Source organism: Benincasa hispida, chromosome 8, assembly GCF_027475165.1.
Source record: "Benincasa hispida cultivar pf3 chromosome 8, pf3_genome.v1.1, whole genome shotgun sequence".
NCBI lineage: Eukaryota > Viridiplantae > Streptophyta > Magnoliopsida > Cucurbitales > Cucurbitaceae > Benincasa > Benincasa hispida.
In genome coordinates, this window is record NC_143485.1 from 7890976 (window position 1) to 8035154 (window position 144179).

Sequence of the window (144179 nt, forward strand, 5' to 3'; positions counted from 1 at the left end):
GTTTAAGCAAAGCAAGCTTAGTACCAGCCATGCTCCCACTGACATCAAGAACAGTAACAAGGTCAACTGGAGCACGAGAGCTTTGAGACGGAGTAAATGGGGATTGATTTTCACAAGAATGTTGCCTCTGATTTGTAAGACTAGCCTTGATATGCACTAATACAGTGAAATTATCATGAATTGCCGATCGAGCAACAGCTGAAACTTCAGGATATGTCTTAACCTCAATTGTTCCAATAGAACCATCAACAGCATCTACAACAGACGTTCCTCCATCAGGAATGCTAGACTGATGATCTAGGACTTCATCATCGTCAAACAGGCCTGGTTCCGGCTCATGAGATAGAGATGCTATCTGCCTAGGTGCATCAATCGGTGGGGGACGAACCCTTCTTAAAACAGTCATCCAGGAATCATCTCGTGACCAATCAATTTGATTGATTCTCATCATTCCATTTGGAAGCTCTGAAGCAGGGCTCTGGAAAGGAATCTCTTTCCATTTGGCCCTGCAAACCGGGCAAATTTGGTTTCCATGCTTAACATTTGAGGTTATGCAATGGAAATGAAATGAGTGGGAACACTCGGCGGTGAAGATAGCATGGCCTTTTCCCGGCTTCATAGCAGTCAGGCAAATCGCACATGTCCTCTGCAATTTGAAAATGATAAAAGGGTCAGAAAAAAAGAACCAAAACCTTCTACTTCATATAACACAAGCTACAGAACAGCATGTTTAAGATGCAGTTTCAGATGATAACATGAAAACATCGCTCAATATTTATCATTAAGCAGAACAGGACACTTTATAGCATCTCGGTGTTGCTGGAAGCACAAGAAATTCTTTTGTAATTACAGCTTCTCCATGATTCAATCCCAATTTGAAAGCTAATCAAATCCTTTTGTGAGGAAGGGTTCTCTCTTCCAGCTTGCCTGGCTGTGTCTTTTGGTAGTGGGCATAATATACCTCAAGTTTCTTATCCCCCCACCACAAACACACACACACACACACACACACACAAAAAGGGGAAAAAAAAAAAAAGAAAACATAAACAAAAAAGCATCACACTTCCATATACAAAAAGAAACTGATCCTGTACAAGGATAGGGGCTCTGGCAGTAGAGGTCAAGCGATTATGGGAGGATGGAAGTTTATTTAAAAGGGTGGAACGTCAGTTACCTAGAAGCTGAAGCATTTTGGGAGGGTCTATTAGCAGTGCAACGTGAATGGGCTGGGAATAATTCACCGCTCAAGGTTGACAGGTGCTTTGGAAGTGATTAATCTGCTAAGCAGAAAGGAAACTTCCCTTGCTGAGATTAACTTCATCATTGATGATTTTTTTTTTTTTTTTGGTTGGTAACTCCATTAATACTTTTTTTTGTCACGTCCTGAGAAAGGAGAACAAGTCGCTTTAGCAGCTTTGGCATCCTCTCAAAGTTGTTCTTTGATATGGAAAGATGTTTTTCCAGAGATTGTATTCTCTCTCTCATTCGTAATGAGGAGATTAAGGATATTAAGGATTAAAGAGTCTTAAGTTCTCAAAAAATAAATAAATAAACAAACAAGTCTACTCTCTCTTTGTGTATAGGCATGTTAAATTCAAGAAGCTGCATAAACTTTGAGTATCCAAGGTCAATAATAACATAGTTACTGAAATTTTCTTTATACGCACAAGTATTCTACCTTGAGCTAAAAGGTAAAACTTCCTACCCAATTCCTATCTCAAACCATTCACTTATACTTGGGCCCGATATCTTTAGCATATGCACAAAAGAAAAATGGAAAGGTCAATTTGCTTAAAAGCTAATTATCTGCAGGCACTTTTGGTATTAACTTTCGGTTTTTTCTTTTTGCCTCCAAAGGGTATTTTCAACTTACCTTTCCCCTTCCCCCATACTCGTGAGAGGGAAAGAAACCAATTTCAAACAGTATATGCGGTTTCTTTAATAAAAGCAAACAGAATATACATATTTCAAGAACTTTAGGGAAAAAATTACTCATCATTACCACTGTAAAACTCAACGGTAAATCTTCTAAGCAAAAGAAAAGGGGGAAAAAAGTCAATATTAGGTAATAGAGGATGACATGATGGAAACTAACAAACAGTCAACTGGGTAACTTTACAAAAGTTAGAATAGTTAAGCAACAAATAGAAGATATAAAACAAAAGAATGAAATAAAAAGAAGAGACGATATAAGTCCATTAAAAGAAGTGAAATTATGGGTTGCCACATAAAAATATTGTACTTTGAATTCTTTTTACTATTCACCTAAGTCTAGCTTATTATGGTGATTGGTGGAAGTCATACAAATGAGGGTGAGGTGGGTCCATTGGCTTTTCAAAAATCAACATTTGGGAGCAAAAGAGAAAAAGGCTCGTGGTGCTGACAGTGCAAACCACTTCTCTCTCTTCAGGGGAGGATTGAAAAGTAAAGGCAGAGAACAGAGTTACTTCACTAATAAGCCAAAGGCTTAATGGTCCTTGAAGGGACTACTCCACTTTACCATTCCCCACATAAATTCATGTAGTTGAAAGTAACATTACAACTCATCACATTGAAGCCACAAAGTAAAACAGATAAAAGTGGTACACAGAACAGTAGAACAGTGTTCTTCTTTCCCTTGTTATCTTTTCTGAGGCAATTGTTCATGAACAGAGAAGGATATTCCGATGATTTTTTTCTTTAACAAATATAATTAGTTTTCTTTCCACATAGTTCCCTTGGATTACTACTCATATCCAACAATCTTGAGAGCATAATATACTAAAATTTAACTCACCAAAAATCTAACAAAAACCCTCAAACAAATTTATTCACCAAATCCTTAACAAAAAAGCTACCAAGCTGGAAAAAAAAAAGAAAAAAGAAAAAAAGAAAACCAAGAAAGCTTCACAGCAGAAAACTCAACAAATAAAAATTCAAAAATCAAAGAAAAAAAAAAAAAAAAAAAAAAAAAAAAAAAAAAAAAAAGCTTTGCATCAGTACAAGCAAGAACAAGATAAACACTAGCAGAAAACCAAAAAAAACTAGCAAAATGGAGAAACCCCAACAAACCTTAGATGATCTGGTTGAGTATTTGGAGAGCCTGAGACTGGAAGACGACGGAGTGGGTGTCGCTGCCGGGCGGCAATCAGAGCTAAAACTAGCCGGAGAAAGCAAATTGGACGGCGCGGCGGCGTCGGAGAACCTAGAAGCCATGGAAGGCAAAGAATCATGGAGATTTCGAGGGCCATAGAGGCACATATTCAAGCCGAGAGCTACTTTCACCTTCTTCCAAGTAGAACCCATGTTTCAATTCAGATCTAAGGGCGAGAAAATCTAAGTAAATCCAAGTGGGTATGAAAGGAAATGAAAATTTTCAAGGACGGTGAGGCGAGAAGAGAGCATAGTGTGAAGAAAATTATGAAGGGGATAAGAGATTTTGATGAAGAAATGGAAATGGGTAGAGAGAATTGAAAATGCTTCAACTGGGAAAAGTCAAGACCACAGGAATTGGCAAATTGTGACAAAGAGGAGAGAGGGTTTTGAGAATTGACCTTTTTTTCGGTTTGATGGAGTTCACAATGGAGAAAAGTAGAGTTAGAGAGTTTCAGCACTGCTTTTTATATTAAATTTTAGTATATGGATAGAGCATTCATATTCATAATATATTATTCTAATTAAAGTTTCTATAACTTCTATATGTCACACATCCTATTGATTTCTATACATAATTTTCAAGTATATTTTTGTTAGTATAACATTTGTAATGATGAACCAAAACGAACATAGTTCAACTATATACAAATGTATTAACCATCAAGAACATTACAATTCGAATCCTCCTACTTCTGTTGTACTACAAAAATGGAGAGAATAATTTTTTGGTCATTAGGTCTGGCGTCTAGTTTCTATTTGGTCCCTAAATTTTTAAATATTATACATTTACTTAGTAAGTTTTGAGTTTGAATTCAATTGATTTCTTAGATTTGAATTTTGTTTCAACTTGATTCATAGGTTTCAAGATTTACGTTTGTAATTTAATTTTTTTTATTAAATATTTATTTTTAATTTATTATAAATTTTAGTATATGAGATAAAAGGGGAGAGAGGATTTTGAGATTTGAGCCTTTTTAGATTTATGGGGTTCACAAGGGAGAAATGTAATGGAGTTGGTGAGTTTAGCTCAACTTTATAAATTAGGTTAAATTATAAAAAATACCTTTGAACTTTGTTATATGTTTCAAAATTATTCTTATATTTTCAAAAGTTGTAATATTACACTCGAATTTTCATAAAAGTTTCAAAAATACCCTTAAAATGGAAATTTGTTAGAATTTGGATGGAATTTGAGATGTGAAATGGTGTAGTAGGTGACATATAATGAAAATTTGAATCATCACATCGTTTTAGGTCATTCTCACACAATTCCAAATCGCAATTTCTATTCGAAATTCTAAAAATTTTATATTCCAATAGTAGGTTTGAAACATTTATAAAAGTTCAGGGTAATATTACAACTTTTGAATGCATAGGGGTATTTTTAAAAACAAAAAGGAAAGTTCAAGATATATGTTATAATTTAGCCTATAAATTAAGACTATTATAAATTTAGTATGTGTAATAGATAGAGTATTTAAATTAATAATATTCTAATTAGTGTTTCTACGAGAGTTGTTTTCAAATATATGAAAATGAGCTAATGTATTTACATATATATAAAAAAATGTCACTGTCTACAAGTGACAGACACATCTATATGTCTATCACTGTCTATCACCACAATGATATTTTGCTATATTATAAATATTTTTAGCAATTACGTCCTTTAAAATAATTACTCTTTCTATATCTTCTATATGTTACCTATTCATTTATATAATTGATTTCATAGTTCTTTTTTAACTCTATCTGTCATTCTTTAATACAATAATTAAAGTGATACCAAAGCGAGCATAGCTTGTTCAACTGATGTATGGTGTGTTAATGATTGAGAGATCTACAGTTTGGATCTCCATACCGCTATTGTACAAAATTGCAATAACAATGAATTGAGTTCAACTAACATACACTTATACTGTCAACCTCGAGATTAGAGGTTTGATTCTCCCACCCTATATATTGTAGAAAATATATATATACAATAATGATAAATTAAACATCCGATTTGGAGTAACATGCATTTTTATTGGGCTAAATTCACTTTGACTATTTATGATGAATTTTTTGTAATTTATACTTTTAACAACCTTATAAACAAAGGGTGTAGAGATCATTTGTATCCACAATACACCAATTCAAAGTTAAATGAAATGACACATAGCTCTTTGTTTTTTTTGTTTTTTTTTTTCTCTTCATCTCTCTTATGTGCATTTATTGTTCTTCATGTGCCTTCATTTCATAATGTTTTATTAGCATGAATCTCTTTTTCATTTTTGTTGACCTAAATGTAGCATTTTATTTTTAGTTTTGTCATTTGTGGCATATGCCTTTTTTACGTTTCGATAGTACATGACTTGCTAGAGTATTTTTCAATAAGTATATTAGCTAAGAATTATATCTTTGGTTATCTTTGAAGAAAAATTGATATGAACTTATTTTACTATTATAAATCAAATATTATTATTTTTTTTAAAAAATCAAATATTATGTAGTTGATAATTTTCATATGCAAGTTATATTTTTTACCCACGTAAAGATTGACCTCAAACATGTTACTCATTTACATTACACGAATGTAATATCATAACAATTTACGAAGAAAACAAATAATAATTATTTACTCAAATCATGCTGATATTCTAGTGATTCATGAGACTAGTCGATAATATGTATAGGTAAAATAAATTAATCGACATGTTCATGAAACACGTGACTTATCTTGTAATAAAGATATTTATCCAACAACATTATACAAAAACAATATATTATGTACTATTCAAATCAAAGAAGCATATATTTAAGAAGATAGGATGAAATATATCACATTAAAACTCTTCTGCACTCATGACGCCATGTATTTTCAAGTGTAGTTTTGTTCTTTTGAGATTAATTTAGATTTAATTGGATCAATAAGAATTGTTGTTTGAAGTCTAATTTGAGTAAATTAGATGTAATTGGATTAAGCTAAGTTAATTAAAAAAAATAAATTTTTGGATGGAAGTGTTACTGCAGTGTGATTGGCTGATACTATCATAAGACTACAATGTGGTTGGCTGATTTTATTACAGGCAAAACTCGAGCAACATGTTGTGCAATATGTCAAAGACATTGTCATACACATCGTTACATGTCTGGCAGCAGATTCTGCAGAATATCTTTTACATATAGGTGGTTTGCAGATTTTCGTATCTGTCTTCCTTATTTTCTTGCAGAGAATATTTATTAACTCAAAAAAATAAGTTCTCACAGCTAGTTTTATTTATATCTATTGTTGAGAATTTTGGTTCGACGGGTGTTGTAGAACTCGGGGGAGATTAATTTGATATTGTATTTAGGGAGAGCCTAAATACGTTGAAGATGATGAAAACTCATATTTAGGGGAGTCTAAATATGATGAATGTGAGAGGATTTCACTCTTAGGGGGAGCCTAAGTATGTTGTACTAGGGGATCTCATACAAAACTTGAAAAAGCATTATTGTGGAAGTGATCGAAGCTCAAACTTAGGGGAACCTAAGTTGAAACTGAAGAGGAAGCTATATCTGAGTCACTGAAGAGGAAGTCTATTAGATAAGTAATGTACTTGCAATTGCTAAACTCTTTATAGTGAAGTTTCGTTCTATCGGACACCCTGCCTCCTAGACGTAGGTGTTTTTGCACCAAACTAGGTAACCAATCTCTGTGTTGTTATTCTTCTGTTTGCTTTTATGTTGCCCCCTTTCATACATATTGTTTGTGACATCTTGCTTGACATTGTACTCTGTGTTAGATCCATCCTCTATTTTTCTAGAACATTCTTATTTTAAGTTTCAAATTCATAATTTTGGGAAATTAATATATTTTTGTATCTTAGTTCAAATTTGGGAAGCCAGATTCTATCTCCAAAGTTTTTCCTAAGAATTTATCCAACATTTTCAGAATTTAATTATAGTTATTTAAGTGCGTTTTGGAAAGCCCTAACTTGTAACTCACTCTCATACGTGTGTCACTTTCACGTACATATCGATTTCTTTACATGTGAATATTTTTCATATTTCTACATTTACGTAGGTTCGACATCAACATAAGAGATGAATCGATATTTTCATTATATCATAGAAAAGTTTACAAAACAAGAAACAAATTAACAAAATATCACTAATGTAAATATACTATAAATGATTGACATGTTAACTTATTTAAACAAATCAATGTTTATTTCTAATTTAAATTTATTTTATAATTTTTTCAAAAATATTTATCAAACATCAACATTTTATCGATATTTTTATTGATATTTCTATCAAATTAAGACCCTATTATTTTCATTGATATCAGTATTTGAAACCTGGGATAGCATTTGGGCAAAATAATGTGTTAGATGATATAAGATTAAATTCGTCTTCATCCATTAGTTTAGACTTTTGGGTCAATCCGTGATTTAAGATGTTATAAGAGTAGATGGTCCAGAGAGGTCATGTGTTCAAGTTCGAGTGAGACTTTTAGATGATATAAGAGATAAAAGAGAAAGTCACGAGTTTCATGGTTCAAATTCCCCTACCCCAATTAAGGGGACTAAATTGAGACGTTAATCTATAACACTGTTAAAACTTGGTAGCATTACTAGTAAGCTCGGATAAGCATCCCTGTCACGGATGTCTTGCAGTGTTGCATCTAGCGTTGAACAACATTGCATCATGGGAGCATTTTGGTCTTTTTTTTATGCTTCTTGAGCCTAATTGCTCCATTTGGAACGTCTCAATGATCTCTTAAGCTCAATTTCTTGCATTATATTATATATAAACATCAAATACCAAAGAACTAACCTAATTTAGGACAGAAAATATAGCCCTTTCTAGGAGCTATCATCGTGTCTCCCGTTTTTCTAATTTTTTTATGCAATTTAGGGGAACATATAAGTGCAACCTTGATAGAAAATAAATATACACATCTTCTTTTGAGAGGAAAAAAAAAACCCTAATTTCAAATTCTAGAATATTTTTAGAATTAAAAGAAACTTGGTTTTGTTTTTGTTTCTTTGATGAAAGAAGAAACCTTTGGAGCCAGAGGAAGAGATTATTTACCAACTCAAGAATATGGAGAGATCATAACAGGAATGATCTAAATAATTTATTTTGTGTAATTTGCAGACTAAACGGAAAAATGTAAATTAAATTTATTTTCACTCATCATTTTAAGATTTTAGATCAATCAATGATTTAATATGATATCAAAGTTAGATGATATAATATTAAAATTACTTTCACCATCGACTTAAATTTTTCGGTCAATCAGTATTTTAATAAATCATTAACAAGGTGTCATGCACTTTTCTCATAACTTTCTTCATATATTTCAAAAATTAATTTAAACTTTTATTTTGTCTAATTTTAAATTATATATACTTTATAGGACATTATTCATAGGAACAATAATTCATTTCTCTTTTTTTTTTTTTTTTTTTTTTTTTGACAATATATCTCTATCTTACTCAAATAAATATAACTCACCTCTTTCAATTTTCTAAAATTTGATTTAATTTTGTTTACACTACCTTTCTCCTTTCATTCAAAGCAAAACAATTCTATTTTGATTTTGATGATCTGCAAATTAGAAACTCTACCAATCAATATGCAACTCTTCTTTCTAATATATGTATATATGGGCAAGAAGATAAATATTTTAACCAAATAGGATAGTTGCATTTTTTTTTTATTCAAATAGGATAATATTGATATTTAGCATTAAAAAAATTATATTTCCTAAATAACAAATTATCTATTTATTATTCAATTTCAACCACATAATCATGTATGAACTTGATTGAAGTTTGACTACTTAGCCATAAAATCGAAAATGTTAAAATATCAAAGATTGAATTAAAAATTAGGAATATATTTGAAGGAATAAGTGATACAAATTTTAGTGTATTTATTATTACAATTTTCAGTTTTTTTTTTTTTTTGGTTGAAAATAACGTGTGACGAAGATATGGTACAATTTTTTTTTATTTTTTTTATTTTTTAGAATAGAATACAAAAACAAAAAAAAAATCTTAATTACAACTAGAATATATACGTTAATTACAAAACAATTATGTCAATATGTATTTGGAAAAGAAAACACTGATCAATAAATATGATAATTTATCGGAAACAAAACAAAAATAAAAATAAAACTTGCAAGTTAAACTATACTATTAAATTTAAATGAACATGTTGATATTTCAATCAATATTTCTATAATTTTATGAGTTCGACATCGACATGATTATTCACCAAATTTCGTAAAAATTCTTAAAACATACAAAATAAATCATAAAATGTCACTAATGTGAATATCATAAAGATAATAAATATTTTAACTTATTTAAAAAGCGTAAAACATTTAATTATCACTTTTTTTTGTTTTTATAATTTTCTAGAAATATCCATTTACATCGACATTTTATCTACATTTTCATCTACATTTCCATAAAATTAAGACCTCAATATTTTAATTGATATCGATATTTTAAACATTGGTAAAACATTGATATATGTATTTAAAAGATTAAATACCTATTTAAATTAATAAAAAAGTGACATGAATATTTCATATATTAACTATCATGAGCATAGCTTAATGAACATAAAATTTGTATTAAACCTTATGGTTAGAGATTCGATTCACCGCCTTATAGTAATAAAAAAATAATAATAATGTCTCATATATTTTTATTGAATTGTTGGCTCTGCTTGATTTTTATGAATCAGTATTTAGAAGACAAAATGATACATTATATTTAACTTCATAACTAGTAAAATAGAATAACATAAACATTTCATATATTCTTATAATAGGTTAACATTAGCGTAGTTATGTATGTACTTTTGATCACGAGATCATAGATTCAAATTTTTCATGGTCAACTCAATAAATAACAAAAGAAAAAAAGACAGCCCACATCAATTTAGAAAAATTATTTTAAATGAAAAAACGACTTAAAATACTTACGAATAATAGTAAAATATCACAGTTTATCTGCGATAGATCGCGGTAGACTACTATTTGTATCTATCATGATACAAATAGTAATCTATTACAGCCTATCGCAAATAGACTAAAACTTTACTATATTTATAAATATTTTGATTTACTTTCCTATATTTGAAAACAACCCATTATTTATTTATTTATTCATTTATTGATTTATCAGTTTGTTTGCTTGGGTAAAAACTAAACATTGGGCTGCCAGCTGTTATTACAAGTAGTGATATTTGTTTTATAAAAAAAAAAAATAAAGAAAAAGGAAAAGGAAAAAAAGGTAGGGCTCTTTGTTGAGCTAGTATGGTCAAAAGTATACAACTGTCAATTTTAAATTGAATTCTATGATTTGTTTTATTTAAGATTTATTTTGGTGGATGAGCTTATATAATAATTTATTTTGGTCTTTTAAATTCTTAGAACTTCCATTTCCATTCTTTAAGTCACTAAATTTTATGTTTTTCATCAACTTGCATAAAGAATTTTTTTGGTCTTTTTATTTAATTTTTCAAAAATCATTTTATAAAAAATCTATATTCATTTCAACACCTATCTACAGCATATTATAGTTAACTTTGAATGTTTGTACAATGCATTAATGGTTTTAAAAAAATAAATAAGTACTTAGAAAAACTATGAGGACTATTTTTCATTTTATATTTTATTTGTCTTTAAAGTTTTATTAAAAAGATGTTTTTAGTTTTTATATTTTGTATTTTACTAAGAATTCGATGGAAATTTAGATGTATTTCAAGATAAGATACTTGACTTTTTTAAAAAATTATGTTATACAGAAAATGAAAATAACTTCATTCAGTAACAGAATTAGTTACAAATCAAGCTACCTTTAAATACTTTGTATAACTAATTTGTACAGAGAGAGAGCATATTGTAATTGAGTGACTACACTTATCTTGAAGCAATCTTGAATAAAAACTCCCGTCAGCTTCTCCGTGGACGTAGGCCTCCCTTGGTCGAACCACGTAAATGATCGTATTCTTTTTCTTCTCATCGTCTTCCTCTATCGTATACCTCTGACCCACCGATCGTGTAGCTTTAGCAAACGATCGTCTAGCTTTTAGCCAATGATCGTTTACTTTTGTAAGCCTTATCGTGTAGACGACCATCGTTTAGACGACCTTGTCTAGACGATCTTCAGTAAAGCCTTCATCATTTAGACGACTTGTGCCTTATCGTCTAGATGACCCCAGCTTTACCTCCCATCGCCTAGACGACCGAAGACTCGTCGCCTCTGCGATTTCTGGCAACCTCCCGACGATCCTCTCTTTTCTTTTCTCTCGTTCTTTCTCTGCAAAAAGAAGAGAAAAGATTAGTCATTCGAAGGGCATTTCCAGCAAAATATTGAAGTTCTAATCTCAACCATCAAAGTATAAGGTCGAGATCGTTCATCACACGGATTGTGCTTTTAGCACGCTGTATTGTGTTTGTGTGAAGAAACAAGGTGGTATCTAGTATTCGTTTAAGGGCGATCGTTTACTCAAGGCCCAAAAGACTTAGTAATTCAGTCTTTCTTTCAGCCCGTTTTCCACATCTCAAGCCCAACAAGTGGTATCAGAGCCTGCAAGAAAGCTTCAAGATTAGTCAAGATTCAAAGAAGCAATAATCTTGGAGTCTTTCAGTTGAATTTCAATTCAGAAATGGCAGTTGCAAGGTATGACATCGAGAAATTTGATGAAAAAAGCGATTTTGGTTTGTGGAAGGCCAAGGCTATCTTGGGACAGTAGAGGGCACACAAGGCCCTAGATGATCCAACAAAGCTGCCAAGCATAGCAACAGAAGAAAAAGAAAATATGGAGCTAATTGCTCATGGAACACTAGTTTTGAACTTGTCAGATAATGTCCTACGGCAAGTAATTGATCAGGAGACAACTTACAAGATGTGGAACAAATTAATGAGCTATATAAGACAAGGAATCTGCCTAGTAAACTTTTCCTAAGGGAAAGATTCTTTACATTCAAAATGAGTGCATCAAAGTCATTAACAGAGAACTTAGATGATTTCAAGAGAATTACTACTGAGTTTAAGACTCAAGGAGAAGAAATTAGGGCAGACAATGAAGCATTTGTGCTTCTTAACTCATTGCTAGAATCCTACAGAGAAGTGAAGATAGCTCTAAAATATGAGAGAGATTCCATTACTACTGATATCATAATTTTTGCCCTTAAAATTAGAGAAATGGAGCTCATTACAAGCAAAAAAGACAAGCCTAGTGCAGAAGGTTTGTTTGTTAAAGGGAAGTCAAAACAAAACAATAAGGAGAAAGGCAAGCAGAGCTCAAATGATGAAGGAGGAAAAGAGAAGTCCAAGGTCAGATGCATATTGTAAAAAACTTAGACATTTAATCAAAGATTGCAGAACATTGAAGTGGAAAAATGAGCAGAAAAATAAACAATCTCAGTCATAACCCAAAATCCAACCAAATCAGTGAGGTGAAGCCTCAGTTTGTGAAGACTCTTACTTTTATTCTGATGCTTTGGCTACATCTAATTGCAGGGCAGAAGAAGAAGAAGCAAATAAGAACTTAGATTGGGTTCTAGATTCAGGGTGTTCATTCCACATGACACCTCATAAAGGCTGGTTTAGTACTTACAGAGAATTGGATGGAGGATCAGTCTATATGAGAAACATTAACTCATGTCTAGTGCTTGGGATTGGTTCCGTCTCATTGAAACTAGAAGATGGATCAGTCAAGCTCTTAAGAAATGTTAGACATGTGCCTAAGTTGAAGAGAAATCTAATTTCACTAGGCATGCTTGATTCTATTGGCTGTGAATACCGAGGCAAGGAAGGTTACTATAAAGTTTTGAAGAATAGTAAGCATATCCTTAGAGGGGTGAAGATAAATGGAGTGTATGTAGTGTAAGGAGTTCATTAGGTACACTCAGCTTTGATTGTGACTCAAAATCAGCCTACTGAAGGAGACCTATGACACAAAAGACTCTCACACATTAGTGCAAAAGGTCTACAAGCTCTAGCCAACCAAGGTATTCTACCTAAGAGAGTTCACCAGAGCCTATCCTTTTGTAAACATTGTGTAATAAGGAAGGGTACTAGGCAGAGCTTTGTGAAGGCTCAGCACACAACTAAGGTCATTCTTGACTATGTGCATTCAGACCTATGGGGTCCTTCATCTTTTCAATCATTGCGTGGTGCCAGGTATTTCCTAACTTTCGTTGATGATTACTCAAGAAATAACTGGATCTATTTTCTTAAATCTAAGGATTTAGTTTTCGAAAAATTTAAAAAATGGAAGGTTATGGTTGAAAAAATGTCTAACTGTCAGATTAAGTGTCTTAGAATAGATAATGGGCTTGAATATTGTGCAAAAGAGTTCAATGTTTATTGCAGACAGCATGGCATATCTAGACACAAGACAGTTAGGTATACACCCCAGCAAAATGGGTTAATAGAGAGGTTGAAAGAACAATAATGGAGAGAGTGAAAAACCTACTATCTGATGCTATACTACCTGAGAAATTTTGGGCAGAGGCAGCCTCATATACAATCTATACACTGAATAGATGCCCTTATGCATCTCTTAACCTTCTAACCCCTAAAGAAAGATGGACCAAACAGCTACCTAACCTGAATAACCTAAGGGTGTTTGGCTACACTGGCTTTGTTCATCAGAGTAAAGGGAAACTAGCTGCCAGAGCTGTGAAGTGTATATTTTTGGGCTTCATAGAAGGTGTTAAGGGGTTTTAGAATGTGGCACCCTATTAAGAAGAGATGCATAACTAGTAGAGATGTGATTTTCAGGGAAGATGAGATGTATATGCAGAAGACTAACCTTCAAGCTTTAGTTCCTACTTCTGATCCTTCAAGCTTCGAATCATACTTTGATCAACTACTTCATCTAAAAGAAGAAGTAGAAGATGCTACTATTGATACTGAGCAAGAAGAACCAGAGTTGAGAAGTTACAGCCTAGCTAGAGATAGACAGAGAAGAAACATTGTCCCACCATCAAGGTATGAAGACTACTTAGCTTTGAATGCTTCTGATGCAGAACCCTCAACCTTTGAGGAAGCAGTGAGTTGTTCTAAAACTAAGATGTGGATAGAAGCTATGAATGAAGAGATTAATTCATTGGTGAAAAATAACACATGGGAGTTGACATCTTTGCCAAAAGGATGCAAATCAATTGCATCCAAATGGGTGTACAAGCTGAAGGAAGGTTTTTCTAATGATCAAGGACCTAGATTTAAAGCTAGGTTGGTTGCTAAGGGCTTTATACAGAGGCCAGGTGTTGATTTTAATGAGATTTTTTCTCCAGTGGTAAAACAGACTTCTATCAGATTATTGTTGTCGATTGTGGCTCAAAATAACCTAGAGCTGAAGCAACTAGATGTCAAAACAGCTTTTCTACATGGCTTTCTAGAGGAAGTTATCTACATGAACTAACCGAAGGGGTATGAGCTCAAAGGGAAGGAAGATTATGTGTGCCTATTGAAAAAATCTATCTATGGCCTCAAATAGTTCCCAAGATGCTAGAACAGAAGGTTTAGTGACTTTGTTCAAAAGAATGGTTTCTATAGAAACTCCTATGACAGTTGTGTTTATATAAATACAGAGTCCTATTTTTATCCTATCTACTTACTACTATACGTAGATGATATGCTTTTAGCAAGAGCAACAATGAAAGAGCTGAATAAAGTAAAAGATCTACTGAAATCAGAGTTTGAAACGAAAGACATGGGAAATGCAACAAGAATACTTGGCATTGACATTATTAGAAATAAAAAAAAAACAAGTATTCTAAGCATTGATCAGTCACAATATTGCAGTAAATTCTTAAAAAGGTATCAGATGACAGAGGCAAAAGTAGTAACTACTCCTATAGCCAACCATTTCAAACTCTCAACGGAGAATTCACCTAAAGATCCAGACATTGAGCATCAGCAAATCATGTCAACAGTTCCTTATTCCTTGTGGGAAGTTTGATGTATTTAATGGTGTCTACAAGATCTGACATTGCCTATACTATTAGCCTTGTGAGTAGATACATGGCTAATCCAGGTAAGAGGCACTGGGAGGCTACAAAGTGGATTATGAGGTATCTAAAGGGTACTACTAATGCTAAACTAAAGTACCAACAGCTATCAGACAGTGAACCAGAGCTGGTTGGTTATGTAGACTCAGATTATGCAGGAGATCTAGACAAGATGAGGTCATTATCGGGGTATTTCTTCCTATTTGGAAGGTGTGTCCTAAGCTGGAAGGCTACCTTACAATCAGTAGTAGCCCTTTCTACTATTGAGGCAGAGTTCATAGCACTATCAAAAGCAATGAAGGAAGGCCAATGGCTAAAGGGTCTCCTAAGTGACTTTAGAATTAAACAGAACACAGTGAAGATCTTTTGTGATAATCAGAGTACAATTCATTTGTCAAAGCACCCACAGTACCATAACAGAACAAAACATATAGATGTGAAATATCATTTCATACGACAGCCTATAGAAGCTAAACAGATTGAAGTTCTGAAAGTTCATACCTCAGAAAATGCCTCCGACATGTTAACAAAAATAGTCACTCAGCTCAAACTCCGGAAATGCCTTGATATAATAAGGTTTGAGCTGAGAGACAAAGGTTAAAGCAAAGAGACAGTCTTATTAGAGAAGCTAAAGAAAGCATGAAGTTCATTTCAAGGTGGAGATTGTTATACAGAAGATGAAAATAATTTCATTCAGTTACAGAATTAGTTACAAATCAAGCTACCTTTAAATACTTTGTATAACTAATTTGTACACAGAAAGAGAGCATATTGTAATTGAGTGACTATACTTATCTTGAAGCAATCTTGAATTAAAACTCCCGTCAACTTCTCCGTGGACGTAGGCCTCCCTTGGCCGAACCACGTAAATGATCGTGTTCTTCTTCTTCTTATCGTCTTTCTCTATCGTATACCTCTGACCCACCGATCGTGTAGCTTTAGCAAACGATCGTCTAGCTTTTAGCCAACGATCGTTTACTTGTGCAAGCCTCATCATGTAGACGACCATCGTTTAGACGACCTCGTCTAGACGATCTTCAGTAAAGCCTTCATCGTCTAGACGACTTGTGCCTTATCGTCTAGATGACCCCAGCTTTACCTTTCATCGCCTAGACGACCGAAGACTCACCGTCTCTGCGATTTTCGGCAGCCTCCCGGCGATCCTCTTTTTTCTTTTCTCTCGTTCTTTCTCTGCAAAAAGAAAAGAAAAGATTAGTCATTCGAAGGGCATTTCTAGCAGAAGATTGAAGTTCTATTCTCAGCCATCAAAGTGTAAGGTCGAGATCATTCATCATACGGATTGTGCTTTCAACACGCTGTATTTTGTTTGTGTGAAGAAACAAGGTGGTATCTGGTATTCGTTTAAGGGCTATTATTTACTCAAGGCCCAAAAGACTTAGTAAATCAGTCTTTCTTTCAGCCCGTTTTCCGCATCTCAAGCCCAACAAATTATAAGAAAAAAATTTAAAAAAAATTATGGTCTATTTCATAGAGAATTTGAAAATGGAAAATTGAAACAAAAGCAATTTAATGAAATACAATTTTCAATGAAAACAAAGTTGTATTTCATATTTTCAAATATGTGTTTGTTAGCAAATTTAGAAAGTTGATTCTAATTTAAACAATTGTTTAAAATATTGAATTGTATCCGAGTAACAGGGGAATACAAAAAAGTAATAAGAGAGATACATAGACCAACCAATCATATCGATTATATTCTTGAGTTTGGAATAAAAAGAGGAGTAATTCTTCCTAGCACGGAATACAAAATAGGACCACTTAAATCAGAATAGCATTCACAAAAATATGTTCTAACATTGAGTTGAATTGAAAACTAAAGAGATTATTTCCAATACAATAGGGATATATCAGTGCAAGTCAGCTAAACACCATACTTGATGAGTGAGCTGATGCACCTTTCGCTCACTGGGAAGTAATGAATCCTTGTTTGATAATATATAATTATAAATCATAAAACTAGTTGTAGTTATTCGCTAATATTTGGTTGACAATAAACTATACTAATTTATTTATGAATATGATTTATGTTAACAAATTTATGTAATTATTATTTTGTAATATAATATAGTTTATAATACATTACATAATACATATTAGATTTTTAAAAAAATGAATTGAGTTCATAACATGACATATTGTGTAACACCCTGAACGTTTTCTTTTAAATATTTATTATTTATGTTGAATTTGTTTGGAAAAATTCGAGTTCAGGATTTAAATAATTGGCTAAATTAATTTCAATTTAGTGATTTTCGATTAATTGGGATTTAATTTGGCTTATGGGTAAATTCAATAAATTTATTAAGATAATTGTTTGTGGGTAAATGTTTAATGATAGTCTCTGTGATGTGAATGTGCATGACAAGCTCTTTATGAACTGCAAGTTATGTACATTGTATCAGTATGAGGAGGGTGTCATATCTCATGAAATATTAACTGCTATGAGTTATCTAACATTATATCTATGTGATGTGGGTGTTATATCTAATGAAGTATTGGATGTTAAGTGTAATGTATATTGTTTGTTTATGTAACGTAACATGTCTTATGACACGAGTATCGTAACATCTAGGCTTATGTTCTGATTGTTGTATGTGCGCCATATGTGTCTGGACGTCTATGTGATATAATAATCATTTACTGAGTATTTTTGTAATATACACAATTTTCATTTGTTGCGTTGAACATGGGAACAGTTTGAAAAGACAATGACGAAAATTTGACGAGAATTTGAAAAGACACTTCGGACGGCTGATAGGAGGTTGTTATGCTGAACATGGGAATAATTTAAAGGGATTCAAAACAAGTTCTTCGTTCTTTTGTTCAATAGAGCATTAGTGAATTTTTGTGGTTATTTATCAACCATTTTTAAATTTTATGTTTTTTCAATTTGTGCATGCATAATAACACCCAAGGTTTGTTCTAGAAAAGGGGTGGTTACATAGAAAGACTGAAATAAAATTGATGACTACGACGAAGACATAGCCTAATGATGTGTAGTCTTGTAAAGTGTAATTGGTATTTAACCCTTAGTGCAAGCGCACACTGTTAGCAAGTAATATAGAGGTACTCTAAATTCAACGCAAAGAAATAAATATAACAAAACTCCAAAATAATCAAGACTTTCCTCAAGAATAATGCAAATGCAATGTAAACAACAAAGTTTACACCGGTAATCATCATATGATTTTCATTGAGGCTATTTATATTAACACTGGTAATAGAATTGGATATTTCTATGATAACTATAATGCCCTCGAGATATATAATAAAAAATTACCAAACTTTCAAATGTTCGACGTGTTAAATATTAGGAGTGCAAACAAAGTCCCACATTAGTTAGGAAAGAGAATGATCATGGATATAAAGATATTGACAATTATCTCCACTGGTATGAAGTCTTTTGGGTGGTGTCAAAAGCAAAGTCATAAAAGTTTATGTCCAAAATAGACAATATTTGTGGAAATAGATTGAGATTTTGTTATCCTTATCAACTGGCGGTACCAGAGCCTAAACCATGAGGGTTTATGTCTAAAGTGGACAATATCATACTATTGTGGAGACAGATGAAGGCTTTGTTATCCTTATCACGACCGTCTTGGACATTCTAGTGTCTTCCTCTTGTGATGCATTGCTTGAATGCACTTTGTTTATTGTTTGTTTAATATTTTGGTAAGTTTAGTAATTGAGTTTTTTATTATCTAATGAATCATTCTTTTCCTTTACTTTGTTGCTATCCTTACTCTGTGGGTTAATTACTATGTGGTGTCATTACTTTGCTTAGATTTTATCTCATATATGATATAGATATTTGAATGATACAAAATATCGATATGGATAATAAATATTAGTATTGATATCGATATCGATATTGGTATTCGAAATGAATATCAATATTGACATCAGTTGGACACCCAATTAAGCAAAATAAAGTGTCAATAACTACGGTATTTAGTCAAACTAGATAACTAAATTCCAAGGACGACACAATTACTATACTAAAACTTGACATTGTAAAATTGTAGGTTTTGAATGGTATAAAAATCAAGCAGCATCAAACCAACGGTAAATTTGTTCTAGTATGGAAACCAAATGAATGCCTATAAGACAAAAGTATTGTAAATAGTCTAGATGAAAGACTAGGGGTTTTTTCTATGCATAAATCTAATTTGAAAGTTCAAATGACAAAACTTGTAGTTAAGCCTCTTTGATGCTATATAACAATGGAAGGTTTTTATCAATTTTACTAAGAAAGTAGGTATTATTACCATTGTTGTTGATTCATCCAATGGAAAACGACGCCGTTTTGCTTAGCACATATATTTTTATTGTCCAAGAGATAGAGCCAACAACATATGTGACAATTGGTAGAGTAGTCAACTTCTGTTTGAAAATAAAATGAAGTCATTTTCATGTATAATAGCTATCATCTCTTCTCCCAATCATATTTCAAAATCTAAAAAAAAATCCATATCTATTCTGCATTTTGACAACCCCCACAACATAAATATCTCTATAAAGAATTAAAGATGACAATATATAACTAGCAACTAAAAATAAATCATAAATATATTGAGAAATGAAGCACATTCAAATTAGTGTTGGTCATGATTATAGGTAATTATTGGTTACTTTGATTATTTTAGTCAGCATTAAATTAAGTTACATTTATAGTTTTTATGTGGAAATAAGGAAAATGTCCGTTCATTCTTTATGTCAATGTCAAACTTATGAAAATGTAAAAATATCCATGAAAATTTAGTACCATTATGATTATATCGAATAATGTTATAAAGTTTGGGTTTGAACTTTTCAGATTCTGTAATAAATTCTTATCGTTTAAAAGTTAAATAATTAATTCATAAAATTATAAAGTTATATCTATCTAGTTTTTGCACCTTATAAAATTTTTAATAGAGAAAATTTTAAGGAAAAATACAATAGGTGACAATTTAAATATATAATTTTGTAGGTGTGTTATGGCAAAAACTTCAAATCTAGATTTCTTATTATTTTTTATTCCATATTTGTCCTAAACAATCAATTGGTAGAGTGAGAAAAGTGGTGAATGAGGATGGAGACTGACAACTGGACATGTGGCAGTCGATGGAGACAAGTGGCGAGGAGGTGGAGTGGTGGTCCACGGTAGATGGTGTAGAAATAGAGAGAGAAAAGCGATGATCGATGATCGATAATCAAACTTATGGCAGTCGACAGAGGTAAGCAACGAGGAGTTGGAGCAGTGGCCGGTGGTAAATGGTATGAAGCTATGTTAGTTGGTAAAAGAGAGATGTTGAGGGGGAGGGATATGTTGCGTGTGAAGAAGTTCTTTGTTTTTTTTTTTTAATCTAATTGTATCATTATAAAGTATATCAACTCAGTCAAGTGCATCATTGTCGAGTTTATCAATAATATATCAATCAAGTGTATCGGCAGTATTATAAAAATCAGCAAGTACATCATTGTCGAGTTTATCAATAGTATATCAACTCAGTCAAGTGCATCATTGTCGAGTTTATCAATAGTATATCAATCAAGTGTATCGGCAGTATATCAGTTAAGTCTACCAGTATTATAAAAAGAGTGCATAATTATCAAGTTTATCAATAGTATATCGTCAAGTATATCAGTATCAAGTATATTAGTCAAGTGTATCAAAGTTTATCAACAGTATAAACGAGTGAATGATTGACTAATTTATCATCAGTTTATCAATTAAGTGCATCACTATTAAGTATATCAATCAACAGTATTAGTCAAGTGTATCAACAATATAATTCAAGTGCATCATTATTAATTTATCAATCAAATGTATCAAGTTTAACAGTATAAGCGCGTGCATGATTGACAAGTATATCAAATATATCAATCAAGGGTATCCTTGTCATGTATATCAATTAAGGGCATCCGTATCATGTATACCAATCAAGTGTATCAAATGTATATCAATAGTATATCAAGTGTATCAATATATATCAGTAGTGAAGACATTGCGACATTTTACATCTTTTATATTTGGACTAAGCTTTATATTTACCATTTTTGCAAACAACGGGCTATGGATCTAATTAGTGTAACTTGTTCTACCCTCTTAGCAAATGCCCCTAAATTTAACATGGAAAGCTCATGAACTATTTATTATGATTTTTGTAAAGAACAAAATTCACTGAATTTATAATTCATTCAATAATAAAATGATATATGTATAAATAGATAGAGTCAAGCATCAAAATATGATAAAGGTAACATTAAGAACTAAATAAGATTAAGGAGGTCTATAGGGCAATTAGTCGAGTTATGAAGTCGTAAGACCATATTGTAAGGAATTTTTTTTTTAGTACAACAACTGTAGGATGGGATCGAACCTTTCCAACCTCTAGAAAGGAAGGTCGTGTTAATTACTATTGAGCTAAAAGTCACTCTGTCCAATCTAAAGAGGTAATAAAGTATAAAATTGATGTTTTTTAAGTCATAGGCTCACAAACTCCTTTGATCAAATGAACTCCACTTTCCTCGACTCTAGCTCTTTTGATCAAACTATATCTAACCGTTTTGAATATTATAAACGATAAGTTGAGGAATAAGGCACAAATACATCATATCACTATTTTCACAAAGGAAAGGAATAATAAAAAGGGTTGGAAATTTTGGGGAAAAACATGTCATTGTGTATCGGCACTTGTGTTCATAAGCACACTGAATTATATGTGGCTCTTAGTCACCAGATGTGGTTCAAATATATTCTCTCAATTCCATTACTCTCGTATTCCTATTTTCTTTCACAATCTACAATAAAATAAAATGACATAGATATCAATTTGAAAAATCCAAGTCCTTGTTTGAGATAAGTATTTGATTTTTTAAAATTAAGTTTATAAACATTCAATTTTATTTGTTATCTATTTTGGGAAAAAAACCATTTGATAACAATTTTTTATTTTATTAAAAACTATACTTGTTTCTTCATAATTAAACTTACAAGCACTGGTTACTAGTTTCATCAGTTGATTTATTTGTTTTATTGCCTTCCTTTCAATAGTGTTTTCAAAATCCAAACTAAAATTCGAAAACTAACGCCCTATTTTGTAATCATTTTGGAAATTTAAGCCCTATAAACACTATCTGCACCTCCACATTTCTTCATTTGTTATCTATTTTTTACCAATGGTCTAAAAACCAAGTCAATATTTGAAAACTAAAAAAAGTAGCTTTTGAAAAATTGTTTATGTTCTTGGAATTTGAAAAATTTAACCATTGTACTTAAGAAAGATGTAAATTATTGTAAGAAATGGAGAGGAAATAGTCTTAATTTTTTTTATAAAAAAAAAAGAAATAATTACCAAACGAAGCTTAAAATAAGTAGCTTTTGTTTTGAAATTTTGTTAAGAATTATTCTAGTTGTTTACTTATTAAAGATGAATGTTGTGATGAGGAAATTAGAAATCTAGGAAGTAAAATAGACTACTTAAAAGTTGATATAAATTAAAATAGAATAAATTCAAAAATTGAGTAATCAAAATAAAGTTTAAACTGTGGTGAACTTAAGGAGCACAACGGGAACACAAATATCAATAAAATATAATATTAAAATAAATATAATATAATGATAAAATAAATAAATTAAACACAATATATAAATAAACAAAAATAAAATAAATTAGCAAAATATAAAATAAGAAATTTCTTTAAATTTTTCACTTTCTCCAATTTTCATGGACTTTGTCCAATGTGTGTCTTTCAAAACCTACCAAATGCCACTGTTTATAGACAATTTGACAAGTAGGAGGTAGATTACATGGATACTAATAATGTGTAATCTTGAGACACTAGACAAGACATAGGGTAATGGATAAGTGACATGTGGCCAATAGACACTAATAATGGGTATCTATATTACACCTAATTTAACATATTTATAATACTCTCCCTTAGATGCCCATTATAGATGAAATATACCTCATTAAAACCTTATTAAGAAAAAACCCACTGGAAAAAAATCCTAGTGAAGAAAAAAAATTACATATCTCATATAATCTAATACTCTTAAAAAGTATATTTATTCTCCCTCATGAAAACATCACTTGAGATATCTGAGTCGTCGCATTCCAATGTTGTGTACCTGTTTTTCAAAGGTTGCGGTAGGTAATGCCTTTGTAAATAAGTCTGCAAGGTCATCTTTCGAGCAAATTTGTTGTACAATGATGTCGTCATTTTTTTTAAGATCATGAGTGTAAAAAAGCTTTGGTGAATTATGCTTTGTTCTATCTTTTTTAGTATATCCTCCTTTGATTTGAGTATATAATAAGTCTACATGTTGTGTTGTCTTCATATAATATCGTTGGAAGATTTTTACTAGAAGACAAACCACATGTTTCACGAATGTGCTGAGTCATTGATCTTAGCCATAAACATTCTCAACTAGCCTCGTGAATTGCAAGAATTTCAGCATGATTTGAGGAAGTGACTGTTATGGTCTGTTTCACAGATCGTCATGATATAGCATATTCTCCATACATCAACAAATAACCTATTTGAGATCTAGCTTTGTGTGGATCAGATAAATATCCAGAATCAGCCCTTAAGAGAGTAAATTATCTACTTACCCCGACATTAAAGAATGAGTGAATTTCGTCTTGTATAGTTATGTTTCTAGCTCCCCAATCAGATAAATCCCTAAAATGGTAGCCATATTGAGTCAGTGATCTGGTCACTCTCACCCATGCAAATCAAAGAACCGCCTTCATAGGCAAGAGTTCACAACTCACTCAGAATTCATGTCATGTCATCTATAGTCATCTTGGTGAAATGTAAATCTCTATAATTAACGGTGTTATCTAAAGAGACTATTCATTTCGTGGTCTGGTCTTATACAAACCTTTTTGTATAGAACACTCCCCCTCCCATGTCTGTACATGAATGATCAGGATCAGATCATTTGTAGAACTTTACAACAATTGTAATATCTATAAAGCGGGTTGTATTCATAGTGTCACCAAGATAAGATACCCAACCTTATCCATCTACTACAAACCATTTAAGTTATTACTTAAACATGATCTACTTGTATGTCTCTATATACATGTTTAAGTTATAGAAGATAACCTTGGATGTTAGTTTATTGGTTTTGTGGGTTAATACTACTAAATTTCAAATAAAATCTCTCATATTTTATTAAATAAATAACTTGTTTGTACTTTACAATACAATTTACAGAACCCATGAAATTTAGGGCATCAATCCTAATAGTGACTACATCCATGAGATGTATATCCAGACTTTCATACACAGTCAGACCAATTAAATATCTTAGTGTAATTGCCTCCATCACGGGAGAATATGTCTCATCATAATTAATACTAGGTGTTTGTGAAAAACCTTATTTAACTAATCTTGCTTTATATCTTGTGACCTCATTATTTTCATTTTTTTTTTTCACAAATATCCACTTGTATCTCACAGGGTTGAGACCTTTTGGTGTTTGGACTACTAGTCCAAAAACCTGACATTTTGGAAGTGAGTTTAATTCTGCCTCGATTGCTTCTTTCCATTGAAGTCAATATTTTCTATGTCGACATTCTTCAGCAGGTTTTGGTTCAGAATCCTCACTTTTAGAGATAATATCAAGAGTAACATTATACGCAAAAATGCTGTCAATAACTACACGAGTCCGATTGCATCCTTTTCCTATCATGACATAATTCATTGAAATCTCATTATTATGTATTCCACCTTCCTTATTAGTAATGTCATGAACTTCTTCATGAGTATTTACATCCTCAACCAAATATTCTTGACTATTAATTATTTTTCTTTTTTGATGATTTTTATCTTCGAAATCCACTGGTTTACCACACTTTTGGCGTGTTCCAGACTCATTAGTGATAACTTGTTGTGTTGGGATATAAATTTTCATGGAACATTTGCAGCTGGTATATGTGACTTAGTTACTTTCTTTGCATCTATAAATGCATTTGGTAACTGATTTGCTATATTTTGCAAATGAATTATCTTCTGAACTTTAAGTAAACATTGATCTGTATTGGATTCTAAATGAGACAATAATGACGTATTCCATGTAATTTCTTTTTCCACCTTCTTAATTTCTCCCCTTAATGTTGGAAAATTTGTCTCATTAAAATGAAATCAACAAATTGTATAGTAAATACATCACCCGTCAGAGGTTCAAGATATTTAATAATTGATGGAGAATCATATCCAACATATATTCCTACCCTACTTTGAGGACCCACCTTAGTACGTTGTGGTGGAGTAATTGGAACATATATTGCACATCCAAAAATTCTCAGATGGGAAATATTTGGCTCATGGCCATAAGCTAATTGTAATTGTGAGTATTTATGATAAGCTACTGGCTTAATGCGTACAAGTGACGTTGCATGCAAAATAACATATCCCCATATAGATATAGGAAACTTAGCTCTCATAAGCAATGGTCTAACAATTAACTGCAAACGTTTTATGAATGATTCCACTGAACCATTTTGTGTATGAACATGAGCTACAGGATGTTCAATATTTATCTCAATTGACATGCAATAATTATCAAAAGCTTGGGATGTAAATTCACTAGCATTATCAAGACGAACGTCTTAATTGTACAATCAAGAAATTGTGCTCTTGACTTAATTATTTGACCAAGTAATCTTGCAAACGCAAGATTTTGACTTGATAATAAGCACACGTATGACGATCTACTTTATGCGTCTATTCATACCATAAAATATCTAAATTGTCCACTTGGTGGAATAATAGGTCCACATATATCACCATGAATTCGTTCAAAAAATGTAGGTGATTCAGTCCCCACTTTGACTGGTGATGGTCTAATGATTAATTTGCCTTGAGAGCAAGCATCACATGATAATTCATTAGATTGAAGAATCTTTTGGCTCTTCAATGGATGTCCATTTGAATTCTCAATAATTCTTCTCATCATTATAGACCCTGGATGACCCAATCTGTCATGCCAAATTGTAAATTTGTCTAGATTCATGAACTTCAGATTCATTATTGCTTATGTTTCAATTACTTATATAGGAGTATAATATAATCCAGAAGATAAAGCAGACAACTCTTCCTGTAACAACCCAGATTTGTACGCATACAGGAAATTAAATGTCAAATATTAAGCAGGACAAAATTTTATTTAAAGGGGTGGAAATTTAGAATGGAAAAAAAAATTTATTCATTATCCAAAAATAATGAATAAGGGAGCAGAATCAGGGAGGATTAATTGGAAGTTGGACGCTAGCTAATTCAGGAGACAACGGGCAGTAGATAACTTTTTGGTTGAGCACTGCTCATTGGAAGAATTAGACATGAATTAATTGTCCATATACTCTTAAAATTTGAAAGAGTTAAAAAGGGTAAGTGGAATCCACAAGCAGTGAAGGCAACCACGCGTGAAAACTAGCGAGATTGGAGAGACAGTGGGAGAGAGCGAGAGCGGGAGCGGAAGCATGAGCGAGAGCGAGAGCGGGAGCAGGAGCAGGAGCGGGAGCTGGAGCGAGAGCGAGAGTCGCGAGAGCCAAACCAACGAGAAAGCTGGAGAGAGCGAGATTCTGAGAACAAAGAGAGCGAGATTTGGGCAGAAGCGTGGATTATGCATTGAATTTGGCCACGATCTTATAGATTATATATAGAAAAACCCTAAAATTGAATACAAAAAAAGAATGATGATGTAAGGGCAAACGTTAGCCAAGATTAGATGTCTTATTGAGAGAAATCCTTAAACCCTAAGTAATTTAAAGAAGCCACCTGTAGGATGATTTGTCACACTAAGAAGAGCTGAAAACTACTATAAATAGGACCCTTTGCTGAAGATTTAACCCATTCTCAAACAAATCTCAGTAACAAAGAATCGTGTGAAAGAGTAAGTGTGAGTGAGGAAGTTCTGTGAGGCTAAAAGAGAAAAGTTCGGGTAAGGTGCTGCCCAAATTTCCTTCTAGTTTAAAAAGGGAAAGCTCTACTGATCAAATCATAAAGAATAATAAGGAATAGATCACAGTAAGTAGTTTATCTCACCCTCTCTTTAAATGTTCTATGGTAGTGTACCTTTATTATGTTGCATGATTATGTTAATTGTTATATTGCATTACATGTCTAGAACACGTTTCTCTACAAGGGACCCCATACATTATGTTTGTTAACGATTACGTTAAAATCAAGTTTTAATTAGGTGTAAGTTATGCTTCTAGTCTAATCTTACGTTTATGTTAATGGTTGATGTTGGATGCGACTCTGGCCCTACTGACTGCATGACCCGCTAATCATCAGATGGGTTAGTTTCCGCTTAAGTCCTCATCTTCCTATCAGAGCGGAGAAATTTATGCTTCCAGGGCTGGCAGGGCATGTATGGTTGCACCCCTCCAGGCCTAATCTTACGTTATGTTTACGTTAGAGACTAGTAGGGTATGTATGGTTACACCCCTCTAGTCCAATATTACGTTTATGCTAATGGTTGATGTTGGATGCGACTCTGGCCCTACTAACTGCATGACCCGCTAATCATCAGATGGGTTAGTTTTCGCTTAGGTTCTCATCTTCCTATCAGGGCGGAGAGATTTATGTTGGAAGCATAACCGACCACCACATGTTATTATACGTTTTCGGTCCCAACCATATATTTTCATGACATGTTGCTTGTGATTGTGCATTTGGTCACTACCCTACGTGAGAACTACTTACTAGGTATATTATATACTCATCCTATATTTTTACAAACTTTGTAGGTAAGGACACAGCATAGATGGCAGAATTGGACGTCGCTCAAATGGCCAACCATCAAACTCACTATTATAGGCATATACATTTTGTACCACCACGCTAATGTTTTATGGATCCTGGTGTTTTGATAAATAAACTTTTTATATAGTTTTTCTATCTAATTAATAAAATTTAGATATGTTCTTTGAAATTTTCACCAAACTCATCTCATAATAGAAAAGTCTAAGTATGCATGTCGTAGTAGTCGGATCATAATGTGTAAGGATCCGGTCATTACACTTCCAGCATACGACAATAGATATGATATAAAGATACTCCATATTATTCTTTCTATTAGTCTTAATATGATAACCATTACAACGTATATCTTTAAAACTAAGTAGATTTCTCTTTGATTGACTAGAGAACAATGCATTGTCAATTGTAATTTTGTTCCTCTAGGAAAAATAATATTCGCTTTTCCAAATCCTTCAATTAGGTTTGCAGAACCTAATATTGTATTGACTTTTGCTTCAACATAGTTAGTTTGGAAAAATATTTTCTACTTGTAAGTATTGTATGTGTAGCTGCATTGTCTATCAGACATTGATATTCTTTACTCATTTTTTATTCACCCAACATATGAAAATGATCCAAGTTTTGGTCATTAAAAGAAAACAATTATAATAAGAAAAATAACATTTGGAATATACATATCTTAACATTTACTAAGAGGAAAAAAAAAACATGGAGATGAATAAAAAAATATTTAGCCTAAATATTTTTAAACTCAAAGGAAACACTTGATGTTCCATCAATTCTATCGATTTTCTCTTAAGGAGATTCAAAGAAGTCTGTCACATTCAAATTTATCATATGGAATGGGTCAAATATGTCATTATCCTAGTATACAAAATTTGTTTCCACATTTTTCTCTTTTTCCTTTAAGAGATATTTGACAGAGATTAACTAAGTGTTTTGACGTACGATAGGTATGTGACCAATGGTCAATCATTTCGCATCGGAAGCATTTATTTTCAGCACTTTTTGAACTCTTATCTTGTGGAGTTTTTCCTTTGTGATCATCATTTTGTGTGGTTCTTTTAAATTTTGAATGATTAAAACAAATACCACGGAAATAATAATAATTTTGTCATCTGCCACGGTCACGACCTCGATCACGATCACAACCTCAATCACGACCTCGACCACGGTTATTATTAAAATTCACAACATTCATTTCAAGGAATGATGTCATCTCGATTGGTCGAGATTCATGATTTTTCATTAATAACTCGTTATTTTGTTCGACCACGAGAAAACATGAAATTAGTTCATAATATTGTTTAAAACCTTTCTCTCAATATTGCTGTTGCAAGAGCATACTCGAGATATGAAATGTAGAAAATGTCTTCTCTAACATATCAACATCAGTAATTTTCTCTCCGCATAACAATAATTTCGAACTGATTCTAAATAATGTAGGCCTGTAATCATTTATTGATTTGAAATCTTGTAGCCTCAAGTGCATGTACTCATAATGAGTTTTAGGAAGAATAACTATTTTTTTATTATCATACCTCTCTTTCAAAATTTTTCACAAGATACGAGGATCTTTTATTGTAAGGTACTTCATTTTTAATTCTACGTGAAGATGATGATGAAGGAAAATCATAGTTTTTGTTTTGTCATGGCTGGATGTTGTATTTCCTTCTTTAATAGTCTCTCCAATAATCATAGCATCCAGTGGATTTCAGCATCAAGTATCCATGAGAAATAATTACTGTCGTTAATATCAAGGAAAACAAATTCTAATTTTGTGAGATTTTTCATGACAACGCTATCATAAAATATTTTATTTACATTAGAAATTTAATAGATATTAAATATGAAAAATAACGTTAAATTTATTGATTATAATGAAGAGGAAAAAACTGACATACCTTTAGGACCTACCTTTAGTGAGGGAAACAATAGGAGCTCGTGCTGATAATGTGTTGTGAACTTGGGAACATAGATACCAATAAAATATAATATTAAAATAAATATAATATAATAATAAATTAAACATAATATAAAAATAAACAAAAGAAAATACATTAGCAAAATATAAAATAAGAAAGTTCTCTAAATTCTCTACTTTCTCCAATTTTCATGAACTTTACCTAATGTGTGTCTTGATACATATGGACAACACATGGGATAATAGATAAGTGATATAAACCTATTTTTATTTCAATAGGTTGGTCAAGTCAACTTAAAGGCTGCCTATAAACAAAACTTTGCTGTGAATCATTTTAATTTAAATTTTCAATCAATATTATTTGGAAATTATTTTGTCCAAAATCCTTAATTTTCCTTTCAAACCCCCACCCAGCCTAAATCTTAAAGATTCACCACAAGTGGGTATGTTCCCTTAAAATCTTTATTTTATACCTTTTTTGTTGACTTAAAAGTATCACATTATTCTTTTCCACAAAAGTTTAATGAGAGTTTAAAGACATTTGAATTTTGAAAAAATAATTAAACCAATTAGACTTTATCAAGTGAACTACCTTTTAAGAATTATCTATAGTATATATAAAAGTCACTATGTGAGATTTTTTTTTTGTCTATTTTACCCTTTAATAATATGTCTTTTTACTATTAATTTGGGGGCAATTTTGTCATTTAAGTATAACTTATTTTTTTAATGTTTTATTTAAAATTGTTTTTTATGGTTCATTTATTGCTCTCTTCTTCCACTGCCTTCTTACCAAAGCCCACAACCCTCCAAATTCCATTTCCATCTAATTAATCCTTTCATTTTTTTTTTCACATTCTCTCACTCACTCACTCATTCAAGTTCCTCCACATTCCCCTTATCTCTTTTAACTCTTCACTATCTCCCTTAATCCTCCAAATTCCTCAACATCTCTGAAATCTTTTCGTATAAATAAATGAAAATTTGTTTTAAATAGCAAAACTGTTGAAAATATTTTCAAATATAGTAAAATATCACCGTCTATTTATGATAGACACTAGTAGATATCTGCCAATGTCTATCAATGTATATCAATGATAGATGATAGTGGTCTATCAGTATATATCATTAAAAGACAATGACATTTTGCTATGTTTATAAATATTTTGATTCATTTTACTATATTTGAAAATAGCCCTAAATAAATCATTCTCTTCTTTCATTAATGCTTACAGAGTCACGATAAAGAGTCACGATAAAAAGGTAAGAGGTGGAAAAGAAATCACATCATTTTCTTCTTCTAATTTTCATTTTTCTTTGTGTGTATATATATAGAGAGATGTGCTTTTGTGTATTTTTTTTTTTTTTTTTTTTTTTGAGATATAGAGAAGAGATGCAAGATTGAAATATTTGAGGTAATTTTTTTATTTTTTTAATTTTTCTTTTTCTTTGTTGTTATTCCTACACTATTATTCATGCTCACAAAGTCACAATAAAAAGTAAAAAAGAGATCATATTATTTTCTTATTTTAATTTCCATTTTTAATAGATATATGCTAGTATATATATATATATATATATTTTTATAGAGATGTAGAGAATAGATCCAAAAGATTGGAACATTTGAGGGAATTTTTTAATTTTTTAATTTCTTTTTTCTTTATCGTCCAATTTACATGTTTCTTGTAGAATTGTTTGTGTGTGCCTTTTCTTATTTAATTTTTTTTAATAAACGAATGAAGATTGGAGCCACCCGCAACTTAGTACTTCTTGAACCACTTCTTGCAGACCAGCATATATGATAATGATAATTACATCAGTCACCAAACTATTGTTAACATGATACAATAAAAGGTAGATACATCACATGCATAACACATTCTTTTTAAAAAGGTGGAATAACTTTTTTTTTACAATTTATCATATTTATTTATATAATACCTAAATTACTATTATTCTTAAATATTTTAATAAAACATTTTTTTTATTACTAGCTCAATTAACTATACCTAAATTTCAAAGATGAATGTGGAAGCATAATATCTAAATGCACGATTTTTATATGTTAAATCTAAAAATATCACGTGCATTGCACGTGGTAAGGATTGATAGGTTCTATGATTTTGTTTGTTGGACTATTTTCATAGAATAGATATTGCATAATTAAAGAAAGAAAAGGACATTCTATATTCTTAATTAAATAATTAAAGTCGTTCACCACTTATATTTATAATATTAATGAGAGAATAATTGTAATTTGAATCATTAGACTAAGATAAGAGATACAATAAAAAAAAAAAAAATAGCTAATTCTTATGTTGAAAGAATGATATGAAATTGAATTGTTTAATAGATTTTTTTGTTAGATGATATGCAACACAATGACACACCAACCACTCAACAAAGAAGTAATGATGGAAATGACCAAATATATAAACTAAATGCCAGTCTGAAGACCCAATTACTATCATGAAAATTCACTTAGGAGAGAAGATAATATTTTAAAAGAATACCTTACTTACACTTTTTTTAAGTGCAACACTTACCGATGTAGAAGATCGAAGCTTTGACTTTAAAGAAGAAAATGCAGGTCAATTATTATGAAACAAATTCGCTTTAGCAATAGTCTAGATACAGATAAATAAATTCAAGAAAAAAAAATTCCACTTTAAGAGTTTTCTAATTTTCTTTTTTTTACGGAATTTGTTTAAGAGTTTTAACTATAACATCTCACATCTCAATATAATATTGAAACATCACTAAATCTATAGTCTTAAATTAAGAGGCCCAAAATTAGCATTACTAAAGTGACATAAAATATTATATTATTGATTTCGAGGTTTGAGATTTGATTCACTCACCCCACATATCGTCGAAAGAAAAAAAAAATCTTAAATTAACAAGTTATGATATCTTCAATTTGATTCACTGCAAGTACATTATCCTAAAAGTTCCACTATGATAATATGTTTAAAACACCACTAAACTCAATGACACAAATCTTGTACTATCAATATGATTAGAGATTTGATTCCCTAATCCCACATATTGTCAAAAGGAAAAAATCTTAAATTAACAAGTTATGGTATCTTCAATTTAATTTACTATGAGTACATTATCCTAAAGTTTTCACAATAATAATCTGTTTAAAATACCACTAAACTCGAAAACTTTAACGCTTTTAGCTAATAGATTATTATACTTTTACTTATATAAAATTTTGATATCAAATAAAATTATGCAACTCTTGACCCATAAGGAAAAAGAAAGAAAGAAAAGGAAGTAGTAGGTCACATTGGTGAATCCAATAGAAATAATAAGGTTAAAGTAATTAAGGGGAAATCCAAGATGGAATCTAAGTTGAAAATGGTGGAATTTCTCAAAAGGAGTTAAAAGCATCCACTCTCTTGGGTCTCCATTTTGTGTCTTCTAGTCCCAAAAAAAAAAAAAACAAAAAAACAAAAAAACAAAAAAAACAAAAAAACAAAAAACAAAAATGCAAAAAAAAAAAAAAAAAAAACCCACTTTTTTTGCTTCTAAAAAATAGAGCTCTCTTTCACTTTTACAATAACACTTGATGGGGCCATTTCAAGTTCCATATTGTTTCACTCTTTTTTTTTTTTCATCAAAGCTTTTACCCCAAAAGCGTTTTTTTTTAATTACCCTTTTTTAATATCTTTTTCTAAAAGAAAAATTTTATGTGGAAAATTGGTCTCTGTAAAAAAGAATTTGACACTTCTTTGGGTATTTGTAAGAATCATTTCTTAATTATGAGTACAATGCTTAATGTACCATTTCAAGAAAAACAAGAGATTACTTTAATAAAATTTCAGCATACTTTTTTGAAAATATTACAAAAGCAGGAGAAGAAACATAAAAAGAAAGATTATGTGCTAATAAAACTATAATTAACAATGTCAAAATACCATTTCGATCTTCGTAATTTAGATTTTATTTCATTTTAGTCATTGATAGATTACAATATTGATGTCGATATTGATAAAAAGATTTCAATTTTATGGATATATTGTTAAACTATCGATATCGGTGGGTATTTTTGTAAGTAAAAAATATTTATAAAAATTATTTAGAATAATAATTAAATTTTACTCTCAAATTAAGTTATGGGTATTATTATTAGTGTTTCTATTCATATTAGACAAAATAGATGATATTTCTTTTATCTTTTTACATATATTTGTAAAAGGATCGGAGATATCCATGGATCTTTAATATCAATGTCAAACCTTCAAATATTTACACCTATATCAAAAAATTTCTCAACATGTCGACGAATATTTTAATCATGACTTCTTTCAAAAAGTATTTTTAATCTATATTTTCAATAAATCTTAAATTTAGTTATTCAGATTATTTTTATATAGAAATTGATTAAATAATAATAATAATAATTTTCATATAAAAAATACAATATAAATATATTTTCTAAATTTATAAAGAGAACGCTAATACAAGTGAATTGTTTTTTTTTTTTTTTTAAAATAATAATAATACTTTAGCAAATAGGAACTAAATTTAAACCTTTGAAAAGTAGGATCCAATGATATTTTAACACTATAAACAAACTTCGAAGTATTTTTGAATAGGTAAATACTATAGGCATATATCTAAGTTTATTTTCAATTAAAAAAATATTTTCTTGTTGATAGAGATGTGATTTGTTTTTAGTACAATAATTGTGAGATAGAAGATCGAACTTCAACTTCGAGGGTAGAAGACTATGTTAATTACATTGAACTAAGATCACTGTGGCAACTATATTTTTTTTAGAAAAAAAATACTAAAAATACTACTCCCTCTCCCTCCGTCGTCTACTCCTAAAATTTTGTAAAATAATTGTGAACATTGGACAATAAGAGGTAAGAGGGTTTTTTTTTTTTTTTTTTTTTTTTTTTTTTTCAATTGAGTACAATAATTACTGGGATAGAAGATTGAATCTCTTACCTTTAAGGAAGAAGGTCATGTGAATTACCACCTAGAGAAAGTATCGTTGGTACAAAATTTAGCATTATTTTTAGCAAAGTGAAAGTTAAGATGATGGAGGATTTGGTAGTCAATATTGATTGCTTCATCATAAATGAGAGAGAAACAAAAGAGAGAGAAGATTAGATTTGAGTTTGCTACAACTACTCAACAATAAGGAAAGCAAATTGATTAGAGAAATTGTGGGAATTTTTATTTAAAGGTATTGTAATTAAAGTGTGGGTGAGGAAATCGAACCTCAGACCTTGAGGTCAATAGTACGAGCACTTGAGCTACGTTCTTGTTGACAAATATATATTTTTTATACTATCCCTTCTATTCATTACTTGCCATGATATTAATATTTAAAAATAATGTTAAATTTACGACATAAATTAATAATGATGTGTCAAATTAAGAATCTAAATAATAGATATTATAATAAGGTTTAAAATATTGATGTCAATGGAAATATCAAGGTCCTAATTTTACGAACATTTCTATTTAAATATCGATATAATGTCAATTTTGATGGATATTTCTGAAAAATTACAAATACAAAAATTTTTAAAAATAATTAAATTAGTAAATAAATATTTTATGAATTTCAAACAAGTTAACTTGTCTATTATTTATATTATATTTATATTAGTGATATTTTAGTGTTTTATTTTTTTGTGTTGCGTAAATTTTTATAAAATATAATAAAAATATTGATTTACTCTTCATATCGATATTGAACCTATATAAATATAAAAATATTGATAGAAATATTGACATATTTGCAAAAAAAAATTTAATACTTTGATGTAATATTATTATTTTTTCTCGAGAAATTGGTTACAGCCTTTGGCGTAAGGGCTGTGGATTTGAGTGCTTTTGACTCAACAGATTTGACTAATTTAATGGCAGAATCCATATGGATTTAAGATGATACAGACAATTTGAGCCGACAGTGTTTGACCAAGGCCGAAACAATAATTTTAAAAATTCCGAGTCCCATTCAGTAACTACTTAGATTTCATTTTTGGTTTTAAATTTTTTAAAATTAAATTTATTTTCTCTCAATTTTGTACATTAATTTATACCTTATATAAGAGTTGTATTCTTAATCAAATATCAAAAACAAAAACAAATTCTTAAAAATAATTTTTTAAAACTCATTTGGTAGTCATTTTGTTCTTAATTTTTGCTTCTATTTTAATTACAAGATTTGAATTTTTAGTTAAATTATAAAAATAAAAACAAGTTTTTAAAAACTGATTTTCTTTAGTTTTCAAATTTTGGCTTGATTTTTTAAAACATTAGTAAAAATACATAACAAAATATGAAATTTAGAGTTGGAATGAATGCCTATAGGTTTAAATCTTAATTTTTAAAAACAAAAACAAAAAAGTAGACATCTACTAAACGAAGCCTTAGTTTTCAAATTTTGGCTTTATTTTTTTTTAAAATATTGATAAAAAGTGGATAAAAAAGCATGAAATTTAGCGGTGGACGGAGTCATTATTTATTTAATTTTCAAAACTAAAATTCAATAACCAAATGATTATCAAATGAGGTCTTAATTTTTTGTTTTTGAATTTTTTAAAATAAGTTTATTTCCTTTAATTTCTTACCTTATTTTGTTTCTTTTTTAAATAAAATAGTTAAATTCTTAGCCAAACTTCGAAAAAAAAAATTAAAGCTACATTTTTTTAGTTTTTAAAATTTAGCTTGACTTTTAAAAGCAATAGGAAAAACTAAATAACAATGCAAGAAAATTATAAATAAAAGGGACATTTAAAAGCATATATAATTTTCAAAAACTAAAAATCAAAAATCAAATAGTTATCCAATAGGACTTTCAATTTAAATGGTAAAGATCTATATATCTATAGATACTAATGCTCTTATGTAAAAAGTCGAATAATGACGATAATAATAATAATAATGATAATAATAATATTACTATTATTATTGAGTAGGACAAAAATGTAGAAGAATTAGGTACTCAACAGGGAAAAAATTGAAGTGATTACAATTTTCTACCGGCTTTACACCAAATCACTATTGTAAATTATATATTTAAAAATGTTACAATGTAACAACTAAATTAGAGCTTATTAAAAATAGGGAATTGAAAAGTGCCTGAAGAAACAAACATGCATATATGTTTTCTTTTTATAATAATAAAATGTTTTGAAAATGAAAATTGAAAAAAAAAAAAAAAAAGAAAAAAAGAAAGAAAAGATACCACCTTTAATTTGATTTTGAAAAGAAACCTTAAGATCAGCTCATAGAGAATTCCAAACAAATAAGACATTTTGCAAAATATGTATTATGTTTGACGAGATTTAATGTTTGTTTGGATTGATTTTTATGTACTTGAAACCAATTTTGATGTTATTACATTTGTTAAGAAAATTGAAGCCCAATCAAGGCCCATTTATGTAATGGCCCAAAATTTTCTTAAATAATCTAAAGCAATTAAGGTTTTCTTATTAGTTATATGTGAAGTTGGATTTTTTTTTCTTCTATCGACCACGTGGTTACTAGCTCATTCGTACGCTAATTGAACATGCTCGATTTTTTTATCATAAAGATAGTTTTGAAAAGAAAGAAATTGGAGGCCGTGGAAACTATCTTTAAAACATAATAGAAATATGAAGGAAAACGTAGGAGGGCTGAGAGCTTTATTTTCCCCAAGAAGAATAAGGGTGGTCTCAGATTCTTGATGAAATGAAAAATTGAGTGTCTTTTTTGTGTATTTTTCATTTAAGAGTGATTCGTTAGCATTTGAAAGAGTGACTCATGAACATTTTTCTTGAGAGAAGTAAAATTATTATTGACCATTATAAACTTTTGTACGACTTTTTTAGTGGAACATGCATCGTTAGCAGATAATTGGATGTAACCTAGGATGAACCACTATAAACAGAGTGTCATCTCTAAAATATCGACAACCTCTAATACATCTCTAAGGAAAGACAAGCAGAGAACTATCAACAATCTTATCGGTAACAGTTGAAACAAGAGATGCCAAAGGGCATTCTATAGGATCTCTTGGTGTATCAATTTCAATTTCCTTCAAATTCCATGTAGGGTTTGAATCAAAGATGAAGTCAAAATAATTCAAGAAAAAAGAAAAGAAAAGAACTAATCTGTTCTAAACTGCCAAATAATATTCATAACCAGATCACCACCCTTGTAGACGGTTAATGGATATTTACATTATACACATTTGGAGTCGAGAGCCACGTATATCTACAATATTTCATCGGTCTCAGATATCAAATTTTGCACTCTCCCCCACACCCCTTAGATCTTAGTTATGCCCTTATGTTACAAAGAGCTTCGAAAGTCAGAAAAATGTACCTTGTTTTTCTCTGTCAGGTTGGTTAGTCATCGTCTGACAAGCAGACAACATCCGAATCTCCAGTCGTATTAACTGCATTAACCTGCATGCTATTGCTACCTGTACTAACTGGCGGGACAGATTGGTGTGTATTCAAGGCTACATCAGGTAGAGGAAAATTGTGTGGAAAATTAACACCAGCCCGACTGTTCATATCCATCAGCAAGTCTAATGCAGATAAGGGCATGTTAGGAACTGTAGGCAACTGCACCGAATCCAAATTATCGGGACGATAAGGTCTGTTCAATGGAATGGATTGATGTGGTGCAGAGGGGGGAGGCCGAGGTGGAAGCTGAGGAAATGAGGGAGGGGTTGCAGAAGGGTTGCTTGGTCCATGTTGACCCACGATACAGCGAGGATTAGTTGCTGAACTTGATGATGTAGGTCTGAAGGGTTGCAAATGAGGAGCAGGTGCACGAATAACACTACCAACTTGTGGGTTTCCGGTCAGAGAGGAGATGGATCCTATATGGGGTGGTCTCATTGGATTGCTTGAGAAATGGGTGGATGCGTGGTGACCATGTATTGAGGTTGAAGCTGTACCTTGGGTAGAGACAGGTGAGTTTGTTGGAAGATTAGCCACAGCTGGGGTCCTTTGTATATTAACAGAAGGTGGATTGGATGAATGCGAACTGACTATGGGTGGAGTGAAAGATGACCGGCCTACCAAAGGAGGCCCTGGTAAATTTTGCAGAAGAGTTGGCTGAAGCATCTGTGGTGCAAGACCTGGAATAATATCTGCAATAAATAATAGTATAATTTTGTTGACGTCAGAATAGTTGAACAGATTTACAGACCATGAAGCTACAAACATGATAATTGTTCGGCGTAAATATCAGATATCCAGAAAAGGAAAGAAAAAATAACTAAAACAGAGGAACTACAGATTTATAGAACTTATCAGGTAGATAGAGATGTGTATTATGATTAGTGATGAAAAACATAGATTAACTCAAGAATATCAAAAACTTTTACCTCCACCTTCCTAAAAAACTAAGTATTCGACATATACTACAATTTAGTTGAAGAGAGAACCACTTTAAAGATGAAGTCAGACAAAGATAAAGTAGATTTGAATTTGTGCCATGGAGAAGTGTATTGTGATTTGTGATGAAAAACATAGATTAAACTCGAGAATATAAAAAACTTTTACCTCCACCTTCCTAAAAATCTAAGTATCTGATATACTACAATGTAGTTGAAGAGAGAGCCACTTTAAAGATGAAGGCAGACAGATAACATAGATTTGGATTTGTGCCATGGAGAACGTGCTGGATTTAGTACCTTTTTTTTTTTTTAAGGAGATGAAGGCCAAAAATGATGAGATTTTTGTAAAGATGGAAACGTGATATGTTTCTCTTCAGAACAGTTGCACAAACAGCACAACCGAAGGCAGAGGGAAAAGTACAATTCCTTGGTGGCGTACCTTTTTATGTGTGTTCACGGCACCACCAAAATAGAAAGCACACGAAAACGCTTTACACTACCTGGCGCCTTCTGCAGTAGGCAGCAGCATACAAAGAGCTAGTAAAGCAAGAAACAGGCCTTGGGAGAGAGAACTGACCGATAATTTAACCAAAAGGAGCTTAATTTCTAATTGTCGAGAGATGAAGTTCTTCCATTGTTGCAATGGAAGAGAAAAAAGTGTCAAGAAAATGATTTAAAAGATTACAATGCTAAGAATTTCCTGTAAAAACAACCCAAGTTCAAATAAGAGCTCCAACCTTCCTCGCCAAGATGCTCATTTAGAAGAACTTTCAAGTCTTAACCATGGATCTGAACCAACGAAGGACTTCTTTTTCTTTTCTAATTAAGAAAAAGGAATGAAAAGAGAACCTAGAAATAGGGGGTAGAGAGAATCCCCACAAGAGAAAAATACTAAAAGAATGCTAACAAATCTAGGTTGATTAGTAAAATGGTATCTTGAACGTATACGACATTTCTTAGAATGAAAGCTTCTAGCTCCGAAATATGAAATTATGTGCTGTGGGAGCTAGAAAAAGAAGGCTAGCAAACCGACTGCCACTTTTAGAGTCATATTTGCTGGAAATAGCTTGTGGGATGATAAAGCTTTGTTCCCCTTCCTCATGTCCACAATACTAGTCTCCCATTAGCTATATGCCAAGAATAACATTTAAAATTTTATTCATTGTTCATATTTATGTACAAGTTGACAGAAAATTGAAAAGCTTTGCAATTTTTACTCGAGTAATATTTTAGACTCTTCAATTCTAAAGCATCTTCAAGTTAATTCAATTACAAAACTCAACATGTTTGTGTGACCTTTATTCATTATTAATAAAAATAACATAGTACATATAGCAATATTATTCTACAGTTTTAAATAAGCAGGACAAAGTAAACTCTGAAATGTCGTAGATTATAAAATATATTTCCAAAATTTAAATAATTTTTTTAACAAAAAAAGTTCATCAATCATCAATTGAAAAAAAGAAAGAAAGAAAGAAAGCAATTCAAGGAAAAAAACTTTTTTTCTGTTCAATAAAATAACAATAATTCATAAATAACTCCCTTTCTTAATTTTGTCCCAAGGAATTGGAGAAATCATAGATTAGATTGTATAATATATTCGTCAAATAATGTAAATAATGGTTTATATCACATACATGGAGTTTCATCTCACAACCAATTCACAATACCCATGTATCTTATAAAGATTGTGAGATCCCTCCACTTTTCCGATGTGGGATCCTCAACATATCCTTCAAGATGATGCCCCTTCAAGTTTACCATTCGAGGATCAAATCTCGAATCTTTTTTTTTTCTTGACCGAATGCCCACTTGGGCTTCATGAGCTCTAAAATACCATATTAGATAAACATATGTATCTTAAGAGTTTAAGAACTCCACTTTTCCAATGTGGGATCCACAACACAGATTTTATTAACATTCTGATAATCATCAACTTTCTTTCTAACATTTAGCAGTTTTGTGGGTAATTGACAATATTTCTATAAATCCCATTATCCATATCCATGAATATTGATATTGTCATCCTTTGGTCTTGCAGCACAAAATATACTAAAGGTAGCATGATTTAACCTTCTTTATTAGTAGAAGCTGGATTAATGAAACTAAAGTTATATTACAAGTTTAGTCCTTGATATTCAGGTTTGTGCCAAATTGGTTCTTGAACTTTAAAAAGATCCTAGCCCCTAATAGATCCTTGAACTACTCAACATTTTTCAAAATTCACGAACCTACCTGACACAAACTTACAAGTTTAATGTCCTATTACATAATTTAAGTTTATATCTAATCAGTTTGTAAATTTTTAAAAATGTTGAATATGCCGAGACATAAAGTTGAGTGTTTAGGGACTTTAGATACTTTTCAGAGATCATAGGCCTATTTACAAATTTGAAATTTCAGGAGGTAACTTGTTGTTTAACCTAAAACTAATAAAAATAATAGTAATCAAACAAGTTAACAAGATTCAACTAATAGATAAGAAATATAAGTGACGTTCATCGTACAGATCCAAACCAGTATCAACAACTTACCACATGATCTAGTATCAACATATTTCCATCTGAAAGCCTCAGCCAAGACCTTATTCATCAAAACCTTGTTGTAATTCACATCAAGGTCCTTCTTCCTAAGATCAAACTCAGTCTCAGACTCCTGGACCTTGGTGTCGTACTTCTTATTAATCTCCTCAATTTCCTTCTCACGTTCAGATTTCAGCTGCAGCTTCTGCACGAAAGAGAACTCTCTATGCTGAGTGTGAAACCAATATTACTCATCAATACAACGGGCACTTCTACAAACAAAGAAAAGGAGGAAAAAAACCAGCAATGGTCACATAAAGGGTATGGGAGAAGACTGAGAGAAACTAACCCTTTTTGCATGTACATCTATGTTCTGTTCCATTTCCTTGCGCAATTTTTCCAATTCCTTTTCAAGTGGATCAATGTACAACGAAGGAGACATTTGTGACATTGAAGGCTGCGTTGGTTGCATCAGACCAGTGCTAATATCAAAATTAGCTGATAGGGTTCTTGTGTCCAGAAAGGACGTTCTTATATCACTAAAGGCAACATTGAGGGTAGAATGTGGTGCAGTACATGTCACAGGTTGTAACAAAACTTCATCAATGAGCTGAATAGGGTTTTCAATTGGTTGGCTTGCTGCCTGAGCAAGCCGATCAGAGGAATGGTCTTCCCTATCCATGTGATCTTCCCTTCCACCGGCTGAAGATAAATCAGCCTGAAAGAAGCCTACAGATGAATTTATTGCTCGTGGCACCATTGGTGTTTGAGGTTCCATCATTTGTGCTTCCTGATTAGAGTGATTGGGAACATATGGAACTGGAGTTTCAGTGTCCCCATTAGTATTCACCATTGCAGTAGTTTGCCTAATGCCATCCATGGACCCAATAGATGAAGATTGTAGATTTATTTCGTCATGTTCCTCCTGATTAGACTGATCAGAAACATATGCAATTGAAGCCTCAGGGTCTTCGTTAGTATTCACCATTTCAGTAGCTTGCATGACGTTCTCCATGGACCCAGTGCATGAAAATTGTAGGTTCATCTCCTCGCATTCTTCCTGATTAGATTGATCTGCAACATATGATATTGGAGCTTCAAGGTCCCCATTAGCAATCGCCAATTCAGCAACTTGCATAATGTCATCCATGGACCCAGTAGCTGAAGATTGTTGATTCATTTCGTCATGCCCTGCCTGTACAGAGTACAGATCCAAAAATAAAAATATAGGAAGTTGAAAGTGAATTCATATTGATTCTAAAAACAGAAAAATAAATGCATTCCGACAAAGAGATTTATCTGACTATATCGATATATTAAATATGAAATTGAAAAATATCAGATGTTAGTACAATTAAATATATTTTAACTCATAAATTTACCTGATTAAACAATAAAGAACCATTGCCTTGGGTGGTAGGTGTAACAGCAAGCTCCAGAGGAGATAGGGTGACAGACAGCTCATGAGAATGGACATTAGGGTCGGCATTACCAATTGTATTTTCTACTACACAAGGATTGATCGATTCACTAAGATTCTCGCCATCACTCTGACGGTTGCTGGACCCAACCTCTAATGATTCACAAAAAGAACTTATATTCATTCTCGATGAAATTTTTATTTCAGACGTGTTTCCCATTGATTTATTTGGAATTAATTCTTGAGATGGAGATTGACTAGCAGAGATATTCTCCCTAATATCTACTAAATCAGTCTCAGATAACCTTTCAACCCCATTGATTGGCAAATTCAACTCACGGGGAGATGTTTCTGGATTGCTATTAGCATCCACAAATGGATCGGAATTGCCAATTCTACATGTTCCATTTGAAACTTCACTCCCAGTATTCTTTGTGGCCACATTTCCCCCTCCCTCTGTAGAGGGTAGCAAAGGTATGGGGGGAACTCTAGGCAAACCTTCAATAAGACCACCGGCTTCAGTCAGCTTATGAGGGAGCTCTTTATCAGCATGGGAGATCTGTTCCCCTGATGTAGGCAGAAGTAAAGAGACCATGTCAACACGGACAGAACATCTACTATTAGGCCCTTCTGTAGTTATCTTTTTGTTTGGATTGCCCAATATGACTCCCTCAGCCACTTTTCCTGCAGAGCAAGGGTCTTCAGAGGTCAAATAACCTTCAATTCCATTTTTGATATTTATCCTGTAGTCATCCACAAACTCAGTGGCAGATGGTCCTTGAGAATCCATGGTATCCAAAGCTGCAGTCTCACCATTTTGTCTAGTTTGAAGAGAACCTTTTTGAATAGTATTACTGCAGATGATAGCTTCAGAAGAAGCAGATCCTGGAATTTCAGATATTCCTTTCCCAGTTCCAGAGAAATTATGAAGAATCTTACTATGACTCTCTTCTGACAGATGATCACAAATGGTTGTATCATTTTGGAGATCATGGAAATGCTCAGTTGTTGGCAAACTGTTCTGGTTCTGCTTAGTTTTATTTAAAATTTGCATGTTTAATAATTCAACCTGGAGCCAAGATGTCAATGTATCAACCCAATGAGCCTCTGTCATAATCATCTTATTTCTTTCCTCAATTTGCTCTTCCTCAAGTTTCTTACACCGTATCTCCATCTGACATTTGTGCTCTTCCAGCTTTTTTGCATATCTACTTTCTAATACCTGAAGCTTATTCTTTCTCATTAAAAGACTATTATGCAAACAAGAACGAATAACAACCGACTCCATCCGAAACTGTCTGTCTAGCTGTGATTTCTCTTCATCACAAGTTCTATCAAATTCATCTCTTTCTTCTTGTTGCTTCTGCTTAAGTTTTTTGAATTTCTTGCGGCAAGTTTTCTGTATTCTATTAATACTTTTTACAACAGCTTTCTGGAACTCATTGTCAGACAACACATTGTATGGGGATTCATTGACCCTGAAACACTCCAAATGTTTGGAGAATATTTTCTTGAGACATCTCAATCTTGAATAAAGCAAGTATACCTCCTGTTTATGGCAATCAAAATTAAGATGCTTCTTTGCAAGTGCCAACGATTCTTTATGGTCAATTTTGTAGTCGAGCATGGAAGCTGCACTCCAGCACTACAACAGATATCTACCAAGTTAGAAATATTTCGAAAGATACTGATGAAAGCATGGACAAAAAAGCATAATTAATAATTTAGTTTGCTAACAAAGAATGCATGAGGACGCAGAGGCAATTCACATCCAAAGTCTAAATAGATGGCTGTGCATGTGGCATTAAGCAGCTAGTAAAAGGTGTTATAGTATATATGATTTAAATCATCAATTGACTCAAAAGTTTAAGTTGATGGGTTGTAGTAAATTTTATTGAATAAACACTTTAACATCCCCACTTGTGGGTTTGAAAATTTGTAGAAGATCTAACAAGTAGAAATAAATATTGAGGAAGAAATGATATTACAAGGGTTTGAACACAACACCTCTTGCTCTGATTTCGTGTTAAATCACGAAACAACTCAAAAGTTTAAGCTTATAGGTTGTGGTAAATTTAACTTGTTAGCTTATCAGCTTTTTGTCCTTTTACTATTCTTTGCTTAGGATTTTCATGATGCCTATATTAATATATTAAATTATAGTATAGAATAAACAATAATTGATAAACGAAGACAACAAGAGCTTAGCTCAACTAGCATTAGTGTAGATTGAGGACCAAGAGGTCCATGGTTCAAATCTCCTCGCCCCAATCTATACTAAAAAAATAATGATTATTATTATATATAACCTGTCAAATGTTTAAAAAAAGTATTGAATAAACAAAGATTTTTTTTTAATGGCTAGTGATGCCATTTGGTCTCTCCAATGGCACCAGTTCACTGATCAAGGTTTTTCAATCATTCTTCAATATATTTATTTTAAGTTACTTTGATGATATACTAACTCTGATGCAAATTTCTTGTCGCTGTTTCTTGGTCTTTTGTAATCTTGGGACAGAATGTTTTATTCTTGAGAAATCTTGAGATCTTTTGGGTAGTTATTTGTGTTGAAAATGCTAATAGGGGCGTTTTATCTTTTTTTTTTTTTTTTTTGGAAGGAAACAAGTCTCTTCATTAATAGAATAGTGAGACAAGCTCAAGGTAAGAGTATTATACAATGAGCAATAAGGCTAAGGATCAATAGGCGCACCCAGACATCTCAACTAGGTTGACACCCCATAGCACCCTCATCATATCCAAAATATATACACAAAAAGGACTAGAGTGCAGCTGGAACACAGCCAATACAACACAAACTGCTTAGCTAGACCGTACAAGTGATAAAAACAAGAGAACAAAATGTTTGGAGAGGATGCACCAAGATGAAGCAATACAACGAGCAGATTCAAAACGATTCAGACAATCAAGTGATTTGTCATTGAATACCCTCTGATTTCTCTCAAACCATAATTCTACCAATAATGCTTTAACCGCATTAAACCAAAGTAAATGGATGGATTTATTGAGGCTCGTCCCAACTAAAAGTTGCTGTACATTTCCTCAGTAGCTGGAAGTGGAAAGCTATCTTGAAGGCATTTGTGCTGCAAAACTGAAGCTACATTCAACTGACCGAATAGCATAATCCAGATAAGAATGTTTACCCTTCGTGGGCTATTTGTCTTCCAAAGGGCCGAAAATAGCAATTTGTCCATAGGGGAGGATGAAGAAAGATGAGTTTTAAGAGAATTAACCGAAAAGCAGCCATTGTCTACTAAAGACCACATCTCCTTGCTGCTATTTTGCCAAGCAACTCCTGAAAGTCGAGCACTTCTTCTTTTAATAAACGGCAAAAAGTAATTGACCAAGAGGCCGAGAGACCGTCCCAATAATCGGCTACAGAACCTTTTGGAAAAATGGTAATTCTAAAAAGTCTTGGAAACATGATATAGAAAGGAACCTCCCCTTCTCACAGATCTAGCCAAACCGCAATCCGACTGCCATTTCCTAACTTGGATTTAGCCAAAGCATCCACTTTCAGCCAAGATCTTGAAATGCTTACCCAAGGGCTTCTCAAACTCTTACCATCTTTACCCGCCGTGTGCCAATTGAAAGAGTCTTTTCCATGAATGCTTCTAACCATTTTGCACCAAAAAGAATCCTCTTCTTCAATGTATCTCCACCCCCATTTAGCTAGAAGGGCTAAGTTTTTTTTACTTGAAGCCACCCAAGTCGAGACCTCCATCAACCATAGATCTTTGCACTGAATCCCATTTTACCAAACGGTTTAACTTACAACCATTATGGCCCTTCCAAAAGAAGTTTCTTACTAACCTTTCCATGGTTGAAAGAACACCTTTAGGCATAAGAAAGATTGACATGTAATGAGTGGGGAGATTAGATAGGACCGAGTTGCTTTCTCCTCTTGAAAGGTTAAATCTTTTCCATTTTTCCAGTTTTGCATGAACTTTATCTATCACCAATTGCCAAAAGGAGGATTGCTTTGGATACCCGTCCAATGGCAAGCCCAGGTAAATTAAGGGGAAATGTTCAGCCTTACAATTCAGATTTGCAGCAGTGTTAAGCAACTCGTTCTCATCCACATTAATACCATATAAGACCGATTTAACCCAATTCACTTTTTGACCCGAACACCATTAAAAAAACTCAACTATTAGCTTGAGTTTGGCAAGCATAGTGCTGTCATACTTGTAAAATAATAAAATATTATTCGCGAACGGAAGAATGGAAACTTGAATCCTTTCTTTTCCCACCAAGAAGCCTTCTACTAATTCGGATTGAATGAGTTTATTTACTAAAGCGCTCAACACTTCACTATATCTTTGGAGCTCCAAAGGGATTTGATGAAGCTTACATCGAAGTTTTCTTTCTTCAACTCTTGAATTAACACTAAAATAGGATTATACTGTTTCAAGAATCTTTTGAGAGTCGGTCACTTATTTGAACTTTTTAATCCTCTCGTATTCCATGACACGATCTTCATTATTGTATGGCCAATTTGTAGAATTCTGCCACCACTGGCGGCTTTCAATCCAAGACAAGTCTGCAATCGGTGACTATGGATTTCAAATGAGCTGGAATTTTGAACGATTGAACTAGTGAGGGATTGTCAGAAGCATTTTTGTCAGTTAACTTTTCTTCCTCGAGTCTGAAACAGCACAATGAGGTCTATTTCCAGTGGTGCCTCCTATCTCACTTCCTCTAACCTTTCATTTTTATCAAAACAACCAGCTTCTTCACTGCTTACGCTAAAAGGAGATTCAAGGAATGTTTTGCCCTTTCTTTTTGAAGAAAAGGCCGGAGAGTGGCTTGGTGTACCTCTCAAAAATTTTACCTTCGAGTTAGGCAAGGAAAAAACAGAGTGATTAAATTGTGGAGGGTGAGAGGATTGGGAATCTGACCTATTAACTTAGATGTGACCTTGAGTTTGAACATAACTTGCTTCCAGGAGATCCAGATTTTGCTTTGATAATAGCTTGGCTCTGGAAAATTTTCCACTAAAATAGGATTATAAGGCAGTGCTTTCTTCTGATGAGGTGCTTAGGAAATGATTTGAAAAGGTACGAGGAATGCCTTACTTTTGAGTGGCATTTAGTCTCTGAACGGGTCGCTCTAGACACTGCCTTGATTGAGGAGGAGATTTCTGAAGAAGAAATCACTTGAGAAGACGAGGAGCTACTTGTGTTAGGTATTGAAACGGCAATAGAAAGAGGTGCCAATGGTTCTGATGTAACAGTGGATGAAGTCTTGCTGTTCGAGAGGCTTGGACTGTCTAGAGTGGGGCCAAGTGTCGATTGGGTATGTCAATCGATTTTGGCTGCAATGGGTCTAATTTTATATTTGCCACGTCATTAAAACTTGGATCCTCATTGGGCTTCAAAAATGACTTATCTTTCCTCAGTGAGTGTGGTGTTTCGACTTCCAATGATAAATTCACACCAGTTGAGATTGCAAATACACCGGTTGATCTCACCACTTCCAGATTCTCCTTTTTCTTTAAGTCAGTATTTGGTAACTCCTCTAAAATTAATGCTTGTGGCTTAGCCCTAACTTCTTTTGGGAGTAAATTTGACTTGTTGACTAGCTTGAACTTCACCTGTGAGCTTCAACCGTGATTCGTCGGATTTTTCTTGTCTAAATTCACAGCTTTGATTGATTTCCAACCTTACTTGAATTTTCCCTAAAAAACCCCAAATTTCATCAATTCTCTTCCGAAGGTCATCCTGATAGATGTTCTTATTTGAATATTTCGATTTTCTTGAAAATATTTCGACTTCCGTATTGGTGTTGGGATGATTTACGGATTTTCTTTGATGTTGGTCATAATAATTTCTTTCACATTCTGAATCATCTGACTCTCAATTCTTATGTCGATTTCTTGAGAAACCGCTTTGATTGGATCGTTGGACTCTTTGTTAATTATGTCGTCTGGTTATTCCGTTCCAAACTACATTAGAAGCTTCATCAGAATCGCTAGAATCATTGTTAATCAAATTTCCAATATGGATAATGTGATAGGTGCTTTGAGAAAATCGAGCACAAGCGAAATTTTTGTTAGAATTTTTCTTTTGAATCACTCGAGTTGGAATTCCAACATTGCTTTTGAGAGTAAATTTGACTTTATTACCTATACCAACTGCTATATTTTTCTTCGGAGTCTTCCTTGATCGGTAATAATCCATTCTTACAAAATCTTGAAAAAAAAAAAAATTGGTATCTTCTTTCTTTTCTAGAATTTAAAAGGTTCTCCCTATATAGATGTGGATTGTTCAACAACGAGCACAACTCACAAAGCTTCCTCTTGTGATCAGCGTCGCCAAGAGTTTTCTGGTCTTCCACCGTCGGCAGTCAACATTAACCCAGACGACTGCTCTGATACCAAATTAATGTAGCCTAAAAGATAAAAGGAGATTCTCTCCAAGAATCCAAAGAAATCTTTATTATGAATCAAAAGTTACCAGTACAAGCAGACAATCTCTCTATTTATAAAGAATTAGAAACTAATCCTAATCCTAAACCTAAATAATTAAAGAAACTAATCCTAATCCTAATAAAACAAGGAAACTAATCCTAATTCTAAGCAATCATGGAAACTAATCCTAATCCTAATCAATTAAGGATTTTACCATAATATCATCATTTTGCTCTAATCCTACCACATCACATTTGGTTGGTCATTTACTTCTCCTAATACCATCTCTGATGTTTTGGTTTCATTGTTTGTGGGTCATCCTTTTGGTGGTACCAAGAAGACGATTTGGTTGGCCTTTGTTCGTGCGTTCTTTTGGTGCTTATGGGGTGAAAGGAACATAAGACTATTTAATGATACTTTTTTTTCTAGTACTCGCTTTTTGGGGCATGTAAAGCGAAACACCCTTTCACTCATTTCAGTTTATCCTTTTTAGTCAGTGATTGGCAATCTCTTTTGTAATTTCTTTTGCTTGGGTTTTCCCTCATTACATATCAATGAATCGTTTCTTTTACCCAAAAAAAAAAAAAAAAAAGGATAGAAAGCCAGCCAAAACAGAACAAGTAGAGAATCAAGAAGACATTCACCAAATTGTTCACCAAATCCATCCATAGAAAACAAATAGAGATCGAAAATCTCCACAAGAATGAGATTCTTCCAGTGAAGAAGAAGAATTTTTATATCCTCAAGCTCCTCAAATTCGGAAATAAAATTTGCAGGTGCCAAGGAGGACATATTCAGCATCATCGACAAAATTGAGAAACAACCATTATAAGATGAAAACCACTCTTCCTTGTTTCAATGGAAATTTGGATGTTGAAAATTTTCTTGATTGGATCAAGAAGGTCGAAAGCTTCTTCGTTATATGAAAACCCAGGAAGAGAAGAAAGTGAAGCTAGTGCCACTGAAACTAAAGAGAGAGCAACTGCTTGGTTTGCAAATCAATAGATGAACATTTGGGAAAAGGTCGATCAATACTTGGCCAAGAATACTCAAGCTTTAAAAGAAAATTTCTTATCGATTAATTACGAGCATATTCTTTTTAATCAATGCCATCACTACAACAGGGATCAAGAACGATAAGGTCTAGGATGAAGACATGGACAGCAGCAACAACTTCTATGGCAAAATGCCAGCGACAGCGTTGTAGGACGGTGACGGCGACGGTGGCTTAGATAGCTAATGATGTCTAATGACTAGGGTTAGTGTTTAGTTTTCTGCTTTGATACCATACTAGATATCATAGGTTCCATCTCAAAACTAATTGGCAATGAGGCCCATCTATCTTATAAAGAGAGTGAAGTCCCTTGGTTTTTTTATGTGGGATCCTCAACAGTACAAGACAAAAAAAGAGTTGAACATCTCGATGATATAAAGACAACAGCCACAAGATTTTGACTCAATATGAACATCTTCTACACAAGCTTACTTCATTAACACCACTGCGTGACATACAACACCAGATTGGTTTAGTTCCAGCCTTCCAGGTGCTGTTTTACCAAATTTACCCAGCTGTCAGATGAGCCCTATGAATACAAAATATTACAAGAAGAGAATTCTTACTTGACAAAGGACATATTTAACCAAGTTTAAATCATTGTGCCATTCCAACACTTATCAAAAAATGATGAGTTTTGGCGAATGTGCATTGATAGTAGAACAACAAACTGACAACTAAATATCGCTTTCCCATTCCTAAGCTTTTAGATTTATTTGACCAACTTGGAGGCATTCAAGATTTAATGAACAAGTTTCGTCAATCATTCTTGAATAAATTTATTGCAATTTACTTAGATTTGCATAGAATAATTGTTTTTATTACTCTTTTATTTTTTTAGTATCTTATTTCCTTGTATAATTTGTTACCATAGATGTTCTTTCCTTGTATTTTATATTTACCCATTAGGTCGGATTTTTGAATAATAAGAAATATTAATTCTCCAAAAACCTCATATAATATACTAATTTATAGCCAGGACCATGATGAGCATCTTGATCACCGTAACACTGTTTGTTCTACCCTCCACGCCCACAATCTATACATAAACGCCAAGAAATGTCCTTTCCTCATCTCTGAAATCTCTTTCCTGGGTTTTCTCATTAATGAATGTGGGGTTTTCTCTCATATTTTGGTCTTACATTGTCCAAATGAAATAACAATGAGATGACCGAGTAAATGGGAGGAAGAAAAATACCAGAGATAGCTGGAAAGCCTGGAGTAATGTAGTTGTTGCTGGTTCTGTTAAGATGTGATGATTATCCATTATATACTCGAAAAACTTTTCAACCTGACCTTCCACATGCTCCTACAAAGCAAAAAGATGTGTCAATGGTCGTTCCAGCAGAGCTAACATAGAATTAATAGATGTCAACAGATAAAATACCAAAAGGAACCCATATGCCACTAATGATAACTGATGTCAACATATATAATACAAAAGGAACTCACATTCTCTGCACGTAGAATGCTTTTAGATATGTCAGAAACAAATGAACATATCAAACTTTTTGAAGAGGTCAGTTTTGGTAGGGATATAAGTCGGTGATCAATAAGAAAGTAAGGAGGGACTTACAATACATTCCCAATGTCATTTTTGATAAGACAACATTCCCAATGTCATTTTTGATAAGACAACATTGCCAATGTTAGCAATAAATAACCAGAATAGCATAAAAATATCAACAATATTTTGGTAGTCAATGTTCAAGCCACAACTTCACACAATATCTTCAATCTCACTGACATTTTACACATTGGCAATATATATGGCACAAGGGAAGGGATCTTCTCCCATTCCCCAATATTATGGGCAGTTGTGATATATCACCAATACATTTTAGCCGCTGAGACAAGTTGTGTAGTTATCACAGCTTGAACCCATCCCTCTAAGCTTGACATTGCCCTTATTAACATAGTGGTTGCATATTGCTATTCACTTTCACACTTGAGATATGGGTCTAGGCTGTTAAAGTTATTATTTCAAAATTTTGGAAAAGAAAGATCATCAGCATTGGTATGATAGATTCTGGTGACTAGATTGACAGCTTCTCGATGGTAAAGAAACACTGCAAGTTATCTGTACGAATTGAGAAGGCTTTCCCTTGCATGAATTGACAAAGGATATTTTGAGTACAACTACTGAATGGGTGGGGGATCCGACCTCTTAGATCGGAGCACGTGCCAATACCACGAGTCAAGCTCACTTTGGCGAATTGACAAAGGATACTATGAGTCTCTTTTCATTAACTAACATAATTGTACAGTAAACTAATTAATTAACAGCAATATCAATAAAACTGACTATCTAACATGTAAAATACAATATTTACTGATGTTGCTATGTCGAAGGAAAAGAGAAACACTATCTTTAAGTGGCCAGCAACCACAAAAATGCATAAATAGGTTTAGACAGATAAAGAAGGCAATGAGATTCATACTGGAAGTTTCAAAATCTTGCATAATTGTGATATTCCAGGCATCAAAAGACAATGGAGACTTTTTCGTAGATCAGTCAGCTTTCTTATTTCATCAAATCCAACCGATTTATATTCAAGAATTTTCAGGATGTCATTCGCTATCAAAGATGAGGTGGATAGATGATTCTCAATGGATGAATCATCCTCACATGCAGCTAAACTAGTTGGATTTTGAGATGTACGTTTTGGATCTTTAGAAGTACCTGCAAACAGAAAGAACTAAGAAGTTTAAGAATGCTGCCAAGAGTAAAGAGAAGCAACACAGTAAAGCTACAACAACGTCTAGGAATAAGATTTCAAATACTTGTACCTTCCTTTTCCTTGTTTGTAAAATTTTCCTCTTGAGCAACTTTTACATTGCTATTTGATACCTTTTTACGTTTCCTCACAGATTCCTCAATCTCATTTTGAGATTTATGTAAGGAATCATCGGACTGTTGAACCCTTTTCCGGTTCCTTAGAGATCTATCCAAAGAATATTTCCATTTTGGGTGCTTTCCATATAGCAGCTTAGTCCAAAATATGAGGGGTTGCATTTCTTCCGTTGATGCCATTTTTAATTGACCAAGAAGTGGTGAGTGTGCAGAATAGACTCCTTCAATCTGTTGAACTTCTAATATGACATGGGAATCATACTTGTCTGTGCTTCTGGCATCTTGTGAAATAAGTAATATTAAATCATTTACCACCTCTTCCAAAAGTGTTGCATCTGACAAAGCATCTTCAGTTCTATCTTTGACATGAAACTTCTCTAAGTCGGCGAATAAATCAGATGCTCCCCACATAAGCAGCATATTAGCATAGCTCCAGCTGATGTTCTGTAAATTGCCATCCAAAGTTTTATTTTCCAAGGACAGCATAAGAACCTTCTCTTCAACAGTACAAGGTGTATATAAACGGAAAATTTTTATCTGCTCCAAATGAGAATCTAGCGTTATTCTCTGAAGGGCTCTTAAATCATTCATTGGGGTCCAGTCACTATCATAAATGACAATACTATCAACTGATGAAAGTTTAATACTAGGGAGGCATGCTCGAACTTCTAGCAGAAACAAAAATCTTCCACTCTCTATGTTATTAAATTTGTTTAGAGCAGCTTGCTTCTTGGAATAAATAAGACCCCCGTCAATGCGTTCATAAGAATCATGCCCAAACCTCTGGCGCAAAAAGTCATCCAAAATATCACCAATGGTGTCCCTTCCAGAGCCACTAATTGACTGCAATTGCCACAAAAAAATTCCCTCATAAAAATATAAAATGCACTTTACTGCTTCACAAATCCACAGATAAGAGCACAGTGGGAGGGAGAGGTGGAAATTTTGAAACAAAATATCAATTTAAGCACATGACTTTAGACGCTGAAATATATAATAATTTCTTACATACAAAAAAATTCTATGACGTGATGTATCAACTATAAAGCATGGACATCTGTAAAATGCCCGAGTGTCAATGTCGGACACCCACACTAATTTGCAACATGCAGGGGACATGTAAAGATATGAAAAATAAAAATTTAAAGTAAAAATAAATAAATGGAAAATTTAAAGTAAAAATAAATAAATAAATCCATCCAACTTCAGCAACAAGACTTCCTTGCTGTTTTGCACGCATCAACCACGGGCACTAACAAGCAACAACTGTGTTTTGCTGTTTTACAGCCTCTCAAATTTTTAGGCTCATTTCTTCTCAGTTTTCCATCTCTTCCCTCTCATGTTTTTAATCGATTCTATGGATGTTCTTTTGATGTTTAAGGTAAAACTTTACATCAATATTAATAATATATGTCAAAATATTCACTCACAAACAAATACATACATACATATATATAAAACTTAAATAACCGATTGAACCAAAAGCTAAAGCTAATATGTGAAAGTAAATCACACACACATATATATTTAATTATTTATATAATATTAACATGTTCTTAACGTGTGTCTGACCTTATGGAAATTGACGATAATATTTTTATTATGGGTGATGGACAAATTCAATCTCCAATCAATCAAGACCCTTTTCCATAGTCAATTTCATACAAAAGATTTGGAAATATTGAAATACTTCTAACTCACAAAAGAGAGAGAATTGTTGAAACATCCCAAAAGATATACGCAGTTAGTGGGAAAGCTCAATTATCTTTTTATGACTCGATCAAACATAGTTTACTCCATGAGTATTATGAGTCAGTGTATACCTTCTCTTACAGTTGACCATTGGCCTGTACTAAAACAGATTCTATATTATTTAAAGGTTCCCGAAATATGGTTTATTATACCAGGATTATGATCATACTAATATTGAATGCTTGAATGCTTCTTAGATACTGAGAAGGATCTAAGGAAGATAAAAGCTCTAGGATATTGTGTATTTGTTGGTGGTAATTAGGTGTCTTCTCTCTCTCTGTTCTTCGACAGTAGCTCCAGTTGCTTTTGCAACCTTTTTTCAATCATTAGTTTTGTTTTTGTCGTAATGGAAGCTGAAAGTTGCAAAGTTAACAGCTCTTTCTTTTGTATTTGGCTCAAATCTAAGACTTTCTTCGTGGAATATGTGGCCACAAACCAAGTTCTACCTCTTTCCATATACCATTTTGCAGTGGTTTAAGCAATCTATTTCTAAACTTCAGTATTCGTGTCATCATTTAACTAACAAAAATTGTTCATTTTGATTGTTTCAATAGCAGTAATTAAATCAGTTGCCTTCTAAGCTCATGTGCTTTTAGTAAGTGCAATGCCAAGATCACATGCTTTTTTAAAAATTAGTCTTAACAACACTTTTTCATCCCTCCAGAGAGTAATAAGCACCTATTTCAAAATCTATCAAACTCAAAAACAAAAATTACCAATTCGACCATAGGATGTACCTGGAAAAGAATTAGGACCCTCGAGCCCTTTTTTTTCATCTCCTTTAGCATTGCATCAAGAAGTTGTAACTTGCCACTTGCTTTTATTCCGATATCCAAATACTCCACTTCTGGATGCCCCTTCGTGATCACATGTCCAATTGAAGAGTCCACAATATAGGGATGATTACAACACTGTAAAGTACAAAACGTTAGAGCCATTTCTCCCTTTCTCATCAGAAATATCAATGGGAATAAACCAATTCTAGGCTAAACAACAAAAAGTATGTATTTTTTCATAGTCCACTCAGTCGATTTAAAAATACTTTTTGTCCCTAAACTTTCAATAGAAGTAACAATTTAGTCCCTTAATTTTCAAATTCATAACAATCTAGTCACTATCTTGGTAAGTATCATCAAATTTAAACTTCAACATTTTAGTATATATGGGTAGGGGATTAGAACCACAAACTTCTTGACCACTAACACATCCGTATATCAATTGAGTTATGCTCGCTTTGGCAAGCTAGTGACTAAATCACTACTCAACCCAAAAGCTTAAACTTACAATTTACCATAAATTTAGTTATATCAATACTTTAACAACTAGGTTGTTCTCCCTAAATTTAGAACTTTTGTAATTTCTATCAAACAACCGCTTTTGTTTTTTTATTACCTGAATCTACAAAAAGCAAAGAACACTATGATGGGCAATAAGCAAATCATCCAAGGTATCAACCAACCAGACTATCACCACTTCTAAACATATCCGACACAAACACTATGCCTAAAACAAAGCCTCTATGTTTCCTAGCCTTAGACCTAAACTTGTCTACCTCCAACTCCCGAAAATGATGGGAACAATGGGAAGGGTAAATTGAAGACAAGTAAGAGGAAGGCCTTCTAATTTGCACCTGAATCTTGCAACATGGTAGTCATTTTCTTGCTCTTTCATTTTGATACCAATAAAACCACTTGTTGGGTTGAGGAAGAGTCCAAACCAAGGGGGAACGAAGATATCAAAATCCACCAGCTAGTTAAAGCTCCTCTCAAGTTTGAACAGAGACAACACAATCCACTATCTCAACAGATTTTTGTAATTTCGCCAGTTGAAAGTCCTTTCTATAATATCTTTGGTACGGTGGGGATATCATGGCTCCCCTTCTATACATTTTTTTTTTATAATGCATTGTTTTTCTCTTATTAAAAAAAATAAAAAATAAACGAAATCTCTTTGGTGCTTTTGGTGCATCAGTTTCATATGCTATAACTATCACTTCAAATAAAATTGAAGAAAAAACACAGAAAACAAGATCAAAATACAGAACATGAAATAAAAATAATGTCACAAGCATGACGCTTCTAAACCCAGAAATTTGTGGTTGTACTATTTGTTTAAGTGCTGATATAATGTTAAATTTAGCATAACCCTTACGATTAAACATTTGGGTTGATTAGTGATTTAACATGGTATCAGTGCATCTTAAATCACTTCGACTATTTTGGTGACTTAACATGGTATCAAAGCAAGAGGTCCTCGACCGCCTATTAATTCATTTCTTTCCCAATTAATATAGAAGTTCACTTAATGGCCCATTGACAAATTTCCAAGCCATGGGTGAGGAGAGTGTTAAGTATTGATATAATATTAAGGTTAACCCATCAACTTAGGCTTTTAGGTTGATTGGTGATTTAACACCCTTCATCTTCTAGAGTGTCATGTGCAATTGTTTGGGTTCTTCATTCAAATTTAGTTTGAAATTTTTATTTTTCATTTTTGTATCTATGAGAGTCTAGGCCAACTTCCATGCAATTCAACTAGCTTTAGAGGATAACTACCAACTCTACTATATTTAGTTGCCAATTGAGAAATGGTGCCAGAGTTCAAGAATCAACCTTCCTAGTTGAAATGAGCATGTCATGGATGTTGTCGAGCAGATCACATTTGAATGATGAGCAAAGCAATCCAGAGTTAGAAAGTAGGGTGGCACAATAAAGCTCAAGTTGCACATTTGATATCCGTGCAGGAACCCAATATTCAACAAATTTAGAAGTGCTAGTATACGCAGTATGATAAGACAATCTCTCCTTAAGTCTGCTGATGTTATCAGCACCGTTGGTCTTCAGAGTATCTTCACTTTGAACTTGGTCATTCACGTCAAGTACGGAGAGAATATTATGGTAATCATCTTTGATATCCTGCCAAGTCAAAAAATATTAGCGTAAATGGAAAAATCTTAATAAAGAGAGGATAAAAAATAACATATTGATCTATACTAATACGTGCAACTCTATGCAGAGAAGAGGTCTATTACAAAGAAGAAAAGAAAAAGACCAAATATTGATAGTTAATATATATTCAAGAATTAAAACTTTTCATCGAAGCAACAATAGGAGGCTCACACTAAAAGATGCAAACTGCACAAACAGAGTGAATCAAAAGACAAAAAAAAAAAAAAATGTTATAAAAGATAAATTCACATATATCCTATAAAGAAAACCCATCAAAAGACTTCAAAAGAGATCACAACTATGAGGCCTTTAGACAAGTTGATCCAAATCGAACCATATTTATGATAAGATAGCCTTCTGTACATAAAGAATTGGCCTTTGGAGCCAAAAAAAAAAAAAAAAAAAAAAAAAAAAAAGGACAATAAAGAAGTTGGAGAATGTTATCTTCACAATCGTTGGAGAAAAGCCACTGAATATTAAAAATAGAGAATAACATGAACCAACAGGCCAGAGAATAAAGGCACTGAATAAAGAAGGGATTGAGAACATCCACATCCAACCAGCAAAGGGAACAAACTGAAGGCATGAGGTAGTTCGATGGAAGCTTCCTTTGTAGAAAATCAGAAGTATTTAGTTTACAATTTAGCATAATCCACGAGAGAATGTTAATTCGTTTTTAGCTTTTGGACTCCTATAAAGCAGCAAAAATCTCCCTATTCAAAGAGGAAGAAGAAGCCCGGTGTCTAAATAAGGATTTTACTGAGAAAATATCAGAACCTAGAGACCAAATTTTTTTTGAAAAGGAAACAAGCCTCTTTATTAGGAAAATAAAATGAGACTAATGCTCAAGGTACAAGAGAATTATACAAAGAGCATGAAAACAGAATATAACAAAACAAAACGAAGGGATCAGGAAGCGCAACGGGGCATCTCAACAAGGTTGACACCCCCTTAGCGACCTCATCATGTCCATACAAGAGTACCAAGGCCAAAGATATAAGAGAAAAGCGATACAAAGAAAATCCGAAGCTAAAACCTAAACAAAACACCTAGAGAGCTGGGGAGATGAAAGCCTGCCAATTCAAACATATATCTTGTGTAGAGAAGTCTTCGAAAGAACTACTTAAGGAACACCAAGCTTAAGCATTTCTTCGCGCTGAGTCAAAACGAGCCCTCCAACATGTTTCTTTATCATGGAAAATTTTTTGATTTCTTTCAAACCATAAATCTGCAAGAATAGCCTTAACCATATTGATCCAAATTAACCTTGGTCTCTTCTTAAGAGAGGGACCCAATAAAAGATGAAGTACATTACTTCTAAAATTGTCTCCGAACATCCCAACGAAGTTAAAGTTGGAGCACCAACAGCTTTCTGAGTATAGGCAATTGAAAAAGAGATGATGCAAGTCCTCCCCTACCTTTTTGCATAAAGGACAAATAGAAGGCGACAGACAAGCCAAGTGAAGTTTTCTTTGCAAAACTCTCTAAAAAGATCCAATCCACCAGGTCAAAAGCTTTTTCCATATCAAGTTTAAGAATCCACACCTTTTCTTTTTTACTCGGTAATCTTCCACCACTTCATTAGCTATTAAAACTGAATCTAATATTTGTCTCCCTTCGATGAAAGCATTCTAGGAAGGGCCGATAATGGAATGCATGACTTTCTTCAATCTTTCGGCAAGGACTATTGCAACTACCTTATAGGTTAAGGTAGTGAGGTTGATTGGTCTGAGATCCTTTACGAATACTGCATCCTCTTTCTTTTGTATTAAGCAAATGAAATTTTCTCTGACACAGGCATTCAATCTTCCACTTTTACGAAAGTCTTCGAATAACTCTATAAAATTTTCTTTGACCAAGTGCCAAAATCTTGAAAGGAACTCCACTGTAAAACCATCAGGCCCAGGTGCTTTATTTTTCACCAGTGATTTTATAGCCACAAAAATTTTAGCTTCTGTAAAATGAGCAATTAGTGCAGTATTCTGCAACTGGGTGACACGGGGCCAATTTAAAACGATAGGCAAATATCTGTTTCCAAGAGTTCTTGTGCATAAGGTATCGTAGAAGCTCAGAATAAGGTATTCCACTTCAGGGAATGACTTGGTGGGCACCCCCTGATCATTTAGTAACTCATTGATTAGATTTTTTCCTTTTCCTTGCTGCCAAGAATCGATGGAAAAAGCTAGAGTTTTGATCTCCCAACTTCATCCAATTCAGCTTGCATTTCTGAATGAAATCCATTTCTGCCAGGCTGTAAATGGTCATTAAATCAGCTTTTAATGAAGAAATGTAACCGGCCACTTTTGAATCCCAACCCAAAGTTTCAATCAAAGCCTCTTTCTCAACTACTTCTTTTAACAAAGCCTCTTCCTTTCGAATTAGAGATTTCTGGAAATCAGCAAACCAACTCTTTAATGCAGCTTTAACCAATCTCAAATTTGCATTAATGACGAAGCCTGGCCACCCATTTATTTTGTTGTTTTTCCAAGAATTCTCGATGGATCTGATGCATTCCTTGTTTGAAAGCCAACTATTGCAGAATCTAAAAGGAGAAGGGCCTTAAGTGATTGTGTACCTGCATTCAACAGCAACGGATAATGATCTGAAAATAGGCGTACCTGGCGAGTTGCTCTTGTATTAATAAAGAGCTCATCCCACTCTTTATTGATGAAGAATCTGTCTAACAAAGATTTAGAAGAAGAACTTCCTCCCCTGGACCAAGTAAATCTTCCATTTGATAAAGGGAATTTCCAGTAGCTTGGCTGATTCAATGAACTTGTTAAAGTGCCTCATCCCTTTAGTATTTCTTCCAATGGGGGACCTTTCATGAGCCCATCTTGTTATATTAAAATCCCCTCCTAAGCACCAAGCCTCTGAACAGTAAGTGAAAGGGCGAGTAATTCTTTTTATGAATTAATAAAAAGTTTGTTTCCCTTTCAAAAAAAAAAAAAGAGAAAGGGCGAGTAATTCAGGCCATACAAACCTCCTTTCCTTGTAATCATTTGGTCCATATACGTTTGTGATCCAACAAATTTTTTTGCACACAGTAGAACATTTGACTGACAAGAAGTATCCCCCTTTGAGTGATTCAGTTACCTCTATTTTCCTTTTGTCCCACATAATTAATAAACCACCAGATTTACCAAAGGATTCCACTGATTCCCAACCAATTTCCTTTGAACTCCAAAGAGATTTAATGAAGGCAGCATCGAACTCCTCTTTTTTAGATTCTTGGATTAAGACCAAATCCGGATTCTGATTCTTGAGGAGCCTTTTGAGAGCTATTCTTTTGTTTGGATCTTTGAGTCCCCTTGTATTCCAGGAAATTAGCTTCATTGCACTTTAGACAATAGAGGACTGCAGACAACGAGAAGGGGGAAGCTTCAAGCCAACACAATTCCACAATCCTTAACAATGGATGTTAAATGATCTGGAATCTCAGATGAGTGTAATGGGGAAAAGCATGAAAGGTGTTGCTCCAAGTTATTCACCTTAGCTTCATTAGAAAACGGAGTCTGTATAGATCCAAACCATTGAAGTCTTCTTGGGCACTGTCCGCTTGGGCTGAAACAAGCTCCAAATCTTCCAAATCTTCACTGCTCACACTGAAAGGAGAGTCTAAATCTGAATCACATTTTCTTGGTATAAGAGAGGAGGAACAAGGTGAACTTTTCACGAAATTATTATTTGAGTTAGGGATGGTGAAGTTTGAGTGCTTGAACTGCTTGGAGGAAGGAGAGGGGTTACCCGAATTTGAGGAAGAAAAAGGGATTTGAAATTTTGTGCAACAAGCCTCCAGCAAGTCCGGGCTGGTTTCTGCTGCTCTTGGTTTGATAAAGCTCAAATTCTCATCAAACTGGCCATCTGAGGAGTCGAAAACTTCTAAGAGACTAAGATCTCTTCTTTCCACTGATTCTCTATCTTTTGTAGCTGTCCATCTGTTGATGAAGGAAGTTCGTTTTTTGGCAAAATGTTAAGGAAAAGGTTTCCGAAGTCTAGAGTGGTTCTGTCGAGAAGCAGAGGAGACAGGGGACTTACTTGGAAGACCGCTTGAGTTTAGATTCTCATTGGCTATATTAAAGCAGATGTCTGAAGACTGCTTTTTTTATGCTAACCCGCAAAAGCCTCTGCGACTCTTCAAGTATCCCTGACTCATTGGGACTCTTTGTGTGTCGGTTGGACTGCCAAGTTAGGATGCTCCCTGAGATCAATTAAGGACTTCCCTCCTTGATTTAAATGTGACTCTTCACAATCCTCTTTGTCGTTAAAACTAAAAGAGCCTTTATTAGCACCCAAATCAACAGGAGTTGTCTCTTTCCTCACCATCTATTAATAAAGGAGGATTGCTAAACGAGGGGTGCTTCGCTTTCTGCACTGACAACCGGTTAATCTTCTTTAGAGAGGCTTTTGGGTTCCGCAAGTAGTCTGGAATTGACTGGGAGGATGTAAGAAAGGACCATTCTGATTCCACAACAATTGTTTCAACACCTTCATCCTTCAAAACTTGATTCAAATGGATTAAGTCTATTGGATTTGAAATATTCTTAATAGATAAGCTTCCATAAGTAATTGTAGGCATATCTATACACTCAATATCTCCAAAATTCAAATAAATGTTACCAAAAGTTTCGTTCTTAACTTCAAATGGTCACCGGCCAGAAACCACAAAGATTTCTTTTAACTTTGATTTTAGCTTCCAAGGAATTTGTGAGATTGAGAGTTTCTGTGGCTATGGATTCCAGGCCACCAAAATATGCTCCAATTGCTTCAAAAGTGTTCCTACACCAAAAATCTAAAGGAGGATTTTAATTGATAACCAACCCCCAAAATCTTCCATAACTAAAGGCCTACCATGCCTTTTCGAGTTCCATTTTTCGAATAATAAATGAAAAGAACCAATTAACTGCCACTTATCTTGAACTTCAATCAGATCTTCCAACACTCGTTGTCCAACCTTGATTAATGCTTTATCTGCAAACAGGGGGCAAATTAAAACGCTAGAATTGAAGGCCACTCTGAATTCTTTTGCTATTTCCTTCCAATCATTGAATGCAAATAGCCTCGAAACGATCCATAAGTTGTTGAAATCTTCTTTGACAACTTCAGAGTCCTTCTGTACCCAGAAAAGGTTCTTGCTCTGTTTTGCCTTGGCTGAAACAGAGGGATGTGGCTGATTTTTAAAGAACTCGTTTGAAGACTCTAGACGTGGAAGAATAGAAATCTTTTTCCCTATCATCACATCTGAGAAGCTTCTTACATGAATCCTTTGAGTATTGGTCGTAGGCCTAGCTGTGCTGTGGTGAACCAATTTTGATGAAGGCTTCTTTGGCAATAGACTTTTCGATCAAACAGAGGGAACTAAAGGACTATTGATACAAGAACTAACCATTTCATTAAAGTCTTGCCAACCAGAATTGCCATCCTCATAAGGTATATGGATATTCTTCCTTCCTTCTGATGTAGCCCAAATCGCACATTCTACAAACCAAAGATCTTTCCTACGAAATTTAGCTAGGCGAATAAAACTCTGATCTACTCTTTCCTTTAGTAAGAAGAATTCAAAGGTTGGACCACTCAAAAGTCTACAAAAACTGGCGTGAAGCCAATGAGCTGAAGTCGTTGATAAGAAAGTCTTCTGACCTCTTTTCATGTCTTCCTCCCAAAAGTCGTTCTCCACTTGCCACATACAGAAGAAATGATCGAGGATACAGCAGCTTTTTAGCTCCATTGCGGGAGAGAGCAGAGATAGCAAGCTGCAACAGAAGGAGGGAGGAAAGACGAAAAGTAGGAGGACAGAGGGGACGGGTGTGGAGTAGAAAGATGAAGAGGAGAAGGACGATCGGGGAGAAGAGAGAGGGCCATATACACATAACCTAGAGACAAAATTCTTGTATCTTAATCTGAACTTACCTTTACACTATAGAAAGCAAACCCAAAAGAGACTGAAAATCAATAATTTCCTCATCCGTTACAATCTTCAGAAATTAATAATAAACCATGAGGAGAGAGACATCCCAAAGATCTTATACCGAACCATTAGAAGATAATGAAATTGCAAATAACCAAGGTAAACATAACTTCAAAGGGGAATTACTAAGCTATAGGTCATGCCAAAGAAAACCCTATTTCCATTTCCCAATTTGAAACGAGCAAAGGAATCCACCCTCTTCAAAAAGAATGAGGCTCATTGATAAATCTCCAATCCCATTTATAAGGGCCAGATTTCAGTGCTTCAAAAGCACCAATTCCTAAACCTTCGTCACTTTGAGCATTAGAAACTAAACTCCACCGAACAAATGATTTATTTTACCTCTCCTTGCCTCCCAAAATGAAATGATCGAGCGATCCAAATCCAGAATCCAAACTGACTTTCAAAGACATAAGAAATAATTACATGTTATATAAAGAAATACATGAAAAGACCAAATAAAAAGGGTTAAACGGCCTCCCTGAGATAAGTTAAAATGCTTCCATCTATCAAGATTTTTCTAAACTTTATATAATGTAGGCTGCCAAAAAAGTATGTTTCTGGGATGTCCGCTACGGAGAAGCCTAAGGTAATGAATCAGAAAAAATTCAATCTTTGAATTGAAGTAGCCTAAAGGATAAAAGGAAAGAAATCTTCGAGAATAAAATCAAAGACTTTATTATCAATTAAACATTATGAATAGAAGAAGACAATTACTCTATTATAGAGAATTGGAAAGAAAACTGATCCTAATCCTAATTAATGAAAGAAACTCCTCCTAATCCTTATAAACCAAGAAAACTAATTCTAATCCTAATCAATCAAGGAAACTAATTCTAATCCTAATAAATCAAGGATTTGACCAAGATACCTTAAGTCACTCTAATCCTACTACACCATTCTATCCCTCCCAAAAAAACTCGTCCTCGAGTTCTAAAATAAAACCGAAGACTACAATAAAATAAAAATAAGCATCCTTGACATCAAAATACAATGAAAAACATAAAAGAAATCCATCCTCCAAGCCGATTGAACACATATAATAGTATGACCTGAAGAAAAAAATATACAATCGAACAATGTTTAAAATGAGTTGAGTTAATTCGGTAAAAAGTTAGGGCTTGGTTGGTTTCTATTTGGGCCCGGTTGGATTAACGGGGGAAAAATGAAGATAGCCAAAGTTGGGTCAGGTTGTGCGGATCGTGGGGCCAAAATGAAGGGAATTGGTTAAAGATCAGTTTGTGTGGGGTTTGGGCAAAAAGACTCATCGCACTGTTGAAATCGAGGGTTCTTATTTCTTCCTTCTCCACTTCGTCTTTGCAAGCAGCAACATATGATTCTTCTTTCTTTTCTTCCTCCTCTGTAACGTTGGTGAATTCACGTGGGAACCTTAAAATCTTTGGTCCGAGTCGTAGAAGTAATGGGTTGAAAATAGTCGCACAGCTTTTCCCTACGAACATGTTTTCATCCTCCTCATTACACGCAATAACACAAAAGGTTTTGTCGCCTCCTTGACTCCTGTAACTTTGTTTAATAATAGGTTTGATTCACCTTTGTCTTCGGTGGTGTCACATTCATCATTGTTTTTGCTTGAATCCATTTCATTTGTCTCTTCTTCTTCTTCTCCTCTTTCATTGCATGTCTTTTCTTCTTCTTCGTGTGATTGGTCTTCCCCTTCAATTTGGCTTGCTTGAATTTCACCCATGAGCTTCAACCATGATCCGTTTGAGTTTTCTTGTGCAAATTCACAACTTCAAGTGATTTCAAGCCTTCTTGAATTTTCCCCAAAAGACCCTAAATTTAATCCATTCCTTTCCAAAAGACCTCCTCTAATAGATATTCTTATTTGAATATTTTTGTTTTCTTGAAAATGTTTCAACCTTTATATTGGTGTTGAGATGATTCGTGAGTGTTCTTTGACGTTGAACATAATAATTTCTTTCACATTTTGAATCATTTTTTTAATCATCCAACTCCCAAATCTTTCGTGATTTCTTGAAAAATTGGTTTAATTGGATCGTCAGGCTCTATGTTGATAATGTTGATTTGTTATCCATCCCAAATTGCATTAAAATCTTCATCAAAGTAGCTAGAATTACTAAAATCAAATTTCCAATATAAGTAATGATAGAAGGCAATATTATTACATTGAAATTCTTCTTTTGAATTACTTGAGTCAGAACTCCAACACTGTTTTTAGGAGGTTCACTTATAAAATCTAACCCTTACTGAGAATACAACAAAATGAGCCCTAACGACCGTCATCCTCCTTGAGAGCCTAGTGGAATGATAGTGGGCTTATATTTAATCAGGTGAGAGTACCCAAATGACATCAATTTTCTTTTTAGAATTGAACAGCTTTTTAGGATAGAGGCTCACCCCAAATAGATTGATAAAGAAATTTGTGACTCAAATGACCTTTTGAGGATAGAGAATGTGCAAGTGACTTGGAGGAAAAAATCCCATTTTTCTTTAAATTCTAGCAACCAAAAAGCCCATTTATCTAGCGACTATAAATATCATGATTATACGTTTCTGTATTTTTATACATTTTATAATTTTTTTCTAACTCAAATGAATCTCTCATCCTGTTCTTTATCCAAGCCGTTCATGGGTTTTTCTCAACAGAAAATTTGTCTTCATTCTTAGTGTTTTTATTTTCACCAATCACTATCGTTTGTCGCTTGTTTTTATTTTCACCTATTATTATGTTGAACATTAGTATTTTTCATGTCATCAACAAAAAATGTTATTGTTCAAATAAATAAATATATAATGAGTCAACAGTAAAGATCAAATATGAACCACTAATATTTATACACAAATATTTATAAATGGTAAAAATTCCAACATAAATAAAATTGTGAGGAGTTAATATCATAAACCACTCACGAGAACAAACCTTTAGCTGATCAGAAAGAACAAGAAGCCACATATTTCCCTTCAGCATCTTCATTTTTTCAAAATGTGAAGAAATTGTTGGGCGTTGACACTCATCAACAATTATTACTTCCCAATTTATACAGTTCAATACATCTAAATCCTGCAGAGAAGGATGAAATGTGAATGAAGTTCCAAGACTTGTTGTAGTATAGTTCAAAAGCAAAAGAGATCAGAAAAGGATTACTATAGACGAGATATTGGATAAAGTAATTAAAGTAATTGTCATTGTTTAAAGGACTCTAGTGTACTATCCCCATATTATATTATCAAATGAGAAACAGAGTCATTTCATATGGATCCCATAATTTCTTGACAATAAATTATCAACTAGAAGGGCAAAGTATTACCTCTATCAATACTTCCGGGGAGCAAATCAGAGCTTGAAACATCGGGCAATTTCCCTGGTAGAACTCTAGATCTATTATATTTTTCCGCACATTTTTGTTTCCCTTGTAAACTACAGCACTGAAAGATGGAGCAAAATGCAATAACTCATAATCCCATAAACCAAGTGCTGTAGAAGTTGAGATGATGAGAAAGGGTCGGAGGACATCAGGCTGCAAAGTTAAAATGAATGCAATAATCTTTGCCATGCGATCCTGCAGTTAAAATCTCCTTTCATTATATTACACATTTGACAACCTCAGCAACAAAGCCAGGAGCTAATACTATGATTCTAAGAGAAACATCGCAAATACAAAGGAGAAATGAACAAAGCAGAAGAATACAATCGAATGCAAATAAGGGAATAGGAGCAACAGTGATCAACTACCATAGCAAATCCTCTTAAATCGAGCTCTTTCATTTTGTACTATTATTTTTTTTTTTTATAAGAAACGATTTCATCGATGAATGAAATAATCTATCAGATGTACAAAAGAGCCTAATCAAAGGGTGTACAAGATCAGATTCCAATTAGCAAAAAGGTAACTTAGACTTTTAAGGGGCAGTAAATATTTACACCAAAAAATGCATTAAAAATAGATGAATCAAGAATATATTTTTTTTTTTATGATTTTGAGTTGTTGAAGATCCTATCATTTCTTTCCCCACAAATCCTTGATAAAACCGCACAAATGATGCTGGACTAACTCACTGCCTTGTAGTCTTTGAAGGGATGATCCACAAGAATCAATCTAATCCAGTCTACAGATGCAAGTGGGGTAACAAAATTCCAAATGAAGACACTGGAGATATCAGCCCATATGGCCTGTACAAAAGGGCAATGGAAAAAAATGGTGATTCAAGGTTTCACATAACAAAGGCAACATCATGATGGAGAGTGCTTGATCCAATGGCATCTAACTTGAAGTCGATCCATGGTATTTAGGCAAGAATGACATATTTTCCACAATAGGAAATTTATCCCATTTGGGCAACGTAACTTCCATAGATCACCAAAAAGGGCATTGTCTATGGATGCATCGGAGAGAGTTAGTTAACAAAAAGGTGATCTGGTGGGAAAATAGCATTATCTGTGGATGCATCAGACCCCAGCTTAATTCCAATAGGAAAATGAAATCAAAGCGATTGTTTTCGGATTTCTATTTCTGGTCAATGGAAGAGGAGAACAGTCCCATCTACAAATTATAGATAACTGATAGGTAGAGAGGAACTGCCAGTAATGATAAACAGGAAGAGTGATACTTGATGAATCTACTCATACCGCCATAAAACCTCTGTGAGATAAGAGTGTGCCAAGATAGTCGCAATAGAGACAAATGGTGATAACATATCACCTTGCCTAAGCCTTTCTCAATGGCATGATCTTGTGTTGAGGCCTCCTATTAATGATGACGGAATAGTTTGCACCAGAGATGCATCCATAGATCCATTACCTCCAAAGTGTACCCAAGCCTTTGGCTTTGAGGATGGCATCAAGGATATCCCAATACACTTTGTCAATCGCTTTCTCCAAACCAAGCTTGAAACTCAGTCCTCTTATCTTATTTGTGTTCCAGACTTCAATGATCCCATTAGCACTTAGATAAGCATCAAAGATTTGCCCACCCGAAACAAAGGCTTGGTTCAAGTAAGAATGTCTGACACCATATAATTACAATATTGTCATTTTATGGATACGTTTTTCTCAGGTAGATAATCGGGATATTCAGTATTCTCTACAGGCCCTCAACAAGCTGAAATATGGTATAGAGCTATCATGAAACTTAAAACTCATTCAACTCAAAATAAAATACTCCCTGGTTTCCTCTTCAAACCGCAGTTCTTATGCAAAGCTAAGAATTAGAATAGAATTCGTTATTCCGATTCATATTTATGATGAAAATTGAAAATTATTCAAGGATACCACCTCCAACAATAATATCAAATAGTAATCTGCGGTATAAAAATCACTACTCCCTATAATGCAGTATCTTCTGTGTAAGTTCACCTGGTCATCGATCACAACAGCGTTTTTCCCCTCATGCCAAAATTGACGAAGCTTGTTGACATAACTTAAATAATTATCATTAAAGCCACAGGTATCTTTATCTGTAAACTGGGACAGATTAACCACAGCAGTTCTTTTCTTCTCCAGCATCTGCAACTGGTAGAAAGACATCATTAAGATGCATATATATCAAGGAACAGGAAACTACAAAAATAAATTTTCCAATGGCATAAAAGCAAGAGCAGCAAGCCAATAGATAGAAGAAATTCACAGTGATCCCAGAAAAAAAAAAAAAAAAAAAAAAAAAAAAAAAAAAAAAAAAAAAATGGTAGAGCAAGTAAACCATAAGAAAAGGTGTTTTTTTCTCATAGGAGAAAAAGAAATATACTAATACTGAAAATAAGGAAGCAAGACTGAGAAAGCACATATGAAAGGAAGAAGGGCAAGAGAGGAATTCTGCTCGGAATGGAGATTAAGGTGGTGGGGACAATTGGGTGGTTATGCATTTCAGCGAAGGAAACTCTGTATGGACCGCAAAGGGAGGTTTAAAAGGACTTTTTCAATGGAAGAGCAGGGTGTGAAGAATTTTGGCTATATGGCTGAAGCTAGGGGAGAGAATTTCAGACCTTCTTAAATGTGTCTAGGTATTTGGTGGTTTTGTTTTTTTAAATGAAAACAAAACTTTTCATTGATAAAATGAAAAGAGGCTAATGCTCAAAATACAATGTCACATAAAAAGCTAGGTATTTAGTGGTTTTGTGATGGTGTTCCTTGTTCTTGTGCATTTTCTATTGCTTTAAAGACTTTTGTTGTTACTTGAACTATTGTGTTCTTATTTCTAAAATTATCAATATATCAGGAAAGGCTAAATTCCACTGTATTTTGGACATTGTGGCTTTTCCTGTTAAAAGGAGATTTAGAAACTTAACAAATACATCTGATCTTTAAAAATAAAATGATTCTAAAATTCTCGTGTACAGGAGAACTGAAAGAAGCTAACAAGTCCGTGAATGTCCAATGGGGTCCAAATCTAAAATCAAATAAAATGGAAAATTAACTTTGTCTTTCATGGCCCAAAATGTCCAATTTTTCAACAACCAAAAAGGGACTAACAAAAATATAGGTTGAATAAAATGAAAATAACCAAGACAATTGCAATGGGATGAGGGAAATACAAACAGTGCTGAGAGCACCCTAGAAAACACAAACATCCTAAGTTCATAAAATGGACTAGGAACCTATCTTCCATCCCACTTAAATGGAACACAGATATGTATCATGATATAAAACCCAGAATTTCTACTTGTTACTCTTTTAACTTTCCACTTCTTATTTTTTATTTTTTGAAAAAGGCACGAAACTGAAATGAAAAGAGACTAATTCTTTCCACTTTTTATAAGAACTATTTCATTGGCTAGAAGGTTTTCAAGGACAAGTATGGTGAAGAGCCAAGACTTAACCCAGGTCAAGGATAGCATAAAACACTCTCCAGTAAACCAAGATCATTTGAAGAGGAAAGTGACAAAACCCAAAGAGCAGCTAGAGGCTTAATATCAAGTTATTCTCTATCTTCGATATTCGTTGGGCATTTTTTACGTGTAAAATGCGGGATAATGTTTTACAACTTCTATGTGGCCCATACATGAACTCGAAGGCATATATTTTTGGACTAGTGCAGTCAAAGCTATTCTTTCTGAGCTGTGGATGGAAAGAAACCAACATACTTTTCAGGGGGAAGCTCATTTGAGCGTTGAATGTTTTGAATCAGTTCAGTTGAAGTCTTCCTCATGGTGTTCTCTTTCCAAAAGTTTCAAAGGGTTTTCTATTCAAGATATTCAGCGTAGTTGGGAGAGTTTTGTAGTTCCTTTTTAAATAGCTCTCTCCTAAGTGTATTGCTTACTTTATGTTCATTGCTGATTTTGTTTTTATTTGATACTTTTTGTTTCCCTGGTATCTTGGAGCATTAGTTTGTTTCCATTCTCCTATGGTATCCTTCTCAAATAAGAAGCAAATGATTAATGACTGAAACATAAAAATAAAAAAAAATAAAAAACATTTAAGGAACTAAATTTGACTTGTTCATGTAGGGTGGTTCTGAGGTAGCCAAATACACATACAAAAAGTTGTTTTTTTTAGCTGACAACAAAGAAGATAGCTGATCATAGAAGTACAAACTATTCTGAATCTACCTCATGGTCCTCGTCCCCTTCTGAGGCATGGGAAGCTAACATGGCCTTTTCATAGCGGCTTTCATAATCTTTCATAAGACGTTGACCATCATGTGAACTTAGAAATGAAGCATTTTCCAACTCCCATGTTGCAAATTTGTAATCAAGGCCTCGCCATTTAACAAGCCACTCATATTGGCAATTCAATTCAGCCCCAGAAAATTCTCCATCATGCTCCTCACATAGCTTAGCAGATAATAACAATCTCTTCTGTAACAAACGCTGTGGAACAGCCCACGCTTGCTTCCACCTTGAATACTGAAAGAAGAGTGTCATCACAGTGGAGAAAGATCCATCTTAATTAATAAAATATAAAATAACAACACTAATATTAAAATACAAACTATTTACCACGGCCCGTTCCCATCCCATTCTTTCTTTTTTTAAAAAAAAAAAAAAGAATTTTTCATTAATTTAATAAAAAGAGACTAATGCTCGGATTACAATGAGACTAAAATAAGAATAGAAATCCTGAGAATACAAAATAAGCATTGAAAGTGTGCAGAAATAAAGCTATTCAAGGAAAGTAAAAGCACCACAATTCAAACATATATTTTGCACCAAAATATCCCAAACCTATTACATCATATTCTATCCCCTGAAAATGAAGGAAAACCCATGTGGTAAGTGTGAAGAAAATTCAATTGGGGTTGGGTTTAATTATTTCAGTAGGTTTAGGTATGGGCCAGGTTGCAGACTTCATCAAAAAAGGATGGATTTCAAAGATTTCAAATTGGCGTCAGGGCTGGGTTTGATTTTGGGTCAAATTTTGTGGGGGGTTGGCTGAAAAACCCAATAACATTATTATATTATAAAAAAAATTGACAAACAAAATTTTTAATTAATATATTGATAAAAGAATTAATTTCCATGCCGGCCACCTACCTAGGAATTAATTTCCTACGAGTTTCCTTGACACCCAAATGTTGTAGGGTCAGGCGGGTTGTCCTGTGAGATTAGCCTCGGTGCATGTAAGCTGGCCCGACACTCACGGATAAAATATATATATATATATATATATATATATATATTGAATAAAGAATAATGCTCAAAGATACAAATACATGCCCTTAAAGAGGGGAGAACAACAAAATAAACAAAAAATAGACAAATGATACTAAGATTTTTGGATGAATGACCAGAACACTTCTAAGAAATTAATGAAGAAAATTCAACTCTTGAATGAGTATATGCAGTATGCCAATATCCATTGAGATATGCTAAATTTTGCAACATTAAATTCCACAAGCTAAATATCAAGCAATGAAAAAAATGAACTTCTAATTGAACAAGATAACAACTTTTAGAAAGAACAATTCAAAACCTGATTTTTCCTGTTGAATCTTGAAACAAGGCTCGAGGCTTCCAAAAGCAATTCGTTCTCTGGTAACCACCGATTATGAGCATGAGCAAGATCTTTAAATTTCACAAAATATTGCTTCTGCCTTTGCAACCCTTGAAGATAATAACAGATAACAAAGGATCTAAAACAAATTATATAATTATCACATAAAAAAGAGGAAAAACTGAAAATGACAAACCAAAAGATTAAAGCAAAAATCAGAAAAGTAAAACGGTAACACTGTATTTTGAACATCTACAAACGATTACTATCACTTATATAAGGTTGAATCATTTAGTAAACCATACCATCAGTATCCGATATCTCTGTTTCTCTTGTATCCCAGATGGACTCGACACCCTTTGACACAGCATGGACACCAAACTTGATCTTCCTTCTAATACACACCGGACAGTGCCAAACTGCAAGAGGAACATTCTCCAAGGGAGGATCTAAACAAGAAAGATGGAAGCTTCTTCTGCATTCTTTTCCTTCACAGCATCTTAAAGTAAATGCAAAACAAGATACACATATAGAAACCAATCAGCAAGATGACTTCAGTTTCAATATAATTACAGCTTCGAACAGCTATATGCATGATAATAAATCTTAAATCAGTAAGAAAGCCCATGTGTTGTAAAAGAAACTAGGATTCTCTCATGCGCCATGCCCATATGTTGCATGTCGTCGTTCTTCTCCATTCTAGATCTTTAAGTTTTGGTGAATTTTTTATAATAAGACAAGTTAGAACATACTTCGGTTGTTATAAGGAACATTTTTATCTCTTCATGGTCATCTACTATGGGGCAGTCAAAACTATAATTTCAAAGAATCAAGGGTTTTCGAAGACAACTCATTAAGAAAAAAAAAAAATGAAAGAATACACGGGCATACCAAAAAAAGAAAAAAAATCAGCACTCATTTTCAACAATGTTTTATCAGCCATGAAGGGGATAAAAGAAATCTTAGATTGAAAATAAACCTAGAAAGTATTATGAATATCTATCCAAGAGTTGTGGGCTAGCAATCTCAGAATCACCAAGATAGAATTGAAGTTCATTTCCACTACTTATTTTTCTTTCCTCACTCAAACTTCTAATGAGTGCTGATTTTTTCAACTTCTAAGAGAATATTACATCATTTTCCAGAAAACTAACCAACCATTCTTTTTAACACCAATGGGTACATGTAATATATATATTTCTACCTCCCAAAGGTGGCTAAACAATGCATTCAAGTCTCTATCCCTGTAGAGATCTATTGGCTAAACGAACAGTCCCAGAGGCATCCCTAACTTTCTTACAAAAAAATTGTGTGCACTGGAATTGGAATTTACATTCATTCAGCCAGAGAATTTTCAAACCAAATCAAATGAGAGAGAGAAGGGAATCTTCAATTTTTTCCTTCATGTCTACAACAAAACTCATCATTTTCAAACCAGATGCAAAAGTAAAGGTCACAGATATAGCAGCTCATCATCTCCATGGAAATAGAAGAGACTAGGTGGCGGCGGTTGGGGCTGACAACAAAGTAGAAGAGGGAGGAGGGAAAAGGATGGGTTGAGAGACAAAGGAAAAGAAGGGGAAAAAGAAAAAATGGGCTAAGAAGTAGATCAGGAGCTGTTATGGAGAAAAAAACAAGAAAGATGGTGGATAAGTGGACGACGGATGGCAATCGATGATTGAGGGTCCCGGGAGTGGTAGTCAAAGACAATTGGGACAGTCGGAGGCTTGTCAAAAGGGTGGCTAGGGTTTTGGAAGGGAAGGGTTAAAAGGAGAGACAAAAGAGCACGCCAGACTTAATCAGAACTTTCTTCTATCTTCCTTCTAGTGTCAGACCGTTTTTATCGAGAATGAAATAAAGGATATGCAGCAATAAAAGGTTTCTTCGCCTCATTCACAATTAAAACTAAATCAACTGCCAAAGCAGACTAATTAATGGGCAAGTTAGAAAGGACCTCATGATTAAAAGGTAGCTATTGTGGAAGGCATTTACAATCTCGAAAAATCCTCAAATTTCTCTTAGTCCAAATTCTCTAGATGATAACCTGCGGTTTTTGTCAACTTGAAATGGTGGTCATATAGAAGCAACTAGAGCCATTCTTTGGAATGTGCCGGTGGTCAATGTTCCATCCAAAGGCATTAAAGATCACATCCCAAGAGGCTTAGGGATCAAAGGGGAAGTGTTTAAGAATCATCGGTGGGCCTTAATGAAGATTGTTACTTGGAACACAAGAGGCTTTGGGGATTCCTCAAAAAGATTGCTTCTAAAAAGATTTCTGAAAAAAGTCAATCCGGATATCGTCCTTATCCAAGAAACAAAAAAAGACAGAAATGAGGACTCCTTTATCAAAAGCCTTTGGAGCTCAAAAGAGGTAGGTTGGGACTTGGTGGAAGCTAAAGGAAAATCGGGAGGCTTACTCACAATGTGGGATGAGAGCAAAATTCTAGTCTCCTGCAGTTCAAAAGATGAATTCTCTCTTTCAATCAAATGTCAAACGTTAAACAAAAAGATTTGCTGGATTACAAATGTCTATGGCCCTTGTGATTACCGAGAAAGGAGAAGATTGTGGGCAGAATTATCCTCTCTGGCAGAGAAATTTGATGATATGTGGTGTATTGGTGGAGATTTCAACAGCATTCGAAGAAGGCATGAGAGATATCCAATATGTAGAGCAACAAAGAATATGAATAACTTCAATAAGTTCATCAGATTAAACAACCTGCTGGAAATTCCACTCTTGAATGGCCCATTCACTTGGTCTAGGGAAGGTAATGGTGCTTCCAAATCTCTCCTAGACCCATTCACTTGGTCTAGGGAAGGTAATGGTGCTTCCAAATCTCTCCTAGACCGTTTTCTTGTATCAAGCACATGGGAAGAAGTTTTTGATAATTCAAGGGTTGCAAGACAAGCTAGAACCATGTCAGACCACTTTTCTCTTACCTTAGAAGCAGGAGCTTTTGAATGGGGGCCCTCACCGTTTCGATTTTGTAACAGCTGGTTGAGCAACAAGGACTACTATAAAGAAAAATCTCTAAAAAGGAAGGAAAATCATAAATGGGCAGGTTTTACTCTCTCCACAAACTTAAGAGAAACAAAATCAGTCCTTAAGAAATGGTTTCATGATTATGGAAAAGAGAAGAAGATGAAAAAGGACAGCTTACTAATAGAAATTCAAAGAAAAGACTCTCTAACAGTGGATGTATCTCCTCGGATCGGTGATGAAGAAGCAGCCTACTCCTTGAAGGCAGACCTCCTAGCCTTATACCAACTAGAAGAAAGAAGCCTAATTTAAAAATGCAAGCTAAAATGGTTAAAAGAAGGGGACGAGAACACTTCTTTCTTCCACAGATTCCTATCTGCTAGAAAAAGAAAGAATTTGATTGCAGAATTGCTTAATGATCAAGATATTCCAACCAAATCCACCCGAGATATTGAAGATATCATTTTGGGCTTCTACTCATCATTATACTCAAAAAGTAATGATCCTCGAGCCATTCCAAACCTTGATTGGTCAAGAGTCTCAAGAAGTCAAAATGAGCAGCTGGTAGTAAGTTTTTCTGCTCTAGAAATCAAGCTAGCAGTGAAAGGGTTAGGAAGAAACAAGGCACCAGGGCCAGATGGCTTCACACCAGAATTCTTCATCCATTTTTGGCATCTTCTGAAAGACAACCTTATAAAAATGTTTGATGATTTCTACAGCAACGGTAAGCTCAATTCATGTATTAAAGAGAACTTTATTTGCCTAATTCCAAAAAAGTCAGATGCAGTGAAAGTCAAAGACTTCAGACCAATCAGTCTCACTACCCTCTTGTACAAGATAATAGCAAAAGTCCTAGCTGAGAGTCTAAAAAGAATCATGCCAAGCACAATAGCCCCTACTCAAAGTGCCTTTATTGAGGGAAGACAGATCCTAGACCCCATCCTAATTGCAAATGAAGCAATCGAGGACTATAGATCGAAAAGGAAGAAAGGATGGCTTCTAAAGCTTGATTTGGAGAAAGCATTTGATAGAGTGAAGTGGTCATTCCTTGAAAAAGTCCTAATTGGGAAGAATTTCAGCTCAAAATGGATCTCTTGGATTTTGGGGTGCATCACCAATCCAAAATTCTCCATCTTTATCAATGGAAGGCCTCGTGGAAGGATAGTTGCAACTAGAGGAATTAGGCAAGGAGATCCCCTTTCTCCTTTCCTCTTCATCCTTTTGGGAGAAGTCTTAAATGCCTTAATCAACCGGTTACATGAGAAAGATCGTTTTGAAGGTTTTTTGGTTGGGAAGGATAAAGTCCACGTTTCAATTTTGCAATTTGCCGATGACACCCTTATCTTTTGCAAATATGATGATGATATGCTAGAGTCTCTTCGGGCCACTCTTGACCTTTTTGAATGGTGTTCTGGACAGAAAATTAATTGGGAGAAATCATCTCTTTGTGGTAAAAAAAATAGGCCAAGACATGCTGAATAAGTGGGCAGAAAAGTTCAATTGTAAAGCGGAGCAACTTCCCCTTCTCTATTTAGGACTTCCATTGGGAGGTTACCCCAAAAAGATTGATTTCTGGCAGCCTGTTATTGATAAACTTCAAGGCACTCTTGATAAATGGAGAAGATACAACATTTCAAGAGGAGGAAGAGCAACCCTTTGTAAGTCAGTACTCTCGAACCTCCCCACTTACTACATGTCTTCCTTCTTGATTCCTAATAAAGTGTTGCATATCTTAGAAAGAATATTGAGGAATTTCTTTTGGGAAGGCCACAAAGGGGGTAAACTAAATCATTTAGCCAAATGGGAACTTGTGACTAAATCTCATGAAGAAGGTGGCCTCGGTTTGGGAGGCTTAAAAGAGAAAAATCTAGCACTTTTAGCAAAATGGGGCTGGAGATTCCAGCTTGAAAGCTTTTCCCTTTGGTGCAGAGTGGTCAAAAGTATACATGGCAGTAGCATTTTCGGGGGTCACACTTCCGGTAAGGCAGTGGGCAGCCTTAGAAGCCCATGGATCAGCATTTCAAGGGCTTGGTTGAAGGTGGAAAATCTGTCGGTGTTTGTTTTGGGCAATGGGCTTAATATTGCTTTTTGGTTAGATGCTTGGATTAGCAATCTTCCCCTTTCATCCAGATTTTCCAGATTATTTAGATTGACCACTCATCCAAACGGTCTTGTGAGGGAGCATTGAGATCACAGCACCAACTCTTGGAGCATCTCTTTTAGGAGGTACTTACAAGATGAAGAGATTATTGAATTTCAAGATTTGTTAAGTCTCATTTCTAACCTAAAGGTGCAAGATCACCCTGACTCAAAGGTTTGGTCTTTGGAACCCAATGGAGCTTTCTCGGTTAAATCCTTAATCAACTTTCTCCGCAAAGCCCCCCGAATTGATCCTCTACTTTATGAAGCTCTTTGGAAATCAAAAAGTCCAAGGAGAATAAACATAGTCCTTTGGATAATGGTTTTTGGATCCCTAAACTGCTCAAGTGTGCTGCAAAAAAAGCTTGCCTCCCACTACCTCTCCCCCAATATGTGTGCTTTGTGTAAAAAGAATGGGGAAGACCTACAGCACCTATTTATCGACTGCTTTTATGCACAAAGCTGCTAGTTTTCGCTCTTCAATATCTTCAATTTGTGTTATTCCTTTGGAGCAGATTTTAGCCTAAATGTGCAACAATTGTTGATAGGGCTAGTTCTCAAGAAATCACACCAGATTCTGTGGGTCAATGCTGTTAAGGCTGTGTTAGCTGAATTATGGTTTGAACGAAACCAAAAAGTCTTCCAAGACAAGGAAACCCCGTGGTTCTCAAGATTTGAAGCTGCCAAGTTGAAAGCCTCTCTTTGGTGCTCCCTCTCAAGCCCCTTTGCAGCATACTCTAGTCAAGAAATCAGTCTAAATTGGCATTCATTCCTTTCTCCAGCTTTCTGAAGATCTCATTGCTTCGTTTTTAGTTGTCTTTTTGTTATGATTTTCCAGTTTCTCTCTTTATCATTTCAAGTATTGTTTCCCTTTGTATCGCTTAATTTAAAGGCTTTTCTAGAGTTAAGATGTGATGAGGAGTGCTAAGGGGGTGTTAACCTAGTTGAGATGCCCGGGTGCACCTGCTGATCCTTATGAATTCCTTGTAAATTGAGCATTAGTCTCACTTCATTTTCTTAATGAATAAAGAGACTTGTTTCCTTTTCAAAAAAAAAAAATAATAAGGATGAGTGAGCATTTCTGTGATTCTTGGTAATGACAGTCTGTCAAAAGGATTAAAGACAAGAGTGGTTGATGTCCCTCAAAGAAAATTTTATCTTCTTGCGACAAAAATCCTTCAACATCTCCCTGTAGATCTCCTTGCTGTGGTTTTGGCTCGAGGATACAAGGCTGGTGAGCAGGATATAGTACAAAAGTCCCCTTTTTATCAAGCTTTCAAGGTTAATAACAGGATTATATAGTCCTCACCTAGGGGAAGCTCCAGAAAAACAGCAACAATATTACATAATCTTCACCTTCAAAGAAAATTGAACTTGATAGAAGGTAAACCAAGGACTAAGCTTGGTGGTAGGACTACTACCATAAATCTTCAACTTCAACTGACATTTGTTTAAAAATTAGAAAAAGAAAAAACAAATAAAGAAAAGAAGGTAATATTCTTATCTGGATAATGAGGAACAATTTGTTGAATTGTTCTGAGGTTCTCCAAAGAAAGCTTCCTTCACATTACTAATCTCCTATGTGCCCTCTTTGTTTGAGGGATTGTGAAAATCTGCAGCATCGATGCTTTACTGTTGGTATTCAAGGCAAGGTTGGTGGAAACTTTTTACTATTTTCTACATTCTGTAGGTCTTCTCCAATTCATATCAGGATAATGTCCAACATTTATTGGTGGGTTCAGTCATAGCATCAAAATCGAATGTTTTACGACTAATTCGATGAAGGATTTATTATCAGAGTTATGATTTGAGCGCAATCAGAGTTTTCCATAACAAGTCCTTATTCTAGGATGATCCGTTCGATTCTTCTCGTCTGAAGGCCTCTTCATGGTGCTCTCTCTCCAAATGCTTTGTAGGATATACTATTCAGGATATTTGTCTTAATTGGAATGCTTTTATGTTACCATCTTAAATTAATTTTGTTTTACGTGTATTTTATTATTTGTTGTTCTTATTCCCCTCATAGGAGGTTCTTGTACTTTTGAGCGTTAAGTCTCTTTTCATTTCATCAATGAAAAGTGTCTACATGTTTCCTTTCAAAAAATAAAAATAAAGAAAAGAAGATCATAAAGAAAATGAGGAAAAGAATTTCTAATGAGCTAATACACGTCATCGTACAATTTACTTTGTAATATTTTTTTCTAAATGAAACAACCACTTTTATTAAGATAAAATGAAAGAATATAACATAAGAAAATCAACTTTGCATTATGGAAATCTAAAAAAGTCTCAAGCATGTCAATGTTCTTATTTGGATCATGCTTAAGGGTACTTTGATGTGGATTCTTCACAACATATTTTCTTTGAATGCACTTATTCTCGGCATCAATGGGATATGCTTCTATTGAAATTTAATCTTATGTGGGTATTTTCCAACACATTGAAGGAAAATATTTTTCATCTACAGATTGGTCCTTGGTTGGGTTCATGGATCTATGATTGTATGGTCAAATGGTGTTAAAGCTTTTCTCCCTGAAATTTGGTTGGAAAGAGATCAACGAATTTTCCACAACAAGAATCTTCCTTGGTTAGGTTGGTTCATTTTGGCTCGCCTCAAGGCTTCTTCGTGTGTTTTCTCCAACTCAGTGCATGGAATTCCATTTAAGATTTATGTTGCAATCGGCAAGCTTTCACTTTTCCTTTGTAATCTCTTGATTTACTGTTTTTATTACTTTCGTATACATTCCCTGGTGGAATTTGTAATTTTGAGCATTACTCTCTTCATTACATCATGATTCATTTCTTGTCAAGGAAAAAAAATAAATCTCTTTTTTTATGTCTTGTTAACTTGAGATCTAAGAAATATTTCCAAGAGGGTGGGAGGCTAGGAGATTATGTTTCCTGTCAATTGCTTTTGCAATATCTTCTTTGACCGAGCCTTTTTTAAGTGTTTTCCTTTGACAATCACAACATTCCTCATCAAACTCAACAACAAAATAAATTCTCTCCAACCAAATGGTTTTCATGTAAAAAATATTCAGGAAAAAAATGATAAACCAATAAAAAATAGTACCCACAAGAGTTTTCCCCCAACTTTGCAGATAAGGCATGCATTTGGGTCGATGTCCAATGATGCTTTTTCCAGTTTACACCAAACACAATTTACAGTAGGATCTGTAATGACATTGCCCATGGACTTCCCTCTATCCTACGACAATAAACCAAAACACAACATTCAAGATCAGTTCAATAGAATGTAACCTTCAATGTTTTTAAGCACGAGGACATGGTAAATTCTATGGAATAGAATTTTTTTAACAAGAAAATTCTATCAATTATAAATTAAATATTCTAAAGTAGAAAAGATGAATTACTAATAATGAAGATATAATACAGTAAGAAAAACAAGAGGATGATGATGCAGGGTTATAAAGGAAATTCCCGTCTGTTTCACATATTGTAAAAGGAAAAAATACACTGGGAAATCAGCCCTGCAGTACAATGAAGATCCCAATTGCGGCCATGGATTAAAGTGGTTTAGAAATTTACTGCCCAACTGAAACTATTTTAGCTGTTATGTCGGCAACCTAATGTTAAAGTAACACATAAGATATTAAATCCTAGATAGGCAGCCCTCTAAATCTTTTATCGTTACATGGTCCTCATTGACCAATAGCCCAACCCATGGTGGTTGGCAATGCAGCTAAATCAACATTTTTTTCAATATAAATTAACACTCTCTAGACACATGGGGATCAATTAGAGCTGCAAAAGCAAAAATAATATAATTAAATGAAGAAACATATGAAGAACCACAACCATATGACCGCTGAACAGAGGAATCTCCATTTGAAGTTGTTTACACTCAACTATCTATAATAATTATGGATTTATCCAAGGATCCCCATTCTTTTGACTTGATTCAAGAGGCCAAGACAATGGTTGAGCGAATTAAACTCCTTCATGAAGAAGTGACTGAGCACTTCAGGAAATCCAACGAGCAGTACAAGGTTGCAATGGACAACCATCAAAAAATTAACAACTTTGAAGTTGGGGATCTCATTATGTTGAAATTGGACCCTTTCCTGTTCTCCAAAAGCTAGGAGAAACGCTTGCAGAGTGGAGTGACCTTCTAAGATGAAAATTTCTCCCACATTCAACATTGCAGACAACTTTGAATATCACCCTCCTAATGGGTTCTAGCTTGCTGAATGAAAGAATTGGAGAGTTACTACAGTTTTTCTTTTGGCCAACTTGAGGACAACTTTCTTTACTCTTCGGGGGAAGGAATTGGTGCAATAGTTTCGGAATTACTTTAGTTAACCCACAGTTACTGTTTAAAATTTAAAAACAGTTTGTTTGTATAGCTGATTGTATACCTAATTTTTTAGTTTATCTTTTATTAAGCAGTTACTGGTTAATGGGTGGGTAACTATTTTAGTTGGCCAAGCTCTCTTTATAAAGGAGCTTGTGTGCATTGTTTGATGATGATCTATCTTGAATTAATGAAAATTTTCAGCAAGAATTGATTTACATCAGGGTTTCTGCAGATCTTCTTGAATTAAAACCAAGCATAAGATAGAGGAGAAGAGAAAAGCAGGAAAATGCTCTCCCTCTCTCCTCCCTTTCCAAACCTTCCGGCCTCCTCCCTCCTCCCTCTCCCCCCCATTCCCCCTTCCCCCCCTCCCCTTCCGATCAACAACCTCTAGCTTCCATTCTCCCTTTCCCCTTCTACTTCTCACCCACCCCTCCTATCCTCTCACTCTTCTAATTCTCGCCCTCCCTCTGTTGTAGCTTGTTTTCTCTGTTCTCTACCGCAATGGAGATAAAAAGTTGCTGCATCCTCGATCATTTCTTCTGCATGTGGCAAGGGGAGAATGGTTTTTGGGTGGAAGACATGAAAAGAGGTCAGAAGACCTTCTGATCAACGGCTTCAACGCATTGGCTTCACATAAGCTTTCGTGGACTTTTGAGTGGTCCAACCTTTGAATTCTTCTTACTAAAGGAAAGAACAGATCAGAGTTTTATTTGGTTAGCTAAGTTTCGTAGCAAGGATCTTTGGTTCGTAGAATGTGCAGTTCATCAGGAGGAAGGAAGAACATTCATATACCTTACGGAGATAGCAAGTCTGGTTGGCAAGATTTCATTGAAATGGTTAGTTCTTGCATCAATAGTCCCCTAACCCCCTCTCTTCGACCGGAAAGTTTGTTGTCAAAAAAGTCTTCATCAAATTTGGTTCACCACAGCACAGCTAGGCCTTTGATCAATCCTCAAAGGACTCAAGTAAGAAGCTTCTCGGAAGTGGTGAAAGAAGAAAAGACTTCCAGTATTTCAGATCCAGAGTCTTCAAACAGGTTCTCCATTAATCAGCCACATCCCTCTGTCTCAGTCAAGGCAAAACAGAGCAAGAATCACTTCTGGGTGCAGAAGGACACCGATGTCATCCAAGAAGATTTTCACAACCTTTGGATCGTTTCAAGATTATTTGCATTTAATGATTGGAAGGAAATAGCAAAAGAATTGAGAGTGGCCTTCAATTCTAGTGTTTTAATCAACCCCAATCAAGGTTGGACAAGGAGAGATGGAAGATCTGATTAAAGTTCATGGTAAGTGGCAGTTATTTGGTTCTTTTCATTTATTATTTGAAAGATGGAACTCGAAAAGGCATGGCAGGCCTTCTGTCATGGAAGGCTTCGGGGGTTGGTTATCAATTAAAAACCTTCCCCTAGATTTTTTTAGGGGAAATACTTTCGAAGCAATTGGAACATACTTTGGTGGCCTCGAATCCATAGCTGCAAAAACTCTCAACCTCACAAACTGCCAGGAAGCTAAAATCAAAGTCCAGAGAAACCTCTGTAGTTATGTGCCTGTAACCATTGAAGTTAAGAACGAAATTCTTGGTAACGTATTTCTGAATTTTGGAGATATTAAGTGTATAGGTGTGCCTGCCATCACTTATGGAGATTTATCCATTAAGAACTTTTCAAATCCAATAGACCTAATTCGTTTAAATCAAGTTTAAATCAAGTTTTGAAGGATGAAGGTACTGAAACAACAATAGAAATGGAATCTGAATGGTTTTTCCTTACAGCCTCCCAGTCCTTTCCAGATTTCTTGCGGAATCCAAAAGCCTCTCTAGAGACTTTCCAGCTACCAGCACAGATAGCGAAGCACCCTTCGTTGAGCAACCCTCATTCATTAAATGCGGGCGGGAGCACTTCAGAGGAAAGCGAAAAGACATCTTTAATAAGAGTCAGCCCCAGCCGATTTTGAAGTTATTAGAGGCCATTCTAGTCTTAATGAGAGAAAGGAATGTGAAGAGTCGCATTTTATTCAAAAAAGGAATTACCCTTCTGACCTCAGGGAGTCTTTTAATTTGGCAGTCCACTCGTCACACAAGAGAACTTCATTAAGTCAGGAGTACTCGAAGAGGCGCAGGGGTTTTGGCGGGACAACTTTCAAAAGGGTGAACCTTCATATACCCTCTGTTTTAATTTAGCCAAGGAGAACATTAATCCAAGCTTTTTTCCAAACAATTCCCGTCTCCTCAGCTTCTCATCGAACCAATTCAAACTTTGGAAACCTTTCCCTAAGCACTTTGTCAGAAAAATAACCTCTTTCATCAACAGATGGATAGAAACAAATGATGATGTTTCAGGGGAAAAAAGAACTCTCAACTCAGATGATCAGCCAATTAAGAACTTGGGTAGTATCATACCAACTATAGCAGAAAACAACCCAGACTTGCTAGAGGTTTGTTGCACAAAAATTCAAATCCCTTCTTCTTCCTCAAACACGGATATTCCCTCTTCCTCCTCCAAGCAGTTTAAGCACTCAAACTTCACCATCCCTAATTCAAGTAACATTTTCATAAAAGGCTCACCTTGTTCCCCTCCTCATACAAAAGAAAAGAAGACTCGGAGTTAGAATCTCCTTTTAGTGTTAGCAGTGCAGAACTAGAAGACTTGGAACTAACTATAGTCCAAGTGGATAATGTTCAAGAAGTTGTTATTGGCTTGGATCTACAGACTCAATTCTCCAACGAAGCCAAGGTAAAAACCTTGGAGCATTGCTCCACATGCTCCTCCCCATTACCCTCATCAGAGATTCCAGATCACTTAACATCCATTGTTAAGGATTTTGGATTTGTTTTGGCCTGAAGTCTCCCCCTTCCGGTGGTCCGCAGTCTTATATCACTTTATGTACAATGAAGATATTTTCCAGGAATACAAGGGGACTCAAAGATCCAAGCGAAAGATTAGCGCTCAAGAGAATCCTCAAGAATCAGAATCCGAACCTAGTCCTAATACAAGAATCAAAAAAGGAGTTTGATGCTGCCTTCATCAAATCTATTTGGAGTTCAAAGGAAATTGGTTGGGAATCAGTGGAATCTTTTGGCAAATCTGGTGGTCTATTAACTATGTGGGACAGAAGCAAAGTAGAAGTAATCGAATCACTTAAAGGGGGATACTCCTTGTCAGTCAAATGCTCTACAATGTGCAAAAAAGTCTTTGGATCACGAATGTATATGGACCAAATGACTACAAGGAAAGAGATTTGTATGGCCTGAATTACTTGCCCTTTCAGCCTACTGTTCAGAGGCTTGGTGCTTAGGAGGAGATTACAATATAACAAGATGGGCTCATGAAAGATCACCTATAGGCAGATATACTAAAGGGATGAGGCATTTTAATAAGTTCATTGATGCAACCAACCTTTTGGAAATTCCCTTATCAAATGGGAAGTTTACTTGGTCCAGGGGAGGAAGTTCTTCCAAATCTTTACTAGACAGATTCTTCATCAATAAGGAGTGGGATGAACTCTTCACTAATTCAAGAGTAATTCGCCAGGTACGCCTATTTTCAGACCATTATCCATTGTTATTATACGCAGGCATAATTAGTTGGGGCCCCTCTCCCTTCAGATTCTGTAACAGCTGGTTATCAAACAAGGAATGTGTCATTTCCATTGAAAATTCTTGGGAAAACAGCAACATAAATGGGTGGCCAGGATTCGTTATCAATGCAAACCTCAGATTGGTTAAAGCTGCACTAAAAAATTGGTTAGCTAACTACCAGAAATCCCTAACCCGAAAGGAAGAGACCTTGCTAAAAGAAATAGCTAAGAAAGAAGCTCTGATCGAAACTTTGGGCTGGGATCCCGAGGTGGCTGGTTACATCTCGTCATTAAAAGCTGACCTAATGACCAGCTGGCAGAAAGGGATCTTATTCAAAAATGCAAGCTAAATTGGATGAAGCTGGGAGATGAAAACTCTAGTTTTTTCCATCGATTCTTGGCAGCAAGGAAAAGGAAAAATCTAATCAATGAGCTACTAAATGAACAAGGGTGCCTACTAAGTCATCTCATGAAGTGGAACGCCTTATTCTAAGTTTCTATGACACCCTATACACAAGATCCCCTGGTAACAGACACTTGCCAGTTTTCTTAAATTGGCCCCGAGTCACACAATCACATAATACTTCACTTATTGCTCACTTTACTGAAGCTGAAATTGTAATGGCTATTAAATCTCTAGGGAAAAATAAAGCACTTGGCCCAGATGGATTTACAGTAGAGTTCCTCTCAAGATTTTGGTTCTTGGTCAAAGACAATTTTATTAAGTTATTTGAAGACTTTCACAAGGTGGAAGATTGAATGCATGTGTGAGAGAAAACTTCGTTTGCCTCATTCAAAAGAAAGAAGAAGATGCAGTATCCGTTAAGGATTTTAGACCTATCAGCCTTACTACCTTAACTTACAAGGTAGTTGCAAAAGTCCTTGCTGAAAGATTGAAGAAAGTCATGCACTCCATCATCGGCCCATCCCAGAATGCATTTATTGAAGGGAGGCAAATACTAGATGTAGTCTTGATAACTAATGAAGTGGTGGAGGATTACTGAGTGAAAAAGAAAAAGGGATGGATCCTTAAACTCGATATGGAAAAAGCTTTCGACCGGGTGGATTGGACCTTTTTAGAAAAGGTTTTGGTTGCAAAAAACTTCGACTCTCGCTGGATCTCTCGGATTTTGGGCTGCATTCAAAACCCTAAATTCTCTATCTTTATTAATGGAAGACCTCGAGGCTGCATTCTCGCATCTAGGGGGGTTAGGCAAGGTGATCCTTTGTCCCCTTTTCTTTTCCTTTTAGTAAGTGAAGTGTTGGGCACCATCATTGACAAGCTGTACGGAAATGGCCTGTGTGAAGGATTTGTGGTTGGGAAGGAGAAGATTCACGTTCCACTACTCCAATTTGCAGATGATACCCTCATTTTTTGCAACTATGATAGCAAAATGCTATTAAAACTGAAAGAAGCAATTAGTGTTTTCGAATGGTGCTCAGGACAAAAGGTGAATTGGGAAAAATCAACACTTAGTATGTTGTTTGCCACTAGGGGTTACCGGAAAGAGAGGGATTTGAACCCTCGGTACAAAAAAATTGTCTCTGTGGATCGAGGAGAAAGGGGGCTCGGCGGGAAGAGTTGCCAACCGTTGAGGTTGGAACCCTGAGCAGACTGCCAGTGATAAGCCAGAGGAAGGTGAGGATGACGTCAAGTCATCATGCCCCTTATGCCCTGGGCGACACAAAAGGTACTGAGTTGGAATCCCATTCTAACTAAGGATATGTATGGAAGTTATTTGACGTACAATAATTTCGATATGTCTATTATGGATCTCCACCCCCGAGATCGATAAACCTTTTGGATCTTATTAACCAAAGAGAAAGTCGTTCCATATCGAATCTGGAACTTTGGTTCTTTCCAAAATTTTTGATTGAATTCGGAATATGGTAAAGTGGCTCCTGGGTGGGGAACTACACCTTTAATGGGTGTCGCGATCAAACTTCAATTTTGCTGAATAATTAAATAAGTTTTATCTTTTCTCCCACCTTCAGAAGAATAAAGCATAGGCATTCCACTATCGTTACAATTTTCTGAAAGATAACTATCTCAGTAATAAATCGAAAAAAAGGTTCTGATAAACGGGAAAAAAATCATTGGTGTAGTAATAGGATTTCTGTGCTAAAAAGTATCCTTTCATGATTCTGTCCTCTAAGCCCTCCTATTGGAGGGCGATGATAGAAAAGATCCATAGAAAATTGGACAAATGGAAAAGATTTAATCTCTCAAGAGGAGGAAGGGCAACCCTATGCACCTCAATTCTCTCCAATCTCCCAACATACTATATGTCTGTTTGCAATGCCAGAAAATGTGATTTCAACATTAGAAAGATTAATTCGAAACTTCTTTTGGGAAGGTCATAAAGGAAGTAAAATTAACCACCTGGTAAATTGGAGTATTGTGTCTCAGTCTTCAAGTAATGGAGGTCTCGGCTTGGAGGGCTTAAAATTAAAAACTCGGCCATGCTTGCTAAATGAGGTTGGCGTTATATGATGGAGGAAAACTACCTTTGGAGACAAGTGATCAATAGCATCCATGGGAAAGGCACCTTCAACTGGCATTCATCGGGGAAATGTGGGGAATAGTTCGAGAAGCCCTTGGATCTCAAGAAGCTGGTCAAAAGTGGAGTCTTTGGCTTCTTTCATCCTTGGCGATGGCTCTCGAATAGGTTTATAGTCTGATCCTTGGATAGACTCAATCCCATTGTCCACCCTCTATCCGAGTTTGTTTAGAATCACCCTATTGCCAAGGGGCTCCATAGCTTCTCATTGGGATCATTCTCTGAACTCTTGGTCCATCATCTTTCGTCGTTTGCTTAAAGATGTGGAAATACTTCATTTTCAGGCCTTGCTACTAGTCCTCTCAGGAAGAACAATCTCAGCTAGCCCAGATTTAAGATCATGGTCTTTGGAAGCATCAGGCTTCTTCACAATTAAATCTCTCATCACACATCTCTCCCCTTCGTCCCCAATGGATAAAAGCCTTTTCAAGGCTTTATGGAAGACAGAGCTCGAGGAGAGTCAACATCCAGATCTGGATAATGCTTTTTGGTCTCCTAAACTACTCCTCAGTCATGCAAAGAAAACTCCATTCGGCCTGTTTATCGCCATCTTTTTGCCCTTTTTGCAAAAAGGCAGGGGAGGACTTGCAACACCTCTTCTTCAATTGCCCATACTCAGAAAGCTACTGGTGGACTTTTTTCTACAACTTTTAACTTCGTTGGGGTGTTTGGAGACAATTTTAGAGGTAACATACTTCAACTTCTTTTGGGCCCCTCTCTCAAAAAGAGGCCAAGATTGCTATGGATCAATATGGTTAAGGCTATTCTAGCAGACCTATGGTTTGAAAGAAATCAAAGAATTTTTCATGATAAAGAAACTTGTTGGAGGGCTCGTTTTGATTCAGCACAAAGAAATGCTTCAGCCTAGTGATCCTTAAATAGTGACTTCGAAGACTTCTCTATACAAGATATAAATTTGAATTGGCAGGCTTTCATCTCCCCTGCTCCTTAGGCATGTTGTCTAGATTTATTTTCGGTTTATCTCTGTATCACTTTTCTTGTTTTTCTTTGGCCTTTGTACCGTTGTATGGACATGATGAGGGCCCTAAGGGGGTGTCAACCTAGTTGAGATGCCTGGGTGCGCTTCCTGATCCTTTCATTTAGTTTTGCTTTGTTTGTCTCACTCTATTTTTTATTCATGCTCCTCGTGTAATTCTCTTGTACCTTGAGCATTACTCTCATTTTATTCTGCAGATCTTCTTGAATTTAAAGTTCAATGGTTTTTGGCTGACCCTGTCGTGATTTCATGGGTCTGTCTGTTGAGTTTCTTCACCTGTTGGATTTCTTTTTCTATTTGATCTATTTGATGAGTCTCAAGAAAAAGCTTCACTGCTCAATTTTCCTGGTTTCTTTAAAGCTTCATTAACAGGAGTTCAAGTTTCAACTTTAGAGTTCTTGGATTCATGAATTTTGTGTTACTGGGGAAGCTTTGCATTTTCAACCTTGGTTGGCAAGTTCTTGCAGCATAATTTCAAGCTAAACTATTTTGGTTCAATGATGGCATCCATTCAGTCATCCTTCACACTTATTTTAAGATCTTTAAGCCTTCATTACTTTTTTATCGAATCAACTTTTTTCAATGAGAAAAAAATGAAAGAATATAACGGCATTCAGAAAAACAAGCCCACAAAAAAGGGGACCTCCTTGTACAAAAAAGGGCACCATCGATGTAAGATTACACTAACACTTGTAGAATAGATATGAAAGATCTTCGAAATTGAAGTCCACAAAGAAACATGAATGCAAACGAGGGACCAAACCTCACTAAGGTCCTCTTTCCACCCCTCCAAAAACCCTACTATTCTACTCACCCCACAAAACCCATACGATTGCACACACCCCAACAAGCCATAAAAGACGATGCTTCTCCCCACGAGGCGGGTTGAGGAGAAACACCTCAGCCATAACACTAATGTCCATATGACGAGCATACAAGATGCCAAACGTCTGGAAGTTTGGGATTCAGGATTCGTTTTTGGTTATGGCCTTTGTTCTGAATTTATTACTTTCATGGCTGGTCTTTTTTGGTTTGTAATTGTCACTAAGTTCTTGATTTTGTTTTTTTTTTTTCTTTATTTAATTTTCACTCCGTTTGGGAGTTTGTTTCCCCTAAGCATTTATCCCTTTTCACTATATCAATGAGTAGTTGTTTCTTGTTCAAAAATTACTGTTACACATTAATGAAAGGACCTTTTAACTCCTCCACCCTTTTGTAATCTCATTCATATCAAGATGGAACAGATAAAATCTTGGAGGTACTAGACTAAGAGATAGAATAACATTATCATTTCCATTGAACTTTGTCTTGAACAGTGAATCCAAACAACAAGAAGACAGGAACGCACAAATTTGTGAATGAGGGTAGTGAAGAAAACCAAAACAAAGAAGAATAACAACTGAAGAAAGAAAGAAAGAACAAACAAACCATATCAATGGATATCTTTTCATTCTGCTGATCTATTTCCGCACAAGAGCAGAAGTCTTTCAGTGAATTATCGTCTAACCTGCAATATGTAATAATGAAGAACCCATCAAATGTCACTGGTGTCTATATAAGTTAAAAATTATGATCTTCAAATCTACCAATCAATGATAAAAACAAGTGAAAATTGTTTAACCCCATTAAATAGTTCTCCAGAAAGCTTTTATAATAAAATGGCCACTACCAACAACCCATCTTATTTGCACATCATAACAAAAAGTTCAGATAACAAAAATGAAAATAAAAATAATCATAGCTAGAGACTTTGAACACATTCTAACATCCAAGTGCAAGTGAGGCCTATGGTGTATATCTTAATGCTTGTGCGGCAACTAAAGTTTCACAATCTTTTTTATATGTACAGAGCTTTCGTTGTAAAGATGAACAATATATAAGGGCTTATAGGTAAACAACCCAGCAAGAGGAGTCCAACCAATAGAGGAAGGGACTCCAATTCAAAAAACAAAATAGAAGCCCGCGGTCATAATGCATACTGTCTATGTCTTACATTTTTTAATTATAGAAAATACTTCCATTCCCCATCAGTATCATTTTGACAATAGTAAAACTAATATGGCAAATCAGGTACACAATTTTACATCATGCATTATCCTTGCCATTCACAATTCAGTGACATGTTGGCATCTCCTACTGCTTAGTGATGAGTGATTAATGCGTAATGGTAAATAACATTTTGTGGTATATGTGGACTTCATGTTCAATAAGCAACCCATGGTTTCTTGAATTGCAAAAAATACTTGACATCCAAAAAATACCCTAATCAAGACTCACCTTTGTCTCTTCGAACATTTTCCACATGTCTCAACTTGATCACTCCGTCTACATGGAGATGATGATAACTGGACGGCTCCAGTAGGTGAAGAGCATGTACTTTCACTTTCATTTCTTACTGAGACATTAGAATCCGAGTGCACCATGCTTCCTTTTCTTTTCAAAGAAATTAATTTACATTCCCCATCTGAGTCAATACGGTCTTCAACCGTCTTTTCTTCAGGTATAGAATTGGTTCTCTCTAATGTTTTCAATTTCTTATTTGCATGAATAACTGCACCTACACTACCACCATCTTCATTTGACAGTTTAGTCAGCACCTCTTCCTCGGAGGACTTCTGGCTTGATGGGAAGAAATCCAATTCAATGCCATTTTCTACTACTTCCTTGGAAGTTTTACTTCTAGTTTCAGAATGGTCCTCCAAATACCTAGAAGACTCCTCTAGACATTTACTTCTTGATTCTTTAGTAACAGTCTCATTAGAGACATCCAAAGCTCTGGTAGACGATTTATCTAGACAATTGCTTCCCAATTCTTTACTCTTCTCACTGCACTTATTGCTCCCATTTAAGTCTTCCTTGCAACTATTGCTATCACAATGATTGTTGCTTTTTGGCATCTTCGGCTGCTCTTGACAGTCTACAACTCAAGGAGATGAAAGATAAGAAAAATGATCAACTTGTTTGAATAGCACTATGTAATTAGGATAAAAGTAATACAGTGATGAGAACCTAGCCATCCACTTAATGATTACATTTGCATACGTATAGAATTCAATCAGCTAAATGATAGTATGAGAACCATTGTCCTCCAAAAAAGAATAATTCAGACCATATAAGATGGGGATGTCCATGGAGGAAGAAATGCGCAAAAAGAGAGAATACAATTAAGATACCAGATGAATTAGCTGTCTTAAGCTTTTCCCTAAACAATGCCCTGTAAGCACGAGCATCCATTCTCTTACTTGTGGCATTTTTGGAAACCTTGTCTTGTTTTGGAGATTTGCCAGCCTCTCTAGGTTCAAGATTCAACTGTTCAATACTCTTCTCTTTCTTTTCCTTTTTTCCCTTCGTATTTGGTGAGCCTGAGCTTTTATCTGATTTCTTAGATACAGATCCTGAAGAGGTAGATGAACTTTTATCTAATTTCTTAGATCCAGATCCTGAAGAGGGAGATGAAGACTGCTTTTTACCCCTCTCGGATCTTCTAAGTGGATAAAGCATGTTCTTACTTTCAACAGTACCATGTTTCTTCTTATCACGACGAGTGCTAGGTGATTGCTTGTCAAGTTGATCAGATTCTCTAGATTTGGAAGGGGTCCCAACAATCTTTTTCTTCAATGCTGTTTCTCTTGCAGACCTTCTTAAAGCAGATGAATCTGGTGTAGTAGAACCTGCTCTTGTTGAAGCCTTTTCGCCATTTTGTTTCCCTTTTAGATTGCTGTTTTCCTCATTCCTCGCTCTGACACTAGATCGAGTATCCTTAACCATACTTCCAACCACTGCACATTGAACAAAAATATTTACATAAGAAGTGAGTAATATAAAAGCTTTAGCTACAAATAGATGAACTAAACACCATGTCCCATTTTAAAGAGCTGCTTTTTCTGTAACAAGCTACATCTAGCTTTTAGAACGTTTATTTCACCACACAGACTTATCATCTACTCACTACTAGCGCGAAGTATAAAGCAAATAAGGAATTCAACATAGCTTCAAAATCCGCCAACCCTCGTCCTTAATAGAATGCGAAAGGGGAAAAAAACGTTGGAACTGATATACCGGATGTAGCTGCATTCCTTTGAAACAGATTGCATGACCACAAAAATTTTATTCCAATAAACTGATACCAAAGCACATAATTATGCAACTACGGTCATGGACTATCAATAAACAACCAGGAATAAGCAGAGAGTCAGAGGAAAAGCTTAAGCATATGCTCCAAATGAACCATGCAACGCAAATATAAACTCATTTCAAAGTAATACTTACTAATTAGAGTGACATTACAAAAGGGACCCAGCAAGCCCTAATGCATTCCGGCAACCCAAATCACGGAAAAAGAAAAGAAGAAAAACAAGAACAACAACATACCTCTACCGCATCAAATGCAGGCAGACTGAAGAACCCTAATTGAAAAACAGATCAAAACCCAAGGAAAACGGGAGCTCATATGCAAATTACAGAATTCTGAGGCTAAATCAGAAATTGAGAAAAGTGAGCGAAAATCTTGGAAGAAAATGTATGCGGTTTTCAGGAATATTAACAAAATTGGACCTGCAGATTTTGAGGGGTGGGAGAATACTTTGCATATATTCCTTCGCTCATTAGGCACTGTTTCGTTTGATTGTGGCGTACGTGAGATTTTGGTATTTCTCCTCGTACTTATATGATATATTTTATTGGGATTTTCTTTTATGACTTTCTTTTCTGAGTTCAACGGTTAAAGTTTCAAACCCTCAGCTTTGTTTGGCCCACTAAGTGGGGTTGTTTGGACTTGGAGGGGTAAGACTTAGTTTTTCAGGAAATATGAAAAAGGTGAAAAAATGAAATCACTCAATAAATGTATAAATTTAAATTGTTTTTTTTTTTTATAAATGTACGAATTATTGAAGTTGAGTTATTTAAAATCATCTTAAGAAGTTGATAGTGGAGGTTTCACTTAAGGGACCGTTTGTTTTTTGAGAATGTAGATAACCATAATTTTTGGATGTCCAAAATTATAGATACTCATAATTATAGATGTCTGACATTCTCAGCTAACCGTGTTTGTTTTTGTAGGAATTTTTTATAATATTTGGGAATATTTGAATAACTATATTTGTTTTGTAGGATTTTTATTCGGGAATGTCTTAAATTTACATATTGTTCTAAACATTCCCTTAAGACTATTTATTAATTTTAATTTAATATATTTTGAACTTATATGACATCTTTGTTTTTATTAATTTGAATTTTTTTTTAAATTAATATAGTTTTATTATTTTAGTTGTTATTTTTCTCAAGAATTAATATGTACTAATTTAAGATTTTCTATAAAATAAATATTATTTTAAATTTAAGTTTAAATATTTTTCTAACAAAGTAAAAATCGGAGAATTTTTAACTCCCCTCCTTGCCCTCAAGTTCTTTTTAAAATATTACTCTTTTGCCCTCGCGCTCACACCATTCTATCATTTTATATATAACTTTCACACATTTTCTTTTCTTTTTAATTTAATTTTACATTCCTCTTTTATTAACCTTCATTATACATATCTTTCTTAGAAGTAAGAATTTGGGAGAAACAATCCTTACAAATTAAAAGAGAAATTCAATTAAAAAAAGAAAAAGAAAATAAAATAAAAACGAGGATGAATCGTCTACTGAGATGGATGATTCCCCTTTCCCTCTTTCCAATTTTGAAATAGTAACAATCTAAGAAAAATCATTACTGAAAATTGAGAGAAAAGTAAATAAGAGAAATTCAATAATGAATCGTCTCTTGAAATGGATAATGGTGGAGACAGAATTATGGTGGAAGATGCTTTTTAAAATTTGAGGTTTCTATAACAAAAGGTGAATCTCTCTTTTTCCTTTTCTCAAGTAAGGAATCCTTCGTTCACAACCATATCACCCTAAAATTAGGTTTAAAGATCTCTCGTGGAGTTAATTTAATATCATGTGTATAAATGTAGAAAATTAAGGGAAATTAATATATGTAGATTTTTGCTCACTTTCAAAAAGGAATTAATATATTTGGGTTTAAAGAATTTATCAAGGTTTCCTTTTATTATTTTGGAACATTTTCTTTTGGAAGGGAATTGATTTCATAAGCCCAAAAAAAGAAATATATATATATATATATTAAGGGGCCAAGAGAGGCACGTGTCCTCCTCTATATATATATATGTATGTATATGATTTTTTTTTTTATTAAGTATCAAATATATATAGTTGTTATATAGTATGTTATTAAAACATTTCCTTTAACAGCCAACATCCTAGGGTTACTTTAGTGGTTGAACATGGAAAGGGCTCAAAAGTTTTCTTTTAGTTACGAGGCCACTGGAGTTCAATCCTTGGCTGTGCATTGTTTTTAATATTTTTTTATATTTGGATTGTTTTTCTGTATATATTTTATTTATTATTTTCATTTTTTTAAAAAAGCAATAATTTCCTACTTTTTAATATATTTTTTTTTTATTTGGACTGTGTTTCTATATATATATATATATATTATTTTAATTTTCAATTTTTTTTAAAAAAAGCAATAATTTCCTACTTTTTAATGTGTAATGAACTGTTAGCCCTATTTTATAATTCTTAAGTTTTAAAAATTATGACCAATAAATCTTTAAACGTGTAATTTTTTATTCTAACAAGTTTCTAAAGAATGTCTAATATATATGATAGAACTAAAAAATATTGATTTTTTTTTAAATTAATCAGTTTATTAGACAAAAAAGTTATTTCCATATCAAATTAAGCCTTAAATTTTCAATTTTGTAGTTATTACATTAATTTTAAAAATATATGTACCTATTTGAGACCGTCTTTTTTAAATACTATTTGAGACAAAGTTAAATATGTTGGGGTGTATGCTCTAAAGCCTTGTACTTTTATGTTAGTTGAATCAATGGTTGATTGATTTTGTATTACTTGTGCAATAATTTATTAATATAAGATCCAAGGTTATATGATGTAACTTAAAAATGTATGTGGAGATATATACGTGGATCATGTTTAATTGATAACTTAAATGGTTTGTAGTATATGGATAATGTTAGGTGTTTTATCCTGTAACATTATTAATATGTCCCGCTTTGTAGTTGTTACAATTGCTGTAAAGTATTACAAATGATCTGATCTTGATCATTTTTGTGGAGACATGTGAGCGGAGTATATTACACAAAAGAGTTTGTATAAAGACCAGACCACGAAATGTTAAGTCTCTCTTTATAACGTCGTTGCTAGAAGAGACTTATATTTCACCAGGATGACCACAAGGGACTTGACCTTAATCCTGAGTGAGTTATGAACTCCTACCTATGATGACGATCTTTTGATTTGTATGGGTGAGAGTGGCTAGATTTGTCGATTCAATAAGCCTACCATTTTAGAGATTCGTCTGATTGGGGAGCTAGAAACAACTACAGAAGAAAGAATTCACTCTTTCCCTATAGTTAGGATAAGAAGATAAATTGTTCTCTTAATGACTGATTCTGGGGCTTGAACAATGAGGCGCCTCACCCTCTCCTAGCTTGATAAAGGTTCGGTAATAGTTGAATTATGACTAATTGTTCAATAGAGGGATCAGTGATACTTAAAGAATTAGATGTAACTACACGGGTAAAACGGTAATTAGACTAGCTGTACTTACGGGCAATTTATGAAAGGTCAATGCACTGTTGATTGGTTATATCCAATAGACGCATAAATATATCTATAGTGCGAAGAGTTCAGTTGTCGGTCTTTATTGGAGTGACCGACAGTTAATGAACGTTGATTAATTTGATTAAAAGAGTTTAATAAATTAATCTCGTATCATTGGAGCTTCGATCTACAGATCCGTAAGGTCCTCTCGTTAGCTTATTGAGGACTGATAAGAATCAAATTAATTTTGATGTGATTTAAATTGTTCAAATAAATTAAAGGGAATTAATTGTATATGATACAGTTAAATAATGTACACTGATACATTATATAATATAATGTATGTTGATACATTTTTTTTTAGAGAAATAAATGTTTGAATATGATTCAGATATTAATTATATGAATATGATTCACTTAAAAACTATATGTTAAAATTTAGTGTGAATATGATTCATATTAAATTTATATAGTTTTATGAGAGAAATAAATGTTTGAATATGATTCAAATATTAATTATATGAATATGATTCATATAAAAACTATCTATTAAAATTTAATGTGAATATGATTCATATTAAATTTATAAGAGAAATAAATATTTGAATATGATTCACATAGAAACTATATGTTAAAATTAATATGAATATGATTCATATTAAATTTATATAGTTTGATGAGAAGGGTCATCATTTGAATGTGATTCAAATATCAAGTTATATGAATGTGATTTATATAAAAATTATAGGTTATATTATATGTGATATAATATAAACTATAGGTTATATGTTATATGTGATATAATATATAGTTTAATATTTATATATATTAAGTTGGTTAATAGATGTATTTATTAAAAATAAAGGGGAGGGAGTTATAACTCCCTTACCCCTTATTTTCTCATAAAATCTCACGTAACAAATTAAATTAGAGAAAAAAAACTCTCTCTGTCCTCTTGTTCTTCTTCTCTCTGTGATGTTTACAGAGAAGATTTTTTTTCCCTCTAAAAAATCTCTTATTCTTCCCTCGCACCAAGATTGAGTGCAAGTCCACAACTCTACACGATTCTCGTCCCTGAGAATAATGAGAAAGACCCTTTGGTGGTGTCTGTTCCTGTTCATTGAGTTCGTGGATGTCGAGTTCGTGAGATCGAGAGAAGATGACTCGAATTGGAGAGGAACGTGAAAATTCGGTCTTCAAAGGTGAGTGATATCTTAATCCCTCTTCAACATTTTCACTATAGCAGCATGCTTGAATTAATAATGTTTATCAATAGTTTATGTTACTCTGTATTTTGTATGTTTTATAAAATAAATTTAGAGATCGATGCATCCAATTGCTTCGCTGTGGGGAATTCCAAATATTAGAGCCAAGTTGATCTCTAAATTTCGTTTTTGGAACTTTAATTCAGAGTTTTGGTGGGCGCATAATGCATTATGAATGTATGGGTTTTGCATATCGGATGGTTTCGAAATTGGCCAAGAATTTATCGCTTTAAAGTGTTAATTGCCTGGTGTTTTGGGCGTTTAATTTCATGTAATCGAGTTTGTATTTGTCTGTATCGTTCGTGATGGAGTTCTGGCTTCGAATTGCTGATTTTTTGGAGTAAGAATGGAGAAAATCGGGTGAACAGGCGAAGCAGAGCAGACTTTCTACCTTACAGTGTCGTAAACGCTCATGTCGTGCCATTGCAACGCTGCATGGAGCGTTGCAATGATGCGGTAGCAATGTTGCGGTAACATAAAAGCCAGCGTTGCAATTCTAGCATTAAAGCATTGCAACACTCTGGATGGTTAGCATGTGCGTCAAGAAACCACCAAATCGTGGATTTGAGTCTTCTCAATGATATCTTTATAGTTTTTTGTTATTTTTTAATTATTAATTTGTAATAATTAATTATTTATTGTATTTTCATTAACTAAATTAATATAAGTGTTATATCAATTTAATTAATGTTTAGGATGCTAATTTCGGTCAAATATTGCTATTTTATTTAATTATACATATGATATATGATTTTAATTATTTATATGTCATATTGTATGTCATAAATCCCACCATAGGATAAACATATAATCATGCATCATTTTAATATAAAAGTTATATTATATAGTTACATGATTAAGTTAAGCATGCTCATGCATTTTAATATAAGGGTTATTTTTAAATGCATGTTTAATATAGTTTCATTAATTAATATAAGAGATATTTTATTAATGAAAAGCATGTTCATGCATCATGTTTATAATAGTTATAATATATGATGGCATGACTATATAGTATGCATGCATTAATTTTAATATAAGAGTTATATTAAAGTAATGTATGTTTACTATATGATTTTCATTAATGTCTTAATATAAGAGTTATATTATGTTTGTTTAATGAAAATGAAAATGCATGAAGCATGACATTACCTTAGAAATATAATTGTTATATTTTTATGTATGTCATTAGATGCAAGGCTTAGGTTTTAATTGTTTCATTAATCTTTATAATAGTTATGAGTTAAATGAAATTAGAATTAAAATCTATAACCAAGAGTTGCACGTAAACATAGGTTAAAATCAATTGTAAAGGTTTTTAAATTAATTTCACCTATACCTATGTTAATATATTTCTAATATGACTATAAATAGGTTTAATCTTTTAATTCTCTTTTCATAGGATTAAATTGGAGTAAATAAAAGGTCAAATTTATAACATAATTGTCTATAAGGGACCTTTGTCTAAGGAATGTTTTGTTTAAGGCTGAGTTATTTAAGCTAACGAACACGAAACACCCCTACCTAGGAATCGACCTGGAAGGTGAATTAGACAATAATGATATAAGCATGCAATGAATGATTTACGTTTATTAAAGTGTTTAATAAATAAGAATCAACATTGTTAAACTATCCAATATAATTGTTATATTAGGCCAAGTTAACAAATCACTTAGATAAATTTATTAGCTAATTTACTTAAGTTATGAACCCTCTTTCATAAAACACTCAGTGGGAGGAAAATGATGTATATGATACTTCATTTCCTGTTCACGTTCTCCTTAAAAGTTCACATCGTGAAATCTGTACTCGGCCTTGAGGCACCTCGAGGCACCTCGAGTGTCCCCCTATGAATGGTGTTTGTATAGATCAATATAAAGGTGAATGGAGAGAGTGTTTATAGTAAGTGGAGGTGGGACATATGACAACACATCCCTCAGTTTCTCTCATTAGTTTGAATTAAAGTTCCATGCACTGTCTCGTGGCACCTTGAGTGTCCCTCTACAGATGACACTATTGCATGACGCTTTATTCAAACTCCAGAAATGGATAGGATTACTTTAGTTTCATGTTCCAATTGATTTTTTCCTACGGTTGGCTCATTGGGTTGGAACTTTAGAATCTAAAATGAGGGGTTACACTTATAAAAAATGTTAAGCGAGTTTAATAATTTTGGACCAGATAATGGTGGCTAATAGTTACAGTAACAATGAGTTGTTCTGTCTATCGGTAGAGATTGTCTCGGTCCAGTGAAGGAATGACTGACTTGAAAGAACTCATGTAAGGAGAACCTTGAGCGGAAGCGGATCGTCCAAATTCCATTAATTATCGAATACTAAATTTACAATAAACATACAACAAATATGCATTTAAAGTAAATTACAGCATGCTTTTACAAGAAAAGGGTTTAAGATACATTATCTTTGAAGAACCTTTTTCTTCACGAATCCTCCCTCGAATAGAATCAGCAACTTCTTGAAGACCTTCTTCAAGATTTTCTCGAACCAAAACCCAAACACGACCACAAAGGAGTCCTTGGCATTCTCGAGGTGAGAACCCAGGAGTGATGGGCTCTGACTATTTTGGTTAGGAGGGATAAGTCTTAAGGTGGAGGAAGAAGAAGGTTGAGAGATTTCACACACAAGGCAAATTCACAGAACTTTTTTGTAACACACTCTCAATTGTTCAACAAGTTCAACTTTAAAGAAGAAGAAAAACCATTTTTCTTTTATTCCTTTTGTCATAAAATAATAACTACTACTAAAGTGGGTTGAGAGAAAAGATGGAGAAGGGATTTGTAACTTCCTTCCTTATTATTCAAATAAAAATAATATAATATAAATAAATATGATAACTAACTTATCATATTATATTTATATTAAATTATATGTTATATCAAATATAACATATAACCTATAGTTTAATATTGTATCACATACAATATAAACTATAGTTTCTTTTCTCTATTATATGACATTTAATATAAATCATATTTGTATTAAATTTAACAACTATGAATCTCATTCATAGAAAATATATTTGAATCTCATTCAAATATTTATTTTCTCCCAATAAGCTATAATGTATCAAAGACATTACCACAATTATATCATATATAATTAAATCTCTCTATTAATTTGAACAATTCAAATTAACCCAAAAACTAATTCTCAATTAAATCCTTTTGAGCTACTAAGGGGACCTCATGGACCTATAACTTGAAGCTCCAACGGTACATGAATAATTAATTAAACTCTTTAATTACCTTATTCATCATCCGTTAACTGTCGGACACTCCACTAAAGACCGAAAACTGCATTATTCATACTACAAATATATTTTTGTGTCCATTGGATATAACCAATCAACAATACGATGACCCTTCACAAATTGCTCGTAAGTACAATTGGGCCAAATTATCGTTTTTCCCCTGTAGTTACATCTAACTCCTTAAGTACCACCGATTCCTCTAATGAACAATAGATCATAGTATTACTATGACTAAACCCCTCTCAGGCTAGGAGAAGGTGTGGTGCATTGTTCAAGACTCGAAATCAGTTCGTAAATGAGGAATTTATCTACTTACCCCTATCTCGGGAAAGGAGTGAATTCCATCTTGCGTAGCTGTTTTCCCAGCTCCCCAATCAGATGAATCCCCAAAATGGTAGGCTTGTTGAGTCGGCGATATGGCTACTCTCACCCATACAAATCAAAGGATCACCTTCATAGGTAGGAGTTCACAACTCACTCAGGATTCAGGTCATGTTACCTATGGTCATCATGTTAAGTGTATTTGGTTGTCACCTTGAAAGGTCCCACTAGTTAGAGGGTTGATATGTGTGATAGTTTGTAATGTTAGACTATGAGGAAGAAAAAAAACATTATGATTGCCTTAAAAAAAACGGTGATCGCTCATGTGCTTAAACGAAACATCTTTTAATAATTTAAAACTTGTAACATGTTAATGACGGGCATAAATGTACGTTATTATAGGCCTTTTATTTAGAATTATGAGGGTTGTTAAGTAGAATATGCGGTGATTGTACTAAGAATTCATGAGAAAGTGAGCTTGCGTCGGTCAACAATGAAAATCTCGGCTAACCCACTATTATGCGTTATTTTGCGTCCAATTGTCTATTTTTGTAGCTAACGCAGGAATCGATCGATGCGATGAATCTCGCCATCGCAGATGCGTTGCATACGTGATCGCATATGCTCGACGCATAGATGTTACGACCATTAACCGCATACATCCATTGCATAGAGGTTGCGGCTACAAAGTATAACCATAATAGAGGGATGACTATAAGGGTGGGGGAATGCGATGATACTTCGGAACCCAAGCATGAAGGCATACCTCGGGAGTATTAAAAGGTGATGTTGACATTTCACCTACCACGCCGTTAGCAGCAGAGATTCAGGGTAGGTCCATCACGCCATTAGCTGCAGAATTTCAGAGAGGACCATTAATGCTGTCGGCGATCAAGCTCTATAAATAGAAGCCTTAAAGCCCAACATCAGATCATCCAAGGTTCCCTACCTTCGGGTAGATCCTTGTGATCCAGACCAAAGCGTGAGAAGATAGTCTTGAGAGTTCTTCATCCCTTCAACCATTCTGAGTAGCGACCGAGCTCCACCAGACATAGATCTCGAGAGAGACTACTCCACTATCCATCCATGGCACCACCGATAGCCTTGACACACATCTGATGGAAGTAAGACATTGCTTCCATCTGGCCCTCCATATCTTTTATCTTTGTATTGTATTACATTGTGGCTTAAGAGATTAATACATTTTGTGATCAATGCATTTCTCTATTTCCTTCGATTTCATCTTCATCTTCTTATCATCATTTACTTTCATCGGAGAACTAAGTAAGACTGCTAGAGTATCGCGTACTTAATCATGCGGCATAGACATATGAAGCATGTAGCAAACTACCGAGAGGTGTACGTTGTGTGAGTGTTGTGAGAAAATCCTATTTTCCTAGTGTGAAGCTGTAGCAACGCTTGTCTATAAGCAGACACAATGCTTGTCTACGAGTAGAATCAGCAGCGACCAACTGCCCGAGAGGGTAAGTAGTTGAACACTTTAAGCAAAGTAAGCAGTGTTCCTAGAGATAGGAACAATCTTATGTCAGCCATGTTTATGTGATTACTTTGTCTTTTGAGCGCATTATTCATCATTTAGGCATACTTGAGAGACTAGTCTAAAAATCAAATCTAGGCTTGAGAGAGTCAGCTTGGATCGCATAGGCGAGAATAAAGGCTTAGAGATAAGCTCTGTTTGCTATTACACAGTGTATACACCCTATAGATAGGATATGAAAGTATACGATCATACCGCATGCATCCAGAAGTAGGACATGATGGATGCAATCATCTTGTTTATGTGTGACAGCACGTGAGCAAGAATAGAGACTTAGACATAAGGCCTCTCAACACTATCGCATATACATCGCACGCGTCTTTGTCAAGTGTGTGTAGCATAATCGCATAGCTTGCGTTGGCTGGGGTTACCCTTACGATCAAACTTATTGATGCGGCAAAGACATCCCCACCATTTTATCTATTTTTTCCATGTATCTTATTACGCGTTAACAGTTGTCGTGTCTCTAACTCTTATAATCATACTTCCATTGCTTAATCTCTTAGTTAGGAGTAGGAGTAACGTATAGCCCATAACCTTCAAATTCTTTTATTCTTCGCTGCAAACACTTTACTTCATAACATTTAGCTACAAGTACCTGAGTTCGACCTCGGATCACCCGAGAAACTTGCAATCTCGTTATACTTGGCGAGAGAGCAAGAAGACTTGTGGCAAGAACACATGGTCATTACATACAATCTTAGACGCATATCCCTTAGTCCAACGCATGACCAGTGACACATGGAGAACGAACAATGAACACATATTTATTTACTCCATTTTCCACGCACCAAGTTTTTGGCGTCGTTGTCGGGGACTTGGCAGCTAATAGTTTGTTGAGTTTTGTATTTTTGCAGGCACCCTTTTTACCTTGGGAGTATTGTAGCTTGTGTGACTAGATGCTTTAAATTGATAGGGGTAAAGAATGCTGCCTTTATTATGATCAATTAGGACACCTAGAAATTGACTAGGTATGGTTCCCTACAGCGAATGTGTGAAAGCTAGCACCCCTAGGTAAAATGATGCAAGTTTAGGACTCGAGATTATAATTAAGGCACCTTAGTGGACATACTACTTTCTTGAAATGTGTGCATGCTTGATGATGATTGATACATGAGCCAAAGTAGGGGAAAACTGGAGAAACTTTCTTGAACCTAACTTTAGTTCTTGTGCTTTTAAATTGAATGTGACTTGCACACACACACACACATGAGAGATGATTAAATTTGGCCATGGACGAGCATAATAGTAGACTTGCTTGAATGTTTCTACTTGAGTATTTAACTAACTATTCTTTGAGGCATCAATCACTAGTACACTTATTTAGAACTTTTCTATTTTCTTGTTTCTTCTTTGCTCGAGACTAGCAAGATCATGAGTTTGGGGTGGTGAAATGTACACAAAATATGCGTTATTGCTTTAGATTTATGATGGTTTTTAATATGTTTTATAAGATTTGTTGTGTTTGCTAGTGATTTTTAGAATTTATAATCGAGAATTGAAATGTATTCAATTTAAGTAAAAATGGATAAAAAATATGCTTAAAGAAGTCAAAACCAGCCATGTATAAAAAGAGTGAAGAGAAGAGAGAAAAATGTCCAAAAATAGCATAGCGATATTACCCTTTTATGCTGGAAGATAGTAGTTGCACTTAAGAACGTGTCACAATGCCATAAATTAGTGAAACACATACAAAATGTGCGTTATTTGCCTTAGATTTAAGATGGTTTTTTACATTATTTTATAAGATTTGATGTGTTTGTTGAGATGTTTAGGTTTTATGTTCTAGAATTGAATTATACTCAAAATGAGCAAAAAAAAAAAAGGATCAAATTATGCCTAAAGAAGTCAAAATCGAGCAATGGATAAAAAAGAGTGAAGAAAAAAGTTGAAAAATATCAAATTTCAAAGAGGCAGGGCAGCGTAATGCATAGCGTTGCAATGCTACCCCTTTACGCGGAAGACTTAAGAGCAACATTCTTAAAAGTGTTGCAACGCTTCACTAGAGGGTAGCTATGCTAGGCCAGTGTTGCAACACTGCTATCAGCATAGCATTACGCAGAGGGAAAACTTAGACCAGCTTTGCTAAGCTACTTCTAAGAGTTGCAATGTTAGCTTTCCTAAAATAAAAATTTCTACATTTTTGGAAAATTTCTCCTATTTAACCTAGGGTTTTTGGCTCGCCTCCACTTCAAATTTTGGAGTGTCTAAGGCCTAAAGAGAGGGTTAAAGCAAAATATGGAGACTTTATGATGTCGAAGGAGTTGATGATTGTTCGAAGGACAAATCCTTCACAAGAACGCAATCGGAAGCCGAATAACTTCTTCTTTCCCTCTTTTTATAGGATTATTTTTTGTATTCTTACATTGTTGATTTGGTCCTATCTATGGAAGCCATGTTAAGCTAATTTTCTCATAGTTCTAGGGATAGATGAATTCTTAGGTTAAATTGTTGAACACTTTGCTTTTTAAATGTTAAGTTATATTTATACTTTCTAGCATGACCGTTCTTAATGCTTTTGAATATTTGATCAATATTTGAATGATTTCATGATTTAGAATCTTTCTTGAACAAGTGAGTTTTAGATTAGATCATGCATATTAAACTATCGTTTGAACACACAATTATAGTTGAATAACAATGGAGATTATTAATGAAGGAACGTAATGTCATGTTTCTTAATTTGGTTTCATGATGTTAGTTATCATTTAATTGGCATGAGAAGAGATTGTTTGTAAAAGATTGAATTCAGATAAAAGACTTCTAGGATCTAGGTGTTGTGTTAATTACTTCAAGAATCAAGCATTTGTGTTAAATAATATCTTTGATGAAATCTATTCCCTAAAACATCTCTTAGTTGATAATTCTTCACATTTGATCACGTTTATTACTTTCTTAGTTAGTTTAATTCAAAGATCGCCATTTAACCCGTGGGGCTGTGGCCCCTTGAGGCACTGTCGCGAATGGGGTGGGGAATTTCTGATTAGAGGGGGAATGAGAAAGGGAGTGGTGAGAAAATTTTTCCCGTTGGCTAAAAGGGGACAGGGATGAGGAATATATTCCTTGACTCCGTCCCTAGCCCCGGCCCTGCCCCATTTCCTTGTCTCGGTTATACATATCTAATTTTTATATAATGTTTTGATATATATATATATATATATATATAAACTATGTTTATAATAATATATATGCAATTATATATAAAGTTAATTAATTATATAACACTTTTTATTTGATAAATTTATTTCTTATCAAGTAGAAATTAGGTATATTGTTTTAATATTTAAATTTTAATTTTTAGAAATTATGAAAATTAGATATTTTAATCATATATTTGTCACATATGAGTGAGATATTTAACTATTTAAGAAAAAATTTTGATATAGTGATTTAATTTTTTTTTATTTTTTTATTTTTTGTAAAAAAAATCCAAACGGGAAAAATTTTTCTGCGGGGAACCCGATCTCCGTGAATTCCCATGGGGAATCCCTGCCCTGATCCTCATGGAAAATTTCGCGAGAATGGGGAATGAAATGGGTAGTGGGGATGGGGGACGAAAAAGTCATCCTCGACCCCACTCCGCCCCGTCTCATATCACGAGTCTATCCCTAAATAAAATTAGAACGATCTCTGAATAGCTAAAAGTATATCAACCCAATTTCCAGAGGATGATACTCGGCCTCTTACGCCAGTTTAATTTACTATAATTTGACCACATTCATTTGTGTGCATTTAGTCTATGACTAAAATCGTGCATTCATTCATCAGTTAGCGTTGCAATGCTACGAAAATTTTGACGAAAGAAGCCAACGCGCATCCGAAACAGCGTAGTAGGAAGAGTTACGACACTCAACCCTTTACGCTTGAAGTAACTAGTTGTGATTAGACGCAACATTGCAATGCTACGTTGTGCTTAACCTTACGTTACGACAACATCAGACCACCGTTACAATGTTGGCCGAGCATTGCAATGTTGCTTTTCCTTAACTAAAAAAATCTGTGAATTTTGGAAAAATTTTATGCTCCAAAATTTCATCTTTTATATATTTAGACGTTCCTCAACACTCAAGACACAAAAAAGTTGACCTAATTTAAGACCTAAAAATAGTGAGTTCTTGTCGAAGAAAAGTTAGAGCGTGTGGAGAATTATTGTGGAGACTGTTCGAATTCCCTAGGTGTTGAACAAGAGAAGATTGACAAATTCCGTCAAAGGATAATCATTACCATAGTTCTCTTCTCTAGTTCTTTATTTCTCTCTACTTCAATGTTGTCAAAATTGTATGCAAATATGTGTTAGACAACCATAAGTGACTAAACTCTCTTGTTTTAGGTTGTTGGTAAATTTACTTATGAAATTAGTTTAATACTTAGTGATTTCATGGAATTGTATAACTTGTACTATAGTGCATAAGAGTTCAACTATGGATCTATAGTAGCTTGTTCTATAGTTAATGAATGAAGGTTAATTTAATTAAAAAGTTTATTTAATTAATCTTGGATCATTGGAACTTATAATCTGTTGATCAATAAGATTCTCTTGCTAGCTCACCATGAACCAACAAGGATCAAATATGTTGAAAGAAAATTTGAAATGTTCAAATTTATGAGGGAATTACATGATTTATTAGAAAGTTTATTTGAATAAGATTAAAATTATAACTTTATAATATGGAGAATAAATTTAATTTATTATTTATTTAGATGAGATCCATATAGATAATTAAATGATTTAATTTGAATAAGATTTGAATTAAATAGATGATGGGAGAATTAATTTATTTGAATATGATTCACATAATTAATTAAATAATTTTAGTGAGATTCAAATTCAAGTGAATATATAGAAGATAAATATTTAAATATGATTTAAATACTTTAAACCTTTTAATATGAGATATTAAATGGGAAGATATTTTTTTTATTAAATATTCATATTTGCAGAGGGATTCTCCTAAGTGACCTTGTAGAGATCTATAAATAAGGCCCTAGAGAGCCCTCGTGGAACTGACTTTTACACTTTACACTTTGTATACTTTACAACTCAATCTCTACAGTCATTCTGTAGACAGTTCTCTCCCATGAAAATTGTCCTAATTTTTCTAGAGAAGTGTTTCTCTAAAAAAATTCTTCTTCCCTATTCATTCTTATCTTTCAAGAGTGGATCCTACAAACTGAATCCTTGCCAGAGTCATAGTAAGGAAGATCTCGTGAAAAAGGAAGACTTCAAGGAAAAGACTATTGGTTTAAGGAGAAGATTTTGCCACAATTCTGGAATGAGAAGGTATGTTGCTTAACCTTTTCTTGATTATTTGTAATTTTAGTTCGTTCAAGAAATCAAAGAACACGATCACACGCTTCCATCGAGATTCAAATCCCTTCACCCATCGCGTCTGTTAAAGAATCATCGCTACCCTACTGAACGTCGCCGATTATCAATCACCATTGGTAGTTGTGTGTCTTCCATCAATAGTTAAGGTGAGGGGTTAATTATTCTCTCTATCTCTTTGTCTCTCTCTCTCTTTTTTCTCTATCACCTTAAACTTTATTTATTTTTTTCGTTCTTTCGTGCAGCTCCTCCACGTGGTCAAGGTGGATTTTGGGCATCGTTGTGCTGCCGTCTGTTGGTTGCTACTACTGCTCGCATCAAAGTGTTGCTAGAAGCTTAGCCAGCAACTATTGGTTGGGTATTCGAGCTGCTTTGTTTGGGTTTTTGGTTGGGTTGGTTTGTTTGACGTGAATTTGGTTTCCAATGGGTTAATTATGTTGATCCAAGGTTTGATTGAAGGTTTTGAGAAGGTCCAGCGGGTGTTTGGTGAACTATTGGCGCATTTCGATAAGTTTTGAAAGTATTTTGATTGTGTTGTGCTTGTTGTAAATTTGTGAGTAGCCCTAAATGTTGTGTTGTTGTTTATGTTCTATCCATATTTGGGAGAAATAAGACAAGTGTGGGCTAAGGTTTGGTTTGGATTATTTATTTAGGGACCTTTTAGGGTGATAAGTCTGTGTGACTTTGTGTCATATCTGTCGAGTTACAGTAAGTTATGAGTACCAGTCTATATGTTAGGTCTGTATGGTCTCGTGCCAAGACTCATCAGCCATTTTGTTACTCAAGTGTTGTGCACCGATGATCTGTGTGATGCGAGTCTCTCAATACTTCAGCTTGTGCTTTGCTTCCTATGTGAGTGCCATACACGTTTGCGTGTCTGTGTGATGCAAACATGTATGGCAGACCTCATTGACGGGTACTTACTGAGTATTTTAATAATACTCATCCTTTCTCTTTTGTTTTTCCTGAGACAAAGGCAAAGGTGTACAAGGCGAATGATAGGACACTGTTGTATGAGCTGGGAACGGGCTTTGCTGAGCTTCCATATAGTGAATTTGTCTTGTTTTATTTTTTTTAATATTATTTATTTTTTTATTTACTTATTACTAAGTGTGTGGACAAGCCTTGTAATGTGTCGTATGTTGGATTTTGAATTCATATTTTGATTTAAACGTGTTTAAGGATCTTGAACAAACCATGGTATTTTAGTTATTAAAGCAAAACTTGTAGATTTTTAGTTTTTTAAACTCTAATTTCAGTCAACTTCTATGTTTTCCAAATGTTACATGCATAGTAACGCCCTAGGTCACACTTTTAGGAAATTTGGGTTGTTACACCATGACAGCAAGACCCAACTTTCTGTCAAGTAGTTCATTGCCGTTCACGAGGTGAAGCAAGTCTCAAAGCTCAAAGATTAATTCTATGTCACAAAAATCCTGTCCAAGAACACGAAGTCAGCATTGCACAAACACAACAACTTCTCTTCCACAAAAAATAATACCACCACTTGGTAACCTCGTTATTCTTCAGCAAGGAATAGGTAATGTGTCTCCTTTAGAGTTTTTGGGAGAAGGAAGAGTAGAGGCAGAGATAATTTTTAGAGATATTTTCTTATTGCGATTTCTTGTTTACATTAACTCTGTATCTTCTTCGGTAAAAGAAAAAATTGAAAAGAAGATAGGGACGGGAGTTACCATCGTGCAAGAATAACTCCTTTGTTATAGAGAGTTATTAAAATAATACATTATATTATCATATAATATAATATATTGTATGATTAATTAACTAACTTAATTAATTATATAATATGCATTTTAATATGACTATATTCACATTAAATTTTAACTTATTGTATTTATATGAATCTCATTCATTTAAATACTATTTGAATCTCATTCAAATATTTGTCTCTTTTCTATTATATAATTTTAATTATAAATCATACTAAAATTAACTATATACTATAATGTATCAATATACATTATACTTTATATTAATCACATTCATAAACATTACCTTTAATTCCCTTAAATAATTTGAACAATTCAAATTATTCCAAAACAATTATTTCTTGTTTTATACTTAGTGAGCTAAGACGGGATCTTATGGCCCTAAAGATTAGAAGCTCCAATGATACGAGATTAATTCATTAAACTCTTTAATTAAATTAATCAACGTTCATTAACTACCAGTCATTCCACCAAAGACCAACAGTTGCACTCTTCGCACTGTAGATATATTTCTATATGCATAGATATAACCAATCAACAGCGAGTCGACCCTTCACGAATTGCTCATACTATAGTTGGGTCCAATTACCATTTTACCCCCAAAGTTACATCTAGTTCCATAAGTACTACCGATCCCTCTAATGAACAATTAGTTATAGTCCAACTATAAACTAGATACCTCTCTAACCAATAAGAGGGTGAGCTGCCTCATTGTTCAAGACCCGGAATCAACTCTTAAGGGAGTAAATCATCTACTTACCTTCAAGATGGGAATGAATGAATTGCATCATATGTAGTTGTATTCCTAACTCTCTACTCGGAAAAATTCCCAAAATGGTAGGCTTATTGAGTCGGCGAATCTGGTCATTCTCACCCATACAGATCAAAGGATCACCCTCATAGACGGGAGTTCAGAACTCACTCAGGATTAAGGTCAAGTCACCTATGGTCATCCTAATGAAATGTTAATCTTTTCAAGTAATGGCATTATATGGAGAGACTAATTATTTCGCAGTCCAGTCTTATATAAACTTTTTATATAAGACACTTCCACTCACATGTCTCCACATGAACGATCAGAATCAGATCGTTTGTAAAACTTTACAATTATTGTAACAATTACAAAGTCAGTCGTATCTGTAGTGTCACAAGGATAAGGTACCCAGCCTTATTCATATACTACAGACTATTCAGGTTATTACTTAATCATGATCCACTTGTATGCCAACCAATTACATGTTTAAGTTACGTTAAATAACCTTGGATCTTAGTTTATTGGATTGAGTTAATAGAAACTAAACATAAAATAAAACAAAAACTTATTTTATTAAATAAATAATTCGTGTACAAATAATTTTCAAACTACGAGATTTAGAACATCAACCCCAACAATCTCCCACTTGTCCTAAAGCTAGTGGGATGTACAATACAAAGTATAAAACAAAGTAAAGTTCACAATACAATAAACTAGGGCATACAATATACCCAATACCATCTCCCACATGCCCTAGACAAAATGATGCATGTCCCATACATCCAGATTCTCCAGGTGACCTTAAAAAACTTTAGCCATGAGAGTCTTTGTAAATGGATCAACAACATTGTGCTCCAAAGAAATCTTTGTGACGGTCACATACCCTTGATGCACAATCTCACGGATGAGAGGATATTTGCGCTCAATGTACTTTCCTCTTTTGTGGCTCCTAGGCTCCTTGGAATTTTCCATAACACCCCTATTGTCATAATAAAGAGTGATGGACTTTGACATCTTCGGAACAACTTCCAAGTCTATCAAAAACTTTCTGAGCCATAAAACCTCCTTGGCAGCTTCACAAGCAGCTACATACTCTGCCTCCATGGTAGAGTCAGGAATGTAGCATTGCCTGCATCGCCAGACTACAACCCCTCCATTAAAAGTGAATATTGATCCTGAAGTGGATTTCCTGAAATTTTTATTAGTCTGAAAATCAGAGTCAGTGTATCCTGTAAGGATCAAATTTTTAGCTCCATATACAAGCATGTAGTCCCTATTCTCCAAAGATACTTGAGGATGGTTTTAACTAGAGTATAGGGATCAAATCCTGGATTTGACTGATCTCTACTGGCAATCCCTACTATATAGCAAATATCAGGTCTAGTACATAACATTGCATACATAAATCTACCTACAACGATTTGCTGTCGGATGTACATAACATTGCATACATAAGCATGTAGTCCCTTATTCTTCAAAGATACTTGAGAAAAATGATTTGCTGTCGCACGAGTGTAGCATGATCGCATAGTTTGACGCATTCCCGGGAAATGCTAGCGAAAGACCTTCTCAACCCATTCCTCTATATACTTAGTGCATCTACCGCATAATCAATCTTTTCTCAAATCCATCACATACTTTTTATACCGCAAACAATAACCCAAAACAACTCTTTGATTTATTGGTTACCGCAAAGTCTTCTTAAAAATTATCACCGCATACCATTTTTCCTAGTCCCTGAGTTCAACCCTGGACTTACCAGGAAACTCAGTGGGATTTATACTTGGATTCTGCTGAGAAAAATTGTTGTACAACACATTCTTATCACCCAATTCACTTCATTATTTCATCGCATAAAATAACGCATCAAGTTTTTGGCGCCGTTGTCGGGGACTTCGACAATTTAGTGTGCTAATGGTAATTTTTCTGATTTCTTTGCAACTTTCAATCTTTAGCGAACTACAACCCAGAGATTGAAAGAACGTTTCGATGAAGGCTGAGAGACAACCGCCAACAACAACAACAAGATAGAACTCAAAGAATGGCGGAACAACCGGAAGAAAGGGCTGTAGACACAAATAATATAATGGCCAACTCCATCATTCTAGCGAATGACCGCAATAGACCCATTCGGGACTGTGCGTCACCCAACCTCTACGATTTCTCCTTAGAAATCATGAGGCCAGTGCTAGACGGATCGAGGTTTGAAATGAAACCGGTTATGTTGCAAATGATCCAGACTGCTGAACAGTTTGGAGAGAGGCGTGGCGAAGACCCGCACGCTCACCTCTGGAGCTTCATAGAAATCTGTAACACTTTTGTGTTCCCGAATATCTCTATCGAAGAAGTTCGACTAACTCTGTTTCCATTTTCTTTGTGTGATTAGGAATGAAAATAGGCGTATTCTCTCAAATTGGGGGAGATCACTTCTTGGGAACAAGTGATAGAGAAGTTTATGAAGAAATACTTCCCACCTTCCGAGAATGCTAGGAGAAGGAAATTAATAACGAATTTTGAACAAGAAACTGACGAATCGCTCAGCGATGCTTGGGCGAGGTTTACGAGGCTGGTAAGAGACTGTCCACTTAACGCTTACCAGACTGCTTGCAGATGGAGATTTTTTATCAAGGACTGAACCCTGCTTCACAGACCGCTGCCAATGCGATAGTAGTTGGTGGTCTGCTTGACAAAACATATGAGGAGGCCAAAAATATACTTGATCGCATTTCCAAAAATCCCGAGGACTGGCGAGAAAGCGATCAAAGATTAAGAATTAAAGATAGTAATGTGAACAATGGGGCCATCGCATCCCTTCAGAACCAAATGACTGCGATGATGAGTTTGATACAAGGCATTGCAATTAACAACATGGGAGCGAAAAAAAGGCAGGTCAACACAATTACTCAAACAACCGCAAGTTGTGTCATCTGCGGAGACGCCCATCCGATGGAAGAATGCCCAGAAAACCCGCAGTAAATATGCTTCATAAAGAATAATCCCTATTCCGATACGTACAACCCCGAGTGGAGAAACCACCCAAATTTTGCGTGGAAAAATCAACAACAAAACTTTTAACCAGTGGCGCAAAAAGAAGGGCCACTGGGATTTTTTCCGCAAACCAACGATCCAACGCATAACAAAGCCAGCAGTTCACAGACACCGCAATCTTCGTCCTTAGAGAGCTTGCTAAAGCAATACAATGAAAAGAACGAATCAGTGCTTCAGAATCAAGCAACGTCCATCCAAAATCTCGAGCTGGGACAAATTGCGGGCGAGCTAAAAAATAGACCACAAGGAGCTTTGTCGAGCTCAACTGAGCTTCCTCGTAACGCTGGGGGTACAGGGAAGGAACAATGCTTAGCAGTCTCCTTGCTAAGCGACAAAATGATTGCAGAAGTAGGGGAAGAACCCATCACGACCAACTTGAATGCGGTAACAACCAAGGACCCGTTGACTTATAATTCGAAAAAGCCCGAGAAGATGAACCCCGAAGTTGCGTCCACCCTCAAGCCTTTAGAACATAAGACAGAAGAAGTCCAGCTACCACCAGTCCCGCAAAGATTGAAAGAGAAAAAAAATGATGAAGACAAGATCGCGATAGTGGCAGTAATGCAAAATGCCATGATCCCACCAAAAATGTGTAAGCCAAGAATCTTCACGTTACCCTGTTCAATTGGAGGGGTCTACACTGGTCAAACACTATGCGATCTTGGGGTGAGCATAAACGTCATTCCGCTATCAATCTTCAAATGATATAATATAGGCAAAGTCATGCCCACGATGGAGACTCTCCTACTTGCGAACAGATCCCGAATACATCCTGAGGGAGAGTTGAAAGATGCCGCAATCTCAATTGATAAATTCATCTCGCCGGCAGACTTCATCATTTTGGATTATAAAGCGGACGAAGATGCGCCCATCATATTGAGACAACCATTCCTCTCGATCGGTCGCGCTCAAATTGATGTGTGCAAGGAGGAGATTGTGATGAACATTAATGGGGAAAAGCTCCGGATTAAGGCAGTCATGATTCCAGAGGACAGAGAAAAGAAGAAAAAGCCACCGTGGACGTAAAAGTCCAGCTTGTACCGCAAAATAAGCAGTCCCTACGTTACTATGCAACTCAAACTCATCAGGGACGCATTCCTTTTGAAATATCCTTTTTATACCACTGCTTCATGAACTTTTATCACATGTCTTTTAATTGCTATCATATCTTTATCTTTATATTAAAAAAAATGTGATCGTGCTGAATGATTGCAGTAAACGATTTTGTTAACTCTGTTTTTCTAATATTATTTGATCCTCTCAGTGTTTTTCTTGCAACGATCGAGGTAAACGATTGCGGAGGCGATACACGAAGACACAACTACTTTATTTCATCACCGCAATCCAAAGAAAGTAGATCACCGTAAAGTAGGATGCATCAACAAATAATGTGGGCAACAACGCAAATTTGGGGGTTGTATCTTTCCTTGACTTTATTTCAAATTTCGTTATCGCATCGCATTTTAATTTTGAAAATTTTATCACCGCATCCTCTTTGGTTACCGTAATCATTTAACATCGATCAATTTAGTAAGTTACCACATGTTTTCTCTTTGCCAATTATGATTTCAATGATGAAACGCATGCCTCTATTTTTTCGTATATACTAGAGTCAACTTAATTTTAGGACAGTCCCCTCATGAAATATTTCTAGAACTTAGTGGGTTGCTAGCTTTCTTTTAAACTGACCCTTTACGAAACTTCGTAAGAACATCACATGACTTATTTCAATCCTTTAATAATGAAGACATTGCCGCATTTTAAATTTGGGGGTGTGGTATTTATTTTCGACCTTGCTATTTGTAGCTTATCTAAAAAAAAGAAAAAAAGTCATAACATTGCGATCAGATCCTACTCGTAGTTGGATGTCTGCATGACACACGTGGGGGCAAGCCAAAATGAAGGTAGGAATCGTGATCAACGCATAAAAATGGCTGTATCTTCGTTGCCGAATGGGTATGAGTTTAGTCTAAGAAAGAGTGCCCTGCTTGTAGTTGGATGTCCGCATGACACACGTGGGGGCAAGCCAAAACGAAGGCAAGGCACTTGGATCAGTGCAAGGTTAGAGAAAAAAAATGTCTAAAATAAGCAAGGATAAAAATCATTTAACACTCAAGTGAAAAAAGTATTTTTGAAAAAAAAACATGCGATGTCCTAGAATCTAGTAAAGTCTTTTTGAAGGTTAAACTTACGGTCCCTAAATTTTAGAAATATTTTAAAAAGAGACTTGACTAAGAATTAAGGAAATTTTGGTGTATAGGATTTGAATGAGGCATCCTTGAGAAATCTAGGAAAATAGATTGCGGTCGACTTTCTAAAGAAAATCTTTAGCTTATGCTTGAGAACAAGCATTGTTTAAATTTGGGGGTGTGATAACGGGCAGAAATGCATGTGAAATTTCTCAGAAGAAGTGGCAACATTTGCCTATCCTTTCTGTCCCTTGACTTTTATCAGGAACTTGAAAGTCTGTAGTGTTGAGGTTGATGCCCTAAAGTCTCGTGTCCCGTAGATTGTAAACAGTTTGTACGAACGCTTGTGTTGTTAATATATGATATTTACTTCATATCTTGTATTTATTACTCAGTTGCTTGTTTTATTTGCTTTACCACAAACCAATAAACATAAAATCCCTGGTTATCTGTATGTGACTCAAGCATGTATGTGGTGACATACAAGTGGATCATGTCTTGAGTGATAACCAAAATGGTCTGTAGTATATGGATATAGGAGGGAAACCTTATCCTGGTAACGCTACGGACGCGACTCGCTTTGTGGAATGGTCATAAATGTTGTGACTTGTCACAGATGGTCTGATCTTGATCATTTGTGTTGGGGACATGCGAGCGGAGGCGTCCTATACAAAGAGTTTGTACAAGACCTGACCACGAAGTGTTAACGTCTTGTTATATAACACCGTTCATGACAAAGACTTCACTTCACTAGGATGACCATAGGTAACATGACCTCAATCCTGAGTGAGTTGGAAACTCCTGCCATTGAAGGTGGTCTTTTGATTTGTATGGGTGCGAGTGGCTAGGTTGTTGATTCAAACCTACCATTTTGGGGATTCGTCTAATTTGGGAGCTGAGAACTCAGCTACACAAGATGGAATTCACTCCTTCCCCGAGGCAGGGGTAAGTAGATAGATGGCTCCCTTAAGGGCTAATTTCGGTGCTTGAACGATGTGGCGTCACACACCTTCTCTTGGCCCAAGAGGTGTTCACACATAGTTGGACTATGTTGTGTGGTTCATTAGAGGAATCAGTGGTACTTAAGAGGTGAGATGTAACTACAGGGGCAAAACGGTAATATGGCCTAACTATACTTACAAGCATCTATGAAAGGTCATCGTACTCATGATTGGTTATATCCGGTGGACACAGAAATATATCTGTGGTAAGAAGAGTTTAACTATTGGTCTTTAGTGGAATGCCTAACAGTTAACAGATGGTAGGTGGCTAAAGAGTTTAGTCAGCTATTCACGGACCGTTGGAGCTTCGAGCCATAGGTCCATTAGTCCTCTGGGTAGCTTGGATAAAGTCGAGAACCAGTATTTGAGTTAATTTGAAATGTTCAAATTGACAAGAGGAAGTTCGATTATATATGATATAATTGGACTAGTTAATTATATATGATATAATTGGTTAAATGTATGACATACATTATTTTGGAGGAAATTAGATATAAATATGATTTATATCAAGTAGAGGAGAAAATACTATAGTAGACATGTGATATCAAACTATAGGATAAAAATATAATATGATTATATTTATTAATTAATTAATTGGTTAATTATATGATAATTAAGCCAAATTTCATGTTCGGACGTGGGTTAGTGGGCAGCGTCAGTTATTGTATCGATGAGTTAAAATGAAAAAGGTTTTCATTTTGAATCGTCCGTCAATCGCCCAAAAGATTTTGTGAAGCGCACATTTGAGAATTCAAAGCAATCACTTAAGAAAATTGAGAGACAATACGATAGCTCTTCTCCGTCTAAACGATCGTCCACCTTGCGCTAAACAATCGCACACTATCATGTTAAACAATCGGATAGCTTCTCTAAACGATCATATAGTGTGCCTTTTTACTAAGCGATTATGTTCCTTTTCCTAAACGAACGTTCAGTAAATCCTACATGATCGTGTAGCTCCTCCTAAACGATAAGCACTTCTGCTATGCGATAGTATTGTTTTCCCTCCCACTTGTTTATCGCCTATACGATTTGTGTTTTATCCTTCCTCTACCAAATTCACCAAAGTTCACCCTTTGGGTTTTCACTCCGGGAATACTTGAGGCTCTTTAGTGATGGTATCGTCCCCGTTGCGATCGTGAGTTTGCGTTGTTCGTGCTGCTGCAGTCGACGTTTCCGCTGGGCGTTGGTAGATCTCGTGGAGGTTTTTCGCTGCATTGGAGTTCCGAAGTGTGAAGATTGTCTTCAACTGGTATGGAACTCTGTCCCTTTATTATTTTTTGTTCATAGCATGCCGATAATTAGATTTATTTGCATAACTGTATGTGTTGAATGTATATTATTGTATTTTGGTCACTGTGAGATCGGAGTGATCCAAATGCACTCATAGAACTCTTAGATATGAAATCCATTATGTAGTTCGTTAAGGAGGGTGGTTAGGGTGTAGTATAGCTTGTTTATAATAGCATTACTATGAAATTGTAGGAAACTCTCTGGCAGAGACCCCAAAATAAAGCTCACTCGATTGGCTTCATCAATGACGACCTTGTTTATTTCAGCCACATTGAAGTGGACCATCATATTAAGAATGTGTTCTCATACTAAGGTCCTCTCTTGCATACTGACGTTGAAAATGAATTTCAGATTGTCGTATATAATCTATGATGACTATTATCCAAACATCTCTCGCAATGAATCCATAATCTCACTTATAGTGATCATAATTCATGTTTCTTTGCCAAAACTTCAATTAAGCTGACAAGAATACGTTCTGGCCTTCTCGTTTGCCTTTATCCATCTTTCATATGCATTCCGAACATTTTAAGGTGCATTAGCAGGGGGAACCTGAGGACATACCTCAAGTAGGACAAACCTAAGGTCCTCAATGATAAGGATAGTATTGATCGTGTTTTTCCAGTTATTGTAGTTATCACTAGTTAATTTATCAGCACTAAGTAGATTGATTGTAGCGCTAGTCATATTTGAAGTTTGCTGAAACAATACAAATTATTTATATTAGTTACATGCATAACCCATGAAATCCATCAAATCAAGCAAATCAAGCAAAATTTTAATGTACCCTATATGACATGTAATTTTACTGTTGGGATTGATGCTCTAGATCTCATAGGATTCTATAGTTTATAAACATTGTATGAACAAACTTTTATGTGATTAATAATATATGATATTTTATTCACTTTGTCTATAAATATATGTGATATTTTAGTTGCATTAACCACAAACCAATAAAATAACATCGAAGATTATCATTGTAACTTAAATATATATGTGGAGACATATGGGTAGATCATGTTTAAATGATAACCTAAATGGTCTGTAGTAGATGGATAAGGTTGGGTACCTTATCCTGGTGACACTACGAGTATGACCCGCTTTGTAGGTGTTACAATTGTTGTAAAGTGGTACGAATGATCTGATCCTGATTATTTATGTATTAGACATGTGAGCGGGGATATTCTATACAAAGGAGTTTGTATAGGACTGGACCACAAAATATTTAGTCTCATTATATAATACCGTTAATAATAGAGACTTACATTTCGTCGGGTTGACCATAGGTAACATGACCTGAATCCTGAGTGAGTTGTGAACTCATGCCTATGAGGGCGGTCCTTTGATTTGTATGGGTGAGAGTGGCCAGATCGTCGACTCAACAAGCCTACCATTTTGGGAATTTGTCTGATTGGGGAGTTGGGAACACAGCTACACAAGATGGAATTTACTTCTTTCCCAAAGCAGGGGTAAGTAGATAAATTACTCCCTTAAGGGCTGATTCCAAGTCTTGAACAATGTGGTACCACACCCGCTCCTCGTCTGAGAGGGGTTTAGTCATAGTAGGACTATGATTTATAGTTCATTAGAGGAATCAGTGGTACTTAAGGAGTTAGATGTAACTATAGGGGGAAAATGGTAATTTGGCCCAGTTGTACTTACGAGCGATTTGTGAAGGGTCATTGTACTGTTGAATCGTTATATCAAATGGACACAAAAATATATTTGTAGTGCGAAGAGTGCAGTTTTCGGTGTTTAGTGGAGTGCTTGACAGTTAATGGAGGGTGAATAATATAATTAAATAGTTTAATTAATTATTCATGTACCATTGGAGCTTTAAGCTATAGGTCCATAAGATCCCCTTGGTAGCTCAAAAGAATTTAGTTGAGAATAAGTTTTTGGGTTAATTCGAATTGTTCAAAGTAATAAGGGGGATTTAATTATATGTGATATAATCAAATTGTTTCAATTATATATGATATAATTGTTATAATATATTTGATACATTATAGTTTAATGGGAGGAAATAAATATTTGAATGAGATTCAAATATATTTTCTATGAATGTGATTCATAGTTGTTAAATTTAATATAAATATGATATCTATTAAATGCCATAAAATAGAAAAAAGAAACTATAGTTTATATTGTATGTGATACCATAATAAAACTATAGGTTATATGTTATATTTGATATAATATATAATTTAATATAATAAAATATGATAAGTTAGTTATCATATTTATTTATATTATTTTATTATTATTTGAATAATAATTTCCCATCTTTTCTCTTCAACCACCTTAGTGGGTGGTTATTAATTTTATGGTAAAAGAAATAAAAGAGAAGTGTTTTTTTCTCTTCTTCCTCTACGATTTGATTTTTGCTGAATGATTGAGTAAAAGTTGCAGAAAAGTTTTATGTGTTCTTGAGAGATTTCTTAATCTTTTTTCAGAGCCCACCACTCCTAAGTTCTCACCTTGAAAAATACCAAGGACTCTTTGTGATAGTGTCTGGGTTACTGTTCGAGGTTTCGTTGAGGAAGGTCTTCAAGAAGGAACGTGACTGTTCGAGGGAGTTTCGTGAAGAGAAAGGTCATCAAAGGTAATGTATCTTGAAACCCTTTTTCTTGTAAAAAGCATGTTGTAATTTATTTTTTAAATGCATATCTATTGTATGTTTGCTATAAATTAAGTATTCGATAATTAATGAAATTTGGACGATCCGCTTCCGCTCAAGGATCTTTTCAATACGAGTTCCTTCATTTACAATGATGCTTCAGTGAGTTAAAATAAAAACCATTGAAGGGTGGACAGTTACCCCTTCACATTGAGACACTCTCAACCAATTATTACACTTGAATAACTTTTATTCCTATAATAATTAATCACCATTTTTTGGGTCAAGTTAACTTACTTAACAATTTTTTGTAAGTATGACCCTTCATTTTAGACCCTAGAGTTCCACCCTAATGAGCCTACCGAAAGGGAAAACTGATTAGAGCAAAAATCAAATAAATCCTATCCATTACTGGAGTTTGAGATCAATTTCATGCAAACACTTTGCGAAGGGGGACACAAGCAAATGGTGCCACGAAGCTGAGCATGAAATTTCACTACAAACTAATGAAAGAGACCGTGGGATGTGTTGACACATGTCCCTCTCCCACTTACTATAAACACTTTCTCTATTCACCGTGATATTGACCTATGCAAACACCTTTCAAAAGGTAAAATGGTGCCACGAGGCCAAGCATAGATATCACGATGTGAAATTTTAGGGAGAACGTGAGTGGAAAAATGACATACATACATCTTTTTCCTCCCACTAAATATTTTACGAACGAGGGTTCATTACTTGGGTAAATCTGGGTAATAATTTATCTAAATTCGTTGTTAAATTGGTCCAATATAACTTTTATATTAGATAGGTTAACTGTTGGGATTGATGCCCTAAATCTCGTAGGGTCCTGTAGTTTGTAAACATCTGTATGAACAAACACTTGTGATTTATAATGTGAGATTTTTTATTCACTCCTGTCTATGAAATATGTGTTATTTTAGTTGCATTAACCACAAACTAATAAACTAAGATCCATGGTTATCATTGTAACTTAAACATGTATGTGGAGACATACAAATGGATCGTATTTTAAGTGATAACCTAAATGGTCTGTAGTATATGGATAAAGGAGGGACCTTATCCTGGTGACGCTATGAGTGTGGCCCGCTTTGTAGTTGTTATAAGTGTTGTAAAATGCTACAAATGGTCTGATCCTGACCATTCGTGTATTAATCATGCAAGTGGGGACGCTCTATATAAAGGAGTTTGTATAAGACCAGACCACAAAATGTTTAGTCTTGTTATATAACGTCATTCATGACAGAGACTTTCACTTCACTAGGATAACCATAAGTAACATGACCTTAATCATGAGTGAGTTGGGAACTCCTGCCTATAAGGGCGGTCTTTTGATTTGAATGGGTGCGAGTGGCAAGATCGCCGACTCAAACCTACCACTTTGGGGATTCGTCTGATTGGGGAGTTGGGAACTCAACTATACAAGACATAATTCACTCCTTCCCCGAAGTAGTTAGATAAATTGCTCCCTTAAGGGCTGATTTCGGGACTTGAACAATGTGACACTACATCTTCTCATGGCCCGAGAAAGATTTTGTAATATTCCGAGTTTTTTGTAACTTAATTAAGCACTTTCTTTGTATTAATTAAGGAAATTTGTGTCAGTTTGAAATTTAATTGCTTAAAGGAAAGTTTTGGATTTTTTTTATGTCGCATTAATGTAATTTTAAGTCATGTTAAAAAAAGAGAGAGAGAAAAGAAATTTGAGATTCTATTGGGATAATTGATTTAATTTGAAATTTGGGTTTAAAGAGAAAAAAAAAAAGAATTTTAGAAATATATACATATATGTATGTATAGTTATTAGGGTTTTAAAGAATACAATAAAATAAAAACTAATATTTTATTTTATTTTATTCTATTTTTATTTATTTATAATTAACCTTCTCCCCCTCCTTTTTGTTTCACCCATGTGACTGCCCCCTCCTATTGAATCCCAGCTGCCCTTCGCACCCTGTTCCTCCTGCCGCACAGCCTAGTCGGATACTGCTGCTCTTGTCGTCTATTTAGCCAGCAGCCCAACCCAGCAGCCTTTGCCAGTCGTAGCTCATTCCCCAGCCTCACTGCCTCGCCGCCCAAGTCCCTCGCACTGTCCAATCGTTCGCCTCCAACCGAGTCTTCACGCCGCGCGCCACCGTCTCCTTCAACCAAGTCCTCACCAGCATATCGCGTTGTCCCTCTCTTGCGCATTTGCGAGTCGCCGCCAGTCGTCTGGCCGCTTCGTTCGTGGGTTACCACATTGTTCGTGAGTTTCCAACCACTCGTCCGCCCAGATCTAAAGCCTAGCCATTCGCAAGCCTGTCCGACGCCGTCTAAAGCCATTACGTCAGTTTCTTCTTCACGTCCTTCGTTTAGTCACTGTTCAAGCATCGTCCACTTTTGCCATCACTGAATCTATCCATTTGGGTAAGATTTCTGCAGTTTGGGTTGTTTACGGTTGATTTTTGAATGCCCATTTACTTTTAACATCAATCGGTTCATGCCCATTGTGTTTCAGCTTTGGATTAAAGTTTTTTTATGCATTAAGGTGTCGATCAGTGAAGTTGGAGTTTGTTTCATCGATTTTTGTGATTTTCGTGTCTGAAGCTCAAGTGTAGTTCGACTTGAGCAAACACTACAGGACTCGATTCAAGATTCGTATCAGGCAAGGAAGAGGATAAATTTGTTCAGATTGAGCCCAAATTCTGAGGTAAGTAATCTTACTATTAGAACCGCCTTTGTGCTAGGCGATCAAATGTAAATTTAATATTGAGGATCCTGCAACTGTTTTAAAGGATAATTTTGATTGTTTTAAGGTTGAATGGACTTTTTAGTAAGGATATATGGGCATATGGTAATATATCTGAATATGATTATGTATGAGCTTGATTTAGAATTTTATGAGTTATATTAAAATGATGATTGAGCATGACCCTTAAATTATGAGTTAAGTGGCACTCCTACTAGAATGTCTTAAAGCTAGATGAGGATTAGACATTTACTGATCTATATAGTTATGCAATTTATTATGAGAATGTGTAGACTATACAATATATTATGAAATCCCGAATACTTTATTGTTTACATGATTTAGTGCATGAAAGTGATCTTCTACACTTGATCCATTTAAAACTAGATTAAATACCTATGTTGAGGTTAATTAACATGAGGTTGATGAGGAGATTTTGGAGGACTCAGGATTAAGTGAATGTTATATGTAATATGAAGTTAGATGCAATCTCTTTTCTTTTCCAGACTATGTGACTGCATGAAAGTGATGCATGCCTGAGGGTTCTAGTATATGAAAGAGATGTACTAGGGCTGGTGTGTATGAAAGTGATACATACCTATAGGGTACTAGGGTGTACATAAGAGGTGCACGCTCAGTGGGTTATGTGTATATGAAAGAGGTGTATACATAACCATATGTACGAAAGAGGTATGCATCCCTACATTCATAGAAAGGATTTGAGGTGTACGAAAGAGGTACACACTCAGTGGGTTATGTGTATACGAAAGAGGTCCATACATAACCATGTGTACGAAAGAGTATGCATCCCTACATTCATAGAGAGGATCTGGGGTGTACGAAAGAGGTACACACTCAATGGGTTATGTGTATACGAAAGAGGTGTATAACTATGTGTATGAAAGAGCTACACATTAAGTGGGTTATGTGTATACGAAAGAGGTGTATGCATAACCATGTGTACATAAGAGGTACACATTCAGTGGGTTATGTGTATATGAAAGATGTGTATGCATAACCATGTGTAAGAAAGAGGTATATGTCCCTACAATCATAGAGAGGACTTGGGGTGTACGTAAGTGCACTCTAGGGGAAAGGGAAAAAAAAAGCCATGTAAGGGAAATCTTCAGGTCCCACTAGTAGAGAGTTTCAGTTCATGTTACATTTATTAGACATAAATGCTTAGCCTGACCCCGGTAGTGGGGTTACTTACTGAGTATTTTATACTCACCCTTTCTCATGCTTATGTTTCAGGTAAGAGTAGGGATGCGCCGACGAATGACAAGCAGAATATGTGATCGAGCCACTAGGACCAGTTTTATGCTTCTGCTCATGATGTTTAGAATTCTTTCATGTTTTTCCACTTTCAGTCTTCATGTTTGAAACTTACTGATTAGTATTCATTTCCAAACTTTTACAATTTTCTAGACTCATTAAATTTCTATCGGTACCTTATTATTTGACTTTTATTTAGTTTTAATGAAAATATTTTATTTGACTTTATTTATTTACATTTATTTCGCTATAAAAATGTGTCATTTTAAATTCTATGCATGCATGTGTATAGTAACGGCCTAGCTCGAGTCCTAAGGAGTCGGGTTGTTACAGGTTTACTCATAGTGGGACTATGACGTATTGTTCATTAAAGAAATCAGTGGTACTTAAGAAGTTAGATGTAACTACAAGGGCAAAACGGTAAATTAGTCCACTGTACTTACAAGCGATTTGTGAAGGGTCATCGTACTGTTGATTGGTTATATTCAATGGACACAGAAATATATCTGTAGTGCGAATAGTGCAGCTGTTGGTTTTTAGTGAAATGCCCGATAGTTAATGGATGGTGGATATCATGATTAAAGAGGTTAGTCAGTTATTCACGTACCGTTGGAGCTTCAAGCTACATTCCATAAGGTCCCCTTGGTAGCTCAATGGATTCATGTTGAGAATCAGTTTTTGGGTTAATTTGAAGTGTTCAAATTAATGAGAGGGAATTTGATTATATATGAAATAATTAAATTGGTTCAATTATATGGGATATAATTGATTTCATGTGTTAGATACATTATTGAAGGAATTAATATAAATTTATATTAAATGCCATATAGGAGAAAAAGAATTATAGTTTATATATTGCATGAGATGTGATATTAAAACTATAGGTTATAAATATAATATGATAAATTAGATATTACATTTATTTATAATTAAATCAACTATGAGATAATTGATTTCGATTTTTTTCTCCTAATAACCGACTTAGTGGGAAGTTGTAATCAGTTATGGTAACTGATGGATAAAATGAAAATCGTTTTCATTTTTTTTATAATCAAACGTGCATAAAGAAAAAGCTATATGATAACCTTGAGAGAGAAAACAATCGAGTAAAGAGTATACTATACGATAGTTGCTTGGATCTAAATGACTGAGTACCCAAGTCTACATGATAGACTCCTATATTCTCCCACTTACTCGATCATCTACATGATCGTTTAATTCCTCCTTCCCTCTACCAAATCCATCAGAGCCCACAACTCCTGGATTCTTACACCGAAAGTACCGAGGTAGCCTCTTGGTAATGTCTACTTGCTGTTTGAGGGTCGAGTGCTACTTATGTTTGAGGATTCTACAGTTCGTACTGTCCATTGGCTTGCCCGTGTTGCATTCCTACGGTTGGACACTTGGCTGAGTTTGATCGAGGGATACGAGAAGTAAAGTTTTTCAAGGGTATGTTCACTCGATCTCTAGTATTTTCCTTTTGAAGCATGTTGTAATTTAAATTTTATGCATAACTGTTGTTGTAAGATTGTAAGTGTTGATGTTCTTACACAATGGGGTTTGGAACGATCTGCTTCCGCTCATTGGTTCTCTAATTTAAGATTTCCTTCATTAACAATATATGATTTCAATTTATTAAACTCTTTAATAAGTTTAATAATAAATTTAATCATGTAATGTATGCTTATAAAATATTTGTCTAATTCACCTTCTAGGTTGGTTCCCAAGTATGGGTATTTCGCTTCCATCAGCTCAACTACACAATCCTTAGACAGGACATTCCTTAGACAAAGGTCCTTTATAGTCAATTATTTTATAAATTTAATCTTTATTATTTTCAATTAAAAGAAAAATAAAAGTTTAAACATAAAAAATAATTGACTATAAGGGACCTTTGTCAAAGGAAAGTTCTGTCTAAGGATTGGGATATTTAAGCTAGTAGAAACGAAACAACTCTACCTGGGAACCGACCTAGAACTATTAAAAGAAAAATAAAAGATTGACCTATTTCTAATCATATTAAAAATACTTTTAACATAAGTCTAGATGAATTAGTTTTAAACAATTGAAAATTATTTAAGACCTATATTTGTATGCAACTCTTGATTATAGATTTCAATCTAATTCATTAAACTTATAACTTTTAGAAATCAATGAAATATTAAAACCTATAACATGCATCTAATGATATTAGTCAAATATAACATTTATATTTACTAAGTAATGTCATGCTCAATGAATTCCCATTTTCATCATATATTGTAACACTTATATTATTCACTAATGAAAATAAAATTATCTATCATACATATATAACAATTATATTAAAGTATGATGCATGCATATGCTTAATAATGCATGCAATCATAAAATAAAACATTTATATTAATGATGCATATACTGTTGGGTTGTATGCCATAAAACTCGCAGTTTGTAATATTAAACATATTCTATTATCAATAAAGTTGTTGTTGACATTTATTCAATAAAACTATTGTTGAATATGTAAATTACACTTGTAAAGACTAAATCCAATAAACTAAGATCCATGACTATCATATGAATATTTGAAGTTTATGTGGAGACATAAAGATGGATCAAGTTCGAGTAAATAGCTAAAACGGTATATAATATATGAATAAGGTTGGGTGTCTTATTATGGTAACATTATCAGATGCAGCCTACTCTGTAGATGTTACAATTTTTTGTAAAGTGCTACAAACGAAGTGATCCTGATTCGTTCATGTAGTGACATGAGGAGCAGGGGCGTCCTATACAATGAGTTTGCTTAAGATCGGATTAAGAAATAAGTCACTCTTACTTTATAATGTTATTTACTGTTTAAGACTGACTGTTTCAAATCGATGACCTAGGTAACTCGACCTAAATTCTAAGCTAACTATAAACTCCTGTTTTTTCGGGATTATCCTTAGATTTGCATAGGTGAGGGTTGGCTCAATAGAATGCAAGATGGAATTTACACTTACCCGATTTAGGGATAGTAGAGAGGTTGTTCTCTTAAGTACTGAATTCAGGTCTTGAACAAGGGTCCCGCCCTCTCATTGGCCCAAGAGGGACTCAGTTTAGTGATTGGATCGCAAACCAATTATTTACTAGAGAATCAGTGGGACTTAAAAAGCAAGATGTAATTTCGGTGGTAAAACGAAATTTGACCCAACCGATATTACGAACAACCTATGATTGGTCGACTTACTGATTATGGTTAAATTAAATGGATATATATATATATATCTACAGTGAGCAGAGTGCAACTACTGAGCTATAGTGGTGTGTCTCGGTAGTTAACGAATATTGATTAATTCAGTTTAAAGAGTTTACCAATTAATCTCAAATCGTTAAAGCTCATGATTGTAGGTTCATAAGGTCCCTTTACTATCTCGTAAAACTTGACACCTTGGATTAATATATTGAGTGAATTTGAAGTTTTCAAATTCAATTTTGGGAATTCAATTTGAAATGTTCAAATTTAGTTTAGGGTTTTGAATCTGAAATGTTCAAATTCAATTTAAAGTTTTGATAATTATATTCGATATAATTAACGTTTAATTTATCGAGATTAAATGTAACAAGAGACTAAAATATTTAAGTGATGATTTAAATATTGATTAGCATGAATGAGATTTAAGGTATTAAATTATTATTTATTTAACTAGTTAAATTTATTTAATTAATTATTTAAATAAAAAAATTTCAATTTTTTAAAATTCAAATTAAGATTTGAATTTTTGATTAAATTTATTTTTAGTTAAAATTAAAGAAAATTGAAAATGGAAAAAAAAATAGGATTAGTGAAATAATCCAATTTTTGTTGGATTTATCCACTAATCAACACCTAGTTCATTAACAAAAGGCTAATTGAAGTGTCAATCAACATTATGACTTAGTGTTTGCATGTATTAGATACATAAAACCTTCAATTTTTTTAGATTGAAGAGGATTTGAATTTGTGAAATTCTACGGAAATTCTCCACTCTCTCTCAAACCCTCTTTGTTTCCTCACCCAATTCCCTTTAATTCTGAGTTCCACCACTCAAATCCAAGGCTGAAAATAGTAGAGAAGACACTCTCGATGGTTTACTGTTGATTTGAAAGTTCAAATTCGTGGAGAGCAGCTTGGATTTGGTAGATTTCTTCAAAGGTATAAGTTCTTGAAATCCTCTTTTCTGAAAATTGTTTTCATGCATGTTTTGAAACTCAAATTAAATACAAATTAAAGTGCTTATTGATTCTGATTGCTTCCGCTGTTTGAATGTTCATTCCATCATGTATATGTTTATAAAATCATGCAACTATATAATATAATATTTATATTAAATATGATCCATAAATTATGTTTATTATAAGGTGGGATTTTAAAACTATATGACATACATCATGCAATATATATAATTTAATCATACATCAAATATATAAATTAAATAAAAAAAGAAAAATAGATCAAATTTTGGCACCCATAAAATTAATGAAATTAATATATCATGTATATTAGTTTAATTAATTAAAATAAGAATACATAAAATTTGAAAATAAATTAAAAAAGCAGAAGGCAACTGCTCCACCAAGGGTCGAATGGACGATCTAGCGGACAGTAACTGCAGCAAGTCGGAGCACAACTGCGCTGGATGGGGGCGCTGTTGCACTCTGGGCTACTTCACGAAGCACAGTCTGGTGCTGCGGGAAGGCGTAAAGTTGTTGGGCAGAAAACACATGTAGTGCCACTACGCTCAAGAAGAGTGTTGCAGCGTTCCATGCAATTTCTCCCAAGCACCGCTATGCTGCAGCAAGGCGTTTCTATGCTCTGGTCCCAAGCCTCTTCCTTCTTTGTTTATCATTGGTTTTAGCTTTTATTTCCAATCTCCGTCACGACAAACGCTTCCACCACGAATGATACAAACTAATACAAACTCGATTTACAATTTAATGCCAAAAAACAAACAGATACTTACAACTTTAATCAAATCAAAGTAGTAATCTAAAGTGCCAAAATTTGAAATTATTTATTTTGTAATCCCAACATTCACAATGCAGTAAACACCCATCTTTTCTCTAATTTTCGTTTCAAATAATCAAATACACGATTTGGCTTTAATACCAATTGAAGGAATGAAATTCCTTTACGGATGCGTATGAATGTCATGCATTTGAAATTTCCAATTTGAGAAAACATAAAAGACATAGAAGGGCATACATAATGTGAATTATAGGATAAACATACAAATCTTATTTAAAATCCTCTCTAAGAGCATGAACTCAACATTGCACGAATACAACAACTTTTCTTCCATAAAAAAGAACAACACCACTCGATAACCTCGTTATTCTCCAGCAAGGAAGATGAAGTGTGGTCTCCTTTAGAATTTTTTGGGAGAAGGAAGAGTAGAGGTAGAGAGAATTTTTAGAGAGATTTTCTTCTTGTAATTTCATGTTCACATCAACTCTGTCTCTTCTTCTGTAAAAGAACAGATGGAAAAGAAGAGGGGGAAGGATGTAATTTCATGTTCACATCAACTCGTTATTTCAACTCCCTTCCATCGTGCAAAAATAACTCCCATGTCATGGAGAGTTATTAAAACAATACATTATATTATCATATAATATAATATATTATATGATTAATTAACTAACTTAATTAATCATATAATATGCATTTTAATCTCTCTTATAACCTATACTTCTAATATGAATCATGCTCAAATTAAATTTTAACTTATAGTATTTGTATGAATCTCATTCATATAAATAATATTTGAATCTTATATATTCAAATATTTGTCTCTCTTATAATACATAATTTAAATTATAAATTATATCTATAATTAACTATATACTATAATGTATCAATATACATTATACTCTATATTAATCACATTAATTTAAGTATTACCTATAATTTGAACCATTCAAATCATTCCAAAAATAATAATTTCTTGTTTATCCTTAGTGAGATAATGAGGGGACCTCATGGACTTACAGATTAGAAGCCCCAATGATATGAGATTAATTAATTAAACTCTTTAATTAAATTAATCAATACTTATTAACTATTGTTTACTCCACTAAATTCCGACAGTTGCACTCTTTGCACTATATATATATTTATGCGTCCACGAGTATAACCAATCAGCAGTGAGTTGATCCTTCATGAATTGCTCATAACTACAGCTGGGTCAAATTATCTTTTTACCCCTAAAGTTATATCTAACTTCTTAAGTACCACTGATCCCTCTAATGAACAATTAGTTATAGTCCAACTATAAACTATACACCTCTCTGGCCAGTGAAAGCGTAAGGGGCCTTATTGTTTAAGATCTAGAATCAACCTTAAGGGAGAAAATCATCTACTTTCCCTCAAGACAGAAATGAGTGAATTCCATCTTATGTAATTGTGTTCCCAGCTCCTTACTGAGACGAATCCCCAAAATGGTAGACTTATTGAGTTAGTGAATCTGATCACTCTCACCCATATACATCAAAGGATCACCCTCATAGACAAGAGTTCACAACTCACTCAGAATTAATATAAGCCACCTATGATCATCATGCAAAATGTTCATCTCTTCAAGTAACAACGTCACAAAGAGAGACTAATCATTTCGTGGTCCGATCTTATAGAAACTCTTTGTATAGGATACCCCCACTCACATATCTCTATATTAATATGTTGGGGTTGATGCCCTAAATCTCGTGGATCCTGTAGTTTGTAATTGTATTGTACAAACAACTTATTTATTTAATAAAATCTGAGATATTTTATTTGACATTCAGTAGCATTAACCTACAAAACCAATAAACAAACATCCAAGGTTATCTTTTGTAATTTAAACATGTATGTAGAGACATACAGATGGATTGTGTTTAAGTGGTAACCTGAAGGGTCTGTTGTAGATGGATAAGACTGAGTACCTTATCCTAGTGATACTATGAATACAACTCGCTTTGTAGATGTTACAATTGTTGTAAACTGCTACAAATGATTTATCCTGATCATTCATGTAAGGATATGTGAGTAGAGGTATTCTATACAAATAGGTTTGTATAAGACCGAAACATGAAATGAATAGTCTTATTATAAAATACCATTAATAATGGAGACTTACATTTAATAAGGATGACCATAGGTGACATGACTTGAATCCTGAGTGAGTTGTGAACTCTTACCTATGAAGGCGGTCTTTTGATTTGCATGGGTGAGAGTAGTCCTTTCATCGACTCAATATGCCTACCATTTTAGGGATTCGTCTGATTGGGAAACTGGGAACACAACTACACAAGACGGAATTCACTTATTCCTTAATGTCGGTGTAAGTAGATAAATTGCTCCCTTAAGAGCTGATTCCAGGGCTTGAATAATGTGGCACCACACCCTTTCTTGGCCCGAGAGGGGTGTGGTCATAGTTGGACTATGACTTATTGTTCATTAGAGGGATCTGTGGCACTTAAGAAGTTAGATGTAACTATAGGGACAAAACGGTAATTTTGGCCCAGCTGAACTTACGAACAATTTGTGAAGGGTCATCACACTGTTAACTGGTTATATCCAATGGATACAGAAATATATCTGTATTGCAAAGAGTACAGCTGTAGGTATTTAGTGGAGTGACTGACAGTTAATGGATGTTGATGAATTTAATTAAGGAGTTTAATTAATTATTCAAGTACCATTGGAGCTTCAATCTACAGGTCCATAAGGTTCTCTCTGTAGCTCAACAAGAATTATTGAGTATTAATTTTGGATTAATTTGAATTGTTCAAATTAATTAAGGGAATTAATCATATGTGATATAATTAATTTAAATTAATCATATGTGATATAATTAATTTAAATTAACCATATGTGATATAATTAATTTAATATATTTGATACATTATAATATAAAGTTTACTTTGAGTGGAATTAAATATTTGAATATGATTCAAATACTAATTATATTGATTTGATTCATATAATTAAATTTAATATAAATTTGATTTCTATTAAATGTTATAAATGATTGAGAGAATACAAACTATAGGTTATATTGTATTTGATACAATGTAACAACTATAAGTTATGTTATATTAGATATAAAACATAGTATAATATATATATATTATATATAATCAAGTGATTATTATATAATTATATATTTTTAATTTATTTAAAATAGTTTTAATTTAAATTTGAATTTAATAAAAGAGGGAGTTATAACTCCCTCTCCTGTTTTTTTTTTCTCTTTACAGAATGTGAGAGTGGGAAGTTTTTACGAGATCTTCTTCTTCTTTTTTCAACAGAGATAGAGAAGTGATCTGATCTAATTCATTGGTCTTGATCTCCCAGTAAGCTCTCTCACAGACTTAAAAATCTTTCTCATCTCAAATCATCTCCCTCTCCCAAAAATTTAGTAAAGCTCACACCTCTTGCTAATTCTCAAACCCTACAGAGAATATAGAGGATTACCTTTTGGTGCTGGCCATTTTAGATTGCGATTTTTGTTTCGAGGAGATTTGAAGTGTTCATGACCTGATTGAGAAGGAATTCGTGAAGAATTGGTTCCTCAAGGGTAAGTAATTCCAAACTCTAAATTCCCTTAACCTTTCTGTTTAATCTCTAAACGCATGCTATAATTTTCTGTAAAATGCATAATTTTTGTTTCTCTGCTTTTAATTCTTTGTGAGATTTGAAAATTGGGACCGATCCCACTTTCGCATCAGACTTCACTATCCTTCAAAGCAATCAGGATCAAATCGTTTATAACACTTTACAACTATTGTAACGATTACAAAGTGGGTCGTATCCTTACTGTCACCAGGATATGGTACCTAACATTATCTGTATACTACAAACCGTTCATGTTATTACTTAAACATGATCCACTTGTATGTCAACCACATGCATGTTTAAGTTACATTAAGTAACCTTGGATCGTAGCCTATTGGATTGGGTTAATGCAAACTAAATGTCAAATAAAATAATATCTTATTTTATTAAATAAATAATTAGTGTACAAAGAATTTCCAAACTACGTAAAGCACAAGATTTAGGGCATCAACCCCAACAATTTTGACCTAGGAGGGTTGCATTGATTGAAAAGCTTCCTCCAACAAGTCTAGGAAAGAGGAGTGGTTTTTGTGTTTGGTGGCTGGCTAGTTTTGGATCCTGGCCAATACCCTTTGTGCGGTCCCTCCTGAGCTTAAATTTTGCCCCTTTCTCCTGGTCTAGTCTTACTTTCTAAGGCAACTTGTGTGAAAGATCCTTGCATGGATTCATTGCTGAGCCTATCACACTTCGATGCTTAAGTTAGTACTGGTAGTATATAGTTTAATTTACACACAAAAGTAAGATTAGAGCTCTCCTTTGAAGATTACTTACTCTTCTCTCTTAGGGTCATCGAATAAACTATTTATAATGTCATTCCCTTCCTCCAACACTTGCCTATAGTTATGTGTAACTCCAATGATGTAGGGTGCTTTACGACACTCAAGGTTGCAGAGTGCCAGATCGAGTACGACTCGGTTATTTTTTTTTATTGGTATATTCATTGGATCAGTTGGTTGACTTGGAATTCGAGCCTTCGACTTTTCTTTTTTAGTGCATGTGTTTCCCAATGCCTCATCTTGATTTTCCTTCGGTTTGGGTGCCTTACTTGGGACAACCCTTTACACGTGTTATGGGTAAATCTAAACTTAGGGAAATACCTCTCAAATTCGCCCACATTCTGGCTCAAGCTGGACATAAATAAGATTTAATACTGAAATACCTAACCCAAGGCCTATATAGATTTTGGGCAAGGCGAGCACGGGCTTAGGCATAGTGACCCTCATCCTTGGACGACCAATTCGACTCAAAGGTGTGCAATCTGCACACCAACAACCCAAAACTAAATGGGAAAGAAAGAATTGAACCTAACAATCAAAATCTGAAAAGGGAGAAGAAATATCCTAGGTCGACTGGACTACTTTAAATACCATCATAACTAATAAATCAATTCTTATTCCTCAAACTCTTGCTACATCCAAAAATCTCTTACTAAAATATCGGAGGCGTTTTGGCAATATCGTGTTTGAATGCCTAAGTTATTCTTTTTTGCAGGTAACGACTCCGCTAATTATACAAATTTACCACTAAGTACATACAATCAAGTGAGATCTCCTCTATCTAAATTTGCGCATCAACAATGAACTTTTCCTTTTTATTATTTTAAACTAATTTTTAGTGAAATTCTTAGTTGAGATTATTTTTATACATATACGTATTCTTAAATATTTACAAAGGCTACCAATATAAAATGTCCTATTAACATTGTTAAGAGAGTCCATTTGGTAATAGTTTCTTTTTTGTTTATTATTTCCAAAAATCATATTTGTTCATTAACACAATTATATTCCTTTAAATAATCTACTTTTGAAACGTGGTTTAACTAAAATTTACTTGTCAAAAGACAAAAATCCTAACTAATGTCTAAAAGAAAAGTTCAAATATCTCCGGGGTCGGGTCTCTGAATTATTGATTGGTAACGATTTAAGTACTGCATTTTCAAATTCGTAACAATTTAGTTTTTCAACTTTAATAAATAGCCACAATTTAGTCTCTATATTTTACAATTCTTGTAATAATTTAGTCTTTATAATGAAAAATATTACTTAAATTTAATGAAATTTCTTACACAGGTAGATCAATAAATGAATAGGGAATATCAATTTTTTTATACACTATAGATTAATTCGTTACATAATAAAGTTTGACACACAATTTTGAAGAGATTTCTTATAAAAGGGACTAGATTGTCACAAATGTCAAAATATAAAAATTAAATTGTTACAAATTTAAAAGCATAATGACTAAATCGTTATTGACTAAAATTTCAAGACCAAATTGTTATTTTAACGAAAGTTTAGAGATCAAAAGTGTCTTTTTTTTTTTTTTTCGATTTCTTTTTTCTAATACTATTTGATGTTCTTACAAAATGATCACCCTATTTTCAGAAAAAAAAAAAGAAAATTATTTCTTGCAATATCACAGTTATTTTTCCCAATTTTCAGAAAAAAATGAAAATAATTTATTCCAATATCACAGTTATTTTTTAGGACAATAGATTTTTATTCAATTTTTAAATATTATTTTTGGGGCTTGTTGAATAGACAAGAAGAAATTAGCCTTGTGGGAACCATATATTTGACTTATACAAAATGTGATTTCATCTCTATGGAAAATCAAAACTTGAAAGTCAAGAAATCTAATCATGCTCAAGATAAGGGTTGTACTATCATTTTATGCTCAATAGGAGACTTAGACTATAAACATTTTAAGAAAATTTAAATTACTAACTCCAAAATAAAGGATTAGTTTTTTCAATTTAAAATTTAAATGTTTGTATTGGTTTTTTAAAATTAAATATAACAAATGGTAAACTATATTGTATTGAAACTATACGATTTTACGAGACTATAGACTAAAATCTTTGTCTTGCTATCTATTTCTTAAATTTTTCATAAAATCTTATTTAATCATTTTCTTCAAATAATTGTAACCATTCAAATAAATTCTATAAAAAACTATAAGATTTTGTGGGGCTATAGACTAAAATATGATAATATGAAAATATAAAAATAAAATGATTACATTTTCTAACTTTTAAAAATTTATGGTAATTGAAAAAAACATATAATAATTTATTTAGGTTAAATTGTAAATTTGGTTTGCATGGTTAGGAGGAAGTTAGAGTTTAGATCTTTAGAATTTAATACTTATAGTTGAATAAAATGTCATAAATAATCCTTATGCTACGATGAAAACTTCATAAATAGTCTCTACGGTAGAGATTATTTATGATTGTTCTATTGAAGTACAGAAACTAAATTCTAATTATAAATCATATGAACTAGGGACTATCAAACTATGGAAATTGAATTCTAATTTTAAACCATATGAATTAAGGGTTTGTTTTGATGTTTAACTTTTCAAGTGTTTAATTTTGAAAATAAGTTATTTTAGAAAAAAAAAAAAGTGCTTGACAATCATTCGGAATAGCTTTTGAAATGACTATTTTTTAAAATAAAAAAATACTTTTTTTTTCTAGTTAATCCCAACTGATCTTAAAGTTTAACTTTCTCCAAATTATAGTAACCAAATTTATAATCTAACTTTTTTATTTATTATATGATAAAAAGTCATTATATTAATTTTGTTAATAAAAACTTTCAAATTTCACGTGCATATATGTACGTATTTCTTGACTAATAATAATAAATTAAACTTGAAAGTCAATATTTGATCCATGGCTACAAGCTACCAACTATGTTTAAATCAAATTAATGTTAAAATGTATACAAAATTTGAATGTGTTAGAAAAACGTAAGAAAGATCCAATCTTCTTCGCAAAACTTGAAATTTTTTTTATCAGTTCTCTCATGTAAAAATCATTAATGATTTTTTGTTTTCCTTAGCACTTTTCACACGTGACACGGTCATCAATTGACATTTTTCAAATATCAAGGCTAAAAATGTTCTAGCCAATCATATTTAACTTCTTTTTTAATACGTTGATATATTTAAAAATTCTTAAAAACGACTTATATATTAGACATAAATTTCAATTTATGATGATAGAATATTAATCATCATCGACTAACGTGTATGTAAATTCTAAAATACTATATATAAAATTGAAATTTAAAAAACAATCCATCTAATATAAAATTGAAAATTTAAAAATTTATTAGATATACATATATTTTCTAATTTTAAGAGCTAAATAGATATAAATATTGTGAAGAAGGATATTGAAATCAACTACCTTAAACAACAATGTCTTTGATAAGAGTTTTCAAATACAACATAAAATATGACCAAAAAGTTGGTCCCAAGATTTGGTCAATTTTCTTGTTGGGTACACATCATCTCCAATAGTAACCCACCTTTTTTCTTCTAAAGCAATTTGGTTAAATTAACTTTCAACCCCAAATATTTTATTAACAAAATTAATTACTAATTCCCTCTTTTTATTAGTTTAATAATACATTGGTTAAATTACAATATTAGTTCCTAAATTTTAAAATTGGTATCTATTTGGTCTATGAGTAATCATTTTATTTAAGTCTATTTCCTCCCAATTTCTTATCATAATTTACATCTTTCTTAATTACAATGGTTGGATTCTTAATCAAATTCCAAAACCAAAAACAAATTTTTAAAAGCTATTTTTTTTTTAGTTTTCAAAATTTGGCTTAGTTTTTTAAACCATTTGTAAAAGATAAATAACAAACGAAGAAATTTAGAGGTGGAAGTAATGTCTATAAGTTTAATTTTTTTTAAAAAAACCAAAAATCAAATAATTATCAAACGGAGTCTTAGTGATTGTACTTTTGAATTCTCTTTTTAAGAATTTAAAAAATATTGAGTTGTAATTAGACACTTTTATGAATTAAAAAAAGTCTAGAGAAACTTCTAATTCAACCTAATACAAAACACAATTTTTTTCCCTTTTTTTTTTTTTAAAAAAAGAACATGGGAAAAACAATATTGAAACGGGAACCACCTGAATTTGGACTTCTTTTGCTTTAAATACTTAATGATTAGTAATTAATTAATGCATTTTTTCCTTAGTGGAAAAGTTCATATTTTCTTCCCAAAAATTCAAACATTGTTTGGTGAAAAATAAACAGTAATCGAAGAAAATGAAATTAAGGTTCCTAATGTTTCTTGTTCCATTCACATTGTAAATTGAAGTTATAAATATCTTAAAAACTCATAAAACCATATTCTTAAAATCACACATCACAAATATTCTCTTGAGAAAGAGAGAGTTATTCATTAGGACATGGGGAAGCTCTTGTGCTCTTTCTTCTTTTCCATTCTTTTGCTTTCATTCAAGGCAAGATCCCAAGAAGTTGGTGAGACTCCCAACTTATGAAATGTTTTTTCTTTTTCGGTTTAAATCGTTTTAGTTTAATCTTGGTCCGGGAGATCCCAACGAGATACATGCACTACAACAAAACTGAAATTTCATGACATTTAAAAACCGTCACAATTAAAATTTGCGAGAACTATTTTCAGTTATTGTATTGACTGTCAAGGTATGAGTATCAATAACAATTATGTCATGAAAACTCACTTTTCTTGTATTGATGCGCTACTCTTATCATTACCAATTGATTTTGAGATAACATTACTTTACGTTATCTAATATTGTACCATAGTTCATGAAGCCTAAAACGAGCATTCCGTCTAAGATGGTGAACCCAAAGAAGCTCCATTTTGAGGGACATATTGGTGGATCCCACATTGAAATTAAAGGATCTTACCATCTTTAAGATCATACGTGAACTATTTCTCTTAGTATGAATTGATTTTGAGATGAAACTTCATGTTATTTAATAGTTTCACATGTTTTAACGTTTTTCAATTAGAGGAGTTAAACCACCTAAGAGAAAAAGTTTAGAATTTGGTGTAAATTTGGCTTGTAATTTTTCTTTTTCAAATTGTATTTTTATTATTATATTTTTGGATTTAAGGATTATATATGATTGTTTTATGTAGATGATGAAAGAGGGTTTGATTATGAAGGAGATGGAGAAAAGGGACCAATTCATTGGGGAGAGCTTAGAGCAGAGTGGCATACATGCAAGGTTGGGTTGATGCAATCTCCAATTGATTTATTGCATGAAAGAGTTGAAGTTATTTCTCACTTGGGAGACCTTAAAATCAACTACAAATCCTCTAATGCCACACTCAAGAATAGAGGCCATGATATGATGGTAATTAAATTCTTTTTTTAATTATAAATTACACTTTTGGTTTCTAAGTTTTGGGTTTAGTTTCTATTTGATTTCTAAATTTCTAAATATTATGCTTTTAGTATATAAATTCTGATTTTAATTTCAATTTAGTCCCTACGTTTCAAAATGTTACAATTTTACCCTTGATATTTGAGTTTTGTTTCAATTTGGTCTCTAATTTTGAAGACTTACACTCACATCAGTCTTTGGTGTTAATATCCGCTAATTAATTTAATGTAATTAAAACAAAAGGTGATTTTAATCGTTTTGAAATCACTCTCGAACATTAGATCTATAATATCTACGTCACATATATATAAAAGAAAAGTATTTGTGGTTATACAGATGAAATGGGTGGATGGTGGTGGATACATGGAAATGAATGGAACTCAATATAAACTAAAACAATGTCATTGGCACTCACCTTCCGAACACACCATTGATGGCAAGAAATTTGACCTTGAAGCTCACTTAGTCCATGAAAGCTCAAATGGGATGATTTCTGTCATTGGAATCTTGTATCAGATCGGAGAACCTGATTACTTCTTATCCACGGTGAGTTTAATGCATAATCGGGTCGATTTGTTTCGTAAACAATTTAAATTTTATTTTCTGTTTTTCGATTCATCGAGTTCGTGAATATGGATTCGATAGATGTATTTTTTAAAGTTGTTCTTAGATTTTTTGATTATTGCAGATTTTAGAACACAAGTTTTTATGTTTTTGTTGTATCCAAATGTCCAATTTGAAATTTGAAATTATAAATTTTATAAAAAGTATGAAAACTTGGATAAATATAGTGTTTTCATGTTTTAAGATATTCCATCAATTTTTGTCCCAATAAAAATATGTATAAGATATTATATTATATATTAATGGTATTATATTGTAAAATTATAATTATACAAAAAGAAGATTTAACATAAAACATGAATGTTGATAAATTGATTAATAATAATATGTATTAAACATAATAGTGGGTAATTATAATTAATTTTATTATTCACAAATATATTGTATCATATATTTTGAACCATTGTTTAAATGAGATTTATTTTTCAAATCTACTATCAACATTAATATAATAAAAATATGAAATACAACTCTATTTTCATTTGCTCTTTTAAATTTAAAATAATTATTTTAAATGATAAAATTATTAAAAATATTTTTAAATATAGTAAAATATCATTGTCTATCCGTGATAGACACTAATAGACATTTCTATAAGTATCTATCCGTGATAGATAATAACATTTTGCTATAATTATAAATAAGTTGGCTTATTTTCCTATATTTGAAAACACCTCTTAAATTTATGTTTTCAATTTAGTTCACAATAATTTCAATTTCATTGTATCAGATTAAAGGTGATTTAGAAATGGTATCAGATACCCATGAAGAAGAGAGAGTGATTGGAATAATTGATCCAAATCTATTGAAGATGGGCAGCAAACAATACTATAGATACATTGGCTCACTTACTGTTCCACCCTGCACTGAAAATGTGATGTGGACTATGATTCACCAGGTATACATTTTTTTAAATATATATATATTTTTTTATCTGTGAGTGTTTGAGCAAGCTTGCATGCACCTCAACTAATCGCACGGGACAACCAGCTTGACCCTACAATATTTGGATGTCAAGAAAACTCGTAGGATATTAAATCCTAAGTAGTCATAATGAATTGAATCCTTAACTCCTAAGCTTTTTGGCCTTTTCTTTTTGTTCCATTATCATTAGGTCAACCCATGAATACTTAGATATAAAATTTAATAGTTCATGTTTTGTTTTGTTTTTTTTTTTCTTTTTGAGTTTGAGAATATATATCGAGGGTGAGAATCTTTTGATCGAGGGTATATATATATACGTTACTTGAGCTATATACATGTGTTTGTGAGTCTTTGTAAATTAAAATTGATTTTTTGTTTGTTTGAGGGTGTTAAAAATCAAATTGAAAATATTCTCTTTCGTTTTTATTTTTCTATTCTCTTTTGTTTTTATTGTTTCTACTTTTTTAAAAGATAATTGAGTTATTAGTTGTAAATGTTTTCTTTGATAATTATTTAGATCTTCTTTCATAACTATTTAGATTTTGGTTTTTGGTTTTTGAAAAATAAAACCTATTTCTACCCTATTTCTTATCATGATTTACATGTTTCTTGAGTATAATGGTTGAATTCTTAGTCAAATTTCAAAAATAAAAATAAGTTTTAAAATTTGACTTGGTTTTTTAAATCGATGGTAAAATTTTAGGAATCTATTGTACACAAAAATGAAAGTTTAAAAATTTTCTAGACAATTTTTAAAATTTATGAACTTAGTGGACAAAAGAATTAAAATGTAATAATCTATGAGATACTTTTAAAAGTCCAGGACCTATTGAATGCACAATTGAAAGTTGAAAGATTTATAAAACAATTTTGAAACTTCACATACTAAAAAAACAAAAATTTAAAAACTCAAACGACTAAACTTCTCATTTAATTAACTTAAAATAAACTTTGTTTGGCTCAAAATATTTTTAGTTAGTAATAAACATTACAATAATCTTTTTTTTTTAACCAAAGTAGTTTAATTTTCTTTTCTTTTCTCTCTTTTTTCCTTCAAGAAAGGTGAGAATTAAACAAAACATATTAAAATTGGTGTTTGAATCTAGAGTTAATATGTTGGAGTTAGGATGTGTAGAATTGTGAAGATGAAGTTTTTCAGCAAATATGCAAAAGTGAGAAAAAGAAGATGAAATTTTTCGATAAATGTAAGAATTTCAACAATGAATACTGACGAATGAAATTGGTGGAATTAAATTATTTAACATCGATTTATGAATTTCGTAGGCCAAAATCTGAGAAATTGAAGAGAAGGAAAAACGTTTTTCAGAAGTAAAATAAAATAGTCACCAAATAAAATTTAAACTTAACGTAATTACTTAAACTATTAATTATTAAACATATGGTATATTTATATGATGCCTGCGTTTAATTATTTATTGCAATTACTAATTCTAATCTTGATTTCAATAGGTGAGGACTGTCACAGAAGAACAAGTGAAATTACTTCGAGTAGCTGTCCATGATGTAAGTTAGAATAATTAATTGAGATGCCAAAATATACATTTTTTTTCTATATTATATATAAATTTAGTTTTAGAAAATATATATTATATAGATTATTTTTTAATACAACAAATAGTGTAGGAAAGATTTGAACTATGACAAACTTAATCAAGGCCTAAGAGGCTCGAGTCCCCTCAATTTTTTATTTTTATATATACTATTTTATTAAAAAATGGATCTAAAACTTAAGAAACAAAAAACCAAGTACTTCAATGGTTTGACCATCTTCAACTCCTCGACATCTCAAGTTCGAGTCTCTTATGTAATATCTTATAAAAGCTCCACGACTTCTAAAGGAGATAATACATGTTAATTACCATTACTTTATTAATTTGACATACATATATTTATAGATTAATAGTGAAAGTACAATCATATTACAAATATATAATTAATGATTATTTAAGACTCCATTTAGTAACCGTTTTATTTTTAAAATTTAAGTCTATTTCTTTTTAAATTCTTACGAGTTTTTCATATTTTTTAAGTAAAAGTTAAATTCTTAGTTAAATTAAAAAAAAAAAATTAAAAAATAATTTTGTTTAGTTTTCAAATCTTGACTTAGTCTTTGAAAACATTGATAT

At 33.7% G+C, this 144179-nt stretch overlaps 3 protein-coding genes across 10 annotated transcripts in view; 1 reads left to right on the top strand and 2 right to left on the bottom strand.

Annotated features, from left to right (window-relative positions):
* The window catches only part of LOC120083185 (E3 ubiquitin-protein ligase WAV3-like), a 5303-nt gene extending 1688 nt beyond the window's left edge, over positions 1–3615 (bottom strand). Inside the window, exons 1-2 of one of the 2 annotated variants that reach the window (XM_039038825.2) lie at positions 3052–3615; positions 1–646 (exon numbers count right to left, since the gene is read on the bottom strand). The exon at positions 1–646 is cut by the window's left edge and continues 1688 nt beyond it. In XM_039038825.2, coding sequence (XP_038894753.1) covers positions 1–646; positions 3052–3285 — 880 coding nt within the window. In that variant the 5' untranslated portion in view covers positions 3286–3615. Of the gene's footprint in view, positions 647–1174; positions 2964–3051 lie in introns of those variants that run through there. The other variant, XM_090316478.1, reaches the window with a different exon arrangement.
* Positions 3616–37847: 34232 nt separating this feature from the next.
* MOM (ATP-dependent helicase family protein) lies at positions 37848–94329 on the bottom strand. 7 transcript variants are annotated; one of them, XM_090316480.1, is made up of 20 exons: positions 94035–94329; positions 92837–93442; positions 91941–92580; positions 91092–91170; positions 81287–81417; positions 73396–73589; positions 73070–73200; positions 71707–72003; positions 69518–69667; positions 67473–67724; positions 67085–67225; positions 57879–58181; positions 56004–56177; positions 53451–54357; positions 53102–53343; positions 51859–51969; positions 43139–44821; positions 42106–42951; positions 41769–41961; positions 37848–38982 (listed from the first exon to the last, which is right to left on the bottom strand). In XM_090316480.1, the coding sequence occupies exons 2-20, from the start codon at positions 93429–93431 to the stop codon at positions 38228–38230; spliced, it is 7824 nt and encodes a 2607-aa protein (XP_090172606.1). In that variant the 5' UTR covers positions 93432–93442; positions 94035–94329; the 3' UTR covers positions 37848–38227. The 7 variants fall into 7 exon arrangements, with proteins under 7 accessions (XP_090172606.1, XP_090172605.1, XP_090172608.1 ...); XM_090316479.1 differs by having other exon boundaries at positions 69518–69673; XM_090316482.1 differs by having other exon boundaries at positions 69518–69673; positions 92906–93442; positions 94035–94321.
* Positions 94330–139457: 45128 nt separating this feature from the next.
* Positions 139458–144179, top strand: part of LOC120083902 (alpha carbonic anhydrase 7-like) — a 6139-nt gene continuing 1417 nt past the window's right edge. The window contains exons 1-5 of the mRNA XM_039039811.2: positions 139458–139590; positions 140237–140454; positions 140821–141030; positions 141839–142006; positions 143503–143556. Of these exons, the coding sequence (XP_038895739.1) occupies positions 139518–139590; positions 140237–140454; positions 140821–141030; positions 141839–142006; positions 143503–143556 (723 nt within the window). The 5' untranslated portion in view covers positions 139458–139517. The remainder of the gene's footprint in view (positions 139591–140236; positions 140455–140820; positions 141031–141838; positions 142007–143502; positions 143557–144179) is intronic.

Excerpts from the sequence above, each read along its gene's own strand:
- MOM (XM_090316479.1), bottom strand. The coding sequence starts at position 93,431 with ATGGTTAAGGATACTCGATCTAGTGTCAGAGCGAGGAATGAGGAAAAC. Across the intron at positions 73,590-81,286 it reads AAAGTTGGGGGAAAACTCTT|ATGCTGTGAAGGAAAAGAAT; the intron begins GTGGGTACTATT and ends ATTTACTTTAAG. Across the intron at positions 38,983-41,768 it reads TGTTGATACTAGATCATGTG|ATATTATTCCAGGTCTTGCA; the intron begins GTAAGTTGTTGA and ends TATTTATTGCAG.